The sequence below is a fragment of the Apus apus genome, chromosome 1 (genome assembly GCF_020740795.1).
Source record: "Apus apus isolate bApuApu2 chromosome 1, bApuApu2.pri.cur, whole genome shotgun sequence".
Classification (NCBI taxonomy): Eukaryota; Metazoa; Chordata; class Aves; order Apodiformes; family Apodidae; genus Apus; species Apus apus.
In genome coordinates this window covers 166453573-166597751 of record NC_067282.1, presented here as the reverse complement: position 1 = coordinate 166597751, position 144179 = coordinate 166453573, and the positions used below count along the sequence as shown (strand labels likewise).

General features: G+C 41.5%; 2 protein-coding genes across 5 annotated transcripts; both read right to left on the bottom strand.

The window, feature by feature from the left end:
* Positions 1-40678: 40678 nt before the first annotated feature.
* Positions 40679-42954, bottom strand: BBS10 (Bardet-Biedl syndrome 10). Its single transcript, XM_051622010.1, has 2 exons — positions 42755-42954; positions 40679-42653 (listed from the first exon to the last, which is right to left on the bottom strand). Exons 1-2 carry the CDS (start codon positions 42952-42954, stop codon positions 40706-40708), a joined length of 2148 nt encoding a protein of 715 aa, XP_051477970.1. The 3' UTR covers positions 40679-40705.
* Positions 42955-43946: 992 nt separating this feature from the next.
* On the bottom strand, positions 43947-138981 carry OSBPL8 (oxysterol binding protein like 8). Of its 4 annotated transcripts, none has more exons than XM_051626265.1 (24): positions 138923-138981; positions 106209-106314; positions 101640-101676; positions 96006-96143; positions 77599-77669; positions 72893-72973; positions 72108-72209; positions 70698-70901; positions 66108-66192; positions 64810-64981; positions 59114-59348; positions 58106-58290; positions 57260-57341; positions 56477-56575; positions 55960-56056; positions 55524-55622; positions 53975-54072; positions 52579-52668; positions 51878-52014; positions 51366-51551; positions 48743-48830; positions 48237-48339; positions 47655-47760; positions 43947-47410 (listed from the first exon to the last, which is right to left on the bottom strand). In XM_051626265.1, the coding sequence occupies exons 2-24, from the start codon at positions 106248-106250 to the stop codon at positions 47275-47277; spliced, it is 2673 nt and encodes an 890-aa protein (XP_051482225.1). In that variant the 5' UTR covers positions 106251-106314; positions 138923-138981; the 3' UTR covers positions 43947-47274. The 4 variants fall into 4 exon arrangements, with proteins under 4 accessions (XP_051482225.1, XP_051482234.1, XP_051482251.1 ...); XM_051626274.1 differs by lacking the exon at positions 138923-138981 and adding an exon at positions 108440-108456; XM_051626291.1 differs by lacking the exons at positions 101640-101676; positions 138923-138981.
* Positions 138982-144179: the final 5198 nt, after the last annotated feature.

Genomic DNA, 144179 nt, shown 5'->3' with positions numbered 1-144179 from the left:
ATTTCCTTAAGGAACTGAGAAGTCTATGGAAAGAACCAGGTAGATTTTATGCTGATCTTAGATGAACAACATTACTGGTAAATTCCTAAGGCTTATTGTGCATGCGAAGTGCCTAGATGGGTAGAAGGAGGTCTTTCTGGTCAGGGTCTGGGCAAAACCACACTTATAATCTGACTTCTCATTTTTCCAGAGCTAGCCCTTGTCAAGGTCCTCTTGCAAGGCAGTTCCCACTGGTACTGGTACTGGCACAGCCAACCTGGCAGGCAGGCAGGGCAGCAAGGAGCTGGAGAAAGTGAGAAGTGATGCACACAGGGAAGGTTTTGTAGAAAGATGGTGGAGGCCAATGGAGTCTTTGTGCCCTGAGTGAAGACACCTTAGGGATGACCCTCCCCAGTGCTGAGGAACTGGGATGCTGCAGCTTCAGAAGAGACTTGGGATGACCCAGGGGTCTCAGAGCTGGTTTGCTTGTAATTAATGGGTGTGTTGTTTGTATGCTGTTGGAGATGTCTGTGAGGTCCGCTTGGGTTTCTAACTGCTGTTATGGGTGTCTGTGAGTGAGAACAACATTATAAGCTGAGATGCTCTCTGAGGAGTGCTGGATGATGGGATTGTGCTCAGCCCTGGTCAGCTGGTACTGGACACTGAGGTGGAGCTGGGGTGCCTGCTGGCTCATGGCCTGAGCTGCACAACCCACAATACCGAGGGCAGGAAGGGCTTTGACCACCATGGGAAGCCCTGGGGGCACCACCACCGCAGCTGCAAGCTTAGTACCTGGCCTCCTCTGGGGGCAAAAAGGGATGGCATCCAAATGCAGGAGCTTTCACCTCTCCTCTGAGCAACTAGACTTTCATAGGCTGCTTTTTGGCGTTGGTATTTTTAACTGATTTTGATGCTTTTTGAGGGTCACTTAAGAAATGGTGAGCGTGTTCCTGTAGTGTCAGGTCTGACTCAGCAGTGGCTCAGTCACTGAGGCACAAAAGCAGGAGAGGCCTCTTCAGCATTGTGCCCTTCCCTGGTGTTGCAAGGGAAGGAAGCTCCTTCTCCCCAAGCCACTCTTGCCTGTTCCACCACCCTGAGCAGTACACCAATGCTTTGTGAAACATCCCATCTGCAGCCTCAGGAGGGGTTGTGCAATGGGCTTAGGAGGTGGCTCGCCCATCTAATGGTCAGAAACACAAAAAGCTCTACAAAGTCAATATACACAAATGCTAGTTTTATCTCCTTGATATTGCATGCCAAGTGAAGGGCTCACCAGCTGCACATTTCCCCTTACAACTGTTAAACTGTGATGTTTTGGCCAGGGCTCCAATGTGTAGCTCCTTTTGGCAACCTTTTAGTGGGCTTGTCTGACTGAATCTGTACCAGAATCTTCTACTTGGAACATGCAGGAGATCTTGGCACATGCTGGCATGATGCCGGGCTTTCTGTGGAGCTGTACCCATTCATGCCAGAAGAACAAAGCACCCATATAGCTTAATGACATGGAACAGGGCTCATTCCTGCAATGCTGCCACTGCTGCTCAGTGCAGAGCATGAATTTTGACCAACAGGACACTCTTCTTGGTCCTGCATTTATTTTATACCCTGTTTGGTGTGCTTGGTGCTTTTAAACCACAAGGCCTTTCCTGATGGTTTCCTAGATTAGTTTTCTTTTTGGCCTGGGGTCTGCAGTGCCAGAAGTTCTACCACCACAGCCTTCTCTAAAGGACTTGCAAGACATTTCTGACACCACATGTGGTCCTCTGCCAACCGCTTACCCAGCAGCTGAGGGCAGCAACGTAGCTTTGCTGGGGTGTAATTTAGCAACCCAATTACATGGACTACACAGCTCCCAAGGCTGATTTTCTAGCCCTGGCACCTTGCTGATTGCACAGGCAAAATCTGTAGATGAAGGCTACATGCTGCACTGTCTATGGCAGAAGGGTGACACAGGGGTCTCCTGTGCAAGGGGCAGGAAAAGCAGGAGCCAGGGCAGAGTTGGAAGGCAGGCCTTGGCTCGTGCTTTGTGAGTCACTGAGGGTCTGGGCACTGGCTGTAAGGAGAAACACCTTCTGGTAAGCTCCCCTGTCAGCAGGCAGCTTTCTGTGGTTGTCCTTGGGTTTGAAGGACATTCTTCAAAGTAGGCAGCAGGAAAAACACCACCTGTGGCTCAGATGCTCCTGGCTTCCTTCTAGCCTTCCCTCAGCCCCACTCCAGGAGGGAGTGCAAGCATCACCTCCCTCCTTTCATGTCAGTAATAAAGCTCAAAAAGATAAACGGGACAAGCCCTGGGATTGAACCCAGGAGAGGCCAGGGCAGGGGACAAGGGGCTTAGCCTGTGGCAGAGGTGCTGAGCTGCAGAGGTCACCCCTCCTGCTGTGGAGCTGGATGTGGATGAGTGACCAAGCCCCATCCCTTTTTTGTTCCTCCAGTTGTGGGATTTTAATAATGCATGATTCAGGAAAGTGCTGCATACAGCAATTACTCACAAAGTCCACCCAAATCATGTGTGAATGAAGATCGAAATGTTAAGTTTGCCCTTAGCCCTTAATATGGAACAAGTTGAGTCTCATTTGGATCATTGATTTCAACTGGGAGTTCAATACCAAAATGCTTTTGACATATTTGCCAGCTCTGTAGTTTGCAGCAGTTATTTGCTGTCACTGCATTTTCAGTTTGTCTCCTGACTCTGAGAGCAGAGTTGGCAGGTGTGATTACAGAGAGGGGGACATCCTCAGTTGACTGATGGCTGGTGACTGGCTTCTGGGGTGACAAGGTGATGAAATGAGCTTGCAGAAGATATCAGGAACCCCTATCCCATAGCCAGCCTCTCCCTGGAAAGCACTGTGACTGGAAGGAGAAGGACAGGGATTCATTCACTCCTGTTAGCTCCACTACATTTCACATTACAGGGGTCAACACACATGTTAGGATGACCTGTGTGCAAGTTCATGAGGGGAGTTGAGATTGAATATAAAACCTTTCTCAGTCCAGGGAGGAAATATCTCACTGAATTGGGTGGCTTTTGAGCATACTTTGGGTCAGTCCAACTCCATTAGCTTGTGAAACCTTACTAAGCTGGAATCTCTTCTCTGGTGGAGACCAGTTCATTCTGTGAAAGCTATTTTGCAAAATTTTGCAGTGCATTTTATTCCTCTCTTTGATTTTAGAGCAGGAGAATGCCATGCTAGATGCTTTTCCAGCTTCTTGCTTCTCACCCATTGACAGTGATTCAGATCCACTGAGGGCAGAAGAGCCACCCAAGAACTTAGAGTTTGAAACATAATGGTTAGTAATTAAATGAAAACTTGTACAGAGATTAGCCAATGTCCTGTGATTAATACCAACCTATAGGTTTTATTAATGAGCATTTCAACCAAGGAATGTGTTTTCTAAATCTTTAAAGTATCTGCTATATTTTCCCAAGTTCCTTTATAGTCTTAAAATTTATACAAGCCCAATGTGTTTTTATCTCCACTATACAATTTCCAGCTGGGATCCATAAGAAATTTGTCCTCATGTCATAAAGATATGTACCACTATCCCAAGAGCATTACAGTGTGGGGTTTTTTTGTCTTCTGTAGCTTCAGAAACAGGTCACTGCTGAAGAAGTACAAGACCATTGGCAAATTCTGGCATCACAGTTTATAAACTCACATACAATCTGGGGATCTGACATGATTGGAGGGCATCCTGGCCTTATGGTCAGTGATATCTTGGTTCTTATTCCCAAATCTGGTCTAATTTGCTGAAGATAAGGATACTGTGCTGGCAGCTTTTGCAGGGGCACATTTGTGCCAGCAGATTGCATCTCAGGGTCACTGTAGAAGGCAAGCTGGGGCTGCTGCAGGCTTTGACTGGCGGTGGCCAAGTACGACACTGTCTCAGAAACAGGGAAAGTGAAGGAAGACCTTCACACATAAGGTGTTGGCTACTCTATGTCAGTACATTCAGGGCTTTTCCAGGGAGGGCAAGAAGGTGTATGGCTTCTTGGAGCCATGTGAAGAGACAGAGAAGGAGAGGGCATATAGTGCTGTAGGGACCAGAACCTTGTGGCAGAGGGGACCCAGCTGGGGAAGAGGACTGCTTTCTCATTGGAGTTAAGAATTACTAAAACAGGCCTTGGGTAGGGGGATGCATTGCTTGCAAGGCCCCCACGTGTGAGTTTACGGGAAGGGAGGAACGCTAATTGGGACAACAGAATGCTACAGGGGCTCTACCAGCTATGTTGGATGTCCTCTGCGCAGGGCCACCATTCCAGAGCACCAATGTGGGGCTGAAAAACCATGTGTCAAGTGCTGGAGCACAGCCCACCCACACAGCCCAGGCCACCCAAGCTAGTGTGCAGTCCCAGTCACAAGAGCAGCAGGCCATTTTGCAGAGTCAGCATTGCAGGCACAGGTTGGTGAGGGACACAGCTCTGGGACACAGATGGAGATGGTGATCTGAGGGACCAGCATGGAGAAAATATAATGGCAAAGTGTGAAGAAGGTTCTTCCTCATCTGACAGTGTCCCCCTAGCAAGTGACTGCACTTGGTGTATGGTGCTGTACCCACCTCCAGTTTCTTGCTGGCTTTCAGCTGGAAATGAGCATTACTTAAATGGTTTGAAAGTGCCGTAAAATAATTTCCCAAAACTGAAGAGACAGACACTGAAGAGCAGTTTGTGATGAATAAATGATGTGACAAAAAGGAACAAGAGTGAATACGCAGGCACTTCCCCCCTCTCACACACAGGCAAAGCTCTTTCCTGCCACCTACTCACAACCTCTTTATCCTTTTGAATTTATAGTCATATAAATATGTACCCTATGGTCTAGTATACCCTATAGTCTAGTTTGTATGTATGATCTCCTCAGTTATTGCTTCCATGCTCCTAATCCTTGACCAAAACACATTGTGCAGCCTGACCCACTTTGAGATAATGCATTTATGCTCTTTCTTAGTGTAAGTCTTAGCACACCCCATTTGGCCACTTGCTAAGAGCCTTTTTTTCCCTCTGCACAGCAGCAAAAGGGGGGCACAATACGCGTTGGGCCCCCTCCCACAGCCCCCAAACACATGACTGCCCCCACTGCCTTCATGTAAATGAAAACCCCAGGATCAGACCCTTAAGGGCTAGAAAATATGCTACAGTTGATAGTTATTAATTCTTATTTGGTACCTCAGCTTGCTCTTCAATAAGAGCCTAGAAGGAGGCACTTGAGTAGGGCACTTGAGGAGGGCAGGAAGGAAGGGGTTGACAAGGCTTGAGGCAGGAGCTCCTAATTCCAAAACCCCAAACTGCTTCAGCAGCATGTGCTGCATGTCAAAGGTGAGTAGTGGACTAGGAGACAGTAGTGGCTTTAATTTACTAAGGAAACATATAATTTTTGCAAAATGCTGACTGTAATATTTTGCCTCTTTGCAGTACAAGGGGTTGGACCGAGAGAGCTCAAGTGTATGCAAGGCACAGGGCAGGAAAAAGACATCTCTGCCTCCCAAGCACCCTCCCAGGCAGCCATCCCCTGTAAACACTGAGCCAAAGTCAGTGGGAATCTGACGTTGTGGATCTGCTTCCCCAGGGATGCAAACAACCTTTTTGCAGGCAGCACGGCTGTTTGTAGCAGCTGGGCATGAAGTGCCTGGCAGCAGCAGCAGCAGCAGTGGTGGCACCGGAGCAGTGCAGGGCTCCTGGCAGTGCTGGGACAATGGCTTGTCAGTCTCCACTCAGCACCAGGTGCAGGGGCTCTGCTGGCTCTGTGGAGCAGAGCAGCTTGCCAGCATCAGAGACAGGGCAGGGAGGGGTAAAGTAAAGAAAGGCGATGTGGACATCTCTCCACTCCAATTTGATTTTCCTACACTAGATTGCAAACTGTTTGGGGTAGGGGTCATCACTGAGAGAACCCAGTAACAACAGGAGATATTAATTCTCTGGGAAGTTCAACCCTGGACACTCGTTTCCTTGGGTAATTCATTATTAATGGTCTCTACAGGACTTTTTTTCAGCAGTCCCTTTTAAGTTCATTTACACACTTCTTCATTTGTAAAGAAAGAGGAGCTGAATGAACATGTCACCAGTTTGTCACTTTTTCATTCCTCTCTCTGCTTCTGCCCTTCCTTTAATAGTCTGGACCAATTTTAGAAAAGTCTCTGATGCCATTGATGATCCATTGCCTCTGAGAACTAGAGAGCAAAGTAACAGTCAGTGTGGGCACACTGCTGTCTGCACAGTCACTGCCAAGGAAAGAACAGTACTAGCATGGACAGCAGGGGCATGAAGCTGATTATGTGTTGTACGTGCTTCCACAGCTGCTTCAAAAATTCCATTTTTAGTCCTTTTGTTTTTAACTAGATTAAACTGACATGCTGCTGTAGGTCCCACACCTTTTAAAGAGACATTTTAGGCTGCACTGTAGGTAGTATCTCATGTAGAGCAACTGAAGGCACAATGAGAGAAACAAGATGAATTTAAAAAATCTTGGTGCCTTACATAGAGAAAACTTGCTGTCTCTCTTGGTGAGCTTTGCTGGTGCCACCCAGTATGGTGCTCAGCCTGGCCATTGGTCCAGGCAGCAGCAGACCTGGTCCTCACTGCAAGAAGAAGAAATGAGAAGTGTGTGAGCCCAGGTGTCTCCTACCACTGCCCAATGAATCCTTGTTTTGGCTAAAAATGCCATGGCATGAATAAAGAAGCAAATCCCAGCTCTGTCCCAGCCTCACTGCTGCATCCACAAGGATCAGTCAGCAGGCCCTGAAACTGGAGCCCAGGGGAGGCAGCTCCTTGCCAGGCAGCAGAAGCTCCAGATGGCAGCTCAGCTCGATGCAGTTTGCCACAGTCAGAGACAGAACTAATGGAGAAAAGCCAACCAGGGTCTTTCTTATTTTCCTTGAAGCTGTCACTGAACCTCCCTGGTTGGGCAGGAGCAGAAGAAGCAAGGAAGGACAAGCCCAATACCTTTGTCTCCTCCATCAGTGAGAGGGAGGAAAAAAGATGAGGGTGAGATCACAAGGGTGAAATCAACACTCTGCAAAAACCCAGTCTGGAGTCCAACAGGAATTTCAGCATCTGAGAGAGATGAAAAAACAACACATGAAGTCCAACCAGGCTTGAAAGCTATAGTATAAAACTGTTCCTCCTTGTCTACCAAAACAAAACTGGTGAGAGAGATAGACTTTACTTGGCTGCAGATTGGACTAGCAACATGCTCGGTAGCAGCTGGTGTGCAAACTGCATACATTACTTGGCTTCAAGATACATATTCAAAGACTTTGCCCAAGCTTCATAACTGCAGATTCTTACCAGGCCTGGGCAGAAAAACTATCCAATGTGGATGTTTCCATATTTAGTTTATTGCATCAGTTAGCAACAACTGGAATTAAAATCCCATCTTACTACAAAGAGCCTGTTTACAACCTGGCATGCAGGAAAGGCTGTTGGCAAGGATGTAGCCCCCATATCCAGCAAAGAAAAGTCTCCTGGGCTGCAAATGTCCCTAGGATAGCCCTCATCCTGCAGGAGCAATGGAGGCCTGATGTAAATGGCTGTGTACAGCCAACCCTGGTAACACTGAAGGAGGAGTAGCTACAAAACTTTGATGTATGGGTGCTCTGGATTACTCTTCTGCACATAGGAACAAGATGAGTAAAGCCACACTGGCCACTCTCACTGGCTGTGGTTAACACTGCAGCCAAGCACCAACGCCACAGAGGTTGCTCAGAGCAAATTAACCTGTCAGGCTGGTGCCTCCAGGACTGTGACACAAAGGCTGAGCATCTCAGAGGAGTGGAATCCTCAGAATTCTCATCTGAATGCTGGGGACACCCCTGGGATGGCCCAGGCTTGCTCCAGCACACATGCTGGTGAGGTGCCGAAGCCAGGCTGGTGTAAGCCTTCATGGGCTGTCCCATGGCAGCAATGTAGATCATCCTCAGCAGAGGGAGCTTAGATGAAGCGATGGTTGACGTCACCGATATGGATGACCACGTAGCTGTTGCCCCAACCTTGGGGAGCAACTGGGGCCAAATCACACACTGGGCAAATACACCTCTAGAAATAGAATTCTATAATTTCCCTAAATGGCATTTTCCATACCCAGCTGGCATTTTCTTTTAAAGTATCCATACACTCTGATCTGCAGGCAGCAGAAAGCTCTGCTCAAGACACATCCATCATAAATAAAAGCTCTTTATTTTATAGCCAACTCTTCACATTTTATGAATGTGAATGGTAATTTATGTCTCGAGATACTTATTGCCTTGACAACGCTGGTGCCATACCTGTGGCTGGGCACTTGCTCTCCTGCTGCAGTGCCACCCAACACCTAGAGCTGGCACCCAGAGGTGTGCTGTGGCATGCATTGGGCAGAACAGGCTCATTTTATTTCTGTGTCCACTATCGCTTCTAATTTGTAGTTGGCCTTTGAGCTGAAGTTAGAGAAGGGTTCAAGCAACATAAGTTCAAATCCAAGCCCTGCCAAATGTTTCCTGGGGAGTCTGCAGGGAATTATATAAGCTCCCAAGCTGTGAAATGGTGACAAACACTCCCAAAACTTTGCTGTCCCTCATGCTTTTGTCTGGCTGGTCTACTTTGACCAGTACGTTTGAGTCATGAGCTGCTTCTGAAAAATGTTTGTACATCTGGCCCTGAATTTGGCTGAGATCTTGCTCTCCACATATGACCATATACGACAAATCAATGAATAATTAGTTCACTCCTTCTCAGCTGTGTTAAGGTGAGAGCTTGCATTAAAAAAACCTCTACAGGGCTCAGGTTGCAGCAGCCCTTCTGCCAAACAGGGTACAGCAGTCGAGCACCATGGACAAGCAGGTAAGAATAAAATAGATAAGCCAACTAGTATTTTACTAATAAAACCATGCTTTTCTGTAGCTGGAGATAAAACTGATTCTTGCTGATCCTAGACAACTGTGAGGAGACAGAAAGATCCCGTGGAGAACTTGCCCCTCGTTAGATCCCTCGTACATCACAAACACTGTTCACCAACATGTCCTGGGGGGATCTGCAGCTTGTGCCCCTCATCCATCAGCAGCTCATTGGCAGTGTCTGGTGCCAAGGAGGTCAGGGTAGCTCGTGCCAGCTAAAACTTCAACCTCCTGTCACAAGACATGTCACGCAATTGCTGCAGCCTACCCCAAGAACAGAGGAAAGGGCAAGGCCGTGTCTGGTAACTGAGAGCAGATGACAGCTCAGGGTTTTGTTTTTGTTTTAATTTGTGGTATGCAAATGCAGACACTGCAGAAGCTGTTCCGGAGTCATTAGTCAGAATATGTTTTCTGAATGTCAAGTTAGCAATCTCTCCTGCTTTTCTGTCAGGTTGCTGATCCTCTGTATTACATTTCTCTTTAGTGCTTGTTGTTTTGTGGCAAAACACCTTGCAAAATAAGCATTTATTCTTCTAGAGGTTAAGTTTGATCTGTCTTTGATCTGACCCATTATATATATATGTGTTTTATAAGAAAATCCACAATCTTCTGCAAAGCTGACATAGAGAGATTTCTGGCAGTCACCAGGTTATAAGAAAAAAATCTTAAATTATTCCATTTGGGGAACTTCAACTGGAAAGATGACACAGACTGATGCACTTCACTCAAGTGTCCTTGAAAATACCCTTTTTTCGCATCACTTTCATGTCAGGAAAGTGCTGAAAGCACTGCTGGAAAAATTCCAGTGTTCAACTTGCTTTATCTGAGAGCTTTCCAGCAAGCATACAGGAGTGTAGCAAAACCCTGTAATTTTGTTTTAATATTTGCATACAACTCCTCCTCAGATATCACTTCCAGATGTGCTCAGAGGCACTAGTGAGCTCCAGAGGGCTGTGGCCAGCTGGCAATTGGAAAAACATTCCCCGGTGCAAAAAAAGACACTAAATACATATGTTTTTCAGTCTTTCAAAAACACAGTAGCCTATTTAGCAGCTGGTCAAAAAGCAGGAACAAGAGCTGAATGCTTTCCCCAGTCTTCCTCCTGGGAAATTCATGGGAAGAGGGGCTGGGCCATCACATGTGACATCTCTGCAGGCTGCAGGTTTGTAAGCCCAGGGTGACATGGGAAAAAAATGCAGCTTCAGGTGGGTGAGATATTCCCCTGCAGCTCTGTAGAGATGCTACAAAGCTCCTCTTTGTGCAACAGTTTGAGGGTTTTGTTGCTTCAGCCTCTGCTCATTTTCTCTCTCTAGGGTGCCTCTCCCAGCACACCGTTCTCCCTCCTTCCGTGCTTCAGGTTTCATTTTGTGTCATTTCTGAGCCTCACCTGAGCAAGAGAAATGTAGCAAACATCTTTGTCTAGAAAATTATTTCAATTAGCAGTAATTTACTTAATAGTTCTCATGTGAGCAATGAGAGAGATTAACATCACACACTGATAATTCATTCAAGTGACAAATGTGTTTCTTTTATAAGACAACATTTGACTGCACTTCCATGTCAATGGGTACAGAGAGATTAGTCTTTAGTAAAAATGGTCCTGATCCAAAGTTATCTCGCTGAAGCAAGGAAATGTCTGCTCATTCCAGTGAAGTATTAACTACTCTCACAAATGCTTAGTTTATTTGAAATACTAATCTGAACTGATTTTTCCAGCAAAGTTGGAGTGTTGAAGTTATGATGTGTGCACCTGAGGAAGCCATCCATACTAGATGTTTCCAAAGCCAAGCCACTGTACAGAGGCTCCTTGCAAGCTAAAATGCGGGCATTTTCATCTTATTTTTAGTGACAATGATCAGGAAAATGTGCTTGAAGAAATTCCTGAGAACATCATTAGTAAAGTGAGCACAGGAGGCAAAAGAAAGACTGACCATTTTAACCAGTTACTTCCATGGGGTTTTGTGGGAGAATTTCACTCACACACCACAAAACCATCAGGCCTAAGGAGACAGAAGTGATGATCACAGCAAACTGCTTTGAATTGCACAGGCTGCTCAAGCATGGCCACCCTGCTGCAAGCCCCCCAGGGCTGATGATACCCTAAAAAATAAGAGAGGAAGGCTGGTCCCCAGCCTGCTCACCCTTAGTGTCCCTACCTGGCCAGAGCAGCATAAAGGAGAGCACAAACAGTTTTTCCCCATCCTGATTAAGCAGGTGGACATGTTTTCAAAGTGATTATTTTCCTACCCAGTTCCCCAGTTCAAGGAGAAACCCAGACCCTCAAAGGCCAACCTTAAATCCTGTCCCTGATCAAGCTCCACTTCCCAGCACTGGCCAGCCCCAGAAAGGCAGCCTGAAAAGCTGTGCAAGAAAAGGAAAGGGCAGCTCAGAGTTTCAGCAGGAATGGAAGGGAAGGAGAGCTGAAAGTGGTACACGTTGGTCTCTGAAGCTGAGGAGGGACCACCTGCCCTGGCACAAGGGGACAGGTTGCAGCCCATGGCCTGTGTGTGCAAAGAGTAAAGTGAACTCTTCAGTATCCTTTTTTGTGTGTCTCACCCCAGCTCTGTACCTGTTTAGAGAGGCTGCTGACTTAAAATACATCTTACTGCCTAACAATAGCTAGCAAACATGAGCTACATGTCTTCAAACAACAACAATATCTGCTTGACAGTGATAATGAGTCAAGGAGAACAAAATGCCGCAGTGTTGAGCGAAGACATCCCAGTTGTTCGAGCTTAATGCTGCTTAGTTCAGAGCAGGAGCAGAGTCATTATTATGGGCAAAAATAAACCCTAGTTGTTGTTGGAAGCCTTCAGAACAAAAGCACAGCCAGTGCCGTTCTCCTCTGCTGCCATCTCCCCTGAGAAGCAGGGAGGAAGACACAGACAAGTGATATATTATTTGTTTTAACTACTTGCAATGGCAATTTCCCTCTGTCTTGGCTTGTCCTCTCTGGCAACACAGAGTGTGTTTGCCCACCCTTTTCTTGTTTACCACTACATTTCCATGAAGAAGCATGCAATGCCAAGTAGCCATTGCTGCTACCATGGTTTAAGGCCAGAGGAGAGGCAAGATTTTCAGGGAGAGATCAGGTATTTTATTAGACAAAATTATACACTCAGAAAAAAAAACAGACACCCCTGTGTGCCCCGAAACCTGCCAGCTTTTTTTCTCCTGCCTCTGTCCGGTGGTCTAATAAAAGATATGAGCTCTCCTGACAGTGCCTGTCTCCTGATGCCAAGGGATGTTCTTTTTGCCCTTGCATTTTTGGCAATTATAGAGATCATGGGATGCTTTGCCCCTGTGTTCAGCAGCCCTGTGGGTGCCTTCCCGCGTGCTTTGGTGGGTGCAGACCCAGAGCTGCTGGGCTGGAGGAGCCTCCCCATTTTGCAAAGCAGCCCTTTGCACAGCCGGACGTGTTATCGGGATGCACTGAGATACCTTGTCAAATAAATACCTCCAAATGCTGCCAGCATGCATAGACAAATTGCAGAGCAAATGTGTATGAGCAAAGGCAGGTAGGTCCCAGGTGCAAGACTTGTGCTGCCAGGCTGGAAAACTGCTTGGCAGATGGGCATGTTGAAGTGCAGAGGACAAGCTCCGCAGGGTGTTCAATTTTGACACCCACGCATGAGCAGTTTCCTTTCACCTGTGGCCACATGTATAGGATCATAGAATCATAGAATAATAGAATCATAGGGGTTGGAAGGGACCTCGAAAGATCATCTACTCCAACCCCCCCTCCAGAGCAGGGTCACCTAGAGTACATCACACAGGAAGGCGTCCAGGCGGGTTTTGAATGTCTCCAGTGAAGGAGACTCCACAACCTCTCTGGGCAGCCTGTTCCAGTGCTCTGTCACTCTCACAGTAAAAAAAATTTTTCTGATATTCACCTTAAACCTCCTATGCTCCAATTTGTATCCATTACTCCTCGTCCTATCACTGGTCATCACTGAAAAAAGCTTAACTCCATCTTCTTGACACTCACCCTTTACGTATTTGTAAACATTGATGAGGTCACCCCTCAGTCTCCTTTTCTCCAAACTAAAGAGACCCAGCTCCCTCAGCCTTTCCTCATAAGGGAGATGTTCCGCTCCCTTAATCATCCTTGTGGCTCTGCGCTGGACTCTTTCAAGCAGTTCCCTGTCCTTCCTGAACTGAGGGGCCCAGAACTGGACACAATATTCCAGATGCGGCCTCACCAATGCAGAATAGACGGGGAGGAGAACCTCTCTTGACCTACTAACCACACCCTTTCTAATACACCCCAGGATGCCATTGGCCTTCTTAGCCACAAGGGCACATTGCTGGCTCATGGTCATCCTCCTGTCTACCAGGACCCCAGATCCCTTTCACCTACACTGCTCTCCAGCAGGTCAGCCCCCAACCTGTACTGGTGCATGACATTTTTCTTCCCCAAATGCAAAACTCTCACTTGCCCTTGTTAAACTTCATCAGGTTTTTCCCCACCCAAGTCTCCAGCCTGTCTAAGTCTCTCTGAATGGCAGCACAGCCTTCTGGTGTGTCAGCCACTCCTCCCAGCTTGGTGTCATCAGCAAACTTGCTGAGGGTACATTCTGTACCCTCATCCAGGTCGTTGATGAAGATGTTGAACAACACCGGTCCCAGTACCGACCCCTGAGGGACTCCACTAGTCACAGGCCTCCAACTAGATTTTGCCCCATTGACTACAACTCTCTGACTTCTTCCTTTCAACCAGTTCTTGATCCACCTCACTGCCTGATCATCAAACCCATACTTGATCAACTTATCTACAAGGATGCTGTGGGAGACGGTGTCAAATGCTTTACTGAAATCAAGATAAACCACATCTACCGCTCTACCATCATCTCTCCACCTAGTAATTTCCTCATAGAAGGCTATGAGGTTAGTCAAACATGACTTACCCTTGGTAAAACCATGTTGACTGCTCTTGATGACCCCCATCTCCTTGATATACCTAGAGATAGTGCCAAGGACAAGTTGTTCCATCACCTTTCCAGGGATGGAGGTGAGGCTGACCGGTCTACAGTTACCCGGGTCCTCCTTCTTGCCCTTCTTGTAGACTGGAGTGACATTTGCTATCCTCCAGTCCTCAGGCACCTCTCCTGTTACCCATGACTTACCAAAGATGATGGAGAGTGGACTAGCAATGACCTCCGCCAGCTCCCTCAGCACCCTTGGATGCATTCCATCCGGACCCATCGATTTATGGATGTCCAGATTACGCATCTGATCCCTAACCCAATCCTCATCTACCTGGGCAAACTCCTCCTTTATCTTGACTTCTTCTGGGGCTACATGAAACTGGGGGTCATGGGGAAAGCCTGCAGGAGTAAAGACAGAGGCAAAGAAGGCATTCAGCACCTCTGCCTTCTTTAAATCCTCTGTCACCAGGGCACCCACCTCATTCAGCAGTGGGCCTATATTGCCTCTGGTATTAGTTTTGTTGGCTATGTATTTGAAAAAGCCCTTTCTATTGTCCTTAACCTGACTTGCAAGGTTAAGTTCCAAGGAGGCCTTAGCTTTCCTAGTTGCCTCCCTACATTCTCTGACAACAGTCCTATATTCCTCCCAAGTAACCAGCCCCTCCTTCCATGATCTATAGATTTTCCTTTTCCATTTGAGTTTGCCCAGCAGTTCCTTTTTTAACCACGCTGGTCTCCTAGCTCCCTTACTAGATTTTCTACCCATTGGGACACACTGATCCTGTGCTTGCAAGAAGTGGTCCTTGAATGTTGTCCAGCTATCTTGAGCCCCTTTACCTTCTAGCACTCTGTCCCATGGGACTTCCCTTAACAATAGAACTACTCAGGTTGGAAAAGACCCTTGGGATCACCGAGTCCAGCCTTCATCCCTACTCTACGAAGTTCTCCCCTAAACCGTATCCACCAACCCCACATCCAAATAACCCTTAAACACATCCAGGGATGGTGACTCAATCACCTCCCTGGGCAACCTATTCCAGTGTCTGACCACTCTTTCTGTGAAAAAAAATTTCTTAATGTCCAGCCTAAACCTGCCCTGTTGCAGCTTGAAGCCATTCCCTCTTGTTCTGTTGCTAATTACCTGTGAGAAGAGACCAGCACCAACCTCTCTACAATGTCCTTTCAGGCAGTTGTAGAGACTGATGAGGTCTCCCCTCAGCCTCCTCTTTCTCAAAATAAACATTCCCAGCTCCTTCAAGTTTTCTTCATCAGATTTGTTCTCTAGGCCCTTCACCAGCTTTGTTGCCCTCCTCTGTACTCGCTCCAGCACCTCGATATCTCTCTTGAATTGAGGTGCCCAAAACTGGACGCAATACTCCAGGTGTGGCCTCACCCGTGCTGAGGACAGAGGGACAATCACCTCTCTGCTTCTGCTGGTCATTCAGTGTTGGGGCTCTGACTCAGTATTTCACCAAATTTATGCAAATGGCAGCTTCCCAAGCAGGCTGAGCTCTGGAAACCCATTTGGTTATTCCTATTAATACATGTTATCTGCCTCAGACCCAAATCCCAGTAAATGTGAGGGAACTGCAGAGGTCTGCTAGGCAGAAAGAGATGGATTTATCTTTTTTTTTTGCACCTAAAAGGGAAAAGCCAGCATAAGTAATCCTGAAGATGTGTGCTGAGGACGGGGACAAGTGCTGGCAGGGACATCAGGTGGCCTTGGCAAAGCACCCTGCAGTGAAACCAAAATGCTGGGGCAAGGCTCTGCTTTCACCTCAGGACTGTTCACCCTTGTGCCTTGCCTGGGAGGTAGTTCCAAAACACCCCACATCCTCCCCAGCCTTGCTTCAAGTTTGTGCTTTTTCCTTTTCACATGCCAAAGCAAAGCAGGCAGCCAACAACCCCCTGAGCCTGTCCTCTTGTGGCCAGGGGATATTTTTGGAGGTGGATTAGAGTCTCCGGGGGGGCTTGTTTGCTTGGGTTTTTCTTGTCTCACACTGGATCAGATAGCAGTAGCTCATCTGCTTGGGAGAGGCGGATCTGGCAGGGATCACTGCTGGTGGCAGACGTGACTTAGCCTGCTTTCCTCCCTTCTTAATGGAGGCCATATCCGCAGGGCTGGCACGTGCCAGGTAATCTATACTGCAGGATGACTCTGCTCCAGTGGTCCTGAGAGCAGCACTAAAAACCACCAGCACTTGAGCAGTCAGTCAGGGCATGTGGCTGCCTCAGTTAACTCTGATCCCAGCTAGGATATGCCCCCAAGGAGCCTGTCCTCCAGATACACTTATTTTTAGGAGCCACAGTCTGGGCTGAACTTCAGACGGCTAAAATGAGGATGACTGTGGGTGACTCACCCTCTCTGAGAGCATGACAGCCAGTTTCTGCACCTTTGGCCATTGCCCCTTGCTGCAGGTGGTGTTACATAGTGCCTGGGGTGGACCTGAAGCCCCTCTAGCCCCAGGCAGGCAGATGCAAGCCATGCCAGCTGCACCACCACAAGCCCCTGGAGCTGCTGCTCTCGGTCAGGACGCTGCATGCTGGAGGAGGTGGTTGCTCACCCTGATGGTAAGGACTCAGACTGGTCAAGGACACATGCACAGACAGCAGCAGCAGCATGAAAGCTTGGTGTCACACACCCAACACCAGGGCAGACACTCCCTTAGGGTCTGATGCTGAATGAACACCATCAGAGAACAGAACAGCCTGCAATGTCAAAAAATAAACCAGCTGAGGTAGAAGATCCATATTCCTCCAGAAGACCCAAAAGATAGAACAAGTCCAGTGCAACATTCCTGTTTTCAAGTTCTGGAGGAAACACACATCTGGGCAGCTGAGCCCTTGCAAAGCACCAACAACCTGGGCAGCTGCTTTCAGCTGCTATTGTTGGGTCTGCAAGGAAACTGAAGTCCTTTGGGCTCTTCTTTACAAGAAAATAGTGATGGTGCTCAAGGTGACTACAAAGCAGTTGGCCAACACCAATGGCACAAGAATAATCGTCCAGAAATCAGTGAGAGAAATAAATGAAGAAAAATTGGCAAGGGCAAACACCATTGGTAGGGCATCTGGACAAAGCAAGGCAAAAATATGGGGCTCAGGGCAGCTGGGTAAGCTACTGCTTTTGCTCAGCTATGATGCTTGTTTATGCAGTCTCTGAAGCCAGGACCATGAGCCCAGCTTTCCGTATGAAAAGCACAGACACACTTCAACAGCACAAGAGGCAGACAGAGGTTTGGTGTTACTTCTCCTGGACCAGCCTCTCAGGCAAATGAGGAGCTGCTGAGTACCTCCATTTGGGTATTCCATCCATATTCATTGGGCAGTTCCTTGAGGGCCAGTTGAAGGTTGTCTTGATTAGAGTCAAGGTTGCTGGTGAACAGCTATCCAAGCTGGAGCCAGCAATGCTGGGTCTGTGCAGGGTCTTCGCAACCAAAATGGTGCAGTGATATCCTGTGCTAACAAAGCAAGAAGGGCATTAAGGAGCCTGTGTGAGCCATGCCTCCTTTGATCACTTGTGTGTCCTCATCTGAAGAGGATGCAAGAGGAAAACTTCCCACACAGCAGACCTTACCTCCCAAATCACTTTTCCACTGTTCATTTCTAGCCCCCAGCTGACTGGCAATGGGAAGTGAGATATTAACAGTATTCAAACCTCTGAACAGTTCTCCTTTCAACACCATGGCACTCCTCGTGGTTGGTTTCTATCTGAAATGAGTCGTTAGCCTAGCAGAGGTCTCCACAGTGCCTGTGTGGCCCATGCTGAATGTTTTTTTGTGGTGACTTTTCCCACCTTTGCAGCCCCACCTCTGCCACCAGCTACCACTTTTCTCCCAAACCCTGACCCTGTGCAGAAGGGGTAACTGTTCATCGAGACTGAGGGCACGGAGCAGGGAGAGCTGCAGCACAGGGCCCTGACCTGCCATCCTCTGGGCACAGCAGGCAGGGAGGAAGGGCCCCAGGGGCAGCTGCCTGTGAACAGGCTGACACCAGGCCCATCTCCCTCTGCTTTGGGCAAACAGGTCTGAGTCTGGGTGCAGCATCCCCAGGGACAGCAGGTGACATGCTCATTGTGCCTGGTGGCAAAAGTGTGCGAGTCCTGTGGCTGATTTAGCAGCGCCTGGTCAAATGGAGAGAGCAAATCCGTACTCGAGCTGCCTGGGAGTCGCTGGGATGTCCTGGGATGACCGCGCTGCCCATGAGTAAGCCCGAGCTGGCAGCTGCGGGCGGCTGGCTGCCTGCCCGAGCGCAGCGTCTCCTGCCCCTCTGCCAGGCCCACTGCTCCCTCTGGCAGCCAAACTCTTCAGCTAAGCTGAGGTGACACAGCAGAAAGAGCAAGTTTCACTCCTCTTCTTCCCCTTCAGGAAGACACCCATGAGCTGAAGGCAGAATTCAGCTGTGCGACAAGACACGTGAGGGCCTTGCTGCAGGCACCCGTGCAGGAAGGACCAGGGGGACAGAGGTCTCCTAGAGCTTACCTGGCGCACACCAACCACCAGGTCAGTGCTAGGGGAGGTAAACAAACCAGGATCATCCATGGATCAGGTGTCCATTAGCCATACTGCAATTTCTGCCAGAGGACTAATGCTTGTGCCGTCACTGTGGCCCTAATTTACAAATGGGAAAGCAAATCTGCATAGCACATTGAAATAAAACCACAAGATCACAGTTCAGTGAATTCACACATCTGCAGCTTCTTCAGCAGTTGTCTCAAGTGATGGATGCTTTTATTACCTGCAGATGGGTATAGATATTAAAATGGATGGGAGCACAGTGTATGGTAGGTCTGTAGCCATGCACAAAGAACAGGGTAACAAAGGGGTTTGCTGCACAAGGCTCCAATGCAAGAAGTCCTTTGCAGTTAACCTTCCCAGGTGCAGAGGAGATTTATTTAAATACAACTGGCATGGGTTTCCCAGCACCTGCAGCAGCCTGTCTCTGGAGACCTGGTGTGAGAGGTGCAGGCAGGCTGGAGGAGGCCACCGCTGGAGCTCTGCATCCCTCCACTGAGGCCAAAAGCTGTTTTGGACCATGCAGAGTTTGGAAATGCCCCAGGAGGAGAAACCAGTGAGCAGGCGGCCTGGCCTAAGAGCTTGGCCACTGGCTGCATCCAGCCCACACTCTCCACCTTGGACATGACATCCCCTTGCAGCTGCAAGGGTAAGCACTGCCTCCACCACATACACCTGCCGTGGGCTTAGTAGATCCAAAACCTGTCAGCAGGCAGGCTGTGACTGATCAAAGTCTTTGGTAACCCAATCAAAGTGCTACAAGGTAGAGACAGAAGCAATTCAGGAGAGGATTTTTTGGGAGTGGCGTCCTGCTGGAGCAGCTCTGCCACAGTGGCCATCCCCACCTGGTTTCAGTGCACACTCTCCTCCGTGGTCAGCTCTCCTAGAACTTTTTGCTGGATTCAATTTCACAGGATAAAAACCTGGTTGCAGCAGATGGACTGAGTGAGCATAACATCTGCTTGTCACCCCAGGGACAGGGAAGGTAAGGAGAGAGGGAGAGAGGAAAAGAGCTGCAGGTGCACAAGGCAGAAAAGAGGAAAAGAGGAAAAAAGCATAAGCAGCCCAGATGAAAAAAAAATGAGCATCCCTTTCCCCTCAGGCTCCCCCTCAGAAAACCCCCAAAAGCCCAGATTTAAGCCAGTCAGCCCACTATTCCCCTCTCATAGCCGACCTCTTGTCAGCCTGATGCCAATTGCTCACACAGGAGTTAGTTAAGTAATAGGCTCCGAGTTGTCCCGAGTTTGCCTTTATGCTCAGCTTTGCGTGATTCCTCTGCAGAAGATGTGCCAACAGGAAAATGGATATGAATTTTCTCCTCTTATCTAATTTAAGATATTGCAAGTAATTTTTTTTTTTTTTTTTTTAGCTGGTAAGCCTTCTTCCTCCATGGAAATAATAAAGCTTGTTCTGACTTTTCTGGGAGATTTTTGCTTGCAGGCCACACACAGTTGATAGCTTGTGATTCCTGCCTCTGTCTTATAGTCATCTCAGCTTAATTTTCTTTGCTATTTTCTATTTATTCAACATGGGCAACATTGTTCATCCTATAACAGTTGTTAAAGGCGAGGGAGAAAAAGCATGACAGCAATTCATTCATGCAGGCTAAATTTTATTTGGAAGTCTTTATTTGTTGAGAAAAGAATTAAATTAAAACCAAAAGGGAAAGAATAAAAATTAAGATAAAAATTCTCTGGAGACTTTATCCTCCTCAGAACAAGAAGAGTGACTGTCCTTTCAATTTGCTACTTTGCTCTAATGACTTCTGTAGATTTGTGCTAGTGTAAGGGAGCTATTAATTAGCTCTGAAGATTTATTTTCCTCTGGAAGAATCCAGTGCCTGGCCGTGTGCCAGAAAGGATGAGACACTTCTCTCTCTGGCACTCAGGAAGAGCCTGAATTCATCCCACCTACTACCAAGCATTGAACAAGCAGCTAGGAGAAATTCATAACCTCCCTGGGTTGGGGTAGGAGGGGGATCTCTCAAGGCGCAATTCAATGCCAGGTGATAAACCCAAGCTGCAGAAGCATCTCCCTTATGCCAGGGGCTGCTGACAGAGCCAAGGGCAACCCAGACCTTTCCAGCAGAGCCTTCTTGAAACACTTTAAGTGGCAGTATTTAGCAGGAGTCAAGGTGTCCCAAAAATGCTCAGAGAGGGCTGGGTTGAAGGGGCAGCAGGCTGGGGAGAATACAGTCCTCTTGAATGAGAGCTTTGTACAAGGTGTAATAGTCCCCGCAAAATGATCGGTCCAGAGGTGTAGAGGTGGGGAGGACAGGCACCATATCAGCTCAGCTCAGCACTCAGGTTACTGGCTCTGCAAGCAAACATTGGCTATTCTGCAAAACAACTTGCACTGCAAAAAGTTGCCTGCTAGCTTGGTATTATAGTGATGACAAATTCTTGTCACTGAGCTAGTCTTGGTTTGTTGTTTTAGCTGGGGTGGTTTTACTCCATGGACTTGGAGGGTTAGGTAGGAAGCAGCCAGGCTGCGAGCACAGACACAGTGTTCTTCAGGCACAGAGGCAGCCACTGCAGCTCAGGGCCTGAAGGAGCAGCACTCCCCCCTGCACAGCCCACCCTGTCAGCCAGGCTGCATAGTTATGCTTGCAGAGTGTAACAGCAGCACCGCTCACCACCAGACAGCAGCTTTTCCACAGCACTGTAATGATTGCAAGATACAAGAGAAGAGCTGGACCCAGCAGCACTAGTTGGGTCCTTCTCAGATTGCATGTTCCCCTCTCCCATATGGGCCAGGGGGACTTTGCCATCATGTCACAACCTCATCTGACCTGTACTCCTCCTGGACAGCACAAGAACAAGGGACCATAAGTGACATTTTTGCTCCTGCCTCTCTGGAAGGTGATAAAACACCCAAGCACCAGGACTGCCTACCAGTGCAGCTGGACAATCACAGATGCTGCCTCCTTTACATTCCCCTGCCACTCATTGGTGCCTGCCCTCAGCAGCCAGTGCCCAACCTTTGAGGGCACAACACAGAGTAGGTCCTGACAAAGGGCTCGCTCAGGGACAGTGAGGACCACCTACTCTGACGCTGCTGTCCAGGGAAAGCTGCAGATCACAGCCCCATGGTGTCAAGATGCTGGGTAGTGAAGGAGTGATGAAGTTAAGCCCTGCATGCACAGCACCAGTCCCACCACCACCCAGGCATGTGCGTCACTGTCCGTCCATGGTGCTGGCACTGGGCCAGCTGTGGGCACTCAGGTCTGAGACCTCAAAGGCACTCGAAATCACAAAGTGACAACTCAGAGGTAAGTGACCATCACAATGGAAGCAATGTTAGGGGCAAGGGGGAGGAGGAGTACCATTCTGTGACTGTAAAAAGCCTGGGCAAGTGCATGCCTTAGGTATCATGCAGTGTTCGGGCCAGTTATTTTAAATGTATATATGTACATGTATAGCAGGGATAGAAATGATAGAGAAAAAGGTGAGGTGGATGAACATAGAGGCATAAAAAGGCTTTGTATGAGAAAGACTTGACACTTCTGCTTGGAAATGAGAAATGAGAGAGGAAGTGGTATGACGTCTATAAAATCCCTAGTGGCTCTGGATGAGACACACAGAAAGTGACCTGCCACTTGGGTCAACATAAACCAGAGGAACTGGGTCCTTACTCAGCCCCCCATTGCACTATAAACGTTATCTCAAGGGGGCAAAACCCAATAATTTTGATTTTTATTCGAAAACCCAGGATAAGGGCAAGAAAGGCAATAAAAAATACTGAAAAAAGGGCAAACCCTTCTTTAGACATAGTGAAAACATGGCTCTACAGATATCTTTCATTAAAACCTAGGGAACAGAACAAGTGGCTGAAAATACCTGTTCAGGACAGCTAACAGGGATAGACAAAAAGCCTATAACAAATAATTAATTTTGATTTTTAAAAAATAGTTTAATTCCTGTCAAAAAAAAAAAAACAAATGCAGCTACTGTGTGCTGGGTTACAGAGCCATATTAGAGAGACTCAGAAGACACTGATGACCAGGATGAACAGGGACTCCAGCACGAGAAGGGAATAACAAGGGGCATTGACCCTCAACTCAATAAATTAAGAGCCTTCAGTACATGACAAGCATATAGAAAACTTAGCCTACCTCCAGCTATTTTATCATCAGTCCCTCTGGATCTAACCCTAAGGTTATATCCCCTGATGTGAAGCTTTTCCCAGCAACTTTGCAATTATCTGAGCACCCAACATCCCCTCTGGATCCATACGTCATTAGGTGCAGCACACAAGAGCAGCACCAGCCACCACTGGAGACTTGCCTGCAGCTAACCAGCTCTTGGGGGAGCCTCTCATGGGAGGGAGTGATCCCAAGTTTCCCCTTTGGCCCCTCCTGCCTCTCTCCCTTGAGGATTTATGTTTGTTTCCCATTTCCAAATGAAATGAACAGGCTGGACAGGCAGCCTTCACTCTGTCTACAGGGGTTCTCAAAGACACAGGAATTCTCTGATTGTTTGTGCCTTCTCACATTGAGGTGGGACACAGAAGACACAACTCTGTTAAGGAAAATTACTAGAAACTGTCCTCTTCTTGCCACTACTGTAGCCCTTCTATCTCCAAAGGAAAACAGGAGGCAAATGGCAGGTGGGGCTCAAGGCTGGAAGAACATCATTTCTGTAGTGCAGCAGAAGCTGACCTCCTAATTGCAAGGCTTTGGGTAGCAATGTGTTAAGACCAGTGAGGTTTTGTTTCAGACCCACTGAGTGGAGGCTAAGAGGACTCCTGTGGCTGGCTTGTGGGGTCAGGCAGGGGTGGGATCCAGCTCTGGACTGGGCAGGGGGAGACAGAAAACCCGGTGGGAAGATGAGGCACAGTGAGGCTTCTGCCATTGGTCGTCACAAAATAGAGTTGGAATCTACTTTGCATTTATTACACCACTCACACATAGCAGAGGAGGCTCCTGCTGCTTAATCCAGGGTTTAGCAGGAGGAAAGGCTGGAGATTTCAGCAGCAATCCTATCTGTGCTTTTCTAATGCCAAGGGTTACTGCAGCACAGCGACAAATGGAAATCCTGTCATTCCAGCTGCTTTCTCATCAGCCCTCACAGGTGAAACACAGGAGAAACTGGGGTCAGAGTTCGGCCAGAGTCAGTTGTGCCACCAGGGACCAGTGACTGGGTTATCAGCCTAACTACTCCCACAGGCCCAGCTCCTAAAGGCAGCCAAGCCCAGGCAAGGTTTCATCCTATGCCAGGATATACACACAAGGGATTCTTAGCATATTCCAGTACAAGAGATGTAAAGACTTTTCCCTAATAGGTTAAAAAAAATATATGCAAAAAAGATAGCTTTGAGCTTTTCAAAAGATAAAGCTGCTGCACTGGAAACACCAAGAACAAAACCACATACTGGAAAAGAGTGCCTTTTAAATTTGTATTAGCATGACAGGAGCTAGTGAATTAAAATGCTACAATAAGCAAGGCAAATATATTTTAATAAGTTTGTGGTTTGGATCTCTAACAGCCGTTAGGAATGCATCACTTCTTGCGGTGAAGAGCCGGAGAAAGAAGTATTTCAAGCCATAAGTTGCTTTATATGCTTCAGCTGAGTAAAGAAAGGTCTAGTTTATACCCTGCTGTTGAGTAACAGTTCATTTCTAGGGCTCTGGCTCCCTCAGAGCACAGCAGCCAGGTGCACGTTTTACTGAACTGCCCCAAAATAGTGTGCAACACTTATGGATAATATCCTATGTTTTGTAGTATAGCAGGCACCAAATGCCTGCTCTGTTTGATTCATACCTGAAGCAAAGCAGGGGTACACAATGAAGCTCAAAGGCACAGTTGCAAATCCGCTGCAAGAAGGAGCTGGGTTGTTTCTATAAGGGAGCAGAAACCAGGAAACAAATGCTTTCTCCTACTCACAGCTAATAGAGGTGCAGCTGGAGCAACTTCACCTTTTCAAGAAGCATGACATTAGAAAAAGACTGGGTTGAAGTCACACACGGAGGCAGGCTTAAATAGCAGGTTGTGCTCTAGGCAGCTGTATGAGGAGAACAAAACAAGGCAGTAATTAGGGAAAGGGCCAGTTCTGAGGATACAATATGGAATATTTTAAGAGGGTGAGTAGGAGTGCTTTTGTTGGATAATTCAGATTACCTCTGTTGGGAAGGACAGTAATTCCTGCTCAAGCTACTGCATTACTTTATGACAACACAGCAAAACCAGGCTTGCAGTATGCAGATCAACAGCTGGAGGTATGCCAATCATTTAAAGCTTATCCAGTCCAGTAGCTTACCTGATTATTTCAGGACGTTTGAAGCTTGCTGCTCCTTTGCTGGCACTGCAGGAGTGCTATACAGATAGCAAGGCTTGAAGACAGTTGCAGCAATTCAGTGCTGTGTGAATTCAGTGCTGGTAGCGTCTGTGTGGGGTCAGATCAGGCCAGGTCCCTCCACGGGGCCTGGAGCATGCTCTGCCATCCTTGTTCAGAGCCACCACTGTCACCTTGATGGTCTGGAGCCCCTCCAGCAGCTGCTGCACGAGTCCACCTTCCTCCATCAATAATGCGTGGGGACAGTTGCCTTGCTTAGGAATACTGCTCTGCTCTTCTTTCCACTCCCATCTGGGACATCAAGCTTAAGATGCAAGGGCATCCCTTTCTAAATGAGTCATGGGGAGCTGGGGACCCTCTGACCCAGCACTGAGATCTATTTTAAAAGAAAACCGTGTGAAAATGGTCAACTGCTAATAAGTACCATAGAATAGAGGGGCTGCTCATAGTGGCAACGTACCACCTCTTGAAATGGGCTGGCAGGGATTTAAAACACTGACAATGAAATACAAGCCATGAGTCTGGGGAGGACTTTCTAAAAGATTTCTTTGTGCAAATGACAGTCTTCTCACAGCACACAACTTCATTTGCAGCCACAACTTTAAATACTTTGGGACTTTTATTCACTATTTTTCAGCCTTTAAAAATTCAGTTTTCAGCTTATTTCCTAGCTATTATTCCATATTTTCATGAGCATTAAATAAACCCAGGGAACATTTGCATTTTTAGTCTGGATTAAGCCTTAATTCCTCATTGTTTTAAATGCATGAAAGTCAGCTGAGTTGTTTTGTTTGATGTTCTTCATGCCACAGTGAATCTGTGCTGGCAGGACTGTAAATGGGCCACATCATTCACAAATTGCTAATCCCTGTCACTCACATTTTCTGGGGAACACATACTATATTTAGTCTTTATACTTGGAACAACAAAGCTGGAGAACTCATCAGAAGTCTTTAGAATATTCCCTAAAAAAAATTAGGAAGACAATTCCATCACCAAGCATAAGTGTAATTCATTAATCATGGTGGAAATTAGACCCTTGAATTGAGAGGCTAATTAAGATAATTAGATCTAAAGCCTGAAAGGAAACTATGCAGACATTTCTTAAAATCTCATTTATACTTATGTAAATCTGGACCAACTCCACTATCATTTTCTGGATTTACACCCGAGTAATTGAAATCATTATTGAGCTCTTCTAAGCTCCTTATATCTGCAAAAGACAGCAAAGTAAACCAATTCACATATAGGCTGTGTTTTTCTCTGTAACTTCTAGATGAAATTCATACCACAATGCTCTTCTTTCCAAAGGTACTTTGCTAGTCTGATGGATTACATAGTTTAAAAAAAAATAAAAAGCTTGATGAAGTTAGAGAGCCCAGCATCAATTTAAAGAGCTGCCAACTTTTGAAACACTAACAAACAAAGAGAGTTGAAATGTTTCAGCATCAACTACTGCCTCTTCCAGGAGAGTCATTATTTTAAATCTGTGGCCTTCCTATGGAAGGAACTTTCTCCTTTGCAGTTGCCTGTGATGGCCAACTGCACCCAGACCACCATTTAATAAAAAACACTAAATAAATGCTGTACACAAACCAAGCAGAAAAGTGGATAAAGCCAGTGGGGAACACAACTTAATTATACATGGGTATTAATTTTAATGGTATGCTTTCATGTGCAATTGCCTGCTATGCAATCAGCAGGAAGATGAGCCCTTCTTGGCTTGTATTTTGTAGGGAGTGTTAGGCAGGTTTCTGACTGTATGATGTGCTCTTCTCCCTCCTACTCCATCCCATCAACGGTATTAGCTGTAGACAGGGCTGTACGAGTCTGTCTTGCAGGGAGCTAATGTGAACTGAAAGACAGCCTGCCAAGACTGCTATGAAAGACTGAGCCCTGCAGTCAGCCTCTTACATCCAAAATCTAGATTACTGCATAATTGCAATGAGAAAGAGGGAGAGCTCATGGCTTCCTCTGACCCAGCTGGCCTAAGACAAATTCAGAGGGTACATACACCCAAACACCTAAAATTTGGAGACAAACAGAAATTTTAAAAATGGAAAATCCAAACCCTGTCCATCACCAAAAATACCATGTTATTCCATACCTCGGAGCTAGTTTTCCTCTCAACCATAAAGAACTGAAGGAACCAGGAGCAGAAGGCAGCCTGGAGGAGACCAGATGCTTCAGTGAGAGCTGCTGGCAGTTTACAAAACTATATTAACAACAGAGAAGGAAGGGGACAGGAAGAAGGGCACCAGAAGGTAACAGCAGGACTACTAGTTCAGCCCAAGGGGCTCTCCAGACCCTTTCCTGTTGGTTGACACCTCCTGAGTAAATGCCTGCAAAGCCTCTCAGGACTCCTGGTTCCTCCATCATGACATGGTGACATTTCAAGCAGACCAACTACATGTGGAGAGCACACAACCTTTATGTTATGGTGCTGTGTCTGGGATAGGAAAAAGAACCTCTAGCAAAAGAGAAAAGAAAGAGGCTTCCCTTCATCTGGGGTAAACAAGAGATAGAGGGGAGCTGGGTACATTTGGTATAAATGTGCCTAAACTGCTTTTGCATAAGGCACTCAAGAGCATCCAGGATACCTGAAGTAGACATGGCATCTCAGGTCAACATCTGTTCTCATTACTACTATGAAGTATTGTTTCTTTTTAAAAAATTATCTTCTTTAGAGGGTTTTATAGAGCTATACACAGTAGTCAAAGAGAGACTGCCAGCCGTGGCACAGGAGGCTGCCACATCACAGGCAGAGCTGGTAGCTCACCTCTGGAAGGCAGCCAGTTCTGGCTTCTGCAACTTTGGCAGTTCAGCAGAACTGGGAGTCATTGCCTTGCAGACAGCAGATATCCCTGGCTCACTGAACAAGCACGGTGTTCTCAATGAAATCAGAAAAACTGCAAATAGCCCTCCTCAGTCCAGTCCTTGACTCCTCTTCCTGTTTCACATCACTATCTGAATTCAAATTTGTTGAGTCAATGTGAGCATTTAATCAGCTCCACTGAGTTCAGAATTGGCCCTTCCCGACTGTCCCTTGCCTCATAAACGTGAATCCTTCAAACCTCCATCCTGTGGGAGCCCACGTTCTGTGAAGTACCTTGAATTTGGGAAATAAATTCCCAAAATGTAAAACCTAAAAGAGGTCTCCCTTTCACCAAACACACAGGGGAATTTAGGCTCCAGGGCTGTATGATCTGTATTGTACAGATCTTTTTCATCTGTACTCTGCAATTTGATTTTTATGTATTAGAACAAATCACTGGATGTGACTCATTTCAGCAGGCACTAAGGCAAGGCAGGTTTCCAGCACATGCAGCCCAGGGCATGGGACTAGACTGTCCCTCCCGGGCAAAGCAAAGCCAAAAAACCCCCTCCTCTCCTTCCCATTCCATTAAATGCTTTGACATGTAATGTCACCCACACAATGGTGTGGCTGTGGTTCTTCAATCAATCTCCTTTGCAGCAGCAGTTGGATTTTAACCAAAATCTGTTGCTTATTTTATGAGCAGCAATATCCATCACATTTATTTTTTCTAAAAAAGAAAATTGGGGGTTCAGTTGCTAATGGCACATGATTCAGTTCTCTCTGACTTTCTACATATAATCTCCAGGATAATTAGTCAGCTTTTTAATATGGTCATACCTCCCTGTCCTTTTCCTTGCTGTTAGGATGCTCTGTCAAGGGACCTGTAGAAATTAAAGTTCAAAGTCAGAGCATCACAACAACCTGATGTACTATATACAAAACTAATATATCCTAGTCTGTGAATAAACATCTAATATTCTACATTTTCAGAGTACAAGAATTGCTATAGAAATGGCATCCTGTGAATTAGGTATTAAAAAGCTCTCTCACAAGCAACCCAAATAATCTCTCATACCCAAAAAAAAAAAAAGAAAAAAAAAAAGGTTGCTTTTGGCCCAGTGGGACAAAATCTGAGCAAAATTGCTTCTGTGTACATTAGGGCTGATGCATTGAAATTGAAAACGTGTGGATTAGGATCCCAGACAAGAATCTTATTTTGGTCTAGATGTTTAAGTTGGACCTATTATTAGCATAAACATAAACTTTTGACTCTTTGTTCTGGTTTGGTTTGGTGGGTTTTTTGGTAATGGGGGAAGGGCCCCAGGAGGGGCTCCGGTAAGAAGCTCCCCCTGCTCCAAACCCAGCCAAGGAGCCATTAGAGGGACAATAGATGTGCCTCAGTGATTAAAAGACGAAAGAACTGAGATAACATCTGAGCAGAGAAGCACTTGAAGAAGAGCGGTGCTAGGGAAGAAAGGCAGTGCTGGTGGGTGGTGAGGAAGAAGGGGAAGAAGGTGCCCAAGCAGAAGTTTCCCTGCAACCCATGGCGAGATGGCAGCTGTCCCCCTGCACTCATGAAGGAACATGGTGGAACATTCCCTGAGGGCGCCAGGAGGGCTGAACTTGGCCAGTGGACTTGGATGTTGTGGTCAGAGGATTTGCTGCCAGTGGACTCTGATTGCGCAGCTTTGGAAGACCCCGGCGCCAGGGGAGTTTGTTCCCAAAGCAGCCCGTGACTCTGTGGGAAGCCCAGGCTGGAGCAGCTCCGGACCTCGTGGGAAGGACTCATGAAGGAGAGGTTCATGGAGGACTCTCTCCCATGGGAAGGACCCCGTGGGGAAGCAGGAAAGGACTGTAAGGAATCCTTCTTCCTGAGGAGGAAGGAGCAGCAGGAACCACCAGCCTGTGAACTGACTCTAAACCCCCTCCCCTGTCCCCCTGTGCCGCTGGGGGGAAGGAGGGAGAGAAACTGGGAACGAAGTGGGGTAACATATGCAAGCCCTGCTCTGTGTGTCGTCTGTGTCCTGTGTGTGTTTGATTAGTGTGAAATTAAAGTATTATTTTTTCCCCAAGTTGAGTCTGTTTTGCCCGGGACCTCAATTGGTGAAGAACCCTCCTTGTCCTTCATCTCGACCCATGAGCTTTGTCCTCCTCATCCCAGAGTGTGTGTGAAGGGGGGAGTTGAGTGAGCGGCCATGGGGCTGTTCCTTTGTTGTCATGTTGGTCCCAAACCACAACAGTCTTTTAAAAAAAAAAAAAAAAAAAAAAGAGTGATCTCCAAGAAGAAGCAAAACTCCATAGATAAATGAGAAATAGGTAGGTGTTTGACTCATTATTTTAACAGCAGTAATAAGTCCTTCAAAATGCAGACCATTTCATGAAGATTGTTGAAGTTTAACAGTGAAAGGAGAATCACAAGATGTTTTTACCTGTGCTGATGATTAACAGAAGCACATTGTGGAATTACATGACATGCATAACCCACTAAATAGTCTTTGTCTCTCTCTATTTTATTCTAACATAATCATCCAGTGTTACACAGGTAGTCTGCTGCACACTTAAGGCTCTCTCACAGCAAACCGAACGACACACTAGATAGCAATTTGGCATCTGTTGCTCCCTCAAAAATTAGACCTGGACTTGGATTAAGGAACTAATAAATCAAAATACATGGCTGCAGGGGAAGAAGAGAGGGTTATCTATGAAGTATGTATCCATACATCTTTCCTCTGTTGCTTTTAGAAGACAGAGCCATTGCCATTGCCACAAGACTCCGTGTCAGTCAGCTATGAAGGCCGTATGACTGAACTGGACACCATTATACCACACACATGCCATCCTGGAGCTCTGGACAGTCATGCAGGGTGAGGAAATGCAGTCACACTGCCACAGAGACACTATGTAGTGCCCTTGAGGCCACTTTCCCACCAGTTAGCTCTCCAGGAGTAATATTATTCTTCACTGGACTGTAAGCCGACACTGGCATCTTTAGATGGTGGGCATGCAGGTTTAGACAAGAAGGCAACAAGACACTGAACCTGCTCCTTACAGCATTTTTGTGGGTGGTGATGGCTCCAGTGAGGCTCACACTGCAGGCAAATTGCTGTGCTGTGTCAGGTTGAACACCTGGACCACCTCAACCCTTCACAATGGACTTTGGGCTGAACCAAGTGCTGAGGGTATGTTAGGCATGGGCTGAAGAGCTTAGGGTCACTCAGGGAGCTGGGTGCAGAGACATCCCTTTGCTGATGCAGGTGACAAGGAGCAGGGGACCAATAATTAAATAGTCCACTCAGCTAAGATGGGAACCCACAGAGCACATCCAGGATCATAAAATTATGCTCCCAGATATACTTTCTGACAAAATTCCAAGTACCTCACCCAGCTGCAGAGGCCAAGCCCAAAACCTCTGGGTTTGCTGACTTTTCTACCACGTCGATCATGCTCTGTGCCATCTGCAAGGGCCTCAGCACAAGCATATCAGCATGGTGCTGTGAACACAGGGACAGCCCTGCTAAGCCCAGGACAGTGTTAATGCCCCTGCCCAGAGCTGTGCCTGGCCATGCAGATGGAACCATGGCAGGCCCAGCAGGCCAGGGTACAGCTGCACTGCACCACGAGCATGCTCCTACCTGGTGCTTGAGGTAAAGAGCAGAGTTAGCTGTCTAGAATGCAGGCTGTTATGTTCTGTCTGTATTTCCTCTTAGGAGCCTGAGGATTTGTTTCCCCCTTGGTGCTTGGAATACATTAATAATCAGGGCAGGTGTCTGTGGCACTCATAGAGAAAGACAAGCACACCCCTCCTCCCACCAGCTCCAGAGGAAGGAGCTGGCTCAGCGGGCAGACGCAGGGCTCCTCTTTACACCTTTTGGAGGGTATCACTACCTCTCCTGGCTGGACTATGCCAGGTATTCTGGTTCTTTGTTCCAAGCTGCTTGGAGTTCAAGTCATGTGCAATAGCTCAGGGAAAAACAGGAACAAATGTGGGACTTCATCGAGGGAAAGGGACGGGCTCATTAAAACCATTGCATTTTAAACATTTCACTGTACTGCACACAGAAATCCTCACTATGTCAGGGAGTTTTTCTTGCATTAGAAGGGAAAGGAGCATAGGAAATGGTGTCTGCTTCCTTAGAAACATCTCAGTTTTCCTACAGCAGTCATGGGTAAAAGTCAAAATAAAATACACAACTCTGAAATCCTGGTAAGAAAAGTTTTCCACGCTTTATAAAAAGATAATTGAGAGAGTGAGAGGACATCCAATACATGGTATTTATTTTTTTAACACACAGTGATTGGGTCTACATCCATCTCTGGATTCCCAGAGATTTAATGCACAGTCTGAAACCTTTATGAATATGAAGCCCACTACTATCTCCTGATGAAAAATCAATCACACAGGCATTAAGTGATTTATTGCAGGCTTTGCAGTAAATCAGTGCCAGCTATGATAAAACCCTGGGATCTTAACTTCTGCATCCTCCTCTAGCTGATGTCTTTACTCCATGATATTTAATAGCTATTCCTGCAGAAGACCAACTGATGGTTAGTTATTTTTACAAGAAATGTAGGTTGCTGTGTTACTGTTGCACTGACTATACTAATAACAGCAAACAGTGATACTGTCCAACTATAAAGCCATCCTAGAAATTTCTGGTAAATAAAAACCATTTTAGGAGAATCCAGTTATCCTCAACTCTAAGATATTAATCCCATGCTGTTCATGACAGTGAAAAGATTGAAAAGTCCTCAGCACTTGTCTTCTTTAAATTGAATATTCATACCTGCAATTCTTTATTGAATCATTCAATGATTCTTATATTAAAATGACTTTTGAACATGGCAATTAAAGTATATGTGAACAGATAATTAATAAGTCAAAAGAAATTCTGGCATCTAGGATTTTAACAAAACATGACAACTACCCACCTTGAGGAAAAAATATAGATAAATAACGGCTTGTGTTGCACGACACTTCAAAACTGTCCAAGGGAGGAAAACTAGTGAGGGAAGATGCATGTCACATAATGGACCTAAAGAAAGGTACACACACACTTTCTTCCTATAGATGTGGGTGTATTTATGAGTGGAGCAAATTCATTCCAAGCTCAAAACTGGAGCATTTAGAAAGCTCACAATGAGAAGTGCAATAACATGAGGACCTGCAGAGATAGCATTTCAAGGTAGTAGCATTTATTCTGCCTTCTGAAGTGAACACCCACTCATTCTGACAACAGGAATTCAGAGGGAATAATGATGAGAAATTGATGTCTCTGTGTTTCGATATAGATTCAGACTTTATTATAAACCTGAAGGGTGCCAAAACGTAAAGGTAAAATTGTTGAAAAGCTGTACAATTTATGAGATCCTAAACCCAGTCTGCAGATGCTGCTGGTTTGGGACCTAATCCTAACCTCAGGCATACATTGTTATAAAACTCCAGGAGACAAAATTCACTGGTTTTCCCCAATGGTTCACAGTAATACGTTTCCAAGATATTCAAATATGTTTACCACATTTTTACTATAACTTGATCTTTGCAGCTAAAATGTTACAAAGTCAGGCAGTTAATCAATAGAAAGCTTTAAAAATCAGATATTAATCATACTTACAAATCAATCATCTTCTGCTCCAAAGTACTAGGCAATAAATTTTACCGGTTGGGTACCCTGTAAATTTGGCATCTTCCGTTTCTTAAATATGTTTGGATTACAGGTTTGGAGTCTGAATATGAAGTAGAAACCTGTTATTTTCAGTGGGCATAGACCTTTTTGATGGTCATGAGTGCTTGCTATTAAATAAACGAGACACTACCAAGACACTACCAATAAGAGGCTGGTATTTGAGATGCTGGAAATCTATGATTTTTAGAATAATTGTTTCTCTTCAGCCTTTTCAGTTATATGAAAAGTCAGAACTATAGAAGGAAATTCAGTTTACCCTACAATTCAATAAGGAGGCTAAAAGCACTGAACTCCTGTTGTATTTCACTATGCAAAATAAGCTTAGAAGTCCTAGACATGTCTTCTACACTTTAACACAAGTCAATTTAGATTAATTATCTAAGGCCTGGCAGATAGCAAACTTATCAGATGATGATTTATAACTTCAATAAGAGTTTGTACAATGATCTACAAGGCAGCAAACCCAGCAGCTTCCTGCTACAATCCTGTGCTATTCACTGCTTGACCTGTAACGTGAACTTGTGCAGTAGTCCCCAGGCACAAGCAACCACACCAGTTCAAGCCCAGAATTCCTGGCTGGGGAGCAAAACACAATATTATAGCTGACTCCAGCCTCTATCTTGGAAGTACCTAAGGATCAAAGCACATTCCAGAAGCTCAGGCCAGGGAGGACAAGATGTGCTATCTAAATGAATGTAATCCACACCCAGTAATCTCTGCACTCACCCCAAGACTCTCTGAGCTTCAGGAATAGAAATGTGAATTGTTATCTCAAATGTGACTTGTTGCAAGTTTACAGCCCAGACTGCCTTGGGATGCACAGACAGCCTGTCTCCACAGCTGCTAATGCTTTCCAAGGTAGATATTCTCCTATCCCAGCACAGGAGAAAATCAGTTTAACTGATTTTTCTTTTTTTCCACTTGGCAACTGTGTTTTGCCACTCTTCAAGTGGAGAGCAGAACTTAGTATTCTTTGCTACTTTGCTACTGCATCTCCAGGGAGAGATGTGGAAGCTGGGGCTGCTTCTTCCCATTCATGGGACTCTACATTCTTCCTTCTACATGACAGTCCTTTCCTGTGCTACACTCATCACTCAACCTTCATCTTTTGCCCACTCTTCCTTTTGAACTGGGTCTTCTTGTCTCCTGTTTTGTCTTATTTTGGTCCCTCCTTCTCTCCACCCACACACACCCATGGAGTTAGTGCTGAACTAAACTGTCTCACAAGCTCTACAGTCAAACAGGGAGTAGGAGCAACCAAACAGGAGGATAACATTTCCTGCTTCTGCTTGATTACAGATCAGTTCCTCTTCATAGATCCAAGCCATATATCTTCTGCAACACTTAAGATTATGGCCAAGGTGGCAAACTTTTGAAATAGAGGAGAGCAATAGAAAAAAATGGTGATTAAAACCCACCAAGGCTTACAAAGTGTCGCACTGAAAAAATCTGCAAGGTGATAAAAATGCCTCAGATGACAGGGAACACACTACAAATTCTGATTTTCCATACTTGCTGTATTAGAACCACTTGGTTGTTTGAAAATACCACAAAACCCCCTATGCTTACTGACATTACAGCCTGCAATGTTTACTGAGCTGGACAAATTCATCCGTTAACAACACTACAGCACGCTGAACTGCATCACATCAAGCTTGGCATAGTAGGACTTCTCTTATATGTGACTGAGGAGCTTCCGTTTTTTTCTAGTATGTGTCTCCAGAATGAACCTGGTGATGAGACAGCCCAGTAGTTATTATTTTAGACATCCAGGACCGGAAGCAGAGGATTTCTGTTCATCTTTTTTTGCTCCCAGATATGTATCTCCTTGCAGCTCTCTTAATAAAGCAGTAGAGAACCATGCACCCAGCAGTGAAGAAAAAGGGTTACAAGAAAAGATCACATAAAATTAAGGTAAAACAATATTTTCTAATTTGTTATGTTAAAACAGCTGAACTGCTTGACCAAAATTTCCCAGGTAAATCAGCATGAAGCAGTCCAGTCCTTGTCCAGTGTGAAGAGAGCAAGCATCCAGGCTGAATTACAAGTGCTAAAACCTGACTTCCATTATAGAAAGTACTGGGTACTTAATAAAAACTTTGCAATACCACAGTTCTAAACTGTTCTTTGTAGATGTGTAAGTTATGAAGAAAGTTTTCACTTACACACATCCACCAATCACAACATTAAATGAGCTGCTCTTTATTTTGTTCTATGAATTAAAAAAGCACTACTCACATTGAGACAAGACTGCTTGAAGCTACATGTGTAGTTGAAAAGCTGCAAAGTGAGGCAGCAGGTGACTGCTGGAGTGCAAAGGCATTGACAGGAATAGCAGGAGCAGCCCTGCAGTGGGGCACTGGTCCTCAGGACTGTACTCCTAAAACCAGTACCTTAAAAAACCATCATGCTGATAAACATCTCCAATACAATCAACATTGATAACAGATTTTTTTTTTTTTTTTCAGTACTGTGTAACTGTTCTGTACTTTTTTCAGTCCTGCACTGGTAGTGAAGAGCCTCAGGATAACTCTGGTTGCAGGAAACAGAGCCCATGCAGTCTATTTGCCCTATAAATACAATTCAGCAGTTTCTGCAATGACTTTCAATGCTCCAAAATCCTAAATATAATCCTCATACATGATACCAGACACGTATCAAGTCTACTGTTAAAATCTGAACAGACTTAACTCTCATGTGGAGCTGCCTCTCCCCCACATACGCAGAGAAATCCCCACCACGTGCCCACTCTCTGCATTTACATTTTAAGGTGATATTTCATCAGATGCTTTGCCTGGAAAACAAAGACACTCACCACAAGTAGTCATGTTTATTATCAAAAGAAAGATCACTATACTGGATTGTTTTACTTGGAATCTCAAAATAAGAACAGGTTAAAGATTCTGTTCAGTAAAACAATACCTTTTTAAAATACCTTAAATGGAAAGAATATATTTTCTAATGACCCCAGCTGTAGGTGCTCTAGGTCACAGCCAGACAGGAAGGAAGCACCATTATGGATGTGCCCTTAATCCTGCACTAAACCAAAGCCTCAGTGTAACTGTTATTTTATCTGCTGGTGATTTCATTAGAAATAAACTGCTATGGAAAACTGTCTTCTATTTTTTTTGCCAGGACTGTTTTGAAAAGAGTGCACTGCTCTGCCTATCACAGGAATAAGAATTGCTTCCAAAGTCTAGCCTTCTATTGAATCATATAATAAAGAAGGAGCTACTATATATTATTATATTTTTGCTATTGTTATTTTTTAGTTTTGGAATGGTAAAATTAAAATTATTATTAATTGAAGCAGTTATTAGTTTAATATTCTCAAAGGGAAGTGATCTATATAATCCTAGATCCAAACATCTATTTTTAGTTTCATTAACAGAATACAAATGATGCCTTACACAAAATGTTGCTACAAAATTATAATCATGCTAATTACAGCCAACACATTTCCAAATATATGGTTTATAAATTCACACATTACTCTCTTGATTTGTTTAGTCTTAATAGAAATAACATAGTAAATAGCATAGCAAATTAAGCAAGTATTAAATTGTTGGTTTTACTGGTGACCAAGAAAAAAGTTTCTTAGATTTCAAGGTAATTAAACTGAAGAGAGTTTTGCAACTGAACACTTAAAGTTTCTCTCTTAACATGGGATTTAAAAGAAATAAGCCAAAAAAACACAAGGGGATAGATTAACCTAAACAAGCACAGAAATAAACTTAGTAATCAAAAGTGGAAGTCTCTACCACCACCAGCAGATCGTTACACAACAAAACGCAAATTAAGCACAGGCTCAGATAAACGTCATTCTAGTGAAGCCCAGGAGATATATGCAAGTGAAGAACTGGATTTTTCTTAACCTTCTCACATGGTATAATTGATGACCCACCTATGGATACTGGAAGATGACTGTTATGAAGATAGCATCAGAAATAATATAAAACTACTACTGAGCTGTGGGTGAGCTGCTGGGGTCAAGCAGTGGGGAGAGGAGCTAGAGGAGCCCTTGGGAACAGAGGCAGTCTCAGTGTGCTCCCACCTGTAAAAGTCTGCTGAGACCTCACCTCCCCCCAAACCAACAAATAAAAACAGTGTGTCCTTGTCAGGAAAGTAGCTTATTCCCAGTCTCAAGAGCCGTGTGCAGGATACAGCTTCAATCTAGTCTCACTATACATTATTACACATGACTCTTACAACCTGCTTTTTTTGTTTTGTACTGTTTTTAATTTACAAAAAGAAACTACCTGTCTGCCTATGTCAATCCGCTTCCTGACAAATGGGATTACCTTGCTTAAAATTCACCTACTCTCTTGTGGCTGGGGTGACTGCCTTCAAAATATTGTGATGAATTTCATGCAGGGTGGAATGTAGGTTCGCTAGGGACTGCAGAAAGAAGGGTTAAACATTAAGATTTTTATGAAACCATTATTTTAATTTTAGGCTCTTACCATCAGTATCCCTGTACTTTATATCATATTTCAAGTTTGGACCTGAGTCCACGCACATGTCCACATTTCACCTGACTTTCACTTTGTGTGGAGGCCAATCCATACTTAGACATACAAAAATAATAGAGTAATAGCACAAAATAGAAATAAACTCTGGGAAACAGTACAAGAGGAAAAACCCATAGGCTTTTACAAGCCTAAGCCATGCCTAAACACACCACTCCCTGTGGTTTTGACTGAGTAAACATATTCTCACAAGCTGCTCCAGGTAACGCCTTTGTCACTGCCACTATGTCAAGAAATCACTTTAGAATTGTCCCCATTCCACCTCTCAAAGGACAAGTAACATTTAGAGATAGCCTTAAAATTTGGGATGCCATGAATAACTGCATACCTAAGGCTTAGGTACCAACCAGGAGTAACAACCTGAGTGGAGTGACTGGGTAATTTTGCCTATGGCAAACTGGGTAACTAATTGCCTCTGCAATTGGGGGGAGCAGCTGCTGGAGTGGGTCAGAAACATCAGCAGAGGAGAAACAGCACCTGAACTGCAGCGCAGAACACACACTGTGCTGCTTTTCAGGGCTATGAACACCCTGTTGCTTAAACAGTAGATGGGACAGCAGGGACTCAAAACATTTTCAATATTAGGTCATTATTACACTTTCAGGCTAATTACCAGAGAAGATTCCCAAATATAAGAAAGGGCTGAATTCAGAACTAAATCTGCTCTTCTCCCCCAAAGACTAAGTTAATGCCTTTTTTCTTCCTTGAGCCACTGCATATCTTGTAATGTGCTTAAGACTCCAGGATTGGAAACCCAACAGCCATGTCCTGAACAACCAGCAGTCCAGGACAAAGAGGAGACACTCCTCTCCAAGGTAAAAAGGTGCCATCTTCTCAGCTCTTCACACAAAACAGGGTATCAGTAGCTCAAAAGGGAAAACTAATCATCCACAAAATATAAAATGACAGTCAATGAAATATAGCATCTGACTGGATGAGCCTTCAGACTTGAGAAGTTTCACCAGAAACAGGTCAGAAAAAGAAGTTTTATGTAATTGTCACTTTGAGATTCTCTCTTTTATCTCTGGCATGCTGAAGAATTCTATGTATCATAAAATCTCTGGTCTTTCCTCTTCCCAATGACAGGAATGACACTATTTAAATCAAATAGCCAGGAGGCAATTCACACAACAAAATATTTTTAACAGTTTCTAAGGAACTGCAGTAAATCTGGAAGTGTGCAGATGTGCAAATGGTAAAAAACAATGTGAAACAGAACAGTGCTCTCCCTGTTTTACCTGTATTTAGAGAAAACCTAGTTTGAGACCGTAAAAGCAGCTTCTGCAGACATCCCCCACTGCTGCCAGACTTCACATGCTCTGTGCCCCAGTTGTTAGACTGCCACAAAGCAAATCATTAATCTCTGGCCAGCAAGTTGGTCAGCAGTTTGAACAGAGTATGCAGAAGCTTGTGCAAGGGCAAAACAGTCTCAGTAAAACACAGAACCCAAGCGCCTGCTGAAGTGCCAGGGCTGGTGGAAGTTCCCGAGGCGCTGAGGCCACCTGGGCAAACAGGACACAGAACCATGCAGTTCCAAAACATCTCTTTGTTCATGCTGGACCTGTCACATGAAGCAGCTACCAAAAGCATGTGGAAACAGCAAGAATATGAGTTTCTTTTCCCTGTGTTTGATTCTGCAGCCACCAAAAATTGTTCTAAAAAACCCCAAATACTTTTCCTAGCCTTCAGTAAAGAAATCACTCTAGCAACACTAAGTTTCACTGGTTTTCATATGCAGATGGCTGTAACAGTGTGTCAGTCTGGAAAAAAACCCGCATGTTATCAAGAATATATATGAACTTTCAATGGAAAATTGTAGTCAAACAAAGCATTGCTGCCAGAACACCTGAAACAACTTTGGTAGATAGACTCTTCTGAAGAAACTGAAAAAGTGACAGCATAAATTAATGGGGGAAAAAAATACTGATTTCCCATTGTAATAATCTCAAGTTTAGCAAATAGGATTTGTGCCTATGTTTTTAAATATCCTACTTTTTAATGGCAGATTAAAAAAAATAGCCAGCAATGGCACATAGAGAACCTGTGTGATACCACTATCAGCTGCAGCTGTTCAATTACTCAAAACTTCCCACACCAAATCAGAAGTTTTTAAGACACAGCAGCAAAAGAGGTATATTGACATCCAGGTGATAGGAAGATTAAAGCAAATTGTATTAGGTCGAAAATTCCTGTAAGGGAAAAAAAAAAAAGAATAGAAAACAACCAAATGCCCAGAATAAAATCCCAAATGACTGAAGTCTGAACTGAAACATTGTCTCAGGTTTTCACATAAGACTGCGTTATTGTCTATGTAAACTGTTCTCATGATGACACCGACTTTTGCAGTAGCACCACAACTCAACCCAGGATAGTTAAAATCAAGAGTTGTACAAGGTAGTATCACATAAACAAATTTGCCAGAGCACATGCCAGCCAGTCGTGATGCGAAATTATTCTTAATTCTACTAGTTTGACTGAAGTGAAGTCAATGGAAGATGCACAATCTCCTAACACACAAGATCTATGTTGGCATATACTGCAGTGGCCCACCACTGCCTGCCCCAGGCTAACAGTTATGTTTTTCCCCATTATATTCAAAACCACAATATACACAAAAATATTTTTATTCATAAAAACATTCAGTCCAGACCACTCTGAAGGCTGAACTCCCCTCCCGCCTTGCTTACAACTTGCAAGCTCTGTGGCTCATGTCATACAGGAAACCTTTAATGTGCCAGGAAAACTAATCACATCAAACTTGCACAAATACTCAAACCTCTGAAAGAGGCAAAGTTCACCTTTGCCTAGAATGTACACAGGATCCTCTGCATGTGGATGACCAGGCATTGCAGATCTGCAGTGCAAATCAGCTGTGCTTTCTCATATTTGAATCTTCAAGTATGTGTTGATCATAACTCAGTTTTCCACAAATTTCAGCTGGTTAACATTTTTCTTCCTATTCTTCCAAGGGGAAAGGAGTGCATTACCTGCCTGGGCCTAAAAAGAGATCTTTTAGTCTCTGGCACTAAATTTTGAGACACATCCATTTGATAAGAAGACACAGGAAAACGTATATAACAACCATTCTTTATTAATGATTTCAGAAGTCATCTTCTGAGTAATTATCCTCCATTTTTTGCAGCGGCCGCTGAACACCAACTATTAGATCTATGGAGAGAAGCTGTGAAACACAATGAAGAACTGAAGTGACTAACTGGTATTTGCAATACACTGATTCTAAGCCTTTCTCATCGATCAGTAGTGGCTGATTTTTTCTGAGTGTATTTATGGTTTTGAGGTAGAATTTCATAAAGCTGTTTTGTTCTGCTGTCCTGTATAAGGACCTGGGGATACTTAGCAAAGCATCAGCAACAACATTAGCTATGACAGTTACCTCTGACTGCTGAAGCTGTTTTGCATAGCACTGAATATAATAATGTAACAGGATTTCAAAGTAACCTCCTACTGGCAAAACTGATCCTGCTTCTATGAGGGACCTGGAATAATTCTGTACAGCACTTGCACAGCTCTTTTCATGTTTCAATGGAACTATATTGCAACTTGTTTTCTCTAGGTCTTCGCCAACATCTAGGCGTTCACCGGCAGTGACTACATTAGCATAATCTGCTGTGGATAAAGCAGTGCTGTGGCTCCTCTGATTGTCCAGACGGGAGTCACGACTACAGCTCCCGAGCATGCCACCTGGGTGCTCGCATTTCACACGTGGTTTCTCTATGCCCCTTGTAGCTCCATCACCTTCAGCGGAAACATTGAATTCTTTGATGTGTGAGATGGGATTTGAGGGTAGCTGCAAGTCTGTTTGCACACATGCTGGACTTTCACTTCCCTGTAAAACAGCATCTACAATCTGTGTCTCTGTTTCAGGTGTTTGCAGTTGTCGTTCAGAAACCTGACTACTGTTACAAGAAATTCCTTCTATTACCAGTTGCCTTTGCATGGCTGAAGGATGGCACCTGCAAACATCTGAGGCTTCACTCTGGCTTCCACCCTCTGCCTGGAATTCCTCCCTCTGATCAACTGTTTTAAACAGCTGCTGCAGCATTGTAAGCGCCCCTTGCAAAGCAGCCGCGTGTTGCTCGTTAACACCTTCCACCGGCCCACAAAGAATGAGGCAGTGGGGCTGAAAGCTGCACACGCTGGTGAAGCCGATGTGAGCCCACCGCTTTGAGCCCAGCAGCAAGGGCTGGCAAAACGTTGCCACCGCGGTTTCAGCGATTTCTTCCTGCGCGGTATCACCCAGAGGTGAATAAGGCAAGATTCCCGTGACTTCACCGATGAGGGCCACCTCCTCCTCCGACAGGCACTCTACCACAGACACGCCGTAGGATTTTGCACAGCAGATAACTACGTCCTCTTGCTTCACACTCGACAGTAACAGTTTGACGTTGCTGCGCTGGAAGCGTTTCATCAAGGCCTCCGTCCTGCCCGCGGCCCAGCGCAGGGAGGCCCGATACTGACCCTCGGACTCGGCAACAAACTCGACGCCGGGAGCCGTGAGGGCGGCCCGCAGGGGCTGCGTGACCAGCACGGCCCGCAGCTCCCCGTCAGCAGGGCAGTAGGCCGCGAAGTCCCTGCAGAGGACGATCCCGGGCAGGACCCTGGAGCTGGCCAGGGGGAGCCCGGGCACGGCGGCGTGCAGCTCCGCGAAGCGCCCCGCCAGCAGGCGCAGCAGCGGCGGGCAGAGCCCGGCGGGCGGGGCGCAGCGCCGGCAGTACTCGCCGCACAGCCGCGCCAGCGGCCGCCGCTCGCCCGGGCCCAGCCGGCCGGCCAGGTAGGCCTCCAGCAGCGCCTCCAGGGCCTCCCCGTCCGCCCGCCGCCCGGGGAAGGCCGGCAGGAGGTGCGGCCGCAGGCCCCGCGCCACGGCCCGCTCCAGCACCCGCGCCTCGAAGGCCCGCAGCGCCCGCCGCAGCCCCCCGCGCGGGCCCGCCGCCCGCAGCCCGCCCAGCACGCCGGCCAGCAGCACCACGAAGCTCTTGGCGCCGTCCCCCGTCGCGGCGCGGTGGCTGCAGGCGCAGGCCGCCATCATCCTGTCGGCAGACCGGCGGTTAGACGGCTCCGCCCGCCCCGGCCCCCGCCCCGGTCCCCGCCCCGGCCCCCGCCCGGCCCCCGCCCCGGCCCAGCGCCGTACCTGGCCGCGGGCGGCTCCAGGCCCAGCGCCTCCAGCAGGCGCCGCCCGTCCCGCGTCAGCAGCGCCCGCCCGCCGGGCCGCACCAGCAGCGCCCGCCCGCCCCGCGGCCCCAGGGCGCCGCGCACCGCGCCCGCCAGCGCCGCCGCCTCCTGCGCCAGCCGCCCCGGCTCCTGCCGCCCCGGCTCCCGCCGCCCCGCCATGGCAGCCCCGCCCCGCCCCTTCCGCCCGCCGCGCCGCAGGGCTGGGCCACGGGCCCCGCCCCAGCCGGGGCCGGGGCGGGCGCGGCCGCCGCAGGGCGGGCCCGGAGCGGGTCCCGGGGCCGTGCGAGAAACGGGAGGCCCTGAGGGGTGGGGGCCCTGAGGCAGGCCCGGTCCCGGTCCCGGCGCATGGAAGGGAGCAGCGCGGAGGTGCGACACGTCTTTATTGAGTGCGGCGGGAGCGGCCCCAGCCCCGAGCCCTCCCGCTCCGCCGCCCTGGAACAAACAGCGGGCCCAGGGGGTGCAGCGCGGGGCAGCAACACGCGGGCGGGCTCGGTGCGGCTGAAGACTCAACTTTCCCGCTTGGTCAAACGAAAGGCCGGGGCGCGGGGAGCGGCTGCGGGAGCCCGCCCGCCGCCCGCACTGCTGGGTTAAGGACAGAAAGCCGAAATAATCTGCCCGTGAGGGTGCTGGTTTGTTATGGCTATTTCTGTCATACCACAAACGAAGTATTGCAGCTTCCCTGTATCAAATCCTCCGCTCACGGCTCACCAGCCAGAACAGGAAATAATTTCACGTGTTTTAAGAGTTAATTCCTTTCCCGCCCCCCGGGTCTGACGAAGCAGGAAAGTTAGTTTTCAAACGCAAAAGCCCTCACAAAAGGTCAGATGTTACATATGGCACAAACTTGACAAATCTTCTTTACATATCTCAAGAACAGCAAGAAACCCATCAAAAAGGCACTGTTTACAATACTTGAATAGCTCCTAAATTTGCTGTGATTTCGGGATACCCTTGAAATAACAATCGTTAAAACTTAGATGTACAGAATCCTTGTTATATGCTATTTACACAAACAGTGGTAAAGCAATAGCCGTTAAGAAACTATACAAAACACTGAATCCAAAGTCTGTTTCATAAACACCAGTCTAGCAAAAAAAAAAAAAAAAAAATTCCCAAAGGGAATTCCCAAAGGGCAGTGAACAACAACAAAGTAACGGGGGGGAAGAAACCACCATGACTACATTTTATGGGACAACCTTTCAAACAATGTATAAGATTTAATGGGTGGGTTGGGTGCGGAAACAATCTTAAGTAACGACAACTATTTAAAGAAATCAACATGTGAAATGCAACAAACATCATCTAGGGCTGAAAGTGATGTTTACTACATTTCACATGGTGTATTCTTACCTTAGGTCATCTGTACCTAACTAGGCAGTCTGTATCTACGTGGCAAATTAAAGGCTTAGAACACATTTGAAAAAAACAACAAAACAAACCCAAACCAACAAAACCACATGGCAATAAATTTTGAAAATATTTCCTGTACAAGAAAACCCAAACAAAACAAAACAAGGTTTGTAAATCAAATGTGAAAACAAGTGCTGTTTTAAACTTTAAAACTAGTAGGAGGCCACAGTCCTCAAACATCTGCAAACTGTACAATTAGTTTTTGTAACTATGTGCAGGGCTCAGTATTAAGTACTTAATATTCAAGATCAGCTACACAGCAGGATTGAATAGGACAATGGTGATGCACTAAAGAAAAGGCTTTGTACACACCTGTGACCAGCTGTACTGGAAAAATCAAACAAGGAATTTCTTTGCTCTATTTATATGAGGGAATATCATACAAAACCCAGCGAAGCAGGAATTACTAGGTTTTCAATGTACTTTTCAGACTTTTAAGTTATGTAATGATACAGTCAAGCAGAAGTCGGCAAATTTTGTCAAAAAGTTCCATCATATATACTTTACCTTCTTGGGCCATCACTAAAACCACTTTTACAACAGAATTAAACTCTAAAAAATAAGTTGAAAAGGAAAATAAGAACAGGCATTTTGTCTCTCTCTGTTCGTGTCTTCTACTTATCTTCAGTTGAGCATGAATTTCAGATACGGACTGTCCGTTTAGTCTGACACTGTACAACACTGCACTGCCAGCCAGCTGGGTCAAATCCACACTTACTACTATGCAGTCCATGTAAAAATACATGCAGACTGTGTTATTAACTGATCTTGAATAGAAGTAATTAAAAAGTCAACATGAAAGGGCAGAAAGACATTCTTATTTACAAAGAAGATAAAAAAGCTTGTAACTATCAGTCAGGAAGTTTCAGCACCTCAAATTAACAAAGTATTATTACAGGGGATTGAAGTTATTGCCCAAATTCTCACTCATTTCCTCTGGTATTACTCCCATGTACAGAGTATGCTTAAAGGCTTGTAATGGATCTTAAGACAGGTAAAGCTTTGACATCTGAATACAATAATGAATGGCCAAATTCCAGGCAGAGAACATCAAATTAAAACTATAGTCTGGTTTCTTTATGCCATTTTATACATTACTAAGAACTTCAGCTTCTGTTTGGAGACTTAACTTAGGGATTTATTTTTTTTTTTAATGTTTTTGTAACAGCAAAGAGCTTCATATATTCACAAATTTTACCCCATCAGTTGTAGATGTAATAGAAGTCAAATCAAGTTTGGTCTTGCCCATGTGTACAAGATCACTCTGGTTAAGGTACCACATTCCAGAAAATCATTCAAGACCAAACTATGCTAATATGAAGTTGTAAGAAATAAGCTGAAGTTGACTGCTTAAGCAATAAAGTTTTCTGTAGCTGAGGTCCAAAAGGAGGGGAAGGTAAAAGAGAAGGGGAGGCATGTGAAGATGTGTCAGCCACAGGAATACATGAGCTAGACTGACAGGTAACAAATAGAATTTTCACTAAACACCGGGCAAGACTGATACAGAACAGAAAGGCAGATCACCTGGACAGTCAGGAAAGCTGCCTGAGGCTGAGGGATAACCAGGCCATAGTAAAAAGCCACGAGTAACCTTTGAACTATTCCACTGCCCGGGACGGATTTGATTTCTGAGCAGATCCTCTGAAAACAAACTTGGCTGCCCTTTGCATTGTGCCGCCCTTCCTCCTCTTGTCTCATCAGGGTTGCTAAGTACCTTTACAGTACTACAGCCCCCTTCTGACTTGGTACGCTTGACTGGCATAAAGAATTCACCAGGTAAACACTGGCACAACATTTTTTTGCTGAAGTTTTACAAGTTCTATGCATGCATATATTTGTGCAAATCAAAGTGTTAAAAACCCTGTTTTTTCAGTTGAAACTTAAGCTTCACATTAATCTGTATGGCTACAGCATAATGAATAGGTGTGTCTGTGTGTCCTGTTAGGTAGTATATATTGCAGTAAGGAGGGATTTAAGACAGACTTAGGATTTCGCTCTCATTTGCTTTGACGTGTGTTGTTAGCCCTCCCACAATTTCTGAAGATCCTCCTCTTGTAAACACACGTTTTCATTTGCAAGGGAACTCAGGACAGTGCCCAAATTCTGTTATCCATTGTCTGCCTTTTGGGATGATAAACTCAAGCTACATACTAAGCACACCTCTGCGTCTTCACATTTTGTCTTAAAAATAAGAAAGAGCCAGCATCAGCAGTCTGTCTGCATACTGCAACATGGCCATACACAAATGTAAATTCAAAGCTGTAGGTTTTCTAGACTTACAAACAAACCGTAAATCCTTGACATTTGAAATTCATGAGAGAGTGTGGACCAAGACAGTACGCTACCGGGTGCTGTACTGTTAAAAATGTGCTCTATACAGTAGATGCAGGAATGGTTGTATGAATAATCTGAAGTTCTAAAACTATAAAAATAAAACAGCTGGCTTACAAGCCACTGTAGTAATTCAGGATAAAAACTGTCATACTTCCAAAACAAATCAAGGACATTACATTGCAGAATTCCCAAAGACTTCAGCTTTTTACTCGCCAATTCCTGACACTCGTGATCATGTATTTGTTGGACCTTAAACAAAAGTTTACTTCCAAACACCCAATGACGTTTACAAAATCTGTTGGCTACTTCAAAAGTTCCTCTGTTACAAAAAATGCTAAGTTTCCGTGTAACAAAGTACGCTCGTTTATCATTCTGTGGTAACAGGAATCACATCCTACCTACAGGGTCTGACCTCTAGATTTTTAACTTCATCTGTGCTGTGATGAAGATTCATCAGTAGAGCATGTGACATAATATAAAACACAAGGCTGATGTCGTATGTCTGTGGGACAGAGGCACACACCAGGAGCAAGAGTGTACTGGCACTTACGCAGTTCTTACTTCCACTGGGTAGATGGGAGTATGATTCTGAACCATGGAGGCAGAGGCAAAGTTCTGTAAGTGGATGCTACAGGGCTCTTAGATAATGTTGCATCATTTAAAGTCCCACCTAAAAATATGGTCCCTAGTAAGAGTTTGATCATTCCAGTTCGAAAAGGCCCTTGTTCACACTTCCTATTTGAACAAGAAATTAATGATAAGCTGCAGCAGAACCATCAGTAAAATGAAGACATAGTGCTTAAACTGCAAGAAATGGTAGTCCACAGGTGGTGAATTAGAAGCGACTCTATTTCGTAGAGCCATAATGTCTCTGCAAGATAAAAAAATAATATCCTGTAAATTACAGTTTGGACAACTTGGCATTTTCTAGTATGTTAGGGCTCCCTGCAAAAGACAGTTTTTGAGGAAAACTATGAAACATCATTGAGCAAACAACATTGGGGAAGCAGGGTAGTTTTAAAGACATCAGAAAGATTCATACTGGTCTCCAAGGGAAAAAAAGCTAAAAAATGAGTATTCTCTAAACCATTTTAAAGCAATTTATATAATACTACCTCTTAATGTCTTCTTGTGTTTCCTTTATAGATTCAATGGCACTCTGCAGTTCACCAAGGTCTGCCCCTTTTTTCCTTATTCTTGTATTATGCTTCAGAAGTTGCGCTGGAAAAATACAAAAGCCAGGTGTAGTTCACTGAAGTAACTGCTAAGTCAAAAAAGGAACAAAGTACTAACGAAAAACTCAGCCAGCTGCAAAAATGAGGAGAAAGCTTCCTAACTAAGCTTTTTTAATAAACTTTATTTATTCTATACTTTATTTCTAAACTAAAGCTTTATTTCAGAGTCACCTATAGCACAGAAGGACAGCAATCACTATATTGTTTAACTTCTGCAAGCATTATCAACAACAAAAATCTGCCTTCTAACAACTTACCAACCTACAAATTAAAACAATTCAAAAGAAGACATTCTGCTTCTTTTTGTCCAGAAAGAACTTCACATTGGGTGAAACTTTTTCATCATTATTTTCAGCATTGTTTCATCATATAAGCATCAAGACAAGACGAGTCCATGTGACTACAGAACTCCATTTGCCTAATAAATTTATAATTTCTGTATACATATGTATCTTTTCCTACCTTCACTCCCAGAGGAATCCTGGTTATCAGGCTCTGGGGATGAGAAACCACACTCCCCTTTCTTCTGACTGGTTGGCTTTCGTTTGATTTTTGGAACATTCACCTACAATTGATAAATGTATTAATTACTTCCGGACAACCAGATGTGTAGCAAAGCAGCACATTCAAACAGTAATATTTAAAAGCACAATATCTAACAGAACTTCAAGTTACAATTTTTGATGTATAAGCAGCCTAAAATGTGTGCATCTTCCCATTTAATGGAAAATACACATTAAACTGTTGAGAACAAGTCTGCATATTTTATATTCCTATCCAATCAACCCATCTCTACCACTTAGGACCCAACATGGAAGTGAAAGACAATGGACTGGATAAACCACATTTCTGTAGGATAGCAGTAGTATTCCCCATCACTAACAATGCTTTGATGACCTCTATACGTTTAATGCAACACATACAAGTCCCTGGATCTTGCTGTGCCTGCTAACAGAACTGGAACATACCATCGGTGTCCGATGTCGAACTTTAGTTTGGATGGTGCCATCTTTTTCAAATTGGATCATATCATTCAAAGGGTCCCATGGTCTGGTACTAGACAAAGTGAATATAATAGATTAGTTATATTAATTATATCCAGCAACTTATTTCAGAAATATTTTCCTGCTCAGAAACTATTTGCTATGGATAAGTTAAAGTTCCTTCTGTCTACATAGAAGCTGGACATGGAATAAGCAATCCTGTCTTCAAACTATAGCACAGTCCTAGACTGAAGGGCCAAGAGAGCCACAAAATAAACTTCTTATCCAGGCCAACCCATCATCCAGCTGGTAAGAGTACAAGCTATTGTATTAACCAACAATATAATTATTAATTTATTTGGCTAGTGATATGCATATGTCAAACGTGAAGAAGTTTTCTTCTTAATGTATAGTTACTATTTTAGAACTATAGGGAAATTACAGGATTTTACAAATTATTATTATTTTGGAGTGCTTTTTTGTGTTTTGTTGATTTTCTTTTAAAAGATGCCTAGAAAGCAGAGGTTAAGAATAGGAAGGTAAAGTTAAGAATCAGTCACCTCAAACCTGCTTTCATCCCAAAGTGGCTAATGGTATAAAGACTGGTTTCAAGAGGCACTAATGAGCTATGCAGTTTGCTTGTTCTGATTTTTCAAGAGTGCTTTTCCAGGTACAGGTTGATACAGAATTTAAAAAATCAAGCAGAAAACACACAATTCACTGGAGAACAACCAGCCAAAGGCAAAGACGGACATTCCCACCTTTTCAGGACAGAAACTTCTAAGTCAGCTGCATGAAGATCATCCTGATGCACAACTTTAGTGAGAGAAGATTAAGCATGGATTTCCTTTAATTTCCTCCTTTATGCCTTTTAAAACATTTGTAGCTGCTTCAGATGTTGTGAATGTAGACCTGCATTTACATCTTGGCTTAACCTTACTTGAATTAAACATCATCTAAGGTAACTGGGTAAGAACAAGGCATTGCTCTCCCAAAAGTCTTTTCTATCTGTAATCCAGATACCTAAATCCATAATCTAGATACCTTAACAAATGCCACAGCTCAGTGAACACAGCTTTCTCAGTAAGCATAAAAGACTGCTCTCTATATGGATCAGGTAGTGAGCTGGCATTATATGAGTAAAAGAAGACAGAAATTTCTCCCAGGGACTGCTGACAGTGCAGACTCTTTTCTAGCACACAGTAAAACTTCCGTGGTGCATCCTTGAACTGTAAGGCCCCAAGGAGACAACAAATAGGTCTTAAAAGCTGCAGGGGACAGTCTAACAGATTTAAAGTGCAGTATTTTTCCTGATAGTTTTGCACAAGGTTCAACAGTATGGGCAGTCAATTCAGCTGTACTATTCACAACTCTTCCAACAGGAAGAGCAATCAACAGGACTAGAAGGTTCAAACCAAGAAAGGGTGCTTCACAGAGCCCCTGCTGCAGGATGCTTTGGGTGCCACAAGTCTGCACAGACTGCAGAGGAAACCAAGGAAATATACAGAAAAGAAATCTATTGAGAGTTGCAAAAATACACAGAATCCCTGCTTGGTTCCAGGAAATCTCCAAGTTGCAAATTTGCTGGAGACGTGAAGAGTACTGAGGATTCTTGTACTCTTCCCCTGTACATACACTTAGGCCACTGCCTCAATGTTGCTATTCTTGTACAGAAACATGAAGGTTTCCCAGGTTTAGCCACGGGAATATACTTCCAGCATCAATGGCTTCAGAATTACTTAACTCAAGAGTATATAATCTTTGGATTTTTTACAATCTTTGCAATATAGTAACATTCTGGGTATTGGAAAAGAATCAAGAGAATGTGGGCGTTCTGTGAAAACCATCACTAGCAAAGGGCTCAGCTCCAAGCTGACTCTTTCAGGAGTTGGTGAGAATAAAAAATGCTCCCCAGCAGTTGGAAAGGCAGCTTCATCTTCTGATCCCAGTGATCACAGAAAAAGCTTCACAAACACTCATGTGAAAGGGCTTCACAAACACTCATGTGTACAGAGCATATTTAACAGATGAGCTGAGCCACCGGGTCCCAGCAGTAACCACTGCTGTAAACCTGTATATATTCTAACTTGTAACAAATGAAATTGCTCAGTTTGATTAAGTACAGGCTTTTCTGATTTCCAGCTGGTATTCCCATATGTAGCATATTTTCCAGTCTGGAAAAAATGTGTAGCAGCTCTGGTCAGTCTTCGGGGGAGAGGGAAAGGAGCACAAGGCATCCCAAAGTGCCATGCCCAAAAACCTCTGTAGCATAGCCTGGACTTGTGGAGGTACAAAACCATGGAAGTAAAAAATAAAAAGCCTATTGCGATTGTTACGTGAAGCAAGGTTTGCTGCATTGGCAAGCACTGCCTTTTCAACATGACATATTAATATCCTCTCTTTGGTGAAAGCCCTACCAAGCTCAGCTAAAAAATAATGCGTTTTAATTAAAACACATTTTAATTAATTAATTAACTAATTGAAACCAGTAGCATTGTGCATTTCATGAGTTTGAACTCAGGTACGTATCTGAAAGCACAGCAAGGGGCTCAGTGACCCTACCAAGCATTTAACAAACACCCTCTGTTACAAGCACTCCAGGACTCACTCAGCGTATTTGTAGTGCCATTCTCCAGTGACTGAATCCTGATCAAACAACTTGCATGTCCACTCTTCACCCTTAAGTTTCCTCTCTTTGGCACTCCTTCTCTGAGCTTCTTCCAGAATGTATTTCTCATGAGTAGCTTCTGTTTGGTCTTTATTATTTATTGCTCTTGTCACTTGTTGCCAAAGCCTGACAAACGAGCAATACAGAGAGTTACAATGTGGTTGACAGAAATAATTGCAAACTTTTTTTTAAATTATAGGCTAAGTAAAGGGATCAACCTCTAATAAAATATTACCATATTGTAATATAAGATTTATCTACACTTCTATCAAGACTTTCCATGACTGTAAGGTCTGAAATAATGATCTTGTATTTAATGGTCCTGCTTTCTCCTCTACAGGCTACTATCAGCAAACACAGGAAAGCAATAAATCATAATTTGTTAATAATTTGGAGAAGAATTGAGTTCTATTTTGTTAAAATAATTATACATGGTTCTAAAGAAAACTTACTTCTCTGACTCAAAGTCATCTTGCTCTTCAAACTTCACTGTGTATCTAGGTAATCTACGCTGCTTGATTTCAGATGTTGGGTTCCAGAATGTCTCCGAAATACCTGTCTTCTTGTCACTAATAGTAACTTCACTGTCCTGTAATATACATAATTCAGTTACCTTAACTTTAATAATCTCAAAGAGTGTCAAAATAACACAAAAGGGAGGAATAAACAATTTTTTTTGTAACAAGGATTTATTTTCTTTTGGATGCACATAGCTAAGAATATTAGATGTGCTAACTTTAAAATACAGTTTCTGCATTCTGTGCTAGCTCCAACTTGGAACAGAGATGCAACAGAACCATTACCACAGCCAAAAACAGTGGAGGCCGTGTGATCTCACCAGAACTGAAACAAGGTTAAATACTTAATGCTGATGCCATAACAATTCTTCATAGTACTACAACATAAACTAAAAATATTTCACAAGCAGAAATGTATTTTCTTCACAAACTACCAAATGTACAGAACCCTCCCACCTTTTAACAATTGCAAGTATGTTGAATCTGTATTTTTTTTATAACTGTCTTTCTATAAAAGTGGCACTCAATCAACTTTTTTTTTTTAATAATCTTGAGTCTTTTTTGCAGCTAAGTGTTATTCTCACCTGTCTCAAATACCAGCCAGAATTTATAAAACACCATCACTCACTACTTACCCAGTGACCCTCCAAAATAGCCAGAACTTCTTTGCCAAGCTTAATTTTCCCTGATATTTGGTTAACACTGTCGTTGTTACCCAAAAAAGGCTGCAAAACAAAAATCAATGTTTTCATGTTTGTTTTAATAGCAAATTATTTTTGCACTTATGTTTAGTGTTAGGGAAAAAAGTGCATTTAGGTAATGTGATGTAAACAACCCTGATGGCTTTTAATACTATAACTTCTGCCTATTTAATCCCCAAAACAAAGTCTAAAACCACAATAAAATGTTCTGTGCTGTACTTTCAGAAAAGATTTGCTGAACAAAAGCATTTTCAAAGAAATGTGGAAAGAAAATGGAAAATAATACAGAAAACAGCGACACAATGATACCTTGAAGGAAACAGTCATTTGCTACACTAAATTCACCACTTTGCCAAGGACCATTTGCTCCTAGAGATTAACCCTTGCGGAAGCAGCAACAAAAATGATTGCTATGGATTTTCTTCAGCCTTTTTGATAGGCTGCACATGTACCCTGTGGGCTGATGAGGCAAAATATCAATTAACACAGCCTTCTAACTTTTATGTTTCCACTATAACTTCAACTGAATACAGTTTCCCTCTCCACATGCACACCTCTGAACTATTTGTTTAACTTTAAATCAGTTTCTGCCTCAAAGATGGTGTATTTCAGAAGTGCAAGCCATCTGTAAGTAGCTTAGAAACCTTTGTTTAGCTTTTGTGAGTGGCAAGGTGCAAGAAATAGCCCATGAATATTGTTGCTTAGCACTGGACATTAGACTGATTTAAATGTTAACCAAGGCCTTTGCACATCATCTTTATTCAAGGTGTCATGAGCAACTGTCATGACAGAATAGGGGAACCTGGGTCTGAGTTCTCCTGCAAGGGCTCTTCGGGAGTTTAAAGAGCATGAACACTTTTAGATAATTAAAAATCACCACAGTATATTAACAACAGTATACAAAATACCCAAACCACTGGTCGGATCACTAAACACTTCTGTTACTGGGCTTTCCTAAACACACACTGTTGCTAATGCTGCAGGTAAGACACACTGGTGCTTTTTCCTCACTACAGCTGTTCTTAAGATTCATACAGCTTAGCAAAGTTTGCATCTGTTGTTACCAGAGATGAAGACAACACTCTATATATAACAATATAATTCCTTTCAAAAAATAATAATAATTAAAAATAAATAAATCACTATTTGCTAGATACAAGATACACACAGCTGGATATGTAGCAATTAAAATTAGTTTCTCAGTTTTGCAAAAGACAATTCAATATTCAATATCAGACTGAATCTAAGGAGTGACCCAATACTATTTTTCTTTTAAATTATCATTATACACGCATTCTCCTCCTTGTGCCCACTTGCAGCATTTATTAACCTTGAGTTTGAATTCAATTGCTGCACTGTAGCCAGTTTTCTCACAGGTGATGCTGACTGTTCCCCCAAGCTCTAAGGTCATTGTGCCATAAAGAATTCCTGCAAGAGAAGAAAAAAAAAGAAAAAAGCTAAATTGGATGCTTGTAACTAAACAAGACAAAACCACTAACTTCTTTGGGCACAACTCCTAGAGTAAACGTGTCTGTGCCAGAGGAAAAGTATCAGATGACCTTTCAGATGACCTTTCCTAACAATAAGCATGATCTTTCTACCAAATAAGATAATCAAACAGAAACAAAAATATCTAAGTACATTACAGATAAGCTGGAAGAACTGTTTATTAAGACATATATTTGGCAGCATATACTGCTGGCTGCAGCAAGAATAGTATTTAGTCTTACTGGAGATGATTGGAAGTGGAAAAATTTTGAGGTTAAAACAGGAAAATAAGTACAATAAACTCAGCAAAGAAAAACATCACTTGAACAGAAGTAGTATGTACAGTAAGATCAAAGACGAAGACAATAATGGACAACCAACATAAGACAACTCTAATCCCCTCTAAGAACTTTTGGAAGCACAGAGTTGACAATGCTGAACACACTTTCTTTCCCATTATTACTGTCTCTCGCCTTGCAATGCAGCATTTGAAACACGGAATATATTTTACATACACTGAATGCATATGCAAATACATTTTTTTTCACCATGCCCATTCTCCTTCCCTGCATATTCTTCTGCATTTCTCCCCATCAGGTTTATTATTCACACCTGTCTCCCTCTTCCTGTTTGACTTGAATGTATGTTGTGTGCTTTTTAGTTGTTAAGTATTATTTATATATATTTAAAAAATCCATCAGAATATTAAAAGGATCTTTGCACCAATGGAGAGAGAAGAACATACAAAACTAATGTAAAATCACCTAATTTTGCTAATTAATTTTCATAGATCTCAAATGAAGAAATTAGTACAGTTGCTGACTACAAGGCTTCTAAAAGAGAATTTTGGCAGAGAACATATGGGTAGGTATACCCGAGTACGGAACAGTTTAAAAATCAGCAACTCTGCAATGTATTTTGTACTGCTACTGACCTTCTAGAAATCGTTACAAGCTACTGACTGGCTTCTCATAGTGAAACTAAAGACAAATGGTGATGATTTACACTGAAGTCAGAGAGTGATTGCCTACCTTTTATATTTACAAGAGGAAAATACTGGACCAGCTCAAAACTGTTCTTTAAAAAAAGCAACTCAAACAGTAAATTACTGTCATGTATGACAGATAGTTATATATATATGCTCTTAGTATTTATGAAAAAAGTTCATTTCCATGATAGAAAACAGATCATGCCTTAAACAATAGATGTGTTTTTCTCCTGATAAAGTATGTGGAAGCCTAAAGCCACCACTATTGCCAACATTCAGAACACTCTTCTAAAACGAAAGCTTGAATCCAACACAACACACTATTTAGCATAATGAACTGTTGAGAATAATAAACTTCTGTTCTCATAACTTTGCCATCGAGAGAAAGAAAAAAAGCCACTACCTTTACAATGAGCATATGGCATTGTCATTACATAATCTTCTCCTCTATTCAGGAATGTTAGCCGTCCTTCTCCATCTAATATGGCAGATAATGAGTTCCCTGAAATTCAAAGACAGAAAAGCACATTTCTGCCCCTGCAAAACAACAGTCAACATTTCCTAATAACTGAGTAATAAAACTAAGAACATCAGTATACTAAGCATTGCAATCTATTCTGTCTAGTGAAGTCATTACAATACACACCTCCAATCAAAAATTAAAATATTGCAAAAACAGAAATTAAAATTCCGAAGACCAGTAGCAAAACATGGAAATCATACTACAATGATCAAATTTGATTCTTGTAATGACTTTCTTTCATCCACAAAACATGGCTCACTTGTACTGATTTTACACTCCTCAATAAAGGCACAACCAAAAAAATCCCATTATTTACCATAGAACTTGGATTTGGCCAGAATGCTACCACTAAGGCAAAAACCATCCTTGCGGTTGCTAACATAGAAGGCAGATATTGGAGGATGATGGGATACCTGTTGGGGAAAAAAAATAAAAGAACATGCAACATAGTATAAACCCTGAGCTAATAACAACAATGCAAAATTCCAGCTGCAGAGAATAGAATACAGTCAATATATGTGAAATGTGACTATAATCTTTAAAGATAAATATCAAGCAAACATTCTTCCTCAATTTCAAGATTTAAGAAAATTAGCTCCTGACTTTTACAGGAAGAAGAGGAAACAGAAATGCTCAAAACACCTTTCTCTCTGTCTCTTCTAGAAGACACAAAAAGAGACATCTGTAAAAGAACCTGTGCTGATCAGGAGAGCTTTTAGGATACTATTCATACATTTAAATACATTTTCTGAAACTGCCACATCGTTTTTCTAGAACAAAAATGTGATACATCTATTCTTCTTCAAAACACTTGTTGCAGTTATTGCAGCTACCTGTTCTGCAATGTAAAAAGTCTTGCTGTTTGTCCTTGGATGAATCCACATGCAGCGGAAAGTCTCACCAAGGATAGGATTGTACGGCTTTTTTAGTCCCTAAGCAGAAACAGAACAGAAAGTAACTATACAATGCAGGAACAGAACTTACAAAATACATTATCAGTCTGTCACCAAAGACACACACACAGAAAAGTCACAATATATACACAGAAGCACACTGTACTCCATTTCATTGTTTGAATATGATGCCCAGTTACTCTGCTCTTCACGCTAAGGAAATCTGCATAGATTTATTATTTTTGCCAAACTGTTCCAGGCTACACGAGAACAAACAGAATATAATAGGAGAATTACTACAGACATTTTGTCTGAGATTAGGCAGTCAGCACTTTCTTATTTAAATACTGTTTCCCAGCAATATGGCTATAAGGAATACTCAGTGTAAGGCTAAATGAAGTAGTGGAAATTTTACTCCTCCAACTCCAGCATGTTATCGCTTAAGAATAGTAAACATAAAACTGGCTGGACTTCATCACAAAAAGCTTAGTCCAACTTCTACTCCAAGAAGAAAAATCCCCAATTGAATATAGTCCATTTTGAGCACAGCTAGGGACCAAAGAGGTCCCCAATGTATTTGCATAAATACTGAAAACTTAACCTTGCTTTTAAAAAATGCTGAACTATATAATTTAAAACCAAAAACTTACACTAGCGCATCCCTCAACCCTCAAACTAGACACAATGACTAAAGTAAAAACAAAATAATATGTGAGAGAACACCTTTGGCTTTTTGTAGAATCCTGACAAATACCATTTCACTACTTTCTTCATGCGGTTGTAAGCATTCTCTTCAAGAGCAGCTCTATGAAACAAACAGAACAGAGAGATCAAATATGAATATTGTTTCAGTTAGAACATGCTATGAATTGTTGTTATCTTGTATCTAGGAGCTGACTAAAGCAAAAGTTTTGTGATTTGCAGTACTGTAAAACTTTCAGCCTTATTAGATTAAATCAAATCAGATTTTCAAATAATTATCTAAAAAAGGAAATCAAACAAAAAAAATCAGAAATGGTATTTCCATAATCGAGTTTGTTCTTTGTAACATTAAATCCTGTTCCACCCCCACTGAAATTCTTCCATTTATAAAAGGTACTGCTTTAGAAAACCAGCTTCCTCATGTACAGAACTTACTGTTGAATAACGTTTAAAATTACCGTCCTTAATATATTAACTATGTTTGAGCATGTACCTATAAAACTGAATGAAACCTAACAGTGTATTTAAAAGGTTAACTGGTACCGTTTTACCAACTTAAATAAGGCCACCAGAGAAAAAAAAAATATATACCAATTTTGAGAAGTCTTCTAATCAGTCTTCAAAAGCTAAACCAGAAATGTCTGCAACACAATTGTGTTTACTGAGAGGGGCCAGACTTCAACATGTACAATATGAGCTCTCAGGGAGTTAGCTTTCAGAAAACAAGGGTATCTGAAGACTGATATATTGTCAAACTCAAAGCAGTCTATGAAATTAAGTACACTGGGCCAAACTTTTTAGTATACAGTTACCGCATTTTAGTTTAAAAAATTGTAAGAATGAAAACTAGAGATAGCATTGACTCACTCAGACAGAAAGTCTGCATGGTAGTAGTAATCAGACAGCTTGTCCAGGAAAGAACGAGGTTCCAAGATAAATGTAGGCAGTACAACCTTGGACAAGTCCATTCCTGGCCGGACTTGCTTCAGCAGTGTCCAGATCAGACTTTTGTTTTCTTCTGACACAACTTCTGTCTGAGCAGCTTCCCCTGCCTAGTATGAACAAAAAAACTGCTTACAGAAAGGACAACAAAAATAATCCTCCAGAAGAAAGGTCAACACATTCTAGGGATGCAATGAGAACACAAAACGGATACTTAAAATGAACAAATCATAGAAACTGAAACTATGGGAGAAACATAAAGTGTCTCTAAATGCACTTATACCTTCAATGCAGTATGACAGATATACTATTCAGCATTAAAAATTGCATTCATTTGCATCAGCCCTAAAACAGAAATATGTGAAGTACAATTTTGTTCAGAAATCCTCCCTTAGTCCTTTCCTAGGCATCAAGTACATCATCCTGTGTTCTCAAGCCAGACTGGTACAGCAAAAGGCTGTTCCCTATATCAACTTTTCCCCACCATGAAAGCTGCCACATTTATGCTTTTCACTGCCTTGATCAGGTAGCAGTATCACTGGTTAAGGAAAACCACTACTTAGGGGTACATTTCAACTTCAACTGGAAGATTTTTCCTTGAAGAAAAAAAAAGAAGTTAATGAAACCAAACAGAAATTAAACCAAAAGGATGGGTAGACATGGTCTGCTTCTGCTGCAGGTAGCCCTTCCAAGCTGGGCACTTTCTGTCAGAACAATGTTCTAGACAATCTCATTATCTCTGTCGAAACCTCAGGCACAAGTGCAACAGTGGCAAAGCAGAGCAGAACATGGATGAACAGAAGCTCTTCCCCCATTATTGCTGAAAATATGAAAGTAAATCCTGCAAGTCAGCTTTCAACTCAGTCTGACCTCTAAAATATCCGCTTTCTGTTTGAAGATGCTGCTTACTCACTACATCAACAGCACTTTTACCTCCCCAAGTTCTTCAGGACTCTGTTCTAAATAAGTAGTTTCCTTGATATCGATCGGTTCTGGATCAACGTAAGAATCGTCCTGTCGCTCCGATGTGTCGCTATCACTTTCCTCACTCTTCCCCAATCCATCATTATCAGATTCCTCGTGGTCATGGTCATTTTCCTTATCAGATTTGTCAGAGTACATATCTTGATCTTTAAAGTGATGCCTTTCAATTTCACTGTCATTTAACCTGCAAAAAATAAAGGTTACACAAATCTTCAACATCACACAATACTTTCCTGTTTCCAAACCAGGATCTTAATAAAACACACACTAAAATTGCCAATATCAAACCTGATCTGGCAGCAATGTAAACTAGCTTCACTGGAAAAATACAGGATGTACTCTTGTCACCGAACTGTCCAACGCACCAACTTAGAACAGTTCCATTGGAAAGGATGTACAATGGTCTTCTAGTCCAACTGCCTGACTAATTCAGGGCTGACCAAGTTAAAGGATGTTATTAGGGCATTGTCCAAATGTCTCAAACACTGACAGGCTTGGGGCAGCAACCACCTCTCCAGGAAGCCTGTTCTAGTACTTGAACACCCTCTCAGCAAATAAACGTTTCCTAATGTCCACTCTTAAACCCTCCCCTGGCATAGCTCTGAACCATTCCCACACATACTATCACTGGATACCAAGGAGAACAGATCAGCACCTCCCCATCCACTTCCCCTACTCAGTAAGCTGCAAAGAGCAATGAGGTGACCCCTCAGCCTCCTTTTCTCCAAACTAGACACCTGAAATCCTCAGACACTCCTCATAGGAAATTCCTTCCAGTCCTTTCACCAGCTTTCTTGCCTTCCTCTGGAAGCATTCAAGGATCTTCACATTCTTCTTGTATTGTGGTGCCCAGGACTGCACACAGTACTCAAGGTGACTCGACACCAACAAAGCTTTTTGGCTGGCTGGTTATGCTGTGTTTGGTGCACTCCAGGACGCTGGTTGCCCTCCTGGCTACTAAGACACACTGCTGACTCACGGAGAGCCCTTTCTGCAGGGCTGCCCTCCAGCCACTCCTCTCCCAATTTATTCTTGTGTCCGGTGTTACTCTGTCCCAGGTGCAGAATCCAGCATTTATTCTTGTTAAATTTCATGCCACTGATGATTGCCCAATGCTTCAATCTACCCAGATCTCTCTGCAAGGCCTCTCATTCCTTAAGAAAGTCAACAGTACCTCCCAGTTTGGTACTGTCAGCAAACTGGCTAATCATGCATTCAACTCTTGTGTTCAGGTCACTGATGGAAATACTGAACAGAGGAGTCCCTAGGACTGAGCCCCGAGGAACAGTGCTGGTGACTTGAATGGTCACCAGCCAGATGTAGCCCCATTCACTACAACACTTTAAGCCCTGCTGTTCAGCCAGTTATCCACCCAGCACAACATGAACCTGCTTATCCTAAAGCTGGACAACTTGTCCTGAAGGATGCTGTGAAGGACAGTTATCAAAAGCCTTACTAAAATCCAGAAAAACTACACCCACTCGCTTGGAGACCTTATTGTAGAATCACAGAGTGGTTTGGGTTGGAAGGGACCTTGAAGATAATCAAGTTCCAACCCCCCTGCATGGGCAGGGACACCTCCCACTAGACCAGGTTGCTCAAAGCCCCATCCAGCCTGGCCTTGAACACTTCCAAGGATGAGACTTCCACAACTTCCCTGGACAACCTGTTCCTGTGTCTCACCACCCTCACACTAAATAATTTCTTCCTAATGTCTAACCTAAATCTACCCTCTTACAGTTTTAATCGATTACTCCTTGTCCTCTCACTACAAGCCCTTGAAAAAAGTCTCTCTCCAACTTTCCTGTAGGTGCCCTCAGATACTGGAAGGCTGCTATGAGGTCTCTCCAGAGTCTTCTCTCCAGACTGATCTCTCAACCTTATAGAAGGACATCTAATTAGTTTAAACAAGGCTTTCTCTTTGTGAACCCATGTAGATTGTGCCTGATGGACATTGTTCTTCAAATGTCTTTCAAGAGCACTCAGTATGGTCTTCCCCATAAGTTTTTTCAAGTAATGAAGTAAGACTAACAAGCCTGTAGTTTCCTGGGTTTCCCTCACGCCCTTGTGAACCAAAACAATGCTGGCTAGCTTCCAGAGGGGCCCGGCCCAGACTTTTCAAGACCTTTGGAAGATGGTGTTGCAGTCCGAGTTCGACCTGGGCTAGAAAAACTTGAGTCGAATCATGGGTCACCCCCTCTTCTCCTTAATTAGAGGAGGAATAGCCCTAGTTGGCTGGTTTTTCATCTCCCAGTGTCCCGTCCCTAGCTTGGGATGGGCTGGCTACACCGGGCATGTCTCCAGAACTCCAGCTCCGCTCGGACGCGCGCCCCGGCACAAACACAGAGACTGTGTGCTTCAAGTACCACTTTAATGTAACAGCGTTACAAGACGGAGTGTGGGAAGGGAGAGCTGGATGTGCAAACGTGGTTACCGGAGATGAAACTTGGGGTGTGTAACGTTTGTACTTGTGAACTGGGTATCTGAGCGCGCTACGCAATCGATAGAAGGAAACGCTATGACAGCGAGGGTAGAGAGCCCAAGATTTCCCCACACAGACCAGGCGAGGTGCGTGTCTGTGAATGTGGCTGATTATTTTCGCCCGGGGAAAAGAAAGCAGAGAAGGACAGAGAGAAAAGACTTCTCGGTCAGTGAGTCTCTCTTACAGTTTCCGTCTCAGAAACGCCGATAGGTTTGGCGGCAACTGCGGCGTTAAGCTGCAACCGCAGCAGCGGCGGCGCGGCCCGGGCTGCGTCCGGGGCTGCGGCTGCGGCGGGCGGCACAGCGACCGGCGGCAACGGCGGGGGGCAACGGCCCCCGGGGCCCTTTGGTTTGTATCCGCTCTGCTAGAGGGCTCCCGCTCCGCTCCTCCGCCTCTTGGCTCCTTCCCCGCAGCTCCTCGGCGAACAGGCTCCACGAGAAAAAGCAGCGAGCCGAGGGAAAGCAGGGACACAGCCTCGGCGGGCTTTCTTTTGTTTGGTCTCTTATTACTCCTTCTTCTATCTTCTGTCTCCTTTCTGCCCGCAGCTGTGAACAACGACCGGCAACGACCGATAACGACCCACAATGACCGTCTTTTGCTCGGTCTTTGAGTCCGCTCGGCTCCCGGCCCCAGGAGGCAGCTCCTGCCAAGCCCGAGTCCTGGCTGCAGACACAGCAAGGTGGGACTGGCCGTCTCTGTCCCTCGTTCTGTAGGTCCCAGCCGCAGCCCCACCCATCCCGCAGTGTTGTCGCCTCTTCTCTTTTTTTTTTTATTTGTCTGTTTACGTCTATTGCGGCCAATGTGAGTGAGAGACAGGTATTTGGGAAGGCCGGTTCTCCACAGATGGTCAGGAGGGTTCCTGCCATAAAACCAGCTAGCTCCTTCAGTACTCTAGGATGAATCCCACCCGGTCCCCTGGCCTTGCGAACATTCTGCTGATGAAACTGGTCTCTTAACAATTTTAGTGTCTACAGATGGAGAGAGTCACCATTTTCGTACTCGTGGTCTTTCAACTCAGGGTCGGGCAGCCCAAGTTCCATGAGTATCATTAAAGACCGAGGCAAAAAAAAAGGACTTGAATGCCTCTGCTTTTTCTTCATCTGTTTTTCATGTGATCGTCTTCAACAAGTATCAGTCGAATGTTTTCCTTGAATCTTCTTTTGCTATTACTGAACTTTGGAAAACTAGTTTGTACCTTTCTTCTCCCTTTCCTGCCAGCCCCATTAAAACTAGGCCTGCAGGTTTTGTTGCTTAGATAGTTAAGCACACTCGGTACCCTTAGAATGTGCTATATCCTTAGATCTACTTAATTAAACCATTAGTCTTAATTATACTTAACAGTTGTAGACAATTGCTGTGATTTTAATCTAGGCCAGCTGTTGATATTAAACTACCGTTCATGAGTACAGATGTCCAGCTGAATTGTACACGGTAGTTTTATTGTTTCCATGAGATGATGGAAAACAACAAAATTGTAGCTGAGTCTGCTTGGTCATCTGGACAGGGTCTAGAACCTGGGCTGGGAGCAATAGTTTCTGTGCTTTTCACAGAGCACCTATGCCAGAAGGAACAAAGAACCGCACTTCTCCCAGTCTAGGTCTTGTCTCCAATACAGGAGTGTACTCGTTACAGCAGGACAAAATTCCTTCCCACCCAGAAAAGACAGGTAAGACAGCTAAATCTTCAGGGGTGGAAGCCATTACTTGAAATAAATTTATGTCCACCTGGAAGTACATGGAATTGGTGGAAGATTACTGAGAGAAACTGTGCATAGTGCTAAGCTTCAGACTCAATTATTTCAAATAAAGCACTAAATCTTTTTATATTTTCTAATGCATTTTGGCACCGCAATTGAAGTGTTTGTAAACACCATTCATTTGCCGTGCCTGTTTAATGATGTATTTTCACAAAAGCTTAGGCTACCAAAATCTGGCTGAGAGGATTTATTCAAATAAACAGGGAGTTACTCAAGGGCACTCGGACATCAGATACCAAGGTGAAACCAGATTCTTTCAACTTTTGTATATTTAATAATAGGATGACTAAATAATTATTCATCTGATTATTCAAATGCAGACACTGACAGTCATAGGATACTCATTAGTAGATTCAATAGAAATATAACCTAATAAAAATTTACTAAAATAATTAATTTGCTGTACTAAGTTAGCTGAACAGGTGGGTTACTTTTAAAACAATGTGCTTTGTAAAACTGTCAGCCAATGATGCCAAGCATCCTGCAGGTTGTGATAACATTAAGTCTTCTAAGACCTGTGGTGCCTACAGACAAGACTCATGTTGATTCTGACCCACCTGGGCAATCGACCAGTGGGAGACTGGAGACAGGACCAGGACCAGAGACAGGACAAAGATGACAAAGGACTAGAATCAACAAAGACCCCCCAGGAGACTCTCAAGCATGCATAATTACAAAGATAGCCAATTCCAGGAAATAAAATGACTATGTAAAATAATTCTGGGAACTCACTGACACGGAACTGAATATGTATGCTTTTGGTGTGTATTAGTTGGGGTGTTTCCCTAACTCCTCGGGGCACTCATGGTGGAGAATCCCCAGTGCTGCCCAGCGCTGCAATAAAGAATGCCTGCTCAATAACAGCTCGTTTGTTGTCATTGGGTCTTCATCTTGGAATCCCTACCCAGCTGCACCCAGCCTCCCACTTCGGTAAGGAGTGTTAGAAAGCAAGGGGGTTTGGAAGCTCCGAATTTTCCTTTCAACACCATTTAAATAATGACAGGATTATTCATTTATTTAACCAAAGATCAGCAACTTACATTTACATCTACCAACTTTTGTCACACGTACTAAGCTTGCTTTCAGGTGAAGCTAAAGAGACTAACTTCAAGATACAAAAAAAATTAAACTTTAACAGTTTAACTGAGTATGTAAACTTACTGATGTGATAATCAACTTTGAGTTCCTTCAGCCAAACTTTCCTCTGTATCCACTTTGCTTGAAAAAGGTGGTTGGTTTTTTTCATTTTACCCACATACAATATAAAACACAGTGCAAATAAGGCATACTGAGAGAATATAGGAGCAAAAGGAACTGCGACCTTAGAAAGAGATTCTCCCTGTGGAGAAGTTATCACTACAAGGTTGTGCAAAAAGGACGATCAGATTTAGTAATTCATTCACTTACGGTAAGTTTTCTCCACTGTGCAAGTTGTTAGCACGAAGCAGACCATAGAGAGAGACATGAGTGCTGTCTGCTGAAGAGTTCAAATCATGTTCTTTACCTTCTCTAATCATTGTACGTTTAAGCAGACTTGAACATTTCAGGGCTAGCTCCAAAGCATCCATCCAACACCTGCCTGAAAAGAAATCTATTATTAGACTAAAAATTAAGGATTTAACTGAACTATACAACTTCCATTTCCTAATTTCACAGTTCTTTTGGGTCTGTTTTCATTGCCTTTGAAGACACACTTCAGTCACTGATATCACATGTATTGGATTTTCTAATCTAGGGGAGACACAAAAACAACTCACAGCTACCCAGCTCTCGTACAAGGGATGCTTCAGGGTAGGACAAGCAAGGTAAATCATTATTCTCTTAGAGCATATTCCAGCATTTCTTCCTTAATGCAAGTATGTTTCCATCCAGGACCTAACTGTTGAATTCCTCCAAAGTTGTCTACAGCCCTGTTCTAGTTTTGAAGACTAAATAACTGCATCAGTTGGCAAAATTTGCTCATGTAATACAATAACAATGTGGAAAATGAGCTATGATAGCATATAAATGACATTTCATTATAGAATAGCAATTTTTAATTTTTTTTTCAAAAAGTAACTGAAATTTGAGTGTTTTTTCTGCTTCTTACTTCTTCGTTTCCATGTATCTAATGCATTTTTCAGAGTCCTATTTTTAAAGTCTGCAGGGATATGATTAATTAACCAGTAGAAGGAAGGACGCTGCTATAAAGGTTATATAACTGTCTTAAATTTTGTTTCCATGTTGTAACCTTTGAAGATGGTTGCACTGATAATGACCACTAACTTCCCAGTGATGACGGCTGTTACAAACCTGTACTTTGAGGGAATGTTTACTACTAGAACTCTGTGCTGCTGCTGCAATTTATAATAAGAAATTCCTTCATTAGAAAGAATGTTGACATTAGCACTTTAGAAAAGCACTAGCTTGAGGATACAGATATACACTAATATAGTTGAATCTGAAATAAACCTTACCCATTCCTCTACCCAGCCTATGTAGGGCAACTTCAAGGAGTTCAATGACAGCTTCTTCAGGTCAAAATTTTCCTTTAATAACCATGAAAAACTACAAGTACTAAGACAACTGAATGCACAAAGTGGGAAACTTAACAATTATTAAACTGCAATTACAGTGCTGTAATAGACATGGCAAGACAAATAAAGCCATCTCTTTCTAATAACTAACTGCTGTCACTGTAGAAGAACACTTAAATATCTACTTACCATCTGATTCTGAAGCAGCTCGGATGATCAAGTAACTGCTGGGCAATGGCTGAGTTATAGAACCAACTGCTTCGCCTTTGGGACCCTTGAAATACATAAAACAAGAAAAAGCATCAGATATTTTATTTCAGCTTTACAGTTTTTATCATTCAGTGCAATAAAAAGCTGACACACTGCAGGGCTATTTACTGTCACTTAGCAACATCTAATGAAGACATGAATGGAAAGATGGACAGCCCTCTTTTACTGGATTTCTTCTTCAAAGAGGTCATTCTAAGTATAGTTCCCAATTCAACAATCCAACCCCACTTTAAAAAGAACGGTCTTTGGGATTCAAATTATTTTTGATGTTTGCTGGGGATTTTTTGTAAATCAGACTCAGCATAGTAACTTGGAAATGCCCTGCTGATTTTACTTATAGCAAGGTGACAAAAGCATCCAAAGAAATGCCATGGGGGAGTCACCCTCACTGACTGGGGATTCCTGCAGATGGATGTAGAGAGATCACAAGCACAAGCAATTTCTCTTCATCTCCATATTTCAGCTGAAGAGGTAAAACTGAAAGCAAGCAAGCAAAACAAGAGACATGTCTGTGAGATGGTTCGAGAGAGTTGATTTACAACAAATGCTGCCTAGTAGAAGGCACATTTGTCCAGCAATTGGCTTTTGCCCCTGCAGTCCAGGACACCAAAGGTTCCTCTCAATTCTACAGGGATGCTACAGTTCACAGCACAGGGAGACAGAGGGGCAAGCAAAACCCCTGCAGAGAACCAGAGGCCCTCTTCAGCGATCCACTTCATGCTCATTTTCCATGACAATGCATTTGGTGTCTCAGCAGCATCCTATGTTCCAGAACAGCTGGATTTTTGTTTGTCTTCAGAAGACTGATGAGTTAATTTATTGTAAATAAAATAGAAATAACTCCTCCCACCCAAACACTATGTATTGCTATGGGAACCCACTCATCCTTTGTCTCTCCCTCCTACCCCTTCAACCTCTCTATCTATCCAGTAGTCAATTGCACACGATATTTAGGTGCCTAACTCTAGGCTTAGAATTTAAATAAGAAAAAAAATTAAAAAATATTATGACTGGGTCCATAAAAGACATTTAGATGCTTAAGTCTTTCTATAAAGGGTATCAGCAGGACACTGATGATATGTTCAACTAAAAGACACACAAAGGATGTCAAATGCAAAGTTTAGTTTTCATTATGAAATACCTCACATTCCAAATTAAAAGAAAAAAATAATAATCCAAAAGACCTTTCAATTTCTGTCAAACTTCATTTTGGAATACAATGCTGAACAGTTATTTTAAAGTCCCTTCAAGACAACTTTAAGACAACCGGTAGGCAAAGAGGGCTGTATTAAACATACTTGAAGCTGTCATTGAAAGCTGGGTTAAGCCTGCCTAACTGATGAGTTAACATGTTTTGGTTTGGACTGATTTCCCCCAGGTAGGAGACTAATGAAAAGGCAGTCCAAGACTTAGAAGAGGGAATCGGAAAGCCAGCAGAAGTATTTAGCAAAAGCAGATAAAGGCAGATATTTTAGAAGCAAGCAAATGAAACAGCCAGAACGTTTCTGAGGGCAAGAGGCAAGTAACAAGGAGTCTTGGTGGCACTTAAATACCAATACAGGCAAGCTAGTGCTGGTGTAAATGATGTTCAGAAACTCCCAAATAGTCAGTATGGAGTAACAGCAACTTTGGTGTTAGGAACGAGATTCCAAACCTCAGTTCCCCTCTGGTGCACCTACAAGAAGTCTTTGGTGAAGCAACATGGGGATTAGGAGTTAGGGAGTTATGAGAACCAGGAGCGACAACCCCATGCATGAGCACTCCCCACCCTGAGGGCAGATGGGCAGGAAAGAGATCTTGTTTTCATGGGCCCCTGGGGAGGGGAGATCACCCAGGAACAGTGCCAGGGATGGAAAAGGTGGTGGGTGCTGCACCATGGGGACCGTGGTGCTGTGGGTGCACCAGCACCATGCAAAGGCCTCAACCATCCTCAAAATCCTCAGGTCACAGGACACAGACCAAGGGCACTCTGCCACTGAGATCTCTCCTCTCTAGGGCTTTACAGTGGGACTATGCAGGGTACACTGCTTGCTCTGTACCAAACAACTACAATTCAGAGATGAAGCGTGGTGTTGGTGTTTGGCTTGTTTTGTTTTTTTCTTTAATGCAAGAAAGCTTTACTACCCTAGGTGCTTTAACAATACATTAATTAAAACCGAACAAATAATTTGCAGTGAAAATTTAAGTAGGCTGACTTATTTTGGAATAACTGCTTGCAGATCTTGATTTCCTCTAATTGATTACTGTTCCAAAAGCACTGGACATTTTTCTTTGATACCACCCATTATGGTTTCAAAATAAAATTTTAGTATGTTAGTGTTCTGTACCAGGCAGACGTTATTTTCCATTTGTTCGGTGACTTTATTTGAACTGTCTCTGTTCCTGACAGAAAGATGGTACAACCACTCCAAACAAGGTGAGGGGTAAGTTAAAAATTCCACTAGATTAAAAAAAACCTTGAAGCTTACTTCCTACAGAATGTTCATGCCAATAAAACTCAAATGCCATGAACACTCAAGAGAAAGCAATGAAAACTGACAAGCAGTCAGATATGACTAAATTTATTCATTAAAAATTACTTGCAGTAACTTTTCTAGTTATTAGTTTCAGAAAACTGAAATGGTATCAGAACTGGGCACATGAGAAAGACAGAACAAGGTACCTGAGAGTTCAGGAGGAACATCAAAGACCACAGCAACAGGCTTAAGGGAGCGTGTGAAGGGACTGGCCACAAACTACTGCAGAAGAGAACGTGCAGTCTGCCAGAAGGACACACTGTGGGAAGTGTGTTCAAGTGAGAAAATCTCCTGCAGTACTTGCACCTGTGTAAGTGTTTCTTGCAATGTCATCTTCCTGCACTGACTGCAAACAAGGTTCATTTTGCCTTAGACTTCAGGCTCGTTCTCGTACATCAGTGAATCGCTGCTACGCTCATGAGAGTTTGCCTCATGAGAATAACTCTGTAACTAGGACATGATGATTGACTGGGTAAACAAGGCAGAAAAAGGTTTCAAACTTCAGGGCCTTTCATCTATTTAAATCCAGTAATTCTCAACTGCAAATAGCCATACCAAAATGAACAAATGCCACTCCAGCTCTCAGCACATTTAAAATGGACAATATCAACTTGGTCAGGTTCAAAATTTGACCTACCTTAAAAAAGTAAAAATCTGGTGGGGCATGTCCTCTAAATTCTAAATATCTAGTTAAAAAAACAAACAAATCCATTTCTCATTGCCAAGCAATAAAGAAATATAAGACTGATTTGTGATCTCCTGCAGACAGGCCACCACTTTGCACTGTATGTATACAAGATCGTATATAATTAAGTCACATCAACACCAAACCCTATAGCTTTGAAAAAGGATATGAAGTTTGTGTTCTGCAAATGTGAGATCACCACTATTTAGTGAACTCCTTCTAAGCAATATTAAAATAAAATTGTTCAAAAGAAATCACAAAAGATTTTATCTAAGTTTTGGTAAATTTAGATAACACTGATAAAGGTAATTCAGAAAGACCACAAACATCAGGATTTATACTAGTTGACTGACTTCCTAGTCTGAGACAACTAACAAAATCAATGCAGCACATTCTACAGATGTGGCAGCCCATCTATATAAATTTCAGTTCCAGAAGATACAATCTCAAATTACTAAGTATCTTAAGACGTATGTTGCATAATTTGTTATGACAAGGGCCCTGATAATGTACAGTAATTTCATCTAAAGCAAGATGACATTTCAGGAGGTAAGTTCACTTGTGCTGTGCTTCCACACCTCTCCATATGCAAACACAAAACACAGACTACAATCGTTTGTGTATAAACAATGAGTAATAGCAAACATTAGAGATTCTTAGGAGAAACTGAAATAAACCTTCACTGTGCAGAACACATGGTGCTTTTCAATGCTTACAGATAAGAGCTGCTCACAATATTATGCCATGTATGACTAAGTAAATAAGACACCAGAACTGAAGGAAAATATTTATCTTTTCAGAAAAAAAAATACACTTGGCTAACATGTTGCAATATAAGCTATTATTAAACAAGGAAGTGATTTGAATGTTTACTTCTACAAACAAATTGAGTGAGGGTGACATTTTATTGTGTTAATATAGTGCTGGAAGGCAAGAAATGTTTGTAACACATTTCAACTGTTCCATTTTGGCCAATCACTTCCCTCCTTAATTTCTCAGATTTGACTGATGTAAAAAACAACATTATAGACTCATTCCTTCCATTTACATGATTGCCAGTGATGGCATTAACTTCTTTAATGGCATCTGTCCATACACCACACTTCTGAAGCTACTGGAATATATAGAGCAGCATAAATCAAATACTTTTTGTGATGAGGAGGACTAGATGTTGAAGGCTTATATTCAGCATGAACAAACCATCTAAGTTATAACAGAAAATGCCATTCAGCTTTTAATTAAGGTTGTCTTTATTCATAGCTGGCTAATGCTGGTCATCTGTTAAGAACCATACATGCTGCTACTAACCTTTATAGCCCATATGGACTGCTCCAAAGGATGAAAGAGTTTGAAGCAAAAGCCATCTTTTTTAGAAGGCCTCTCAATGAGTTCACAAGCGTTCAGGAGCACTGTTCCTACCCACTGGCCATTTTTTGGGGTTTTGTAAACAAGCAACACTCCTGGTTTCAGTACACACCACAGTTTGGTCCAGCTTTTCAAGGTACCCCGAATCTAAAAGAGAAATAGTTACAGTTACAGCTCAGTGAAGCTAATACCAAACTCATTTCCCTTAACAAAATGAAAAGTAAAATGAAATTATTTATTAGGTTTTATTTCAAGCCAAGTTTATCAGGTCTATTAAAAGTTTACCCAGGCTTATCAAAGCCAATACCAAGGTACAATTTCAATGCGCACTCTTCTATTCTTTTTTGATTAATACAAATGGGTACGCACAGATCCAGATTTGTGAAGTATGGCAATTAATCTGGAAACTTCATTAATTTTACTATCAGGAACATATTTTATCACTAGCATGAAGACAGGATAATCTTTGGAAACAGAGATCCTCTAAAAACAGGGCAGACCTCAGGTAAGAAAAACAGGATATTTACAAAATAACTCAGATACACTTAAAACTTCCTAAATGAAACCTCTTATAACACTGTTGGCTTCAACCCATACGTGCAATATAAGATCCCTGAATTTACACATCTGATTAGACTGCTTGCATTAATTCTGTTAACCCTACTTATGTGTCAGTAGGACTGAATGCCAACTTGACCTCTGAGCAAGGTTTTAGCCTATTTACAATGATTTTTGCAAGCACTGGAGAAACTCTTCCAGACAAACTATTGTTTGGAGCTAACTATAAAAATTGGTAACAGATCTTTTTTCTTGTACAATTTTGAAGGGATGTATATATAAATTTAAGGAATTATATACAAATATATAAACTGCACTACTGTTGATGACACTGACTGCTACCATGGAAAAACTAATTCCTCACCTTTTGTACCAGTATTAGAGGACAGTTAATTCTTAAAAGAGGAAAGGAAAATTACCAGAAATTAATACACACAGAAATCTCTATTCAAATATCTAGTATGATTGAACCACTTTCACTATTGTTACAGATGTAACAAAGCTTTAATTCAAAGTGTAAAATACAAAGTATAAACAATAATCATAAACCAAACTCATCTGAAGTTAATGGCTATACAGACAAGATGCATGTGGCTATGGTGACTGAAGTGGGAGCTATGTTCCTCTATTATTCCCCCAGGATGTGAGCACAGAGACCCTGGACTGCACTTAGCAACTGCTGTGCTTGCAGAAAAACATTAACAACAAGTAAAAGATTGAGCCTTTTCTAATCTGGTCAGAAGGCAGAGAACAGCTGCTACATCTTCAACTCAGGTTTCACACTTGGATTCTGACCTTCAACCAGTCGGCCATAACAATAACTGATGGATCAGTGATAGTGCTAAGCAATTCTTTTGTAGCTCTCTTCTTTTCTTCTCTGTAATTTTTCTTTTGAACCTGTAAATAATAATAAAAATATTTAAAATGCCACAGCCATCAACCAGTAATAGGAGCACAAAAAGACATCTATTAATACAAGCTGAGAAAAAACTCGCTAAATTCAATTGTAATACAGACACAGAGAAGTAGCTTTAAAACACAGTATTTGACTCCAAGGTGTGAACAACAATTTGATGGTTGTCAGATTTACAGGTACATTATCTGATCAGTAGTCTTTACCCACCAATTACTTTCTCTCTCCAGCAGAAATTTGCAGCAATGTATCTCCCTCTTTTAGAGGCAAATAATGTTATGTTTCTCCTGATTATCTACCAAAGAGTGGAGTTTGGTCTTGCTACAACAGAGGAGGAAGAAGGCAGCAGAATAAACAGAGGTACTATGAGTGAGTTATAACTTCAAGAATTTGTCATTTCATTGCACGTAGATGACTCGAGGTCCCTGCCAACCTCCATTATCCTAAAGTCTTCTGTATTATTCTATAATCTTGAGCCATTTTAAAGACTCTATTACAGAAGCCCATACTCAAGTATCAGTACAATAAGATTTGAAGAGATTCAATACCACTGCTTCTCACAATGCTTAAATATTTCATATAAGTCTCATCACTACATTTCTGTCTTCTCATTTGAGAATATGGTAAAACTTATAGTCCATTAAGAGATACTTGGAAATTAATTCACCTTGAGAGATTCTTTTTTTGTAAGCTTGCTTGAAGATAGAGAGATGTCCTTCTCAGAGCCATTGAAAAGCTTGGATTCAGACTGAAATTCACAAAATGTGTAATAAATAAATTACAATGAAAGACATATTACTGTTGCAGGCACTCTAGAAAGTGTTTCAAGTGCACAGTTGTGTTTGTAAGCTTCCAATTTCCATTCACTTCTTTACTGTACCTCTCACTTAAAACCACAAATCACAACTTGTAATGTGAGCTATTAACCTCCTACTTATGGAGTATTTTTTCATAAAAGACTCTGTATTTTTATGGGAAAGAAGGCTGAGATTCCTCCAGAAAAAGCTAAACTGTATACAGTAAATATTTAGCCAACGCAGCTTGTACTTGGTATGTTGCTGTCTTGACTGGTCAGGCATTTTAGCAGAGAGAGAAGGTTTTAGGAGAAACTTAATGTTTAAACATGACTCATTCCCATGTTCCAGTGACATACAAATTGCAACATTTTCATTCATATCTTGACAGCTCCTCTGAATGGATTGTTATAGAGGCACTTACCCCATGACCCATGGAAAATATATCTTCTTCAGTCTAGGATTCAGTGCTCTATAAATTATCAGAGTACAACTGACCACCAATGGCACTCGTTCTGCTCCTTCCTCCCCAATCCCATGCTCTGATTACTTTTTGCAAATCATCTCCAAGGAGCTCAGATCACAGTGGCAATAGACAGGGGAACAAGAGTCAGGTTTTTTCATTAAATCCAAGCCCTTGTTCATGGCAAGACAATATGCTGCCTCAGCACCACATGATTTCTCCCTCCTGCCTCTCCCCGTAGCTCCTAAGGTTCAAAGTTTATTTTTTGGCATCTGTTGAAAGGGAACTAGAGCCACCGAAGATTCATCCTGGGATACAAAGCTCTTTTTTTTTTTTTTAATAATAAAAAAAGGGGGGGAAAAGAAAATGCATCTGTCACAGAGCTACACAGAGTGAGCATGTCAACTCTTGCAACTCAGAGAACACTGAGTAGGTATCCACTGTATATAAACTTCAGATAAATTATGAAGAGTTGCATTTCTTTGTGCACTGAAATAAGCCTGATGGACCCAAAGTCCCTGCCTAGTCAAAAAAAGAAAGAAAAGGGTTCAAAAAAAAGACAACAGAAAAGGAAAATGAAAATGGGAGAGAAAAGGGGAGAGAAAAGAAAAGGGGAGAGAAAAGGGGGAAGGGGAAAGAAAAAGAAGAAAAAAAAAATCAGTGTAACCTAAACTGTGTAAATTCAAGGACAGTTTATGAGAACTGCTTCTGTAGCTGTTCAACATTTCTGACTATTCATTTCAAATCTCAGACTACAATGCAAAGTCTATTCAACAAATTTCTACTTTGGAATATTATAAAATGACAGTCAAAAAATATGCAAGTTTTGACAAAACCTACTGCAAAAATAAAAACAAAGTACTTGAAAACTTTTTCTGAGCACACAAGTTGCTCAAACCAAATAAATAAAAAAATTGAAGATTTACAAGTGGAACAAAGCAATGTAACTTTGATCCTACTTTGATGCCTTTAATTCAGAACAGACTTTACAGGACTCGACTTAGTGACAAAAATATGTGCAATAACTGGCAAAATGTAATTTTATCTCAAAACCATTTCAACAATAAGTAAATATTCTCTAACTTCCATATACATCATGGAAAAACGAAGGAAACCTCTTCATTTTGTATTAAAGATATGCTCCTAGCTCTTAAATTTTAGCTTTAAGACATGCATACAACTTGAAATTTAATTCCTCTGTCTAGAAGTTAAAGGAAATACAGTACTTTAAATGTAATAACAGAAGAGGGAAAAATGCTTATCACTGTCACATAAGAAGAGGCAATGAACTCGTTATGCAAGCTATCATGGAGCAACTTCAGTAAAACATTCATAAATATTCTAGTTGCTCACTAACAGAAAGCTAGTGCAATCTAAAGGTCATGCAATAAAAGCTCCAAACCAGTAAGTATCACAGGTTACAAAACCTCATCTTCTCAGTATTTTAGTTTCAAAGCTCATTAATATGATACTGAATAAAGGCCCACATTTACCTGCCCAACAGGTTATGAGACAGATCAGTGGTTCGGATATTTTTAAGCTAGTAACTTTCTCAGTGTTACATCCACACAAAATGAACGGGATAAAAATTTAAAAGAAGAAAACATTTTAAGAAAAGCTACTGCAAGTCCTAGTGCGGTACATTCGGTGCCAGATCCGAGACTGCTACTTTATCTCCACAGCTGTGACAGTTAGCATCTTCTGTTAGTGTGAAGTTAATTTCCAAGTTATAAAGGAACTACTAGTCTTATAAAGTCCCACATACAGTAATTGCAAAAATAAGTATGAAGAAAAATATTTTAGAAGTAGGAAGGAATTTTGGTCTCATCTTTAATAGCAGAAAGACACAAACAGAAGTAATAGCAAGTACCCAAGGACTTACAAAGGACAAGAAGCAAGAAAAATAAACATAAGGAGAAAAACAAATTGGATAGTCAAAGACAAATGATTAAGAGAGTCTGAAATAAATCCAAAATAAGAGGCAGTATGAACTTGATTTCCAAGTCAAACATGAGTTAGATATTCCTGGACCAACATAAATATTTTGATCAGAAGGAAGCTGGATGATAAAGTATGCTTCCTTGGTCTGCCTGACAAGTGAGGCTCTAGGATGCAGTACAGCTGCATGATGCGAAGTTTTGTGTCTCCAAGTCAGATGCAATACACCAACAGCTTGCAATGCTTCACCGCACACCACAGAACTGCTGCAGCAGCTGCAGAAACTAACGTGCTCATCCCAGTGCAATTGTGATGACACCATTTAAGTGGGGAAATGCTTTATAACCTTTAACTTGCTTTGATTTCCTTCAGTATCTCTTTAATATTTCTCTTTAAGGCTCTGACACATGAAATACCACAGAAAAATCTGTCAGGAGCTGGAGTGCAGTCTCCTAGGGGTGGGGCTGCCTCTGTCCAGGGCCAGCTCCGACAGACTGCAGTTCTGACCTTGCAGCAGAGCTATGGAGAGAGCTGGGTGTGAAAGTGGTGAGAAGCAGGCATCTCCCCCACCTCCCTTGGGAGCTACCAGTATTCAAGGTCAGGTCCTCACCTTCCCATACGGAGCAGCCCACGCTGGCTGCACCCCGACAATCCGTTCAACTGTCTCTTACTACATTTGCCTCTAAAAAACAGTGGACGTCCTAGCAGAAAACAGAAATCCACACAGCTGGGTAATTTAAAGCCTTTAAACTCTATCCTGCAGCAATGCCTAAATAAGAAAAACAAGTGAACTTAGATCACTTAGAGCAGTGATCAAACCATACACAACCTCCCACTCCAGACTACACAGTCCTTTCCTCTTTAATCTTTAATGTCTTGAAGAGAAAGAGACATCTGTTTTATAAGACACATATAAATATTTATAAGACACATATAATTCCACATCCTAAATACATAAAAATCACTAGATAGAAATACAGGACATTGATACACCAAGCACTTTTTTTGCTGACCAAAATGTTCACACACTTTAAGAGTTACAATAGGTCAACAAATAAAGGTTGATTCAGAGAAGCCTATGCAATCTCCTAAAACTGATAGCTTCTATAACTGTAACCTACAAATTTAAAAATATTTGGGAAAGGAAGAGATAGCCATGCTTGATTTTCCTCTATGCTACTATGATTACTTTTTATATATCTCTCACCATGTGCCTAATATTTCAATACCATCAGAAAAGCAACATTTTATTCTGAATAAGAATGCTACTGCAAGCTACTGTTGACAAACTACTGCAAGTAATTGAGATCAGAAGAAAACACAGCTCTGGAGAGAAAATACCTGGGATCACTACATAAGAAGAGTAATTTTGGTTGCTCAGGTACTTCACGTTTTCTTCCTTTTTAAAGTTTAAACACCCCAAGATGCTATGGTTTTGGTGACTGCAGTGTCCATCCCCAACTCCATTTTGGACATTCTCTATTTTCATTGCATCTCAGTGAGCCTTTTCCATCTTGGGACTACACTATGATGATTACGAATTTGCCTGGCTTCTGCCTTTTTAATTTCTATTATCAAGACTACCAGAAAGCACAAACATACATAACAATTTTATCAAGTTTGGCATTCTACTGAACAAGCTTTCCTTTACACTATCATTGCCTCAACAAAATAGGCCTTAATACTTGAATTCTGAGGTATAGAAGCCCTTGCAATAGACAGGACAACAGATCACACTTAACCATGTTTTACACTGACAGTTTAAGCCACTAAACCAACTCTTTTCCAATTACAGTTTCTTTAACATTCTTATAAGAAGCTTTGCTACATCTTAGTGAACAGCACATTCATCTACAGCTTAAAAGGATTTTAAATTTTGTTCCACAGAAAGAGCCTCCAATCTTCTTTACATGTGGCAATGCAACATTCCACCCTAAGACGACTAGGAGAAGACTCCACATTTCATTTTCACTAATTTGAACTGTAGATTTTCAGGTGATGTCACCCTGACAAGTATATTAAGAAATTCCCTTTAATCTTTACCATTGCTGAGTCTGAAGGGTAATCTTCAAGATTATCTATAACAAAAATTAAATACATTTGCATTTAATTAAAAATGCACTTGAGTCCTTTGCACACTGACATTTTTATGTCCTATGAGGAGGCTGCTTTCCTTACCTTGCTTTTTGACATGGAATGTCCTGTATCCTCTTTGATTTGTGAGGCATCATCCTTCCCTTTGTCAAAACCTTGAAGAAAAGACAGCATTGTTGCAAATGATTCGAAGACATACCATTTGATATGAGCTAACCTTTGAAATAAATTTGCAAATTGTGTTTACCAAAAAAAAAGTGCAAGCAAATTGGATTTTCAAACAACATATACATTTCAGTCCACCACAACAGTTGAAAGCATATCAGCTACTACAATATGAACTAATTTAATACCCACTAAGAGGTGAGAACAGTCCACTGTATTTGGATGGTGCTGCACCTGATCCAATAACCTGACCAATTGTAAACATGGTGGTTTTTGGTGGAGTGTGTGTGGTTGGTTTTGTTTGATTGGTTGGGTTTTTTTGTGCTGATGGTTGGACTCTGATCTCAGAGGTCCCTTCCAACCTCTGTCTGTGCAAATTTTTGTCTTTTTCTTTTCAGATTCTCCCCTCTCTGCACACATGCAAGCAGAATGGAACACTAAATAAAGACTTCCTTCATTTCTCTAGCTAGAAATGTGTTAAAATACCGCCTACGTGGAAGTTAAAACACTGATTAAGATCACTAGTCAGTTTTTTTTGCAAGCAAATGAAAAGGATTGCTTACATTAGCCTTGAATTTATACTTTCAACTTGATAGTTCAGAAGTGTAACTGCAAGGCTTTCTGAAATCCCACATTCATCTTCTGTGAGTGACTCAGTATAAACCCCACACTTTCTCAGGATCCAAAATGGAAAGTAAGACAAGGGCTGTAGCCAGAATACATGTGACAAGAGAAAGGGGGGGGTCACAACTGGCATCGATGCTGCTGTGCAGCTGCCCTCAGCCACAGAAGAAGATATTAGGTTCTCAGTATATCTTAAGGAAAAATTATCTACTCTGGTTATGAGATAGAAAAATCTCAGTGATCCATTTTCTTTGAAGAGATTGTTGGTAGGATAAAGTTTTTATAAACCAGAATAAAACAAATTGTGCAATGCATTTGTCTAAATAAAAATGCCATCATTTGCATGCCCTCCAGATAGAAGGCAGGGAAATATGAAGCCATACATGAACTTCAGGAATAACCCACGCAGATAAAAAGTCTTGCATGGCTCTGACAGTGGCACCCTAGCGCTTTAGCCCACCAGAGGTCACCAAAACAGCAGATAAATTGCAAAAACAGACACCAAAAGCTCTTCTGAGCTTCTCTTTAAACATGTTCCATCTATGAAACAGAAACTAGTATTTAATCTCTAAAATGAGAAGGTTTATCAGAGAAACAGTTTGATTTCACATGCTTCAGTGGCGTGTGTGGGGAAAGGCTCCCCTGTAGCAATGTTGAGTACTTTGTCCAGTGTCATATTTTTAATTATTATTATTTTTAAATTAGTATCTTCACCTTTCCACAGCTTTCAATACCCAGAAATTCCACGGCAGGACCTAGATATGTATCACAGGATGTGTATTCCCAAGATGAGTATCACAAATGCACACCTTGGGAAGTTTCACTAAGTTATAGAGGCATTAGGTTGGTCTTTGAGTTACATAAAAAATTCAAGATTCTTTTCATTTTGGCCTGGTAATCTGGTAACCTGGTAATCAGGTAAACTGGTAATCAGTTTTTGTGGGTTTTGTTTATATTTATTACAATTTGCAGAGATTCTTTTTAAGATCAGATTTTTAAACATTATATACTGCAAAACAATTATATTTCATGTTATGCTTATACAAAGAAAACCTTACATGCCTTTAGAGAAAGAAACCTTTATGTGTCTTTACAGAAGCTCCCCTCTGCACAGTTCATTAAACCCACCCTTTTGAAATTCTTCAACATATCTATGATGGGTTTCTTTGGCTAATGAGAACCTATAACACAGAAGACTACTTGACCATGGGGAAGAAGTACCTAGAGAGGCAGATGTTTAGTACTAGGTAATCTGGAAAAGCCCCAGAAGGCATGTCATGATACAGAAGCCAGAAGCCACATTTCCTATATGACACCAAATACAAAAGCACATTTTCTACAAAACCAGTCATCAGGTACTGAAACAAAACAATGTTGCTTCAGGCCTTAGACACCAGATCTGTCTTAGTTCACTGAGAAGTTATTAAATTTGATGCAGTCTTAGGCCAACACATACCAGAATCATAACGATGAGGCCTTCTCCTCAACCCCACATCCAAATTCTCAATTAGGAACCAAGTTCCACTGAAAATGCAATGCAGGCTTTTTCTAATGGCTTTCCAGTTTTTACTTGCTTATTTATATGCACATACAAAAAACTTAGTAATGGAAATCAAGAAGAAAAGTGCTACATCCAGATTGTTCTTACAGAAGAGAGGCTATAATTCATAGTTTGCTTTCTAAATCACAACAACTTTAAAGGCTTTACAAATTTTTATCGAGCATACATATGCTTTTATTTTCATAAACAAGCTTTTCATTGGTATCACCCATGAAAACAGAATGAAGTAATGTGTCTCAGAGAAACTGACCTGAAGACCACAGCTCAGTCACGTCTCCCTAAACTTCACTTCCTTGCTTCTAGTATCTCACCCAAGAGGTGGGTATGCTTGCTGATTTATAAACATGTCACCACGCCCTCTGCTCCCTTCCTTACACACACATCAAAGGACTGTTTGAGGGGTTTGCTAGAGATCCCAAGTCAGGGTGCTAAAGATCCTCTAACACCTTAGCACAGCTTCATCTTGGACCATGAGAAAATGCAACCAATCCGCCTCACATTCCACACCATCTTACTCATAACCCTCCTCTCTCTAGAAGGATGAAACTCACTCAGAATACAGACAGGAGGCTTTTCTCCCTGTGTGATAAAATGTATGTTAAAAAACAAACAAATGAGGTGCTGATCCAGACAGTCTCACCCAGTGCGAGGATGTTTTCCAGGGAGCCTCTGTTAAGATGGAGGGACCTCAATGCCATAAGAATTCTTACTTCTTCTGACATAGGAAATTTGTACTGAAACATCACAAAAAGCTATATACGGGCCCAAGCTGAGGATTATATTTACTTTGCCATGGAAATACTTGGTCAAGGAAAGAACAACATGAAAACAATTATATTCAGAGAACCAACATGGGAAAAACTGTTTTACTTCTTCCTGATCCCAATTATGGACAAAGATTTCTCTATGGATTTCTAACAAAGACAACAGCACAGCCAAGAGAACTGTGCCTCTACATGATGATTCTACAATTATTGCTCTCTGTAGTTTTATTCACCCCAAAAGTACCAAAAAACTGACCAAAAAACGTCACTGAGGTCAGTATATGGAGCAGAGATTGCCAGGGTATGAGAGGCTAGAGGCAGGGTCTAATAAGAAGAACATGTTTCAAGTTTTTCAGTGTTTATCAGCGGTAGTTTGAGGCTAAATATTTTAGCTTATTTACTGTCTATTATCCAGTAATTAAATCAGTAACTTTTAAATAAGATAACCTGAGCTCACATTTCACAATGCAGAAACCCAGAAGCTGAAGATGCAGTCCCCGTCCATAATTTTCCTCTATATTGTATCTCTTAGATTTGCCAATAATTTTCTGCCTAATTTCATGACAACAATTTTCAGAGTTAGAGGACAGCAAGCAAGTGCAGTTTGAGTCAACCTTCAGACCTGCAGATTGAGCTCCCAGTATCACTGAAGAGACTTGAGGATGTTTTTTACTTTTTTTTATTTTAAGCACAGGTTGCACTGCAGTGACCTCTACAACAGGTCTGGACATGTGATCAGAGCAACACTGTATCTTAACAGATGTTCCCTCAGTGTGACCTTCCTTGTCTTAACATCACAGGCCCCATGGGCTCTGAAAGCTGATCCCAACCCCAGTGTAGTCAGCTACACTTCATGGTATGACCTTAGAAGCCAAGGGAAAATGTCCATTAGTACCTTCCCACTGAGAGCACTCTGCAGGTCCTTTCAAAACTTGCAGGCCGAAATCTACATGAAAACTCATTATTAACTTTCAGACAGACGCAAGAACCTGACAAATACATGCAACTGGAACAACCAGAATCCTACATATGCAAGATGCCAATGAAACAAAATCAAGTGATAGTTCTTTAGAGACTGAGCTGGAACATGCTCTCTATAGCAAAAGAAAAAAATCCTCCAAAACATTGTATTTGACAAAAAATGACAAGTATATACACTGTAAGGTTAGTGTTAAAGACTCTTTGGGATAAGGTAAGGAACATCTTAAAACTGTTTAGTTAAGAAATTTCAAATTGAATCATAACACAGGTATCATTCCTTAAAGTCATGCCTGCAATCTGACCTTTCAATCAATCTTGAATGAAGGGAAAAGCCAAAACAACCTACATCTTCTACATCTCACATACTGGTTTGGTACCTCTCAACAAATATAATCTGCAATTAGGATACCCGAAAAAATACATCAGAAAAAGCATGTTAGTTTTTAATGTCAGAACTATTTTATCCAGAAAGAAAGAAAGAATTACTATCCACTAGAGGCTTTTTTCCAACAAACAGCAGCATCAGTAAAAAAGCAATGCAAGAAAAGATCACAAATAGCAAGCCAAGCAATGATATTGCTGACTTCCAAACAGACTGATTTGATTACTAGTGTGCATATGCAGTTTATAAGAACAAGTAATGGAGCAGAAAAACTATAAGCTTCTGGAAGAATTTTGAGCTATACTTAGTGGGAGATGTCAATACTGCTGTTATATAATAAATTAATTTAAAAAAAAAAAAGAAAAGTATTTTTAAAAAATTAAGAGCAAGCAAAGTCTACTTGTAATGTATTTTCTCATGGTCACATTTTCTTTTGCAAGCACCACATAAAATAAAAAATAATAAACAAAGAATGCCCTCACTGTATCTCTGTATCAGTGTCTTTTAGACAGGCAATAACTACTCCCTGCTTAAACCAAACTGGAAGAGTATACTTTCCAGCATATTAATATTGTTTAAGTTTTTCACATATATGGAAGATTCTGAAAGATAAAACATTTTTTACTTATATCTTGACACTTCTTTCATTAAACACTGTTTTCCATTTGTTCTGCATTTTAGAAAGACATTCATTATCCACTAACAGACAGCTATCAGCTTTAATGTAGAATCTCATACAGGAAGGAAGCATATAGGAAACAAACCCCTTTTTGTTTCAGTAATTACCAGACCACATTCATTTATTTTAAAGGTAGGGAGGACCTGTCTTGTTGCCAACTCCACATTTCAAAGCCTTGAGATCTTTATTTAATGAGCAGCTTGAATAAAACTCTATGTTAGATTCTTGGTAGAAGGCTAGTCATTTCCTGAAGCAAAGTGATAGGAAATGTTATAGGGTAAAACATGAGGTTTAATGGAATGCGGTGTCCCGCGAAACCGCTCCCAGCTGCCTACTGCCCCAATGATTCTGCAAGCCAGCACCAGCCAGCAATGCAGAGAGGAGCCTGATTGCCAGCCTGCAACCTGCCCTATGCTCTGCACCCCAACTCTTTTCCATGGCTTCAGAACCAGGGTTTGCAAATTGTGAGCCATTCTGCAGAAACCATACAATAAAAGTAAAAACTATTTTAACTCCTGACCTCCCCAGGCATTCTGGCTCCATGGGACAACGCAAAGTGTGTATGCGCACGTGCACAAGACAAATCACACGTACAGAGTCATTCTGGTAAGAATGTACTATTTCTACAATGAAATTACTCTTTCGGTAAGAGGTCACCTTGTAATACATCAAACTTTCCTGAAGTTAACTGCTGGAATGCAGGTGCCTGTGTCAGAAGTACACATTACGGACCATTAAACTCTAGAAATTAATTTCAATATTCCAGTACCGATTTTCAGGTGACAAAAATCTGAGCAAAAGGAGATTCAAACACTTCCTGGTGCTGAATGTCTTAAAAATCCTGCACTACAGAGTTTAGCGATGCTACGCTTCTAGCCCTAACTCATTCTATCTCGCCATTTAATGTCAAACCACTCATGACAAGCATGCAGATTCTTTAGTATCTGTAATTAAATTAAAATAATCTGCTGTACTCTACTACTTTAAAGCAAGTCCACTGTGGGTTGGGGGGAGTGGAAAGTACAAGGAACTAAGCCATTTATAAACCACATCACAGAACTTGTCATGTAAGCCCAAACAAACAAAACAAATATTCCAGTCAGTATCAAATACACAAATGCCTTTTAAAGAGAGATCTGCTGCAGCGTGACCTAACTTACACACTTGCCTCTCCACAAGTCCTGCAACTACAAAGAACTGTTATCTAAATGCATACCAGCAATATTGTTCCCGATTTCTACCAACATCTCAGTACTTTTTTTTTTTTCCTTCAAGATGAAAAATCTGAGGTGTAAATTACATTCACTTCTGTACATTTTAACAAATGCAAGACCAAAACAAACCTGATAAAGCAGGAGAGAGCTCGTTATATCCTCCAAATGAAGCATTCCGGACAAGCTTTCGGCCATCAGCTCTTGGAGAAAAGACAGATGAAATCCCAGCACATGAAGAAAACCTACGTCGCACTGGACTCTCTTCCTTCATGAGTGAAGGTGTTTGTGTAAGGATTATGTTCTCTGTGAAAGCTGGTTAGCATTAGCTGGTTGGAACAAGGGTGCTGCAGTAATAGCCTTTTACCTCACATTCTGATGAGTAAGATACACAAGAAAAAAAAGAAACAAACGAAGGGCACACATGAAAAATGCAGTGAAGAAAGAGAGGCTGCCAAATCAGCAGCAAGCCAAGCAATGCTATACTCCTCTTGTCAAACCCGTTAGGACACTTAAAGCAGAATGGCTTTGCTTCAGCTCCTCTTTTCCACAAATACACTACGTCTCATTTTTTGCATCTCAGTTTTGGCCCTGTTCATCTCTGCTTTCTAAGCACACAAAAATGGTATTATTTAGGTTTTAAGGATTCATTAAATCAAGTTGTTTTCCCATTAGTCTTTCAAGTCCCAAATTTGTATTGCACAAAGTGCAACTCATGAGCTATGCAGCTGCCCTACTTGATATTGTGTACAACAAAAATCTGAAAAGAGAGTGATGCTTTGTGTTATGTAGCCATGTCAAACTTTCCTGTTTAGGCATTTTACTAGCTAGTTTTCATCAACTGATTGTCATGGCTTCCGATACTTCATTTTCTTATTTTTATTTAAAAGGTGAAGTGATAGCTTTTTATTCTCTAAGACTCCGTCATATTGAGATACACAAAGCAGTCTGACTCCTCAAAGACAGGAAGGGAGAGAAACTGGATGAGCATTCAGGCCTGTGCCCATTTATCCATTACTGTGTCTCATACTTTCCTCAGCTGAAGCAGTCCTTGTTCACATATCCCAAAAGGAAGAGGAAGAGCAGCTGAAAAACTTAAGGAGCAGAATGGTGGGACAAGGAAGAGGAAATGTGAGGGAGAACATCACTACTTCCCCCCCCCCAGACCTCCCCTAATAAACACAGCTCCACATCACTTCTCCAAATCTATCTTCTTAGCTAAAAACCAGAGCAAACTATCTTGGTCCCAATCTCTTTAGTATATGATTTTTATTTTTTCTAATTAAAAACAAGAGAAAGCTGCAGTAGAAAAAAAAACCCTTACACACAGAAGGAATCGTATCCTCTCATTACAGACCTATCTTGCCCAGTTAATGGGTCTGTTATCTCAAGTTTTAGAGTCAGCAGTATGACCTTGCCCAGGAACACTCTGCTGACACTGGTATCAGGACATCTCTGTGTCCTGTATCATACTGGCAGGGTCGCACAGACTGACAGGAGGCTCCACCACCAGCCACCCATGCTGCTTTGTCTGCATCTACCTCCAGCCACTGTGCCAGCCAGTTCTGGAGCCACTACCAAACCTGACTCTGCCAGCCTACCAGGTTCTTCACAACAGTCTTCTCTGCCACCTTATGCTTATTTTTAGTAAAAAGTCGCTAGAGGAAACAATGTAACCCTGAAGGTTTTTCACTTACTTTTCTCCATGCCCTCTCAGGTCCCTGATGCTGTCCAAGGGAACAGATTTAAAATAAAAATAATACAAAAAATATATCTCTTTCTCCTTCCTATGCTTTTTCTGTCCATGTAGAAGTGAAACGGCAATCTTTGTGTAGATAAAATTGGGAATTTCAATAAGGCTAATGTTACCTCTCTCTGAAGCAATCTCCCAACCAAGGATGCCATTATCCATGAATTTCAATTAAGTCCCTTCTGCTTTAACTCAACCGCAACATAGGAGAGGCAGACTGTATGCTATTTGCCAAAATATGACTATCTCACCACTGCTAAGGAGGGAAAAAGAAAAAAAATCTAAGCTAAGCTTCCTCCTTCATCTCTCTCCCCCCCAAGAAGTCATCTTCATATTTCACTTAAATCTGCAGTGGTAAAACAGTTAATTACATGCATTAACTGTAAAAAAATCACTAGCTCTGCACCTTTCCCACAGCTTGTGATTTATTATGCCTACTGATACTAATATATATATATGCTTATTTGCTTCAACTACTTCAAAGCCATATACATTGCAGGAGAGGTAGCTCACACACAACCAAAAGGCTGTTAGATCAAAAGGACTCTGTAAAACTTAAGAAAAGTGAGCATTCTTCTTCATGGTGTGATTCTAAGATTAAGTTTATTGTAACACTTGAGTATAAGCCTGTGATATTAAAGGGGCTTCTGCTCCCCATACACTCAGTGTCCAAAGTTCTTAGAAACCCTTTTAATTCCTTGCAATATATTTGACTCCTGAAAAGACATAGAGATACTTTTAAGTAGTTGGAAGTGCTTTTCTTTGCCTGTTCTGTACATGACAATGGAATAGTGCACTTCATTAACCCCACATATTACACACACAAAAAAAATTGTAAAATCCCTTTTCATCTTCTGCCCTCCCTGAAAATAACTTCAGATAGAACAGGCCAATGTACTGATAAAACTGGAATTAGTATCATTCATTAATTGACCTTAGACTAACATCCTAGGAAGCTGTCTATCCTTTTGATATCAGTTTCTGATGCCTTAATAATTGATACACTTAGAAAATGGACTGACATGCACACCTTGGAAGTTCACACAGTTTCAAAATATCCGCAAATAGAACTACAGCCAAGTCCAACTGCAGAATCCAGAAATTGCTGAAAGCCTGTAGAAAGTATCTGCAGTCTATAGACTAAATGCATGAGGTGTGTGCCACAGTTCACCTGTACATGAAAAAATAAGACTCCACAAAACAAAAGTGAAGTACTTCATGAAAGCAGGCACTAAACTAAATATGCCACTGAAAGGGAGAAAAGGTCTCTTAGTTTCTCCATTTTATATAATACCTGAATCAGTTGGAAGAAAAAACCAAAATGTTACTGAAATATTTATTTTATCTATCTGGGTGGAGGGAAGAATCTATTCTCAGCCAATCTGTTGCAGATCCTTTTAAAGGAGGAAAATTTATCTGTTTTATGCATTTTCTAAAGGACAGAATGCATTTCTCGTATCAGCCACTCAATCAGGGCTTCTGATTGATAATAATAAATGCTGGATAAAAAACAACTTCTAATCCCATTCTTAAGACAGTTTTCCAGAATATTGCCTGGGGCGAAATTTAAATCTCAGTATACAGAACGAAGGCAAATAGAAGACATGTGCTATTACAACAGCACATGAACACTACTTTTAACAAAGCCTGGTTTTAGTTTTAAAACTTTTCTGCAACTGAAAAATATTTACAGCTGAAAAAAACATGGGCTTATAAAAAAAGACCTCTCTGAATTATACAGGTATGAAATCCAAGCATGGAAACTGAACACAAATCAAATACATTCTGCATTATCCTACTGAGGAATTTAAAATGTAATAATCCTTTTAATATGGATGTTTAGAAGTTTTAAAGAATGAACATATTACACAAACTAATACTGACACTACTATATGACTAAGAGTAGATCTAAATATGGAAAGTAAAAAAAATCCCTTTCCCCTTAGAGGCATACAGGGAAAACCAAAAATCTTATTTAATACAAATTCTGTAAAAGCTATAAGGAGAAGTAGGAGGAGAGAAAACTGATGGGAGCTTTTTAGACTTGCTTTTCAAGTCTGACCATAATTTGCCCTGACACCTTGACAACACTGTATTTTCCAGTAGAATCCTCCCCTTAGTCCAAGAAAAGAAAAGATCATAAATAATTCTCTACATGTAGTATAGACACACTCTTTGCAGCATGCAGGAAACAGAAAAAATAAACTGCTAGACCATCATACCTATAAATTAGTTTTATCCAGCACCTGTTTTTTGCACATGGACTTTAAGTGTTTTTAGCAAAGAGAGTATTAAAGATATACTTGCCTTCAGACACCAATATATGATTCAGAAAAAAGACATCTGAACCACGAGGCTTCAAGCTGTGTCACTAGTTTACAGGGCTAAGTTTCTTTCACCAAATATTCTTCTGTTCTCTGATATTTCCAAGTGCAGTTTAGCTGAGGAGGAAGCCCAGAGGCATGCCTGAGAGTGGTTATGAACACCAAGGCTCCCAGTGCACTGTTGGCAACTGTACTTGGCTGCACCTCCTCCCTTGCTAACGCTCCTGGCTCAGCTCCTCCCACCCAAAGTAAATAGGCCTGCTCACTGCTCAGGTTTCAACAGTTTTCATCTTAGCCCTTATGAAATTCTCAAGGTCACAGTTCAGGTTCAAGGAGGCCAGCTCTGCGGAGATTGCCATGGAGAAAGAGAACTTGCTTAAGAAGTTTCACAGTAATGAGTCTTGCTGTGCCTTTCAAACCCGGCAACACACTTCCATAAAGCTATAACCCACACAGAAGGGAGTACATGCAATTTACCCAAGCCACAAATACTGGGTGGAGCAGCATTTCAGAAATGGCAAGTTTTAATAAACACACAATGAATGACTTGCAGAGAGGAATGTGTCAGCATATGCATTACAGTAAGAAAGCAGGAGGTCAAGATAATACATTCAGGAGACTAACTTCTCTCAGCAGAACTTAAAACACTTCACAAGAAATTCAGTCTGGTAACACAACCAAAACCGAGATTATCTAGGGATCAAACTCCTTCCTTGATTACTGTGTCCAGAACCTCACTCACATCCCATTTGAGATGATCATCACTAAAGCTATTCCAAATAAGTTGCACAGTTTTGCAGAACTAGGGCTTCACCTCCATGAGGTACGCTCTGTCATAAAACTGAAAACTGACCACATCAGTTCCCTCAGCAATACAATAGACTTTAGTCCAGAACTACCTGAAGAAGTAAAAGACTACCAGTCCACAACGCTCTCATACCCTGTTAATTACAAAACACTTCCTTGTTATCAAAAGACGAGGTAAGACAATTTTAAAACACCTCCCAAGAATACAGCAAGAGAGACCAAGACTCTCCAAGTGCAAGGGCTTGCAAGGTTTTAGATAAAATTACCATGCAACAGAAAGCAAAAGCGTTAACATTAGATGCATGTACTTGTCAGAGAATGTGCCTAACTTCAGAAGTAGTATTTACTGTTAATATTGGAACTGTTAAAAAATAAGCTTGTCAAAGAGCCTCAACAAGCATTCTAGCAGTTTGCTCTCTAGTGTTGAGACAGTGAGACAGACTTAATGTAAAGATGAAATGAGGCAAAAAAGCATGATGTGCTTAGCAATAGGTTAATTTTACTGTGTCAAGATAATAAATTATTTAGCCATTCTTCAGTTTCTCTATTCAAAGGATAGATAAAGGAGGGAAACAGGAGATTGCATGAAGTTACTTGCATGACTAAGTTTGTCCTGATATAGAGAGTAAAGTCAACGAAAACTTGAGAAGAAAACCAGAAATCATTATCAAAGATTAGAATTAATCCAACTACGCAGAAAACGGCTTGATTTGGAAACAGATAGATGGGCAAGATTTTACCATCTGCGAGCCAAATACCACTACCAAAAAGCAGCATTAACATTTTGAAAGTGCTAGCTGAAAACAAAGTGGGATCTCGTATTGAAGCAGCCATCAGTATTCTACCAGTGGAGTCAGAGCCTCTCCCATGCTCAATGCATGTATCTGCTAAAACCACAGGCATGCAGGATTTCTCTCTCCAGCTCCAATGCATCGCCCCTCCACTGTGGCTTCAGCCTCCTGCCCCCACCTGAACAAACAAGTTCTTGTGACCCCCTGGCAGAAACCTGGCCAAAGGACCAAAGCCAAGTGCCCATTTCAGGAAGAGTTACCGATACTTTGAAAAGGCTTCGAGTTCACTGACACAGAGCTGTATCTTCCCTTCCACTGGAGCACAGTAATCTGTCTTCCCCTGACAGCTGGTAAGAGGAGATGTACGCTACGTCTCCAGAGCTTCTTGCTTGCTGACCACCAGAGAGCCAGAACAGGAGTGAGGAGAGTCAGCAGCTCCAGGCATTTCTTACCACCTGGTCAAATGTAATATGATGCAATTGCAGCTGTCAACTGAGTCAAACCCCTGAGACAAATGTTTTTAAAGGCTGCAATTTCAACAAATCTACATTAAACCACCTTTAACTTGTTAGCTGCCTTGGGTAGACAGGAATGTTCAAGTCTTGTATTTTTTTTAGCATTATGACTCCAAAGGCATCTCATCCCTTCACTTTAGTCCTATGAATTAAAATCCAAATATGTCCTTTATGTTTACTCCAAAGCAAACAAGCTCAGCACAGTCAAAAATGCCCTTAGTCTCTCCCAAAACCAGCTTCACCTCCCTCTTCCTATTCATTGTGATCATTATAGGGAGACCCATAACTCTGCTTTCCACCTCCCTGCACTTAAGACATTTCTGTTTCTCAGTCACATAAAACAGAATACATTTTAGTCATTTTGCAAACTTACTGATTTCCCTCATTTTTTGTATATGTTCTAGGAAGCAGTTTCTAGACTCTTTCACTGAACAGCTCACTCAAATGGATCATTTAGTATGTTCGAGGCACAGAGAACTACAGAGGTTTCATTGCCTAGTAGATAAGGCACAAGCAAACTAACAATGATCTGAACACAAAAAGTACAAGAAGGCAACAGTAACATGCAATACACAGCACTGACAAGTTAAAAGACAAGACTAACTTGGCAGATGATATGCAAGGACATACTACTACTCTACTGGAAAGGAGTGGCAGATCCTGTTTCTTAGTTCAGCTCAAGCTCCTTCTGGGCACACGCTCCATTGCCTACCCTTATTTGACCAAATGACTTAAAAAAATAAAAAAGGAAAATATATTAAAAAAATACAGCAAGAACCTGTTAATGTAACTCAAAGATTTACACTAATTTTACAACTTCTCCTCAATCTTCATCATTGTAACATACTTTTCCAAGGTATTACTCACATTTTCACCCTGTCTGCATCTCATCAACATTTGGAATAAAGATAGGAAAAAAACTGAGTGCTGATGTTGGGGCTTATTCATAAGCCAGAAAGCTTGTCTGCACAGGTCATTGTTACCCACATGAAATACAGAAACTAGGGCTCCAAAATCTTACTATCTACTGAGCTGTAAGCCTTACACTACTAAATACAGCGCTGTCAACACAAACACCTCTATTTCTTACTGTTTAGCTTTGGATGATGCTAATCTGAAAATCTGCAATGAATGTTGTCAATTATCCATTCTTCCTTCATGTGGATTTTCACCTCCACACCATCTTAAAAAATAAGCCAAAGACTACCTCCCCAGCAAGCAAGTTACCAGAAAGTTAAAAACAAGAAAAGCACTTCACCATACATACTTTGCAACATATACATGAAAAGGCACACAAATAACAACAGCACAAATTCTCATTAAATAAAGCCATAAACAGACAACGTGAATACTGGTGAAAAAATAGTCAGACCTTCTCAAACATTCTATTACAAAATTTTTACTAGTACTATCTTAACTAGATTTCCCTCTTTACCATAAGTACAGCTCACCATTATTTAAGCATTTATGCTGTTTTCATTAAAAAGTGTGAAATCTTTGTAACTTAGAAAATATTGAAATCCTTTCCTAAGGAGACTTTCAGTATCTTTTTTCATAAATTTTAAGCAAACACTTTTTCTCTATTAATCCATTTTATCAAATAAATAAAGCTGTATCCCAGTGTAAGTCTGAGTTAACAAGATTTACAAGAATCCAATTTACCAGGGATAACTTCTGTAACAACATAAACAGCTTAGATGAAGTGAGAAGAGTTCTGCTCTATAGCATCTGAAAAGACAGTCTCAGACTCCATATTTTCCATGATCATTTTTTAACTGTAATAAAATACTTTTGTCAACGATTCCTCTTCGTCACACTTAAGTAGGTTAAAAAATAAAAAACAAAAAATAATATTGATCAAATTAGTTGTTTGCCTGTTAAGGTTAATAATGTTCTCAACTACAGAACACAACCACAGAAAATGAGCAAAATTACCACTGTCCAATCTCTATGTCACCTGCCAGAATGGAAAGATGTTTTAGCCGTCCTAATATCTATATGCACTACACTTAGGAAAAAAAAGGTCTTGGTGAGTTTGCAAGGCCACAGCAGCTCTCTAAAGAGCTTGAAAACACACCATCTCACAAAAGTAAGCAAGGCTTTATGGCAAAAGTTAACTCATTAAAGTTTCCATTAAAGGCTACTGAATTATTTAGGCCCAATTCTAAGCCTGACAATTCTAAATAAAATATTTAGCAAGAAATGCACTGCAATCATTTAGTATGTTCAAAGCACGGAGAACTAGAAAGGTTTCTTTCCCTAGCAGATAAGGCTAGGGAAACCGACAATGATCTGAACATACAACACACCAGAAGGCATCATTAACATGAAATACACAGCATTGACAAGAGACAGGACTAACTTGGCAGATGTTATGCAAGGACAATTAAAAACTTCAGAAGTTAGAATTAAAGACGGCATGTGGGAAAAAAGACAGATTTCCTTCAGAAAGTTTGATCTTGCAAATTCTTGCCAAATCTTTATCACTGTTTGATCATTTCCCACTCTGTCTCTTCACCCTCAACACATCTGAGTGTTACCAGTTTTTGCACTAGATGGCATTTGAATTTTTGTATTCTTCAGCTTAAAGCCATGGACATTTAGAGGCGCAATAATTTATTCTATAGAACAAGTTTTAACTGCAGCATTACGATTAGGATTGGCTTATTCTGACACTCTAGATAACTAACGATGGGCAAAGCAGAAATAAATCCACAATCATTAAAACTGCAAGTCAGTCTCAGAACCAATGCTACATACAGCCGAGTTAGCTGTTCAAAACTAAATTCAGAATTAGCTATGTAAACTGGGGTAAGCGTAATACGCACAATCCTCACCATCTGTTTTCTTAACATATTTCTGTCAAACAACCTTGCTGAAGTTTTCTATGGAAGTAAGTCTGACCTCCACACCTTTAAAAGCCAGTCTGTAGCCTAAAAGAAAAGGCAGTCTTCATTCTCAGAATAAAGGACAGCGTATCTTCAAGAATCTTAACAACATTCTATGAAATAAGAAGGTGCAACTTCTTCCTGCAAACATTTTGTAGAACAATGACAGTATAACTAGACTTTTGCTGAACCAGCACTAGACAATGCAGCCAGATCAAGCTGTACTCTACATTTGTAAAACAGATCTGTACTGGACTCTAAAAAGAAGACTCCTGTCCTCTGGTTCAGATTACATACTATGTTCCATCTCACAAGTGTGAAAGGAGTGAGGAAGGAAGATGTTTTAAACCAAGAACCCAAGTACAGGAAAAGAGAAGCTTTCTGAAATCCAGAGCTATAGTCACATAAATAAAAACCCAGCATTTATACATAGGAGAACTTAAAATAATTAAATATGTACCACTTACAGCTTCACAATGACATGTTGCATGGTTCACCCTTGGTTCCAAACAGGAAGCCAATGACTCAGACATTAAATGTTTATCTCCACTCCCTCATATTAAGACTCAAGTTCTCATCTACTTTTAATCCTATTCATAATATTGTAATTAGGATCTTCCTTGAAACACAAGCAGAAGACACAAATTAAGGTTGTTTCAGTAGATTTTCCAAGTGACGGGCACTGAGCATGTCTCTCTCTGGACCGGTGCTGGCCAGCCAAAGAACTGACACGTGGTGGTGTTTCCCCACTAACACCAAAATGCTGGTTGCTTCAAAGACTGCTTCTTCATTTCCTTTTATTCCAACACATTTATTTCTGGCCACAAGCTCCATACAAAAGTGTCTTTCCCACAGAGGCTCTTTTATTCAGGCAGCAGGAAATATAAGTAACGGTGGCCAAATGGCATCTAACAACATGCAACTGTCCAGCGGCAAAACACAGGTACCCATGCCACAGCTCCCCTTTATATATATCATCAGCTCTCTGTAAATTGCATAATATATTTTTCTGTTTCCATTCTCTTTTATCCTGTGCCTATATGTTTTTTGAATTGTTTATGTAAATTACCCGTCTTCTATGGATGCGTCCAGATGCCAGTGACTAAAAGTATCTCCATTTAGTTCACGGAAAATGCCTTAAAATCCTATCTAAACATTTCTTATATATCTGCATATTCTCATCATACAACACTACAGGTATATTATAAAGATTCTTGTTAATGGGATTTCAGTTGCAACAGTCAGCCTCAAGTCCTCCATCACTTTTAACTCTATTTCGCATTTTTCAGGCTTGCACAGCATCTTTTTCCCTATGTAGTTAAGTTCACATTTTCACCAGCACTGTAATTTCCCTGTAGAAATAACTACCAACTTCTAAATGTGGGTCAACCACCTCCAGAAAAATCAAGCCTACACCTCTTTGAGTTGCAGATAAGGCTAGAAGTTAGTAATTAAACACTGCTGAAGCCTAGCCCACACATCATACCTGTTTAGTACTGAAACTGCAAGTTCATGAAACGACAGCCTCATTTTCAGCAGCACTCCTGCAAGACTAAGCCAGTGAGGACTGATGTTAAGGGCACAGATACATTTAACCAGTTTAAAATCACTTACATAAGCCCTGGAACAATCAGAGGAGAAAAAATCAGAAGAGAAAAACTATTATCTGCAAGGAGTATGACATAGTGCAATCAAGTCTTAGTGCTTTGCAAGCCTGTTTTAATGACTTCAATGAGTGAAAGGCCTTAAAAAAGCATAATAGTTTGCCTTTAGAAATTAGTGGGAATAGCAACATTACAAGGAAGACTTGACTACAGTATTCAGATATGTAACTACAATATTTGTCTAGAAAAGGATACAACACAGAGAGCAGTAAACAAAATACAACATAGAGAGTTAAAAAAAGATCTTTAAACATAATAAAAATTAGAAAGAGTTAAATATGTACATTCCACAGAAAATAATTCCAGACTAAGCACACCACAAGAGAACATCAAGAACTGTTCCAGTGAGATAACAGCAGTTTTAAAAAAAAATTATCAGAGCCAGCTGTAGATAGCACTGAAAATACTACCATAATAATTCTTAAAATACACTAAAAAGACCATCAGATTCAACACAGCAAAAACTATCTTTGGTTCCAAAGGTTTTTGAATGGCACTTAATGAGAAAACATGAAAATTATTCAAAGTTACCTGAGAAAATGCCTCTATTACTCTAAGTCAACTATGGGAGTTAGGGAGGCTCATACCAAAAATAAATCTTAGGAATATTACTGGTGGCAAGAACTAAGGAAGCAGAGATGACTAGCATGGCTGCCAAGAGTAAAAAGAGAGAACATTAATTACAAAAGCCTGAAGTTTTCACTAAGGACTCCACACACCATAACAAACATGCCTAATGATATCCTAGGCAATAGACAACACAAATAGTTTCAAATGCAAATAAGAACAAGAAGAGCAATTATGGCTTGTTTTTTGTTTTTTAAACAGACTATCAACATGTCAGGTCTGCTGCCCAGTTTCATTTTGCATCCAATCAGTTCATGTGGATTCACTTAAAGTTTGTTTTCAACAGCAAGGCAGAGGGACTATTTGAAAGCCGGCAAAAAGTAGAGCTGAGACTTTTTCCCCCCCCTTTCCTAAAGAGAAGGATCTTTCAGTACAAGTAATTGTTAAAAATTCTTTAAAGATTCCAGGCTTAGGTGGTGTGTCATAACACTTCTGCGTAAAGACACAACTTAAGACACCTCAGACATTAACATAACCATTGGTTATTGCATTACAGACAGATAATGATTTACCACCACATGGACTGTTCTCCCACAAATCATAGCATGCTTTAAGAAACTAGTGCCCCATGTAAAGCCTTTTTTTTTCTCTTTCAGATTAACACATAAGGATACAATGAATTACATACAATATTTCAATATGCTTTCTTCCTTACCTCTTTATTGTGAAGGCAATGTTTTTGAACTAACATTTGATACAGATAACTAATGTCAGCATTTAAGTTATTTAAAACCTCTATAAAAATAACTTTGCCTTACCATGGCTGTGAGTAGTTCCTGGGCTGAGAGATGGTTGGAGTAACTCTTTGGTTGGAGTAAAATAGGCTTCTTTTCCCTGGCGCTGGCTCATTTTCCCTGGAGTTAAAAGCTGTGATTCATCGCTGTTTGTTACCACCGCTGAAATACAAAATGGATGCTCATTCAATGATGTTCTGTGCTTGTGTACAGATTTCTATTCCTATTAACAACTTCTATTTATGAAACTGGTATTCAAATGGTGTCTTGCAAATTTTTTTGTTCTAGAAAATGAGAACTTCAAACCAGAGGTTTGCTTTGGAGAAGACAGCAGAAAGGAGCCGACAAGACAGGTCTAGAACACGAGGCAGAAAGTGAAAATAAAAACCAGGAGGAGGTAGAAAAGGCTGCTACTGAATACAGATACAAACTGAACTGTTAAATTCTGAAATCCTGCTTCCTTCACCACTTTTGTGATATTGGTTTAACCAGCCACAATACAGCCAACCCAGGAAACAGCTTGCCAGATGAAGCTGTGCCACTGTCCCAGAAAGCTAGGATGATCATGCACACATATACCACAACGAACAAGTCTTATTAACAAAGACCATGTACAGATCACGTATAGACTCTGTCAAAGGAAAGGTTTAAAGCAGAGCAGTTACTCTCCTTGAACCTTACCAGTCTGAAAGACTTATTTGATGATTCTGTGTGATTGTGTGTAACTCTAATTATTTGTAAGACCTGGCCAGCCATCCTGTTTATGGTGTCTGAATATTTCCTTAAGCTGCACACAACAAAACTGTACCTTTTTTGATAGTGGAAGAATGGCTGATTCAGTAACACCTGCCCTGTGGAAGTAGATATACTGACAAAAAGATCAGAGATGGAAACAAAGGATGCTTACTAAAGAAGATCTTGCCTAAAAGACTGGAAACTTATAACATGGCTCATTTTAAGAGTATCCAAGGCTTCCTCAAACAGTTTTAAAACTCATGGGATCTAAACAAGCAGGTTTAATTTTCTGGATGGAATCCAGCAAAGTACAGAGGTCCTCCTCTTAGCTGTATTTCTACTATTATAGAGGTCCCTTCCAACTAAATACAATCTACAACTCTATGATTACAGGAACAGAAACATTTTTTCAGCACATTATGAAGAATGCAAGGATGCCAGGATATGCACCTGTACCATCCTGTATCAGATAAACCATCTAAAGCTCTGTTCCAGACAAGCCACACCCTATGCAGGCAGCTGTCCAGTAAAAATACATGAGGCAAAGAGCTCATTTTACCAGTTCAGAGTTCAAGTCTGTCACTGCCAAAAGGCCGATACTTCCAAGTAGTGACCGACTTTGCTTTTCTTGTAGGACCACCAAACTAGCTTTTTATTTTCCTGCCACTAAAAGAAAGTGGAAAGCAGGCAACCAGGGGAGTTACTGAAGTCTTGGGAGGGGACTGCACCACAAAAGGTCCAGTAACTGAACTGGAAAATAAAAGGAGGGCTAGTAAACAGCTGCTTCACAGGCTCACACAATAGGGGTTCCTTTGAGGGGGATAAGCTATACTCACTTGTTTTAAAAATATTTCTGGAGCACTGAAGTAGCACCAACTTTCAATCAACTACCTGAAACCTGCTCTTGAAGCGCCACTGGCCATTTAGCTTTACAGGGACAGGATTTCACAGCCTGCCTTGCTCCACAGGTGCCTCTGGCCAGCCCAGAGCCACAGCAGCAGGCTCTGTGGGTGGGCTCCTTGCCTGCCGTGCTGCCAGCCACCTGGAAGACCTGCTCTGCAGCAGGAATTGCACTAACAACGCTTTCTCGAGTGACCTGTGCAAAAAGCCCATTTATAAATACGGAGCGTGCAGCACCAACTTTTTTTTAAGCTTTACACTTTGGAAATTCCCAAGTTTTTTTAACCAGTCAAGACACAGCAATTTCTGCAGTAGCACTGGCCAGTAACCTGTAGAGTAAGCAAGCTCTCTCCACACACAAGTTCTACCACAGCATGAACCGAACTCTGTTATGTTAACTTAGTACCACTCAGAGGGTTACAAGCTTCAAGTTCACTGGCAAACTCCTGCTCTGCCGTTGATCTGCAGACTCAATGTGGGTCTGGCAAGGAGTGCTAGCACTGTCAGAAAGGCTCCTTTCCTACAAAACACATTTATGTATTACCTAACATAGTATCTTGTGGTAAGCACTTTGCATGCCTGAAAACTTAAGATAAACTTCTTAAATCTAGTGGGCTTTTGAGAAATTCAATCTGTACAGCTGAAGGATGATTAGTAGGAGACTTTTAAAATCACCTTTTTATACAAAGCATTATGCAAGTACTAAGAAAGTGGTAATAAATCAGTTAAGAATATAAATGTCTATCCACACTGTAGTTGCCACTAGGAAGACGTCAAACTCCTTCAAAATGTCACACCCTGATGGCTCAGATGTTCTTTTTGGGGTGAGAGGGAAGACAATGCAAGGCAGAACATAAATGTTGCTTTGTCCAGGGGATAGTGAGTAAGATTACTAAAAGGCTTTCATCTTTTTTATATAAAAGGTTGACTAATGACCTGATGTTTAGAGGTGGCTGTGTAATTACAGCTATAAAATCAGTAGGATCTTCAGAAAGTTAATAATCTCGGTGAAGATATACCTTAAGCATCTAATGGCAGGAGCTCTGGAACCTTAAAAGATAGATGGAAACAAAGCTATTACAAAGAAAAGGAAAAAATACTTGGAAAGGAGAGAGGAGGGGGAAAGTTATGCTTGTGACAAGCTTGAGTCTTGAAGATGCCACTGAATCAAACACCTACCCCTTGGAAGCAGATCTTTATAAAGAAAGTAGATTTAATTAGTGCATATTAATAGATAACTCAGCAGTTCACGGAAGTGTTGTCCCAAAACTGAGTCAATTTACCCGGTGTGCAATAATCCAATCCACACACAGTGTAGAGGTATCTCTTTATTCCAGTTCTGTGCAGAAAGGGGTGCTAGGTGATAAACCCACAAAGCTGGCACCCCTTACCTGTAACACAGGGTTTCTTCTACACACAAAAATTGCAAAATTACCTTATGTCTAAATATACTGATATCATTCATCTACATGATTGATTAACTAGTTCTTCATTTCCACTTAAAGTGGCAGTGCTTCTACTTTTCACTAGGCCTGCTCAGAGGGTATTTTTGTGGGTAGGATGTCTTTCCAGCCTGAGTATGTTAACAAGGCAAGTTCACAGTAAGTTTAATTTAATTAGTCATTGTTTTCTGACATCTGGTTTGCTTTGAGCTTAAGACTAAAGACATTAGTGGTTAGCATCTTCCATTCAACTCTTCTTCACACCAAGATGCTCAGAAAACACCACCTTACATCAGTCATGCTGACCTGTCTTTTTTGACATCAGAAGCTCCTTGGCTGCTGTTTATAGCTTCTGATGGATTGATTTTTTTAAACACTATCAATATGTATGGTACATAAGACAACTTTTTAATGACAATGTTTGATGGTCCTGTAGCTAATCTTGAACTCATTTCAAGAATTTAATTATTTTATCCTGGAATTTCATTACAAAAGAATACAATGGTCATTTATTCTAGCAACCTTGCTCACATGTGAAATGAAAGCTAGTGTGAATCAACAAATTACGCTCCTAGTCAAACATGTTTTCGTATTTGCTCAAAAAAAACCCCTGAAACTTGAAAAGTTTTGGACTCATGTGTCCCCATGTACCTGCACTGTACTTCATAAGACACACTCTGTTTCTGAGGAATCTTCAAAGCACTCACACTTTCTAGTGAATTTTGGTAAGGACAACCAAAATATCTCTTTTTCTTTAAATATTCTTCAGGCACACCTCACCTATGGAAATGATCAGAGGGCTGAAACACCTCTCCTATGAAAAATGTAAGACAGTTTGAGTTATTAAGACTGGAGAAGAGAAGGCTGCAAGGGAACCCTATTGCAGCCTTTCAATATATAAAGGGGGCTTATAAGAAAGATGGAGAAAGACTATTTATCAAGGCCTGTAGAGACAGGACAAGAGGCAATGGTTTTAAATTGCAAGAGGGCAGATCTAGATTGGACATACAAAATACATTTTTACAATGAAGATGGTGAGACAGTGGAAAAGGTTGCCCAGAGGAGTTACTGATGCCCCCTTCCTGGAAGTGTTCAAGGCCTGGCTGGATGAGGATTTGAGCAACCAGATCCAATGGAGGATGACCCTTCCACAGAAGGAGGGTTGGACTAGATCTTTAAGGTCACTTCCAACTCAAACAATTCTAGGATTCCAACCCTTCTTAGCTTTCATATGCCATCTCCATAACCTGAAGGGTGGATTCGGCAGGCATATGCCCAATGTGTCTGAGAAAAAATATTAGAATTGCCAACCATTCTTTCCACTCAGAGCCCTCAAAGTGATGATTTATTTTAAGACCTTCACTCAGGCTTCAGAGCACTCACCCAAGAGAAAGATCATCTCCATTCATCCCCTCCCTTCACCTGAGTGAGTTTAAACCCCATACCATCTATCTCCTTGAAGATGAGCAGAGGGTTATTTTAGAGAAGAAATATCACTTAGTAAATACCAAAGCCTTCCTGTGACTCTTTGGAGGGCACACTTCAATACCAACAGAACTGTTAGAGTTGATAATACCTGCTTTCTTCAGTTTCCTCATACTGGCTATAGTATTACTAACATATAGTTTGTCAGTAAGACTCATGCATCAGAAGAAACAAGAAGTGGGGTCTTTATGGACATTTTTTCAGATAAAGGTATTAAAAAAATATCTGAAGTGGCAGGTTCCCAGCTCTTCTATTTCTATAATGAGCATGTGAAAGTGCCTACACTCTTGAAAATAGCACAAGGACATCAGATATAAGAAGAGGTTTATTATAATTTAATTTCATATTATTTTTGAGTATTTATAATAAGTAACACCAGCGAAGACCACGGCTTCTGCACATATCTCTCACAAAAAATAAATAATTTATCCCTGCACGCTTCCCTTCCACACACAGATATGCAAATTCTTAATCCCAGCCAATTATTCTGCTGATCATATGATCATACTAATGGCCATAAGCCAATGGCACTAATAAGTCTTCAGCTGTGTGTACACATATATACACACACTGAAGTTTTCCCTATTGCCACACCAGATCCAATCCTTATTTGAGTATTACAGTATATACACCTGTTCATTTCTGAAGATGTAAATTTATTGATATTAAGTGAACCATTTAGCACTATGAACAGATAGGCTCAAAAATAAAACTGTTTCTGAACTATGATTTCCATGTCTTCACTATCTGTACTACAATAACCTTTGAAAGTTACATCTCTAACTAATAAATATGTTTTTCTCTTGCAGGTAAGTAACTTAAAAGACTTACTTTTTTCTAGCTATGACTGGGAAACATGAAGAATAAACTTTTCCCATTTAAAAAAAAAACAAACATGTTAATGTAGGGAAACATTTAGATGACTAGTACACCAGGTAAAATACTTTTTCAACAGCAGTTTTTTCATTGTACTTCAGCTTCTCAATTACAACACAGAAGAAAACCTAGTATTTAGCCCAGAAGCCTATATGCAAAGACATATGCTAACTATTATGAACATATGTGAAACATACTGTAACAGAAGAGAGTCACTTACTTGATGGTCCATGAGAGTCTCTGTTATCACCGTGATGCTGTATACACATACAATTGAAGAACGAAGAACAGCAAACAAAAAATATCCAGGCCAGGAAGAAGCAAGTGCACAAAAGCAGCAGCAACGGGAAAGAAGGACAATGAAAACAGTGTTAGTTCATAACTAGAATACACCATGCACCTCAATAGCAAAGGCAAGGCCTCAAGACACTTAGTAGTTCAGAAAAGTTGAAGCAACAAAACTATCAAATATGCTTACAAAGAAGCCGTTATTAGAAGACATCATCATATATGGTTAGTAAACAGCAGCTGCCCCAATTGCTAATTCTGAGTGGAACCTCTCCATCAGCAACAGGTAGCACTTTAAATTGCTGAGGATGCAAGACAAGCAGCGCAGTCTTGAAAATTTAAGCAGACATTTTACATCAACCTATTTCCAAAGGATTGAGTTGTATGAAAAAAATATCTCTGTCCCACTGAGTGCATCAAATAGAGGCACTACAGGAGAGTAATTACATAGTAGTAGTCTGTACTCCCTTCTGGTATTTGATCTGGAATATTTTATAAATCATTGCTACCCAAGGCCACAACGAGGGCTAAGATCCCACTGTGCTCAGCTACGTACAGATGTAGGATCAGTTCCACCAATGTCTTAAAGGATTTACTTACTACCTTTGAATCACATGAGAAACAGAAAAGGAGAAAAAAGTATACTAATCAGCATGAATATTTCCTCCTTAAAAAAAAAAATAAATCCAAACATGCTACATCTTCTATACCCCAAACAAAAAACTTCAGCTCCATAAAGGGGAGAAAACCTTGTCCTGCCCTAAAAAGGATCCAACCTCTATTTTATCAGGACTAAACAGCAGGAAATAAGGAGAAAAATAAAAATCTTAGCAAGCAGGATTCTTGTCTCACACTCCTGATCTCCAAACACAGATTTTTACCCCTCACAGCTGCCTAAGGGTGTAAGGGTGTTAAACTGACATTGCAACATGCAAACAAAGTACTGCAATAAAAATACTGGAATTGCAGTACACATAATTGGAAAGGTGAGGGAATCCTGCTTTCATAATCTTGCACTTTCTGGAAAAGGACTTGATTAAACAAGAGAAGCTGAAATAAATTCTAAGTGCACTTGGAAAACAACCTTCTATACCTGCCAGAGACTATGTTTAGGTCAAAGAGTGAAACACTACTACGGGAACTCATGAACTTAACAGACAGGTTTAGGCACTAGCTTCTTGAAATACATTCAAGAATCCAACTATTTTCAAGGCAAAGTGTTTCTTTTTAGTGTACAGGTAACATACTGCAGACTAAGAAACAACTTAGGTTCGGACTGGAACTGTATTACCCTATGCTGGTTTTCGATCTAAGAGAATAGTGACTGACGAGAGAGCAAGATAAAGGAGTCTGTTGTAACTGCACAGAGATCCAGCAACTGACTGAAGGACTGGAATACCACTATGTAGCACTGGTCTGCTTTATTTCACACAGTAAGTTGGAAAGCAATAGAACTGGAAAAGTAAGTTGTTAACAGACATACAGGATCAGAACTTTCTGAGACTCAGACAGCATTTTCTCTCACAGTGCATACTTACGCCTTGAAGAAACAAAGAGTGAAAAAGCACCACTGCGTCTCACTGCCTGCCTCTCACGCAGCCTTGACCAAGATACAACATGACACCACTGAGCAGGGCAGCCCGTCACCCGAGATGATGCAGGGGCTTTTTATGTAAATATTTTAGCATTGCATGGTTAATCCTATGAACCGGTACAAACAGCTCCTACGCCAGAGGCTGAAACACAAGCCTGTCTAACTCTGTCCCTGATCTTCTACAACAGACATTCTGTTTACAAACCAAACTGCCTCGGTTGCTGGTCAACTCCTTCTCTTCATTAGAACAATTTGGACCTGCTGCTTATCTAAAACCTGTAGAATATACATTTACAAATCTTGATGCAAGATTATAAGATAATGAAATGAGACTATTTTGGCCAAAAAGACCTCTTCATGTCCCAATAGACTATTGCAGCTCTATCATCTGCAATTCGTATCATTGCAAATCAGGGATTCAAACCCCTAAGGGAACAAAATGTGAGTTTTACTACTACACTGTTTTCTCTGAAAATAATATTCTCATTTCTATTCATCATCTCCCACAATTTTTATTCTAAATATACAAAATTAAGAGAAACATACACTTACTTCCAGAGACACAACCTACTCTTAATTTTACATTTATTTAATTGATGACTTTGATTATAGAGTACAGAACAATTCTTTTTTGACAAGGCAGGTTCTCAACACTAAGTGATTCATTTAGATTCTGCTGAGGCACATTTAGTTAAAAATGATGCTACCAAAACATACAAAACCTAGCCCTCCTTCCAGTAAAGTTTTAGATTTAGACTAAGGAAGGAATAAAACCAACAATATAAACTATCACAAGACAGCAGTTGTAATTCTGTTTTCATACAAAAGTAGCTCTGTGCTCCAAAAAAGTACAATCTTTAGTCATAGATTTCTCAGAAACAAAGCTTATAAGAAGTGCTACTAAAGATAAAATTATACCTGCCAACTTGTCCAATAAAATAAAATCCTTTTCCTGTTGAAAGATTAGCATAGAAGCAAAAAAGTCATGCTAGCACGTCTGAATCTCACACTATAAATTATGTTTTCTAAAAAAACTTACTGGATTTACAATCTAAACCTACACCTAAACTTTCAATTGAGTTTAAAATGCCCATTTTAAAGCCAAGTTAGGTTTTCATCCTGCTGAAGACAAACTTCCTGAAGGCAATCCATTATACATGTAAATCACTAAGATGAATCATGTTACATTTAAATCTAGGACCACTAACCCAATCTGCAAGACTGATCACTAAAAAGGATCTATATTCTATACTTCAAGGAAAAAAGGTACTTTTATATCTGCTGATGTGTTTAAATAGCAAGGACTGATCATCCAAATTTTAGCAAAGGCAACATATTCATGAAATACATGTTTTGGTAAAAATTAGAGCCAACTAAAAAGGCTTCTAAAACAATAATTTAGAAAAAGAATGGTTTACAGTAAACATTCCCATGTAATGTTTTCAGTTCTGGGCCAGTAAGCCTTGTTTCAATTATTATTTTATTTAAAAAAATAGGCAAAAAAGATTCTCAAACAAGACTTCAAAGTGTCTAGTATTTTGCATGGCTTTAACAGTGCCAGATTACAAAATACTTTACTGAGCTATAACAACATTTGTGTTCAGATATAGTATTTATCAACCTAACTATAAGACAATTATAAGGAAAAACAATTAATTTAAGACTTTTTTCCCTAGACTGATTCTGGAAAGAAAAGCCCACAATATTAAGTTCTGTGATCTCTTACTCTTTCTTACTTTCACATCACAAACCGCCAAAATGAAAGGCAAATCTATCCTTACACTCAGCATTCTTCTGAAGCAGACTTAGTAAAACATATAGAAAGCATCATTACAAGATACCTTCTTAAAATTATGCTATTTTGAAGACATGTCATAAAAAGAGAACTAGCACATTTCAAGTTAAAGTTTTTTGTAAACTGGTACTTTTTACACATTTATTTTAGGAAACAAAGAGCACAGCAACTCAATTGATAGGATTTTTTTAAAAATAGCCTACTGCATGGCTGACAGATGATACTTATAGTATGTTGTGCCTGGCATAGATGCATTGGCCCTGCAACAAAGCAATGAATCTGTTTATTACAGAAAAAAAGCCAAGGATTTTCTAAATGCACTGCAAAATAGCTTGTCTCAAAATTAATCTCTTAAAGCAGTAATAAAACACTTGCTCAAATTAGCATCTCTAGTAGTAGTTGAACCATCACAAATACTGTTTGTCACTAATGAGGTGTTAAACTTAAGCTTCAACTCAGTTACAGAAAAATACCCTATTTTGCCTATGAGGCATAGCTTTGTATCAGAAAGCAGCTTTGGAAACTAAAAAAAATTTCCTGATTCAGTTTAGAGCGGTTGTAGAAAAATTCAGTTCATAAATAATTTCAACATTATTAGGATAATTAAGTGTCACAGCACCCACTAGCCTTTCCTATCTTTAAAGTGTCTTTAGAAAGAAAGAGTTGGTATTTTCACTACTTCAGAAATCTTATAATCAGCACAAATTATCAACTCTTACACCTCACATGTAATAATAAAATTATCACTCCTCCTGCCTTTTCTGCTCCTTACTCCATCAGGACATACATATTTTTTGTCTTTTGTCCATAGTCATTAACTAGTAAAGTGCCAACTAGTAAGACTGAAAGGAATACCTTTTTCTTTTAGGACTTAAGGAGACACTCAGGATCAAACCCAAGAACCAAATCTGTTTTGACATCCAGCCCTCTTACCATGAGAAACCATAGCAAATTATGAGTGAGGCTACATGATATTTGAAATGCATTCACAAAAAAAATATCAATTCAAACCAAACTAGAACAGATTCAAATTCAACACAGGTTTAAATCCTTTCCCTGCAAAAGCATCTTCACATTTGTCTGATTAACAAAGTCATGTTTAAGTTACTCACTGAATTTCTATCAAGCTCCCCATCAACAGGAACGGTCTCCATGCTGAAAGGATGTGCTGTCTGTCTCTCCGTCAGTTAGAGTTCTTCCATTCTGCTACTCAAGAACCTGGAGGGGGAAAGAAAAATACAGTAAGTCACTCCCAGTGGCTGAAATACATTAAAAAGCTACACTCTTTCTTTCCTCTACATTTTAAGAGGGTAAACAGTCTCCTGTTGTAAACTATGCATAGTACAGTTCCTTGGAAAACACACACATTACTTATAAAAATCAACTTTTTCCCCTTGTTACAGAGACCTCAGCAGCACATCACTCCTTCCCTCCAGGCATGTGCACACAATCTTTTTGGGTACATAAAAACTATTCTGGAGCAGTCAAGAGTTTTGCGCCTTCCTGCATAACTCCAGAACAGCCACCTTTTTCTTTGTGGAACAGAGACACAAAAATTCAACAATTTGTGCAAACCAGCACCCTCTGTGGCAGACCAGGTGCTCAGCTGGCAGTCACCACACACCACCAGAAAGCAGTGTCTCCTTCTTGAGGCATTTCCTATTTACTTTTTTTGCTACAATAAAACTTAGTATTCACATCACATTTGAAGTCACTGGTGAGACAAGAAAATGGGCTGGAATCAAGCAAAACTCAGTGGAAAAACATGCCTTAACTGCTCATTCATTTAGTGGGTTTCAGGAGAGAAGATCAAAATGGGATGCCTGCAGAGATGCCCGTCTACAGCTCATTGCTCTGCTTCTCTCTCCAAGGCAAAAAATACAAGCAGATAACAAGGCTGTTAACTGGCCTCTTCAAAACAGTAGAAGCCAGTATCCTGTAGAGAACACCCTGTAGTCCCACCCTCCACAGAGCCCTGCTCACACTGCCCTTCCCTTCAACCAGTGCCAGTGTTTTGATCAGAGAATAAACCCAAGGATTTTTCTTTGTGGTTGGTTTTTTTTGTGTGTGTTGATTTTTTGTTTTGTTTGGGTGGGGTGATGGGGCAGGAAGCAGATAAATTACAAACCAGATTGCTAAACCAAACGCTTGTGCAAGAGCAGGGGTAGCATGGAGATGGTGACTTGTTTTTTTTAAAGCTATGGTGTTGGCATATTATGCTTAGGGTATACATCAAGCTATGGCTCCACCTCAAGCTTTCACAGGAACAGATTAACTGAGGACAAGAGGGGTCAGGAAGCATCATGGCACCTCCAGAGAGCTTGAGGAGTGTCCTGGGTGTAGCAGGAAAGAAGGGCAAACAGAGGACAAGTAGAGCTCACACAAGATCTTACAGTTCAAAGCCTGCATCTGGAAATACATACCACGAAAACAAACCTCACTATAAAGAACAACCATTTCTTCAACACATAGGAGTGTTAACACACTATAGCAAGTTACCATAACATATGCCACTAAAACATAAAAGGAAGCATTAATAAAAAGTTTAATAAAAAGACTGTGGGCGCTAAAGAAACTGTAAATTCTATAGTTCCATATGACTCAGTTCAAAGCACCGATGAGGATCTTACTCAAGTAGCTGAGTAATTACTGAGGCAGCACATAACTGGGAAGCATACGGCTAGATGTTTTCAAGTAAATTAGAAACAGTAGACATCCAAAGGGAGATGACTACGAGTGATTAATTTGCATTAATAAAACGAAGGATGGCATGATCACAGAAAGAGGAATGTACCCTAGAAGCTCTATTTCCAGGGGTAGCAGGTACTGCAACATGCACGATTCACACACCAGCACAGGGATGCAGAATTGGGTAATGTCTCTTGGAGACTATGCCTTGTCATCTCCCTCCCTTGCACCCATTTTAGGTTCCATAATTAGCAGGCAACTCAGCAACACCAGGCTTCATACATATTCAATTTATGGAAACACTAAGCTCTCCTAAACATGATGAAAAATGAGTGGCATTTCAAACAGATGCATACACTGATATTTAAAGAAGATAGTCAGCTTTTTTAGTTACAAAAACTTGCAACCATACTCAGTTATACAAACAAACAAGACTTTCCTGACACAAGCACATTCACCTCAAAACAAGTTTTAAACCCATCTCTATTTTTAACAGACATTTTTAAACTCTTAGTTTTTATTGTCAACACTCCTGTTGTATTCTGCTCCTTGGTTTGTTCATATGACCACAGCCACTACAACCTTCGTTATCTCAGTCTCAAGAGTAGTATCATTAAGACAGGTACTCCAATGTCTAATACTTAGCATTTCTCACCATCCATGGTGCCCAGGAAACTCATAATCCATCAGGGTCCCAAAGACTGCAGATAAGTTACCTGGGAGAGGGAGGGAGAAAATTCTGACTGCTCATGTCTGAACAGACGTGCAGAGTAAAGCAGGTGCAGAGAAGGCTAAGGACTGCCTTCCTCACATTGTTCAGCTTATGACCACTCAGCTGGCTTGGCTTATCATTCTCAGCAAAATGGAGGCTGCAAGTGAACAACACAGCTTCTAAAATATGCTAAAAAAAATACCACAGAAGGAAAAGGGATCTCTCAGCAAAAGGATATTGCTAAAAAAGTCAAGTAAGTATGAACTTTGAGAACAGATATTTTTTTTTAATTACATAATGCTTCCAACCATCCAAGCCCCAAGGCTTTGAAAATACTTTCCCATCAGTGTAGAGAAGGGAGATTTGTTTGTAAACGCAGACAGGTTTTTATGAGGTGTACTTTCATCAGCAAGTGAGATCTCTTCTACTTCAGCTGGATTAGATTTGAAGACACAACCTCAAACTTGAATAATCATCTTTTTAGCTTTTGAGGGACATATATGACACGCCTTTGCTGCTCTCTCCACATTCACAAGTGTTTGCAATTTGATTGTCTGCCTGGTTGGTAGGTTTGGGGCTTTATTTTACAGATGCTCCTACTTCACAGTTACAACTCTTAAAAAGCTTGAATGTTCAGAAGGGCACATGCAAACTAAAGTTTCTTGAAAATAATTGTATGATGGCACCCCAGCTAATTACCTATGATGACACTAAACTGGGAGGAGTGGCTGACACACCAGAAGGCTGTGCTGCCATTCAGAGAGACCTAGACAGGCTGGAGAGTTGAGCGGGGAGAAACTTGATGAAATTCAACAAGGGCAAGTGTAGAGTCTTGCATCTGAGGAAGAACAACCCCATGTACCAGTACAGGTTGGGGGCTGACCTGGTGGAGAGCAGTGTAGGAGAAAGGGACCTGGGGGTCCTGGTGGACAGGAGGATGATCATGAGCCAGCAACGTGCCCTTGTAGCCAAGAAGGTCAATGGCATCCTGGGGCGTCTTAGAAAGGGTGTGGTTAGCAGGTCAAGGGAGGTTCTCCTCCCCCTCTATTCTGCCTTGGTGAGGCCGCATCTGGAGTATTGTGTCCAGTTCTGGGCCCCTCAGTTCAAGAAGGACAGGGAACTGCTTGAAAGAGTCCAGCGCAGAGCCACAAAGATGATGAAGGGAGTGGAACATCTCCCTTATCAGGAAAGGCTGAGGGAGCTGGGTCTCTTTAGCTTGCACAAGAGGAGACTGAGGGGCAACCTCATCAAAGTTTACAAATACATTAAGGGCGAGTGTCTGGACGGAGCCAAGCTTTTTTCAGTGACATCCAGTGATAGGACAAGAGGCAATGGATGCAAACTGGAGCACAGGAGGTTCCACATAAAACTTCTTTACTGTGAGAGTGACAGAGCGCTGGAACAGGCTGCCCAGAGAGGCTGTGGAGTCTCCTTTTCTGGAGACATTCAAAACCAGTCTGGATGCGTTCCTGTGTGATGTGCTCTGGGTGATCCTGCTCTGGTAGGGGGGTTGAACTAGATGATCTTTCGAGGTCCCTTCCAACCCCTAAGATTCTGTGATTATTTTATAGACAGTGGATACAAACAGGCACTTGGAAAGGTTTTGCTCATTTTAAAGCAGCTGTACGAATTGCACAAATTACATCATAATATAAGGTATTTGTCTCCAACCATGAAGATGACCTAGGGTGATTAGCTCAGAAACATACATTAAAAGTAGAAGGGAAATGCATCCCATTTGTCACATGATCACCAATCTGTCACATTAACATCTGTATTTCATCTTTATTTTTAGCAGATTGTTTCAGCCATTGGTAGTTTTTAAAGCAGTCTGGTTTTCAGTTAGCTGCACCTTAAGAATGGGAAAGTTCTGCTTGGGTCTCTGATAGAAGAAAAGGATAGGACAGCATGCAACAATGAAAGGTACTACTCTGTATGAACAGAATTTTATTTAACTATCTATACATGTGCATACTCAAATTTCTTACTTAACTTCCTACCTCTTCCTAACTCCCACCCTTAAAAAAAGTATTTCAAAAGTCTTAAGAGTATGCCTCAAGTCCTGCACTTGGGTGACAACAACCGCATGCAATGCTACAGGCTTGGGGAAGAGTGGCTAGAAAGCTGTGCAGACAAAAAGCCCCTGCGGGTGTGGCCAGGTGGCCAAGAAGGCAAATGGCATCCTGGCTTACATCAGGAATAGCGTGGCCAGCAGGAATAGGGAAGAGATTGTCCCCCTGTACTTGGCACTGGCAAGGCCAGACCTCAATTACTCTGCTCAGTTCTGGGCCCCTGATTACAAGAAGGACATTGAGGTACTGGCATGAGTCCAGAGAGGGCAGCAAAGCTGGTGAAGTCTGGTGAAAAAGAGGCCAAGGGGAGATCTCATTGCTCTCTACAATTACCTGACAGGAGGTTGTAGCAAGGTCAGCATTAGTCTCCTTTCCCAAGTAACAAGCAATAGAAGAGGAAATGGCCTCAGGTTGTACCAGGGGAGGTTTAGATTGGCTGTTAGGAGAAAATTCTTCACTGACAGCGTTGTCAGGCACTGAAACAGGCTTGCCCAGGGATGTGGTTGAGTCACGATCCTGCAGGTTTTTAAAAGATGTGTAGATGTGATGCTTAGGGACATGGTTTAGTGGTGGACTTGGCAGTGTAAGATTGAGTCCAACAGTTACCCTAGAAAAGGTTTTTTCCAACCTAAGTTATTCTAGGATTCTAAAATGTTGTATGATATTCTCTGAGGTATAGTTGCAAAGGTCACAGAGCAAACATAGCAGAAGCCAGATGCCTTGGCCATGTCAGAAGTATCTGTGGCAGCAAGCCTTTATTCACACCCTTACAGACAAGTGGATTCAGTAGAGTTCTCTATTGACTTTTAAATTCCGTGTTAACCAGATTATATCCATGTTTATTTAAGAGATATGTTCATTTAACTGAATAAAGGGGTTATTAGAAAAGACAAGCCCTTTTTTCTTCCAGCATAAGAAAGGCTCCACACCAAATATGTAACTTGTTCCATGCATATTAGAGAGTTTAAACCTGACTCCATGTCAGTTAGTACCCTACTAGAGGTATGTTTCTAACAGTAAACAGTTCACAAAAGGATTCTTCTTTCCCTTCCCCCACAGTTCAAACACTTCACCAAATTTAGAGAATTTCATTGAGACTTTGCAAGATGTCATGGCTGAGATGCCTGCTATGCTCCCTCCTGTATCCTCACTGCCCTCCACACAAGTTCCTGAATTGCAGCCAAGGTGCAGCCAAAAAGTGAAAGTGGTAGAGATGACCTCTGAATCTAATAAGCTTTCTTCTGAATTGATAGACCAAGTTCCTTGAATAGCTGCATAACATATTATATAGGCAGGTTTTAGCTTTCTCCTTAAATACTATCACCTACAGCCATGAAGTTTGCACTGTGATACTGTTTTGTGATCTATTCTAGTACCAGATACCTTTTTAACTCCAGCATCATACCTCATAGGCAAGGTACAGCCTCACCTCTGACCTGCTAATGGGCTGCACTGAGTGCACAGTGAAATGGCTACTGCATGCTGATCCAGCCTTTCCAAAGGGGAAGGATTCTCCAGGGCTCTGACCTCCCAAACTGACCTGCTAATCTCTGCTGGATGCCTGCCTCTTTCCTTAAGGCCTAAAATAAGCTAATACACTGAAATTGCCCAAAACAGGTATCAGATAAGAAATATTGTACATTTCTTTAGGATGACACAGACATACTTGACTTCAAAGAGCAATATAGCAACAAACACGGATGAGGCACACTGGGAATAGGAAATGTAACTGCTTACACTGGCATTGAGAAAGGTAAAAAATGACCTAAGTCCTTGCTGGAAAGCAGAGTGACAGCAGGAGCAGAAAAATCCTATTCCACCAGGAACCACTGAATGGTCGAGGCAGGAAGGGGCCTCTGGAGGTCTTCTTGTCCCACCTCTCTTTTGTGGGAGAGCATCTAGGTGGCTTTTGAGCTTCTCCAAGGACAAAGACTCCACAAGCTCTCTGGGCAACTTCTGCTGGTGCTTGGTTATCCTCACAGTGAAAAAAGCATCAGCCGACATTGAGAGGGAACCTCCTGTGTTTCAGTTTGTGCCCACTGCCTCCTGTTCCATCGCTGGGCACCACCGGAAAGAACCGGTCTCTAGTCACCTCTACACCCTCCCTTCAGGGACTTATACATATTGATGAGATCCCCCTGAGCCTTCTCTTCTCCAGGCTGAACAGCTTTAGCTCTCTCAACCTCTCTTCATTTAAGATAAGATCCAGACTTGATCATCTCCATGGCCTGACACTGGACTCTGTCCAATATGTCCATGTTTCTCTTGTACTGGGAGACTCAGAACTGGACCCAGCACTCAAGGTGTGCCCTCACCAGTGCGGGTTAGAGGGGAAGAATCACTAACCTCAAGCCGCTGACAATGCTTTGTGTGATACACCCAAAGATTCACCTTCGTTGTGGCAAGGCCATGTTTCTGGCTCATGTTCAACTTGTTGCCCATCAGGATCATCAGGTAAGCCTGAGGTAAGCAGTTCTCAGGTGTGGTTATCAGAGCATTCATAGAATCATAGAATCATAGAATCCTAGGGGTTGGAAGGGACCTCGAAAGATCATCTAATCCAACCCCCCTGCCAGAGCAGGGTCACCTAGAGTACATCACACAGGAAGGCGTCCAGGCGGGTTTTGAATGTCTCCAGCGAAGGAGACTCCACAACCTCTCTGGGCAGCCTGTTCCAGTGCTCTGTCACTCTTACAGTAAAAAAATTTTTCCTGATATTCATCTTAAACCTCCTATGCTCCAACTTGTATCCATTACTCCTCGTCCTATCACTGGTCATCACCGAAAAAAGCTTAACTCCATCGTCTTGACACTCACCCTTTACATATTTGTAAACATTGATGAGGTCCCCCCTCAGTCTCCTTTTCTCCAAACTAAAGAGACCCAGCTCCCTCAGCCTTTCCTCATAAGGGAGATGTTCCACTCCCTTAATCATCCTTGTGGCTCTGCGCTGGACTCTTTCAAGCACTTCCCTGTCCTTCTTGAACTGAGGGGCCCAGAACTGGACACAATATTCCAGATGTGGCCTCACCAATGCAGAATAGAGGGGGAGGAGAACCTCTCTTGACCTACTAACCACACCCTTTCTAATACACCCCAGGATGCCATTGGCCTTCTTGGCCACAAGGGCACACTGCTGACTCATGGTCATTCAACTCAGTCAGGTGCATAACAAAGTTTAAGGTAATACTCTTGAGAAAGGTGTAAGTGCTAAGCAACAAAAAGCTTCATAAAAATCACAGCTAACAGGGATAGGGTAAGTTTTAAGAGATTAAGGGAAACCTACATGCTAAATTTAACTAGGGTGATCAGACAATCTAAGTGTCATTCAGCAGTCATATAGCAGAGTGAAGGCATTTTCACTTTGCTCCATGAAGTGAGAGAGCAGCCATAGCACAGAGATAATAAAGGTACATGGTCTTACTTTCAAGGCCCTTTCAGTCCTGTGTACCAGAGGAAGTACAGCCCCCTGGTTGTAGTTTGAGGCCACATATCATCTCTCAGTTCACAAGTCATTAACAAGCTACAGATCAGGCCAGCTTCATGCACATGACACAATATCAGTGCATGCCAAGGACTCCGTGTTTGTTGTGACCAGTTCCAAGAAAGCAGGAACTAAAGCCGAGTTACTGGTAAAAATGGAATGGGTCCAACGGGGTCAAAAGATTCAGCAAAAGATCTGCTAAACAAATACATTTTTTTCTCAACTTTCAAACTAAGCATCTTACAAATGCTAACAAGAAGTTGGAAAAGCTAGGAAGCTTTATTCTGCAGTTCTAGAAGAGAAATTTGAGAGTCGAGTAAGTGTCCAAGTTCGGTTTCTCCTGCTGTGAAGAGCTTGACAAAACCAATAATAATATAGGGGAAGTCAAAGGTGACTAACTGCATGTTACATAAACTACAGGCTGCAATGTTTGAATGCTCGAAAGTCTGCTATGGGTATAGCCACAGCAAACTCTGCAACAGCCTCATGTACGTCCCCCAAGTATACTGTGATCACTTCATGCTATCAGCTACTAAATGCACCCTTATGAAATACTTCCTTCCACCATTTCATCACCTGCCTTCTCATTTCCTGAATAAACAGTCCACGTGCAAAGGCAACAGTTTCCTCTGCTTCTGTATTGCTATTTTCAGAAGGGGGAGGGGGAAAACAAAATAAAGAAAAACCCCAGGAAAGTTCTCTCTCATATAGAAAAAAACTTGGGAAGCAGAATCATAGTTCAGATACCTCAGCTTTCTTTTGAGAGTGACAGATGGCAGTGAATGTCAAGAAAAGGACAGAAAACTTCAGAACAGCCACTGCAACTTGAATTAATTAATACCTTAAACAGGTGTCCCATAGGCAAACTTGTCCTGATAACAATGAAGGAGTACAGAAGAGGTTTTAAGAGTCACCTCTACATATCAGAATACAACATCCTCTCAAAGCTCAAGCCCCAAGTGTTCTGGAGCCCTTTCACCATTCAAATGCACTTCAGAACTCCCACTGCACTTCAGAACCTGTCCCAGTCCTTGCATATTTTGCAAGACTGCTCCCACAATCCAAAGGAACTGTAGGTCTCAATACTATATGGTTATTTCTTCACATAAGGGTGTCTAGACACCCTGACTCTACAGGAGTGTTTTACCTAAGGTTCAGTCTAACATTTGAGGATAAGAACAAGAGTCATTAAATAATTTTCTTTGCATTTATTAGGCTTGAACTAGAGAGTACCTATGAATCTCCATAAAATGTTAAAAAGATTTATTCTGTTTCATTGTGATTATGCAGGAAAAGATTCAATCAAACCTTACATAGCCAAATCTAGCATTTTATTTTTACAATTCAACATGCTGCTGTGCCAATCAGCAAAATAAGCAAATGGATGCCAAACCAACCTTAATGCAGATGCACTTGCTTGTATCTAAAACTGTTTAAACAAGGTTAAATTGGTCAGCAATATCTATTGAAGAAAAAAAGATGCAGTCAGACTAAATTATTAGACACATTGCAAACTCTTTTAATTTCAAAACTCCACCCTAGACACAAAGGTACATTTGCTATTTGAGCCTTGTTTTTCCAGCTCAAAGATGACAACCTAAAAAAGGTTTAAGAAAGTCACATGACTAATTTAACCATTTTAACACAGGGAATTTTGTGAAAGTACTACATATAGCCTTGCTCCCACCCCCTCATCTATCTAGCCAACTCATGTTCACCTGGAGGTTTGCATTAGAAGCCGAGACAGTCTTACTAATATCTCAGAGTAAAAAAAAAATTGTTCTGCACTGTGATGAAATGCCAGCTTGTACACCCTGCGATTTCTCATCTCTCATGTTGGCAGCTGTACGAAGTTGCAGCGTCATGCTCTTCTAGACACAGCTGGAAGAGGTTAAGAGATTACCAGTTCTCCACACGTGGTCCTTCTCCTCCACCTTCCCCACTTTCTGACCTGCCCACAGGCCTGTCTGTGCAAGTGCTCCCTAACCCCCTTCTGTCAGAAGGACAAAGGTACACCCCCTACTGCAAAGTATTTTAAACAGTCACTCTCAAAACACAAAACATGTAAACTAAGCTAGGCCATGGGACTTTGCACTTGCCTTTCTGCTTGCAGGTCAGGCACAGCAGTGGTAAAGAACAGCTGAGGGCCACTGCTTAACCCACTTCTGTTTCAACCATCACAGCCTGGGCAAGCATGGACTATGTCCACAGCCGCAGACTCACCCAGCACCAGCTGAAATCTACTGCAGGATACAAAAGGAGTCAAGCCAAGGCAAAATGAAAAGCAATTTTGTTTTTAAAGGTTTTTCTGAAATGAAAAAGTAAGATAAGTCTGCAGAGATGTTTCCACAGGCAAGATGAATAGGTGACAGAACAAGTCCTTCCATTTCTGATGCCAAAGTGGAATCCTGAGACACAAGATAGATCTGGATTTCCTCTGCGTGGAACTTTCCAAAACAATATCCAAGCTTGTGTTTCCTAAAAGGAACATTTTTTTCTTTTCCCCTTGACAGACATTAATGTCATGTAACGCAACAAAACAGGGAAAAAAAAAAACTGACTAATTCAAGCCAGTGAAAAACACTTTAACCATATAAGAACTAATTGATTGTGATGACAAAGCCTCTATAAGGGATGCTGAAAGCCTACTTTAATACTTGCAATTATGCTGAATACCACCTTCAGTGGTGAAACCCTCTTTTAAATCCTCATACGTTTTGAAAGGACACTGGGTATTTCATAAAGGGAAGGGGGGGGCAGTTGGTTCTGCGCACTGAAAAAAAACAAAAACAATTTCAAAATATTACTTAGGTGACTCACCTGCCTAAGAGGAATACAATTATTCAAATTCCCAATGTGATGCCATTCAACTGCATTTATTTTGAGATAACACTGGACCTACAGGCTTTCAAAGGTCTAACAGTGGTGAAAGTTTTTCCATTAGCAAGCACTGCTGAAGAACAGCATTAATGTGAATAAAACAGACCATCTTTCCTCATCCAGAGCTCCCAAAGACCTACCAGTACAGAATCACTTCTCTACCCCAATGGCTTAGTTTCACCAAAATAAGAATTGAGATTAGTTCTCTAGGTCCTGCTAATAAGAACCACGAGCACACTTCACAGGGGTTCAGTTAACACAGTAACTAAAATCCTCATTTCTTTTCTAGTCTGACATACATAAAATGGAAAAATCAATGCAAGTTCTAAGATTAAAAGAATGAAAGAAGACTTTGCACAGAAAACTAAGTCTCAGTTGAGCTGTACTCAGCTGCCATACATATATTGTTTGGGATGTTTTTTATGAAATGGACTTTCTGCAGGATTAAACATAATGGATATTTCAAACAGGAACTTAATGTTTATTCTCATGTAGAATTTAGTTTTCTTATCTTGACAGCAGTGTCTCTTTTTAATGTTAAAATAGAGTTGATGACATAAGAGATGGCCTTCATTTGGATTTCTTTTGGCTAGTGCTAGAAGGTAGTTTCCACAATTTCAAGATACAGGATATCTGTATAAGAATTTAAGAACAAAAGGTCAGAGAAGCCTATTGCAATAGGAAAACCCCTAGAAATTCTAACTTAAAGTAGCAGCAGGTTCAAAGAGGCAGCAACAGTATCTGGCTTACACATCATGGTTTATTAAAAAGACTTAGAAAGTCTAATTTACATTTCCATTGTTTATGCCAAGACTATTTTTTTCACTTTACTGCTTGACTAATTAAAATGAGCTAGTGAACCCAACTTCTGTTTTTCTAGGTGTCAGTGCTATTCTACATGTTTGCAATTCGGGTTCTCCATAGGCTTGAGGGGAGTGGTGACAGGTTTTTGGGGGGTTTCTTTGGTTTTGATTTGGGAGGGGTTTGGGAGTACCAAGAGGGGAGTGGATTTTTTTGTGTTTTTTTCATTGCTGTTGTTCTGTGAGGATTTTTTAAGTCATGAACAAATATGCTTTGTACAGGTTTAACATCCAAGCTTGTCCTTCTGAAGCTAGTAAGGCACTACTGATTACCTTAGACTTGGAACTGCTTCAAGAATCTCACAGATTTTAGTTTAACAGGATGAACATTAAGTATTCAAACAACATAGCCTGATCCACAGGACCTCTAAAATATTGTTGCATTGCAGATTTGGCAAGTGACCTAGCACTAGACCTCGTTTCCCCACACATTCCTATTCAACAACCTACATACTCCACCATGACATTCCTTTGGGCAATGAGAAGTATCTAGCCTGCCACAACAAGCAGCTATGGAAGAGTTACAAGCGTGATCATGAACTGGTTGAAAGGAAGAAGTCAGAGAGTTGTGGTCAATGGGACAGAATCTAGTTGGAGGTCTATGACAAGTGGAGTCCCTCAGGGGTCAGTACTGGGACCGGTACTGTTCAGTATTTTCATCAATGACCTGGATGAGGGAACAGAGTGTGCCCTCAGCAAGTTTGCTGATGACACTAAACTGGGAGGAGTGGCTGACACACCAGAAGGCTGTGCTGCCATTCAGTGAGACCTAGACAGACTGGAGAGTTGGGCAGGGAGAAACTTGATGAAATTCAACAAGGACAAGTGTAGAGTCTTGCATCTGGGAAAGAACAACCCCATGTACCAGTACAGGTTGGGGGCTGACCTGCTGGAGAACAGTGTAGGAGAAAGGGACCTGGTGGACAGGAGGATGACCATGAGCCAGCAGTGTGCCCTTGTAGCCAAGAAAGCCAATGGCATCCTGTGGTGTCCTGGTTTGAGCCAGGATGAAGCCAATTTTCCTTTTATTGATTTTTTTTCTTCAGCAAGCTTTCTTTTAACTAGTCACAGTGTGTTCTAACTAAAGCTGATAAGAGTGAAATGTTTTTCTAACTGCTGGGTCTTCAAGGTCGCATCTTTACTCTGCTGGCTCAGATACTACGGGGAGATCTATGACCCCCCTATAGGAGGCTGAATTAGACAGACAGCAAAACTGGCCAGAGGTATTCCATTCCATATATCTGCATAAGCTCAGAGAAAGGTCAGAGATCACAGAAGACAACTTCCTTCCTGCTTCTTTTTCCCTTCTCTTCTGTTCATGGCTGGCGTCCAGGGAGGACTCCATCCATCCATCACCATCGACCCCCAGGCTCAAGCTCTCCTGACCCTCATCACTGTGTTTTCTCCAGCAGCAGCTCTGGGATTTCTCGGGACTGTTCGAGCTCAGGAGATGCTGTGGGAGTTGCTGGGCATGGGGGGAGGCAAGAGGCTTTTGCATATCTCTGAATATACTTGTATATATTTGTATATATTTTCTTATATCATTGGTGTTTAATCAAAGCTGTATAGTTTAGTTTACAGTTGACCAAAGTCTCTCTCTTTTTCTCTCTCCTTCTCTACCTAGACAGGAGGGGGAGGGGATCAAGAGCGCTGTTGTCAAACCTGAGTCAAATGGTGACAGGTGTATTAGAAAGGGTGTGGTTAGTAGGTCGAGAGACATTCTCCTCCCCCTCTCTTCTGCCTCACTGAGGCCGCATCTGGAATATTGTGTCCAGTTCTGGGCCCCTCAGTTCAAGAAGGACAGGGAACTGCTTGAAAGAGTCCAGTGCAGAGCCACAAAGATGATTAAGGGAGCAGAACATCTCCCTTATGAGAAAAGGCTGAGGGAACTGGGTGTCTTTAGCTTGCACAAGAGGAGACTGAGGGGCAACCTCACCAAAGTTTACAAATACATTAAGGGCAAGTGTCTGGACGGAGCCAGGCTTTTTTCAGTGACATCCAGTGATAGGACAAGAGGCAATGGATGCAAACTGGAGCACAGGAGGTTCCATGTAAATATCAGAAAAAAACTTCTTTACTGTGAGAGTGACAGAGCACTGGAACAGGCTGCCCAGAGAGGCTGTGGACTCTCCTTTGCTGGAGACATCAAAACCCGCCTGGACGTGTTCCTGTGTGATGTGCTCTAGGTGTTCCTGCTCTAGCAGGGGGTTGGACTAGATGAACTTTCGAGATCACTTCCAACCCCTAAGATTGTGATCAACTGACAATTTATCTGCTGCTCACAGCCCTCATGAAACAGCTCTGTATCGCTGCCTAATACAAGTTAAGACACTCACACTATCTGCAATGATAAACAAGCAACTTATATAAAAACAATTTTTGCCAGAGCTGAAATTAGAAGTCAAGTCTTTCACAGCTCTAAGCCAGCCTTCAAGCACAGGAGTTAAACAAATATGTTTCCAAAGTTATCTTCTTTTGGAAGAGTAGAATGCTTTTTGCTCCTAGTACTGGGAGGAGACACCAATATTATCAGTAGCAAAACCCCACATTATCAAAGTACACTTAACATTAAGCTTCAGAGACCAAGATAGAAGATACTAAATTCATTCAAGCAGGAAAGAATGTGTCATGGTTGGGATAACAGAGTTCTGTTCCTTGACAACCAGGGAGTGGCTGTAACGTCACTTTATACAGCACAGTCAAGAAAACAAGGTCTTGACACTTCCTTGCAAGTTCTCTGAATTGTTTCAAAGAAGAAAATGGAGAAAATACTTAGCATCTTGGACAAAGAGTTACTCCATTCAGGTACAAACACTGAACAGACAGGGCACCTCCTCCTGCCCTTCCCCCCAGAGTGCTCAAGTACTGGGAATTCTCTTTCTCATAAAATGGTTTAACATGGCCATCAGATAGCTTGAGCATGTAATTTAAAGGGAATGCTATCCTCTCAGCTGTGTAATCCCACAGGTCTGTGAGATAGGAAGTTTTGTATCCTCCTTTCTTGCCACCCTCTATCCATCTTCTCAATACACAGCTAGCTAAGGGAAGTCAGAACAGTACGGGTTGCAAGACAGGTTTGGAAGTCCACGGACCGACAGAAGACAAACACAAACACCTGGAAATAAGGATGCCAATGTTTGTGAGCTCCAGCAAATTCAGGTGGTGTTTTAACAACAAATAAGGGAAAGAATACTTCCAAGATATAAAGTATTTATTATTTAAAAGAGGAAAAACTACATCCTTCTCTTGACAGCATTACCTCATTCCAATATTGTCACCAAAACTGACAAGAGTTATCAGTTTAATAGCATTTTATAGCTTACTTTCACATTTAAAGTCACACGCAATAACAAGATAACACTAGCTTAACTACCAAGATAATATTAGCATAAAGCAATTCAATACCCTGTATCTCTGGCACAGCAGTTAACTACACCTCTATGTACCATTTCATTCCCTTCAAGGCAGCTTACGTATGTATTTCTAAGTCTAGCATTTCGGAAAAGAATGAAATACTAATATCCATGCTTCACAATGTCAATGGAGCTAGGCAACAATAGCTCAGCTCTCAGAGCTGTAAGTGAACAGAGATGTATGTTCCAACTTACTCATAGCCAAGTGTCTGCTTCCTGGGGCACATCCCATCTCTGATGCTCATTTTCACGCAACACACCAAGATGTCAGAAGGAGAAAAACTGAATCTAACTGTTTAGATTTCCTGCAGGAATAGCTGTACAAATTACTGGCACTACATGTTTCCAACCATGTACTATGCTAAAAAAGGGCAACTGGAAAAATCTCATGTCCTGTGTTTCCAATCCATTATTAACAGAGTGCCCAGACTGAATATCCAAAACAAGAGGTCACAGATAGAATCCAATGAATTTCAGAAGGTACACGGCACTTAAAACTAGAGGCTTTAACTTTTAAAATCTCTGGTTTCTCTTAAGTCTCATGATTAACAAGTAGAAGAATAAAGGTTTGTTGGTTTGGGGGTTGTTTGTTTTTTTAAAAAGTTGTCAAGCAAAAGCTCATGTAATATTGATTTCAACGAAAGCAACAAGTGTGCAGAGCTCCTTATTCTCCAAAACACCTGGGCATGCATAATCTTTCCCGTAAGAATGAGTTTTATTTCTTCATTTTGCATCCCTCAAAAGAATTCAGAGAAGGATGAGCTGTCCTCTCCCTGTAACAATCACAACTTGAGAAAACATGTCAGTAATTCTTAAAGCAATGGCATGTTTTACACTCCCATGATAGCTTTCAAAAAGTCTGTGACATTCGTAACTTAAGCTTTTCCGTATTTAGGTTCTTTGCAACACACATGGAATATGAAATTAAGACCTGTTAACTCCAGGAGTGCTTTTAACTTCATAAAAGCCAGATTTTAAGTAAATAGCCAAATGGGTATTTCAATGCCATTTATAAGGACCAGACTGTAAAACAGCTGAAAAACTTATCCACTGAAACCACCTAGTCAAGATAAGCACACAAGCATTCCAGCTGCATCATAAAATAATAGGGCACTTTTCCACCCATGAGAGAAGCACTGTGCCAACACTTCACACACAATGAGAACTGTTTCCAAATGTTGATAAGAATAATTAACCTTCATAACCCTGCTTTTGGCCTTGAACGTTAATGCTGAATTCAGCTTGAAAAGCAATTAAAATGCTAAGCAGTCTATCTACTTTGGGACTGGAGAATGGCACGGTGCATTCAACTTAAAAAAAAAGCACAATTGTCTTCTTAGACACCTTCAAGGATCTGTTAGTTGTTTTACTAAAAATGATAATTCATAAATAAATGACATTTTAACAGGAACTGAAGAATTCTTCAATTCTCTGTGAAGATCCTGAAACATTTAAGGCTGACAAAGGGAACTCTCTAATCCTAGCAAAACTGAAGACTTAACAGACAAAAATGGGCATAGAAGCAAAAGACAGAAGATGAGCTAGGTGGGCTATGAACTTTGATTCCTATTAATCATCATTATTAATGTTTAATATCAGAGCAAATTAATGTTGTGGGGTTTTATCATTAAATCACTATATAAACCCATAAATTTTATTTTTCAATGGAAGGAAAAGTAAGCAAAGTGACTTCTCCAGTTAATCTGAGCTGATTGTCACCATTTTATAGTTACTACTCAGTTTTAACAACAGAATTTTTATTCTAGTGTTCTACATGTTATACCTTTCATTCCTTTGCTACTGGAGTTCAGAGTGACATTAACGAGGTTGTTTTGTTTCTTTCATTTTTAAAATTTATTTTCAAATACACAATATATCTGTTCAGATATTTAGACATGCTTGGATTAGTTATTCATTTTAAAAGCAACCCCTTAATGAGGTGGCTAACGGTCAGAATAATCTTCATATTTCAAGCATTTAACCCCTATAATGAGTTACCTTGATGGCTGTCGAGTTACCATTAAGAACTCTTGCACGCAGTTGTGCGGTAGATGGCAGTGTTTTACACAGCTCAGCTCTCTACCTTAACCTGAGTTTAGTCGCAAAATATCCAGAATATACTATAAGGTTGCTGCAAGAAACTTAATCTTAAGCATTCACAGAACATACCACACATAGTAAGAAAGTATGAAAGATGTATTAATTTTGAAAACAAAATCTTAGTCCCTTCTCAGCCGACTACAAACATGCTATAATGCCAATTAAACATAAAATGTCTAAGTTACTGCATGTGAGATAACATCCTTAAAGCAAAGACCCTCAATAAACTCTGTGTATGAAATTTGAGCACACTCAGAGATTTTACTTCAGCTGACCAAAATAAAAACAAGTTTTCTGTAATAGCCTCACATGCCTGACTAGAAAGTGCTTTTCTGATGTAGGAGGGTACATTTGAATCCTGAGGGCTTCTAATTTGCACGGAATCAAAGCATAGTTCCCAGAAAATACTAGCCTGCACAGCAAACACCTGAGTTTTACTCATCTCTCCAGCTTCCTTCTTTAAGACAGCTCTAGTCCATCAGCAACAAGCTTTCCATGCAGAACCTACCAAAAATAATCACTTCTGTCTGAAAGGCGACTTTGCCCTCTTCATGACATGAGTTTCACAAAACTGAATCACTGCTCCCTCCTGGAAAGCACAAGTGACATGCATACAGGTGTGTGTTGCCTTGACTTGTTCCTTTTCTTCCTAAAATTTTAACTGGAGTTCTTTGAGAAAAGGAAACTATGCTATTCTGCTGCACCAGACTGAATTGTGTGCACAACTATGAAAACCCCATGCCACCACCATACTTATTTCATAATGGGTAGAAAAACGGCTCAATCACTAGTAAGTCAGTAGTTTTAGGAACCAACTCAACAGCAACTTCAGTGCTCCCCCAGCTAAAAACTCTCCTATTTGTCAGCCTCACTGTGCATCTCAAGCACAAACACCAGCTCAAACAGGTTCTCCCAGGACAGCAAGCATGAGAGCTTCATCTGGCAGTGCTCAGAAATCAGAATTCATGAAAGACCAGCATTTCCACTTCCTATGAAAAAGGGCAGCCTGCTTCTCTTAAGTTCAAAATTACTGTCACTGCTACTCAGCAAAACACTTGCTGGGAACTACAAGAGATATGAGACATCAGAAATGGTGCTGAAGAAAGAAGAGAAGCCAAGATACAATAACACAGCATCTTAAGTCTGTGAACATAACCAAAGTCCAAGGCTGCAAAGGAGGGCAAATTCATATCACCGCATTTCACTGGAGTATCAGCAGTAGGGCTCCTACAAGCATTCGTCCTAGCAAATCAATTCATGCTGATAACAACCTCCCTGGGCACAGTACTGGAAGGGGTGGAGTGTTATTATTTTTGCTTTTACAGCTTATGCTTGTAGTAATTTGTTTGGGGAGGGAGGATACACTTGATGACATAAGCACCTTCACTGCAGCTTCCCCACACTGTTAAAATAGCATGATCTTTCCAAGTTAAGCAGCAAAGGTTGCCACCCATAAAATTCAAACAGAGGCATTCAAAACTTCACAACAGCAAAATAAGTGTGTTGGCAAGCTTAAATCAGTGAACACCTGTATTTTTCTCCAGAGAAATTAAAGGAGAAGAACCGAGAACACTAGCATGCTTCCGAGTTGCTTAGACAGGTACAGTAGCAGCCAAGAAGAAAAACAAACATGTTACTATATGCTCAAGTGAAAAGAGAGGTTGGGGCTACAGATAAAATTTTATAGACATGGAAGAAGGTGGTAAGGCAAGGCAGCTGTGTGTGATGCTAAATAATGTGGTTATCAAAGCAGAAACCTGAGAATAAAGCTGGGCTGGAGAACAGGCATTTCAAAGCATGGTTAACTGAAACAGTTGATTACAGAGCAATTGTCTATAAGATGGCTGCAACAGGACAAACATGGCAAGAAAAAAAAACCAAACAACTATTTTTTTTAAAAGCACAATAAATTTCAAGCAACCATGATCCTGTAACAGGATGGAGAAGATGTCCAGCAGAGCTAAAGCAGGCTTTCATTTGGTACGGATGGCAACAGCAACATTGCCACAAGAAGAGGGCAGATGCTATATGAATTTGTAAAATTTTATCAACTACACTCTTAAGTGGTAACAGAAGAGTCCCATCATTTCTTCTCTCCTTCTTCAACACTCGACTCTTAGGAACACTGACACTGGAAAAGGGGGTGAGGAGTCAGTGAGAACTTTCAGATTGCAAATTAAAACCCCAATAACATGCACACACCTTCCTTTGCTTAGGTGTTTTTCCAAGTGTTCACCAACATGGAACTTCTTTAGCAATGACTTTTCTCTGTTCTAGAATTCCCACTGTCTTGGCTGCTCTGCCACAGAACACGTAGTGCCAGCTGCAGAAGGTTATGAAAACAACAGCTGCTCCCTAACCAAAACACACACACAAAAAAACAAACAACAACAACAAACAAAAAACACCCACCACAAACAGAAAACACCTCCCTTCCTCTCTCCATCTAGGAATTCAGATAGAGGCTGTCACAGTTTGACTGAGAAATTTGACTCAAACATTGTATCTATCAAGGCACTAAACTACATTCAGAAAATAATTCCACAAATCAAAAGCTTGCTTCTACGACACTACCCCCAACACCTTAAAGCCATATGAATCACAACAGATGTTACTTATCTTGCAAGACAGTCAACCCAAGCTTCTTAAGCCTGCATTTTACATACAGAAATATCTATTAAGGAAGTAGTTTACATTTTAATAACACAGGAGAGACTAATAGTAAAAAATAACCTGATGCCAGTGATTGCCAACACTGGAAATGCAAGTATTTTTTTAAACCCACAAAAATGCCTACAATGAATAATAGTGCAGAATTATGTGCAATATCTCAGACATGTTTCAACTGTCACTTCTGGACATTATACACCAAGAGCAACAGGTCACTCCAGCTTCCCATTCCTCTACCGTGCATTGAAGCACAAATGCTTTCATACACACACAAAAGGTCAACTGCCAGGTACTATTCTCTATTCAGAACTTTAGGAAAAAAAAAAACAAAACTCATTGTCTTTAGTCTATAGTTCTTATGAATAATATACAATCAAGCTACCCTTTACACTATTTACAGAAGATACCTAGCTTCCTGAAGTTTAAAACTGAAAACAAAACCCAAAAGAGCCAGAGGTTTGAGAGGCCTCAGCCTCCTATCACTGTTCAGCAATACTGAGTGATCACGGTGTTACAGAAGAGTAATTGGTCTCTTTTTCCAAAAGCAGACTAAGCCAAGCAGTAGTGTATTTTCTCTGCTGGATCTTCAATAACTTGATGCAGAAGGCATTGTTGCTTTCTGCATTGTTGCAGAACAAGAACAAATGTATTAGACAGAAATATATGATTTTTAACTGTTCACAGCACAAGTATTGCTGTGCTGCTAAGAATTTCAGAGGCATAATGAACCCTTGGATGCGTAAGAAGGGGGACTCCACAACAAAGTATGCAGAATAATTAAGGAGCAAGGTTCAGAAATAAATCCATGTAAGGATGACAAGTAGAGCATCATTTGCAATATGTTTCTCTGAAATTCCTATTGGCAAATATTTAATCTACATAGGACATAGATAATTTCTTCTCTTTTTGAATGAAAGACTACAAGAGATACTTGGAAGCATTCACAGAATACAGGAACTGAAACAGTGGAGCTGCTTGTTGACTTTTGCTTATTCTATTCATACTCTGATTCCATCTATGCTGTTTATATGACAATTAATTAACTAGAAGTTATTTCAGTATATTTACATTAAAGATAAGTCCTGTTCATAAGTGGGTTGTATTTACAAAAACAGTCACATAGGAAAATGGCTTAAGATAAGCAAAAAAGACCCACTTTTCTTCATTTCATAAGGAGGAATCAAATATAATTGATAATTCATAAAATACATAGTAAAAATTATGCATAAAACTTCTGGTCACTTTTTTTTACAAAAATAATTATTTATACTCAGTAAACGCTACAACATACATTCATTAATTTATTATGCCTACCATATGCCTACCTACAAGTGCCTACCAGATCTTTAATCCTCTTTTTTATACAAATTAAGCTCTGTTAGGAAGGAGAAATCAACAATAAGATACACAAGGACAATTGAAGACAATTCAAAAAGACAATTATTGAAGTTCACTCAAGACAATTATTGTTTATATGTCAATGCCAGGGAAAAAGTACTACAGCTTGTTTTAATTCAACAAGAACACCCCTCTGGAAACCAAAGTAGTACAATTTGTAACCTGTTATCTGACAGTGACCAGAACAGAGGTCTTTCTTTCACAAATTTAACAAACAAAACAAAAAAGCAACACCGCCAAAAACCAAACCCTCTCACTCCGCAGGCCTCACTTCCTTACACCGGTTCTTAGTTTACATAAAGAGAAAGCACATTTTCCTGTTTGAAGCTGAGAACCAAATGGAGCTGACGACACCAAAGGGAATTGATTATTAACAGAAAACATTCTTGTCATAGAGAAGAATGTCAAGCACGGTTCTTTAAAGCACTGACAGTAAGCATCAATAGTTAATATTTAATTCAAGTAGCTGACATGGTACAGACCCATCTGTACACTCAGGTTTATTTTTCACCAGTTTTCCCCTCATTTTATGGGGCAGCTCATTGCTCTCTGATCCATTTTCTAGCTTGACTGGCACGTATAAGCTTTCTAGTTGGTTCTTCTTTGCCTCAGCAGGTGCTCTTTTTTAATGAAAGGAGACTTTTTTAATAAATGGAGAACTTTTTTTTGTGTGTGATTTCAAAAATCCATTTTAAAACCTCTCCTTATGCTCAGTAATTGTGTGCATTATTCAAATAGATACAATTAGCATTTATGTAGAGGTTTGTTTCTGCTTCTAAGTATCACAGGCCTTTAAGCCCATGTTTCCCTCCTGATGATTTTTCTAACAGTGCTATTTTAAAGTAGTTGTCTGCACTAAGATTTAACCAATCCCTTTTTAAGACAGCACAGGTTAGTGGCAGTTCAGCATAACTAAAATGCTATCTGCAAGCTAGTATCAAGGTGCTGCTTTTAAAAACAGCAAGCAGTAAATCTTTGTAAGGAAAGTTAGTGTGGGGTCCTTGATTCTGCACACAAAACAAGATTGAAAAGTTATTTTACAGGCTTCTCATTTCAATCACAAAGACTACTTTTTAATTACTGATGAGATTTTCATTTGATCCCAAAAGAATCATCACAAAATTTTAATTTCAGTACAGGAAATACATGCTGTTCCATGAATCTTTCAGCCTTCAATAGGTCATAATGGATAGCCTAGAAGAATCTTTAGTGTGAATTTTGAAGCTGGAATTACTGGACTAGAATTGCAACTTCTTCTCGTGCATTGTGCAGACTCCATTTAGAATATATATATATATATATATATTTAAGACACTTATCAAACCAAAGAGGTACCTTCAGATACAATTTGCATCATACAGATTAATCGAAGTTGCTCTGCTTATCCATACAAAATCTTTATCTAAAGGAGACTGCAATTAACTTGAAGGACTTCAGGTTACAGCTAACCCTACTGCTGCATTAGGCTGAAGACCTAGCTGAGAGCCCTACACTGAGCATTGCTAACTAGCAGTTTACAGGAGGTTGTCTGCTTCTGATGCATTACTAATGCACTTCTTTTATTCACATAAATATACACAGATTATGTTTAAGAGGTTAAGCAAGTCCTTAAAGTAAAGCAGATAATACACAGGCACTGTCTGTATCACATACAGACAGCATGTCCCAAAGGCAAACATATTGCTTCAAAAGACGAAAAAAACATCAAAAAACAACAAACCCCCCCCACACACACAAAAAAAAGACAAACCAAAAAAACCAAACCCACAAAAACAACACACAAAATCACAAAAAACCCAATCCCCTCCCCCAGCTAGTAGTTCTCCACAATATCTGAGCTATCTGAAGGGAATACAAAGTTATGATCATTTCCTCTTCTAAAACTATAATCTTCTAAAAACAGCTAAAGCCATAATTAGTCAGATGGTGCCTAGAGTTACAAGAAATGAGACAAAATTCCCTGCAGCAATTTAACCATGGTCTGTGTCGGAGATCAAGTCAGGAGAAAGATGGTAAGTAACCAACAGAACTGCAACAGGTAGTGTAGCTGGAATTGCAGGAGAAAGTGAACAGGTCATGTATCACAAGAAAACTGTAATCCAAGATGCCTTTTCCTCAAAACTAAAAAGCAGCAGGCTCTTACTGTCCTACTTAAAATGAAGGATGGATGAAAGTGAAGCAAAAAGGCTACCTCAGCATTGGCAGAGAAGATACCAGTTAGGTTAGGAAAGTGATGCAAGTCATCTTCACTCACAGAAGACGCTACTCCATTAGTGATGTGCACATTATATCCACTTTAAGCGTATTAGATGTCAGTAACAAGAAGCATGGCCAAATCCTCAATCATACTAAATTAACTCTATCTGCTGCTTCAGGTAAGAACTGACCAGCCTTACTCAATCCTCCTTCTTCCTTTCCTTCTTTCTCTCCTCCACATTAGCCTAACTTTCATGACATTGTTTGAATTTAAAAAGAGTATGAGCAGGAAAAGAAGGTGGTAATAACACAGCGAAGCACAGAGCCTTGTAAGCTCTCCCCATAAGAAATGAAACAGCAGAAGAGCATGTGTCTTATTCAGAGACTACCTCTGAGCTGGAAATCACACAAGTCTAAACACTATTATTGATCCTGACATTTGTTCTTGTAGACCTTGTAGCTCGGCTGCCCAATACAAACCTAAATGATGACTTCTAACACACAGACCTCTCTCTTCCCTTCCCAAAGGGGGAAGAGAGCTTTAAGAATACCGAGTATTAGAGTAAGTGAGCATTTCTGCATTTACTTCTGCTGCAGCACAACCAATTACTCGACTGTACATCTCATACTAGCAAAATTTAACATATTATCCAATATTAGATAGAACCTTGTGTAATATACTCAGAATAAATATATGTTGGCTGTATAGTGCATGTAACAAGCCCACAGAGACTATTCAAAGACAAATTATCTCTGCATTTGCCCCAGTTTACAGTGCAAAGACTGTTAACAAAGTTTAGCTGATGGGCTGTACTTCCACGTGCCAATGTCAGTTGGAAAGAGACCAGGTCATTAGGAACATGAATTCAAACTGAGTTGATGCCTGCTTCTGACCAAAGCCTACAGAACTTCTCCTCTGCACTTTTTCCTCCCAATCACACTAGCTATCATTTGAGGTCTTCAACAAATAATTTAAAAGCTTTTTTAACTCTGCTTCAGCTTTTACACAAACTCTGTTTCCTCCAAACTTGGATTAAATGTATTAGTAATAACTCAAAGATTGTTTAATAAAAGGAACAATAGCTGTGCTATTTTTCTTTGATTTTTTTTCATTTTCATCATGTTAATATTTCAACTTAGAACCACCCCTACATTTCTAGGACTAGCATGTTACAAAAAATATAAAGTTTGTTTTAGTTACTATCTTATACATATCACTTGAATGTCAGTGGATGCTGTATTCTGTATCTATACATGGACTATATATTAGTAAGATCATCATGCTTGAATTATTTAAAGTACATATTCTTTTTTAAAAGTTACTCAGTCCTCTATATTTGTATTAGAGCATGGAGCGGGTGACTTCTTCCAAAAACATTAAGTTCCATATCCACCTATTCAGGGGAAAAGAGGTCAGCTTATTAAGTGTCTGGTTGACTTCATAGCCTCTCTTCACCTGGAAATTATGAAAGCCTGAAACAAAGCTCTGGTCCTTCACAATACCTCCACCCAGCACCACTCTTAGCAATTATATGTAGTTTAGCTCCCAACTGTAACTCCAGGGAGCCAGCGTTCAGTAGAGCGTATGTACAAGACACTGCTTCACATTCAGCAGCCAGGGTGCAGGTGGCAGTACAGTCAAGGACTTGTCACTACTGCCATCTTCCTACACAAAAAGCACGAAGATTATCCATGCCTTACTACAAGGTGAGAGATACACCAATGGTAAACTGTCTAAGAAAGGACAAATTAATCCATCACGCAAATGAGCTGCCTAATTTTCATGCTACATATGTGAGGGTGGGGATGAGGGGAAAGAAAAAGTTAAATGGTTCACACTCAGAATCAGGCCTAAGTAATATACACTGCATTACATAAGTCATAATACACTTGTTTCAACCAAAACATTTTCAGTATATTATGTAGTTGACTGCAGAATTCTAAATGGGTATTTAAACTTATTCAGAGATACAGACTTGTCCTTGTGATTGCTTTCCACTGGAAAAAATACTGAAAGAAATATGAAAAGAGGTCTCATTTACACAAAAGAAACTGCCTACATCAAAAACCTTATATAATGGAGCTCTTATCAGACAAAGGCAAAGTCACACAAGGAAGGTTGGCCATCATCTAGAGCCACATTAAATATTTGTTTTCAGGCTGTAGTCCTTCTCTTAGACTAGTTTTCCAGTGATGAACAATGGTAAACCCACTCTCCTGGTACAGTATGGTGCTGCAGGATTTGACTCTCACAGTTGCAAAACAACAAACTGCAGTTTATACAGACTCACTGGTTTAACATTGAAAAAATATCCTAGTTATCACTTCTATGTTTAAGAACAGTATTTGCTTTATACAGCATAAAGGTTCACGAGCTGCACTAAAACCTCTACAGCAAACAAATGGCCTTCTCCTCTGAGCAGCACCAGCAAGCCACTATATGAGGAACAAGTCACCTGCCCTGCTTCTTTCCACTATAAATCCACACACACAGAGGAGCACGGCGCGACAGGTTACTTAGGCAGCCACTGGAATGGGTCTGAAAGGAACAGCCTGCGCAGGGAGTAACAAGCATGTGCAGATTTACTCCAAAAGCTCTGTGACCAAGAGCAGCATTTTTCTTTAACTCCAGACATCCACTCCACAGTATTGATACCATTTGTAGAAACAGATCATGGGGGACCTCTTATGCTATGGCCTGCTTCAACAAAAAAACAGTGGTCCATAAGCAGGTGTTTACAACAGAATTTATCATGCAAGCATAAAGAAAAATTACACTCTTTAGTACAGAAAAGGGCTTATATCCATCACCACACATCCTCATACTGAGTGATCTGCATTGTGACAAAGGAAACTAAGCTCTCAAACACGTTTCTTAATTCAGTGCCACTTGAGTATCTAATAATAAATTTACAGCATCAGCATACTTGAATAATTTGCAAAGACTGCAAGACCACAAAATCTGAACACATTAACTAAAAAATTAGATCAGTCAATGCAATATTTAAGCTAACATTGCCCATGTTTTACCCAGAAAAGTACTCGCTTTTCCTGTAAAAGCACCCTTTTTACTACGTCTTAACAGTAATTAGAAAAAAAAAAACAACCCTCCATGTAAAATTTCAAGCAAAGGAACTTGCTGTATACCTGGCAATATTTAATGAACCTTAATATGTCAAATTTCTCCTTTAGTATGCAGCTAGGAATATTTTATAATTAATGAACTAGACACCAACTGAACCTGTAATTTACCACACAAATCTCTTATTAACAATATAACACTCTAAGTAGCATAATCTAGTTATAAGTAATAAGCTATTGCTCTTGACTCTGCAAATCATCTAAAAGAAAAACAACATCTAACAAACATCTTTTTGAGGAAAAATATGCCAACCACTGAGACATGGCCCCTGTAGGCAGTTAGAAAAAGACCTACTGTGCATGAGACAAACATAGGTTTGAAATTATGCTTCTGCCCTAAGAATCAAATAAACAATTTACAAGTTTTAGTCGTTACTTTGGAGGAAAAAGGAGAGGTGAAAAGTATCCTTTAGTTTATTAAATCTACTCCTAAGATAAATAAAGCATTCCTAAGGCAAGTACAGCCCAAGCCACAGTCAAGTACCCATCAGTTTATTATATCACTTACTCTCAGCTTTAAATGCATGAATAGTAAAACCAACCTATTTTTCTTCTGTTGCAGTGTTGCCTTAATAGCCAAAACTGTCAATCAAAAAAGTCACCTACAATGTGCATGCTTCCTTAAGTTGTGCAAGAACACCAAATTCAATAAAAATATTTTTTCATATGTTTAAATGACCAATAATACAGCTACACTCACAGGTTCAAGCTTTTTAAAAAGCAAGCTGCTACTCTTTAAAATAACCTTCAAAATACTACGGCTTCAGTTCACAGGAAAGCAAAAGAACAGTGGAAGAAACAAGCTGTTCTGCCTTATCTCAACAGAATATTCGTATTAGCAGCTTCTGCAGTACTACAACATAAACGCTGAGTGACAGGATTATTGCACTGTAAAACGTATGAACATATAGACAGCACATGAACTAGCTCAAGCTTAGATACAACAGGAATGCTTTCAAACAGATGAATGAATGGTTGAATGAAGAAGAGAGAAAGATCAGATCCACATTCCCCTATATTTTGTCAAAGTGAGTGGAACCGTAACAGCTTCTAGAGACAGATGTAGCATTTTTTTTAGTGGATCGAGCATCAGTGCTAAAGCCTGTGCTGAGAAAACAAGCTGAGATAAAACCTCACATCCACAATTAAGAGTGTGAAGAAAATGAGTTTATTAATTCCCCTCGTAACACCAGAAGTCCAAGCTACTTCTTCAAAAGGAAAATCTCGCTTCCCAAATGCCTCTTACCATCTGTCAAACAGTTTTAGCTGCTCTCAAGAGGCTTCTTATGCTACTATATACATTACATCTGCAACAGATTTTCTTGTTGTAGAGTACAGATGGAATAAAACATTGTTATATAACCAACACAGCAAAATACTACACTGGATTTCAACTGCATACAACCCAGAACCAGTTACTCCAAGTAAAACACTTCTGACTAATGTATCTGCTGATAATCAGTGCCCTTATTACAAGCACTGTTTCCTAAACATCACTCACTCTGTTTATGGAGTTCAACACTGCAGATTCACCTTCCTTTTAAAAGTCAATGTCAGTCTTCAAAAAAAAGAAATCAAGCTCCACCAAGTCTCTCTGCCATGGTATGAATTTACAAAAACTGAGCTAAATTACCAGAATGGCATGCAACTTACCATTCCCACAAGCTAGCCAAGTCTTTGTTTTAAGGTAAAGCTAGGCATCCTGGCCTGCATCAAAAAGTGTGATAGCAGGACCAGGGAGGTGATCCTGAGGTGACTCAGCCTTGGTAAGGCCTTATCTCGAGCACTGTGTGCAGTTTTGGGCACTGCAGTATAAGAAGGACATTGAGGTGCTGAAGAGGGTGCAGAGGAGGGCAACTAAGCTCATTAGGGGTCTGGAAAGCAGGTCTTGTGAGGAGAGGCTGAGGGAGCTGGGGCTGTTCCACCTAGAGAAGAGGAGGCAGAGGGGAGACCTCATTTACCCTCTACAACTACCTGAAAGGAGGCTGTCGTGAGACAAGTGTTGGACACTTCTCCCTAGCAACTAGAGACAGGACTAGAGGAAATGGGATCAAGTTGTGCCAGACAAGGTTCAGATTGGATATTAGGAAAAATTATTTCAATGAAAGAGTGGTGAGGCATTGGAACGGGCTGACCAGGGAGGTGGTGGAGGCACCATCTCTGAAGGTGTTAAAAAAACGGGTGGTCGTGGTGTTTCAGGAGATGGTTTGGTGGCTAGGGGTGGTAGGGCAGATGGTTGGACTTGATCTTGAAGGTCTTTTCCAATCACGATGATTCGATGATTCTAGATGGAGCTGCTTGTACTGTGTCTAAACTGACAGTTTCTTAGGCAGAGAAACTATCTGCTTGATCAGAAGTTAACTTGTAAAAACATCCCCACGTGACGCACACTCTTCAAGTCCAGGATCAAAAAGTCCACAAAGCAGCAACAATATATCTGCTCTTCCAATTCTCAATATAATGAAAATTAATGTTAATTTTTTTAAAATAAATAACTTATCGCCTCTGTGGTTACAATCAGACCTTCTAACACTTAGAAAACCTGGGAAAGTCACAGTAGTCATACACTTGCTCATACAGAAGCAAAAGGCTTACAAAGCCCTTTACATCGTCCCAGCTGTAAACCGTGAGCATGAATCTCCACTCTGTATTAGTGGAAGAGGCTTAAGCAGCAGAGGCAAGAAAGGAAACTATTGGCAGGCTGAAGTTAAAGAGAGATTACTAACTTTATTCAAAACACAAGACGACAGCAAAATAAATTAGTCATGCAAAATCCAAAAACAGTTCTCTAAAACTAATAAAAGTCTTCGGCAAAAACTGTTTCTGTTGGTTTGGGTTTGTTTTTTTTAAAAAAACCCAAACCAACAAAACACAACACTGACACTGTGCCCATCACCTCTTGTATCTTAAAACAGATGTATTTCTGAACTACTTTTTATAATAAAAGTTAACTGAAAAGACTGTCTAACAAAAGAGAAAAGCTTTATTAATTTAACATCATTACAACCACATCAGAACGGGAGTGGGAAAAAAAAGACAGTTCATTTAGTACAGTTTCAACATTCAGAAGTAGTATTTTTTATTTCCTCATCAATTTACTGAAACAGCCTAGGTGAAGAACTATGCTTTTTCATTTCCTGTAAAAACAGGAACTGTATAAATACCCACCTCAAAAACCTTTCAACTACTGCTTCCCTCCTCCCCAACAGTACATCTGCCGAAGACGCAAGATATTAATTAACAGTGTACCCTATTATGAACCACAATTTACCTGACCATGATTTCCACATTACAGTTTGAGGAACAGGATCACCAATTTCTGCGTTTGTACTGCTTCTAGCAGATTGCACATACTGAAGAAAAAACCTACCATTTTAGATAACAAGACTATGCTGTTTCCCGGAAAACAGCTGCCACTGTTCCTTCACTGAAGGTTTCTTTCTGTCTTCCTTCAAAATTTTCTGGTTTAGTTTCTGTTGTTCTTCTGTGCTTAATCATAAATTTGACTAATCCACAGCTTGTTGCAGGTTCGTTAAAAATAAACAAAAAAATCCAAACCACACTCCTTGGCCCATTAGGAAGTTTTAACTGTATGATGACATGCAATTTTTGCAAATTTGTTTTATGTTCCACAAGAGAAGCCCAAGAGACTAACAGATAATGACGTGACAGACAGCCTAAAGTGCCAGAAATTTCACAGCATGGGGAGGGAGAAGGGAGAAAAAGCCCTTAGAAAACTCCTCTGCAGGCTTCAGGAAACAGAAGCTGTTCGAAATGCAGTGAAGGGGCAGGTGGTAAAGCAGTCATAACTGAAGAGATGAAAGCCTAATAACTCACTTGACACAGTTCATTAAAACTTGGCTGAGTGCTCTATGCAAAGATTTACTGAACAGAGAGGGGACTGGAACATAATAACTTCACAGAATACCAAACACGAATAGTTTTCTTGTACTAGGTAAATGCACAAACTTTTCTTTGAAAGCCAAAAAGCAGAAAAAAGAAAAAGGATAAGTAAGTGGGTAAGTACCGCATCACCTAAGAGCCTTTTTGATCACTTCAACAGATGCAGAAAATAAAAAGGAACGTTAAAAAGAGCAATCTTCAATCAACTTCTTTTCTGCCAAAATAACTTCCTATTTTCAGTATTTTATTTCTCTTCAGAATTAACCCCTGAGATAATACAGTAGGCACTAATGAAAGAAGAGGAGCACATCAGTCTGACTTTCTGACCCAATTCTGTCCCACTCTGTAAACGGTGTACAAATCCAACATTTTCTCCTGCGACATTGAAAAATTGCTCCTGTTGTAAAAGTTAACAAGCTTTAACAAGCATTTATAAAACTGAGTTTGAAGTACCCCAGAAGTTCACACTTCTGGCAGAAAGAGGAGCTGGGTGGCCCTTTACTGAAGTCAGTTTTTAACCAGTTTGGCAGAGAAGCATGTTTAAAAAGCATTATTTCCCTGGCCCACGGTTGAAGGAGAAAGTTCTATTCATTGCTAGGTTTAAGCTGTATCAGTCTGGACAAATTCAGTTTACTTACATCGTCACAGCTTCACAAAAATAGAAAACAGAAGCCAAAGAGCCCACAAGCGACCACAATCACACATCTCCCTTCTCAACTAGTTTCAGTTTCAAAGCAGACTGCAATAAACCAGCATGTGGAAAGGAGGGCTCTACATCTGAGTTTTAGAAAGTTGTATATTCACCAAAAAAATGACTTTAAAGCTCAGGAGTTTTGATGAAAAACTAGCGTATGTCTAAAACAACAAGAATCCTCAGAAGTTTGCAGGGAAGTCTAAAATGAAACAGCACACAGATAATTTCACCAGTTCCTTCTACAGCTACTTGACAGCCAAGAAGTGAAATAACGTTCTTCTCTTCTCCTTTTTTCCCCAACATTTAAGACCAGTACTACAACAACACTAAACTCTCACTAGCTCGAGAACAAACCTAAACAAGACAAGCAGAAGCAACACTCCATACACACTTCTACTGCCCATAACATTTGCTGTGGACTAACAGCCAGTTATCAACTACTGTATTTTCAAAACTTTGAAAATTTGGTGGATATCGGACACGCATCAGCCAGGCCTCAACTGCACAACACTTCATGAACCAAATAGATTTCTTTTTTCTTGTGATTTAGTTAAAATAACTGAAATTAAGCAAACTTTCAGATGAAAATCAGGAGTATTGGGTTTCCAGTCCTCCCAAGAACTGCTTTGTTTGGACAGAAGTTCACAAGCAGCAACATCTCCTGTTGGAAACATCTTCAGTGACACACAGGAATCAATGGCTTTCCTCCTTTCAGAAAAAGAACTCATAGACAGTATTTTTATCACAAAAGATGTACAAGGACGATCGCTTCAAGCAAATGACTGAAGCTCATCTGAACTACTACCGAGTACGTGAAGCAAAACGCCTTCAGACAACAGGCAAGGGCAGGCACTCTTCTGGAAGGGAGCCCTTTTTAAGGCCTGCTCATAAAGATGCAGGAGGGCGGCTGGCAGCAATAAGGGACTAGTGACAACAACAGGAACTCAGGGCTCAATCAGATTATTCTCCCAGTGCGAAGGGAAGGAGGTTACCGACAACCAAAGGAGATAAATTTTAACTGCACTCGGTGCCTCACCCGACTGTTTTCGAACCGCGGCTTGCGGATACCCGTGGGCCCAAGGTATAAGCAGCCGACTAAGAAAAGCAAGTGGATCATGAAGCGGCTCAAAAGTCCTGCGAGCACAGGCGCAGCTTCACCGAGAGGTGCTGCCGGTCTGCAGCACCGCCGAGCTGGGGAACACCGCTTCGCCCCAGCCGCCCGCCCGCCCGCAGGGAGCCCGGCTTCGCACCGCCAGCGCGGAGCCGCCGCCGGCTCCAGCAGCAGCGGCCCCGGGGGGCACGGCCCAGCCCCTGCCGGACACCCCGGGGGCCCGGCGCCCCCGGCGCCTCCCGCCGGCAGCGGCGGGCACAGGGCGACAAGCCGCGACGCCGCCGCCTCCCGCCGCCAGCGCAGCACGGCGGGCACCGCAGCGCATCGCGCCCCTCGCCCCCCCCCCGGCCCCGCACCCGCCGCGGCGGCTGCGGCGCTGCCCCGCGCCCCGGACCCGCCGCTGCGGCGCGGGCGGAGACTCCGGCCCAGGGCCCGACGCTGCGGGGTCCGGGACCCCCGCGCTCCCGGCGGCCGGGAAGCAGCTCCCGCGGGGCTCCCGCTCACCTCTGCCCGCAGCCCGGTCCGGCGGGAGGCGCGGCCGGGGGGGGGGGGGGGGGGGGGGGGGGCCGGGACCCGTCCCCTCCCCGCCGCGAGCTCCGCCCGCCGCGCGCGGCACCGCCGCCTCCCCGCCTCGGGCGCGCGCGCGCACGCGCCGGGCCCCGCCTCGCCCCCCATCCCTCGCGCGGCGCCCCTTGATCCGCTCATCGGCCGCGAGCGCAGGCGCGCCCCGCCCCCCCCCAGGCTGGCGCGTGCGCCCCCGCGCGGCGGGCGGCCCTGGGCGCGTGAGAGGGCGGAGCGGGGGGTGCGGGGGGGCGCTCCGCGCGGGCGGAGCGTGTTGGGGGAGCCTGCAGGGAGGGCTGGTCGCGAGGCAGCGGGCGGGGTCCCGGCGCGGGGGGTCCCGGCGCGGGGGGTCCCGGCGCGGGGGGTCCCGGCGCGGGGGGTCCCGGCGCGGGGGGTCCCGGCGCGGGGGGTCCCGGCGCGGGGGCTGCGCTCTCTCCGGTGCCGAGCCCCGTTCCCCGCGCGGTGCTGCCGCCCCGGGGGAGCCCGCGCCTGCCGTGGGGCGCCGGCGGCAGCGGCCACGGGCGGCAGCGCAGCGCTGCGCGTAGGACTCGCCGGGCGCCGTTCTGAGTATTAACTTGGGCAGCCGAAAAGTAACTCTGGAAATAAAGTCTGGTTTCAATAAATGAGCAAGAGAGGCAGTCGCTAATTAACATCCCAACAGGAACCCAGCTTTGGGTTGCGCTTTTTTTTTTTTTTTTCGGTCTCAAAATGCGTCCCCTCCGAGCAGTTTTAAAACATATTTGGTAATACAAAAACACCGTGAGCAGCTTACATAAGTGACAGTATTTAAGATGAAATCAGTGCGTGCCTCAGGTTTCCATCACCTGCCCGTTGACATCAAGGAAAACAGTTGCAAAGTGCTGAATAATTTTTGGAAATGCTGAGCATCTTCCTTCCACTTACATCAGGGGAGAGCAGTGTCAGTACGTTCAGAAAGCACCTGGCACCCTCAGCACTGACCTGCTAACTACTGACGCAGAGAAATTGTCAGAGGATTCATTTTGCCAGCTCTGAAAATAAGCCTGCTAGCTCAATCTATTTTTCATAGAATTATCTGTTGTACCTCAATTGTGTAGCAGAGGCGACAGGAGTCCATTATCTTTTCATTCTGTTCCTTGAATAATCTGAGTTAATTAAAAGGCAGAGTATTCCTTCCTCACTGCTTTTTTTTAACACTTCTGTTAGAAAGGTGTGTGTATGTTCCTGACTAAGGAAGATTGCTTTTTTCTTCTCAGCAATGAGGTATAAAATGTTGAAGAACAAGGGAAAAATAATTTGTTTTCATTATTAGACATAAAGTTTCTTTCCCCAAAGCTTTATATAATTAAACAATACTTCTCCCTAAAAGAGGGCCCTGGAATGAGATAAGTTTGTTCCCATGGGAGTTGCACACATGGGTTTTCTCACTGTAGGACTTTAATTTGGCCTTTCTCACTTTAGAACTTTAACTCAGGAGGCTGGTCATGACCTAGCAAATGGATGGAGTCCAGCTTTGGGAAGCAGTCCTGCTGAGGAGTGCAACTGGAGACTCATTCATGTCTTGCCTTGTGACAGGGCAATTCTTTCAAAGCTATATTGATAGCACCGTATTTCATACTTTGATGCTTTGAGAGCTCCAGAAAAAGAAGTAGAGTTCTTCAAGTCATGCTAAGCACCCATGGACAGGTCACTGCTTCCAATGAATAAGGAATGGGATCCCAGCTGTGGGCAGCTGGTAATTGGTTCACTTGGTGAGTATGCCAGGTGAATCTATACTCCACTTTTTGCTTCTCCTACAGGTTGTCAGTAAACTCCTGTTGCTCATTCCTGAGAGTGCTTTCCCAGCTTTATAGATTTCTTGTATTCCTGCCTTGGTTAGAAGGGGAGGCTGGAAGCACACTAGGACAACACTGGAACAGCAATAGCTTGTGGAGAAGCTCAGGCCTCCGCTCACAGGGCTTAAACTGAATCACATAAATGCTAATACACCTTTTCATTGGTTGCACAAAGCTGAGTTGTGTCACAGAAATTTTGCCTTAAAGGACTTCTTAGAGGGAAAATGGGAAGGAAACAACCACAAATTGACACTTTTTCAGATTTTAGGACTCTGATGAGTAGCAGGAGTTTGTACCTCACTCACCAGGGCTGCCAGATGGAGGAAATACTGAACTGTCACCGCACATACATGGACTAGTGAAAGCACTTGTCTACATTGTATGCATCTGTAACCAGGTATGAAACAATTAGAAGCCCACAGGTAGCAGGGAGAGAATTATCTGGTTTTCCTGTAAGAAGGCCACAGCTGCAAAACCCTGTTAGCGTGAGGGTCAGGAAAAGGATGTGAAAGCTGCTGTCTGAAAGGCTAAGAGGTCTGATCCACCTCTAAAACAGGTTTCTAATTAGGGCATATTTCCACCCCCTTTAAATTGGCAAGAATTCAGATAACTTAAGGGTGGACCTGTTGTTTGAGATTGTCAGGGAGCAGCAAGTACAGGATTGTTTCCTAAGGGGGAGGTGAGCTGGGAGCCAAAACTGGGAGAGCAGAGACCTTGCCATCCAGGATGCACTCTTACAGCACCAAAGCAGCACAGACCTGAAGACAGAGGTCACATTCAGTCAAGAATTCAGAACATAAAGCAGCATCGGGGTGAAGAAAGGTCCAAAGTGAAGCCAGGAGCAAAATCTCTCAGTCATGTTTAGGACCAGGTCCAGCAATCACCACGGCAAAGCCATAGCAGTGAGACCAGGCTGAAGTCAAGTCAGGAAGTCAGTCCACAGCTTGAGACCAAGACCAGGAATTGCTATAGCACAGATACAACTGAACACAAAAGCAGTGCTTTTCTAACACAGATTGGGTAAAGATTGAAAGCCCAGAGCTCAGCTGAAATAGAGATCCTAGGTAAAAACTGCAGGTGAGGCTGTTCAGAGCCATTAGGGCTTAGCAGTGCACTTAGGACCCACAGAGAGTTCTTCTAGTCCCTTTTTTCCTTACAGAATAGATTTTGCAATAATATGTTGTAGCAAGCCTTCAATCTGAGTTACCTACAGCTGCTCGTTCCTGACCCAGCTCTTGCAAATGGAAAGCTGAAATGGTGAGCAGAAGATCTATGTGCTGTATGCTAGACGTGAGGCTCAGCTGCTGGCAAAAACAGCTTCCACCTGGAGCGTGGGAGCCTGTGACAGTGCTGCCATCCCACGGGTCCTTCCCAAGTTCATGAGTTCTCTACTGCAGGTTCAGAAAACAAGATGAAGTATTTTAGAGTTGGAGGTGAACAACAAAAAGGCAGAGAGCTTTGTTTTGTAGTTGTGCATATCTTCATGGGCTATGATCAGGGCTGGTAGATGGTACAAACAAGCTCTCTTCAGAAAAGAAGATAAGGAAATTTGCATTATTCTCAGATAACATACTTGTAGAGCCACTGGAGGATCCATGGTAATCCTGATAGGTATTATCTTATTATCTATTGGTAACACATACCACATGGGGCTTTACTGGTAAAGGAAAACAGAGAAAGACTAAGAGCAACAACAGAGCCTGAAATAAAATGAGAATTCTGCAGTCCTGGCAAGAGAGTCTTCTGCACCACCACCATGCCCCCCTCCAACCCCTGCGCCTTTTTTTTTTCCTTGAAGTGGGTAGTACAGGTTCCTGCTACATCTGTAGGTGCAGACAGCTCTGAAAATGAAGGAAAAAACAAAATAGAAACAAACTAGAATAATTATACTCAAAACATTAGTATGAAAGATACAGCAGTGTTATGTTTTCGGGGAAGCTCTCTTTTCCTTGCTCTTCTTGGAAGTTTCAGCTTCTTCTCAGAGAGTATTGAGGCTTTTCTTCTCAGATCGAAAAAAAACCAAACCAACAAACTTTTTTTTTCGTAAAAGTGAAAATTAGGCTCTTAGTTATAATTAACAAAGCTTGGTTGTAATTTAAAAAGCAGCTGGGATTGGGCAGAACAACCAAAGACTTTTTAGCTAAATATTCACCTAAAATGCTTTTAGCCTCTTCTCTTGGAAAGAAAAACAGTTTCAGAGGACCTCCGTTGCCCTCTGTGGGAGAGTTTTAGCACTGCTTGTAAAACAGTCTGTTCTGCAGCCACTGGGCAGACTTCTTGCCTCACTGCATTGCTCTTTTCTGTTTTGGAGATATTATCTGCATTGTGAAATTAGTAAAATTCAAATTTTAATTAAAATTTAAAACTATTATTATTATTTGGGTGTTAGTACATTGTTCGTATACAAACACAATGTTTACATTTAATAGCAACCTTTTTATCACGGGCTTTGGTAATGCATGGTTATTTTAGAATAAATGTTTTGAAGCTTTAAAACTACTGACGGTACTAATAATGGTTTGAGTTCCTAATGTGAAGTCAGCAAGACTTCACTAATTAAAATTAAAAATAAGATTATGGATACTAAAAGCTATGTTGCAGGTATCCAAAGTATTTCTAATTTACATTACAGTAATTCTCATTGTTTTCAGTTTGTTTACAGTTTAAAATGCTATCCTTGATTTCATATTTTTGTCCACAGTAATCCATAATTTACTCTAGTCATTAATGGGACTAACATAAAGAAAGTTTCAAACTCATTTTTCCACATTTTTATTTTACAAGATGCAAGAACTACTCATTCTGTCACAGGCACTGGCACTCCAGAATGCCATTATGTATGTTCCTCCTTCCTTTAGATCTAAGCTTGTCTCTATGAAATGTGTCAGCACTGCTCTTCAGCATTATATTTAGTTATTTAGGACATGATGTTACAGGATTTTTAATTCAACTCAGGCATTTTTCAAGCCTCAGCATATTTTTAATCTTTAGTATCCCCAGTGTTCAAGTATTCTTAGCCCTAATCTGGTAGGTCATTTCTGCGGTTTTCAGTATCCTCTTGTCTGACAAGTCCTTTTTAAATGTTGTATCAGCTCCTCTGCTGTCTTGGAAAAGCTCCTCCTCCCCATTTGTCTCTTTTTACTCTCCAACTTTCATGTAGAGAACCTCACATTTCTCATGTACACTGAACTGAGCTTACTAAGATTATATTTAGCTGTATCATTAGGATTTTAATCCAATAATCCTGCTGAGAGGGAGCAAGGAAACAATACATCTGTTTCACCTGCCACTTAGCTTGCGTACCTTTGCAGTCAGTATTATCAGAACTTTTTGTGTTAGTACTTGGTATTGTGAGGAAATGGGTAAAAAAAGTGCATTTCCTCTTG

Coding starts and splice junctions, on each gene's coding strand:
- BBS10 (XM_051622010.1), bottom strand. CDS start 42,954: ATGGCGGGGCGGCGGGAGCCGGGGCGGCAGGAGCCGGGGCGGCTGGCG. Junction 42,654..42,754: donor CTGGAGCCGCCCGCGGCCAG/GTACGGCGCTGG, acceptor GTCTGCCGACAG/GATGATGGCGGCCTGCGCCT.
- OSBPL8 (XM_051626265.1), bottom strand. CDS start 106,250: ATGGAGACCGTTCCTGTTGATGGGGAGCTTGATAGAAATTCA. Junction 77,670..96,005: donor AGGAACTACTCACAGCCATG/GTAAGGCAAAGT, acceptor CTTTTCTTCAAG/GTTTTGACAAAGGGAAGGAT. Junction 51,552..51,877: donor GATGACTTTGAGTCAGAGAA/GTAAGTTTTCTT, acceptor CTCGTTTGTCAG/GCTTTGGCAACAAGTGACAA.